Below are 143062 nucleotides of genomic sequence, written 5' to 3' on the forward strand. Positions count from 1 at the left end.
CTCTTTTTTGCTTTCTTGAGTAAGGCAGATCAGAAATGCAGGTGTTTCAGCATAGCTTAGTGCTTTGTGTGGTGGAGGGGCAGCCAGAGTGTAGGAGTTGGTCATCTTCTCTAGTTGTGCCATGATTTGCTCAGTGTTCTGTCACTCATAGGGACACTACATCATCACAAAAGCAACAGGTAGAGCTAGAAAGTTGAAGCCCCTTGGGTGGTGCCATAAATTTACATTAAAAAAGTGCCCATCCAAGAAGGCTCAAGGTCCTTGGTCACAGATAAAATGACGTCAAATCACGTTATATCTACCGCAGCTTTGATTGGACTGATCATACTTTAAAAATCAACATCATACTTTAAAAAATCTTAGCTAGCAAGCTAGACAAGCAGTCTACTGGCAAATCCTTTTCAATTGTTGTCATATGAAGAGAAATTATATAGAAAACGTATCGGTGCTCATCGGCCATTGGACATAAACATTACACAGGAAGTTGGAAATCGCAAATCGCAAATTCAACAATGAGTGGTTTGGAAGGAATCAGTGGCCAACTGCAAGTATTGCAAAGCAATCACTAGCCTTCTATTCGTTGGAGAGGGTGTGTAGTCCAAGTCTGGGTTTAAGAGTCTCTTTTCCAAACTTAAACGGATAAACATTCACACGCAACACAATAGGCCAGAAAAGGCTGAATACATTGTCCATGCTGTCAATCCAGAATGACTTCTGCTGTGTTCAAAACAACTGGAAACTCGGAACTGGGAAATCTCAGACTTTAGTGAGTTCAAGGCAACTGGGAACTCTGGGAAAAAAACAAGCTCCGACTGGGAAAATACGTTTTGAACGGACATCCAACTCGCAATTCCAAGTTGGGAGCTCCGACCTGAAGATCACTGACGTCCTGATTCAACCTTGTTTTTTTCTGAGTTCCCAGTTGCCTTGAAAGAACCATAAATCCAGAGAATGCCAGACAAGATTTGCCCAAAAGACAGACCCCCGTGCCACCTTCCTGTTCAAGTGAGCACTGTAAGAACGGCCCATGTTCTGAATTCTTTGGCTCTTCATTTCAAAATTGCTGAACAAATAGTTATATTGATTACATCCATCTTAGCTCACTCATTAATGTCTTAATCGAAATTATGATAGCCTCTTATCCGCTTATCGTTCCCTTATGCCATAGTTTGTACATCTCAATTGTCAGTAGAAACCACATTTGTTTAAACAAGTCAGCCATATCAGCTATGTTTTTTTTTAAAGGCTGTACATTAGGCTGAATTAACTGCTTCGCAGCCAGACAAGGCACAGCTGATAGCCAGGTGTAACGGTCGTAAGGATTCACTCCATGGTGCTGAAAGGAAGGCTCTGCTATTGGGACAGCTTTATGTAGGCCCTGACTGTTTTTGTGGCACCGTTTGTTACCGTTATAGTGGAATGAATGTATTGTTAGTGTTGTGTTGTGTTGAGGCTTTGCTGGCAGGCATCAAAAATATTTTTGGGGAGTTTGCCCCACCAAGATTTACATACTAAAATCGCCACTGAGCCTACTGTCCAAACTCCAGCCACTTGCATTGCTGAGCCTGAGCATTATCATTGCAATTTCAGTCATGCAATATCAATACTATACTACGTATCATCATGTTTACTTCTGGTGTAATGGTGATGGGTATTTACCATGGAGAATGATTGAGGCTTCAAGTGGCCAAAAGGTTGTATTAACACAGGCAGCGCCATAGAGCTCGCCAGCTTGTAGTCCTCAAAAACAGAAATTAGTTACCTCAGGTTCCTTGAACCATTTCTATTGGGAAAATGAATGGGGAAAGGATAAGGTTTTGTAATAAATGCCAAAAATAAGGTTAACACAAGCTTTGAAGATCAGAGATCTTGTACTTTTTGTTCTATGAGATATCAGTCAGTTAACACGACCTTTATGAATTATGAAGTCTTTTATGTGCTTGAAGTGCACATTTGATTACATAAATGCTTCAAAATTCACAAAAAGTGCTGTTAGCTGATGAAGATTACCTCATAGAACAAAACGTATCAAATCTCCTAAGCCTGTATTTACCACAGACCTTATTTTTTGTGAATGTGTATTTTTGCTGTCTTATGTAATTTACCAACACACGGGGCTATGAAACAGTTAATTAAAACAGAAAGAAAAACTGAAAACTCTCTCACTGTCTTCTCTGTGGTGGTCTTCTCCTCATAATAGGACAGAAAACATTATCTGTGTGCATTTGTTTGACTCTCACTGTCTGTTTTGATGTTGTGCAACATCCTCTCTCTCTCTCTCTCTCAACTGTGTCTCTCTCTCTCTCTCTCTCTCTCTCTCTCTCTCAACTGTGTCTGCAGAGGTTTATCATAGTTTCACAGAAAGGCTGATGCTCATTCTGCTGCCTCTACATTTACAAAAGGAAGTGAGACATGCCTTGGGGGTATTGTTGTCAGCCTCCGAGCCTTGCTTTTTAAAGTTTTTGTGCAAAGAAAGCGCCTGGCTGAGTTTAATGGGAGTTCTGTCTTAAGCAGGAAAAAAGGGGCTCCTTCTTTTTGTATCAAATATTTTGCAAGTGTTCTGTCTAAAGTGTGTATGTGCATGTGCATGTCTGGGTGGGTCAGGGTGCGTACATGCATGGGCATGAGCGATTTGTGTTTGTGTGAGAAGAGCCACTATAATTCAGTTGTGAAGCTACATTCCATCCAACGTGCTTTCCCAACAGCTCCTTTCTTCAGCTCTGCAGCTGCAACTGTTCAGTCAGTGTGTTACTCACAGGAATCAGTCAGGAAGCTGAGCAGAGAATGACACTGTCACACCCTGATCTGTTTCACGTGTGTCGTGGACATTTCCTGTATTTACCAAATCATGAGAGCAAACCACACACAAGTCAGAGTTATCACAAAGTCCATCTTTAATTATATAAGCTCCATCACAACCCGGTGACTCTCAGATCAATTCAGTGTCTATAAATGAATTATCCGAGAGTCCCTTACACATTGCAACTGATATCATTTATAGCAAAGACACACATTGCCAGACAGCATTGGCCATAATTTATCGTTCAGCTTTATCTCCTAAACTATGTTATTTTCTCAAACTCAGAACCTAAACAAATCCTCATATCAACAGGCATATATCAAATCCACCCTATCTTGACAAGATCACAGAGACACATTGACTGGCACACAGACATTGTGGAGCCAAGAGATACACGCTTGACCTCTCCCCTCTCTCCGGCCCAAGTAACTTAGTCTTGACAGAGAACAGATGACTGCAAACCCGGCCACAGTATTATACAAAAATAAACATTCTGATGAGAAGTAACTTACAAACATATGATGAATATAAAACATCTTACCTATGTTACCAATTAATTCTGATTATTCCCCAACACGTGTCTTTGTGCCCCCCTCCTGGTGTCACCCATCTTCCCGGTGCATTTATACATGTATTCTGTTTGTCTGTTGCCAGTTCATCTTGTCTCGTCAAGCCTATCAGCGTTTTGTCAATGTTGCGGCTGCACTCTGGATGTGGGTTGAGGCCAATCTTCCACCGCTCTCACCTTGTCAGGGTCCATCCGAATATTCCCTGCAGTGATGATGTATCCTAGGAAGGAGATGGTGGAGCGATGGAACTCACATTTCTCCGCTTTCACGAAAAGCTGGTTCTCCAGGAGATGCTGGAGGACCTGTCGGACATGGAGGACGTGCTCTTGAGCTGACCGGGAATAAATGAGGATGTCGTCAAGGTAGACAAACAAAAATCGGTTCACAACATGTCTCGGAGCACATCACGGACCAGGGTCTGGAACACTGCGTGAGAGTTGGTTAGTCCAAATGGCATCACCAGGTACTTATAGTGCCCGCTAGCCATGTTAAAGGCAGTCTTCCACTCATCTCGTTCCCGTAGCTGAACCAGATGGTAGGCGTTCCGAAGTTCCAACTTGGAGAAGATGATCGCCCCCTGGAGAGGCTCGAAATCTGAAGAGATGAGTGGTAGCAGGTAACGGTTTTTAACCATAATGTCATTGAGACCCCGGTAGTCGATACTCTGACACAAGATCTTGTCCTTCTTCTCCATAAAGAAGAACCCTGCGCCGGCGGAAGATGGACGCATATTCCTGCAGTGAGAGTCCTCAATATACCCCTCCATCGCCTTGGTCTCCAGACCCGAAAGGGAATAAAGTCTCCCTTGAGGCGGTGCGGTGCCCCGGGAGAAGATTGATAGCACAGTCATAGGGTTGATGCGGTGGAAGAGATGTGGCCTGGGCAGTGTTGAAAACCTCCCGTAAGTCCTGGTACTCCGTGGGAACGGCAGAGAATTCCAAGGTTTTCTGGATATTTTTTTCTCATTTTGTCTGTCATAGTTGAAGTGTACCTATGATGAAAATTACAGGCTTCTTTAATCTTTTTAAGTGGGAGAACTTGCACAATTGGTGGCTGACTAAATACTTTTTTGCCCCACTGTACATATAGCTGATGTGTGTAATTAATGTGAGTGATTTGGCTCAGTTGTAGGCCTACCCAGTAAATATTATATTGAACTACAACTTACTTATGACAGAAGTCTTCCTGTAGGAGACAGAAATAAAAAGGATAGCTGTTGAGAATCAGACAGCAGTGCAGCAATTGCAAAATACTCCCCACACTGGGGATGGTAACAGTCAGCACTCGGGGATCTATACAGGATCTATACACAAGACTACATCAGAGAAACTCATAACGGCTGCATGGTTTTTATTTACAAGATGCAGTATGTACAAAAGTTCATAGAAAAAAAAAACATTCATTGAAGACCAACAAACAAACAAATATTCACATTCCACTGCATTGTAAACATCATATGAATTTGATCAGAAATATTGGACAATAATTTATGTTCTGTATCTTGCTCAATATAAAGCACTTGTTAGTGTTTAGTTAGCTTGCATAGAATATGGCTTTTTATACATATGGCTATGTTGTATAGGTACGTAATGGTTTATTATGGTGATAATAGAACTCTGGTGTGCAGACAGTAAATTAAAAGGCTGTTATTCTATACATAATATTGACTGCAGTTGTACATTCAGTGCAACGATTAAGTGTGCATGTCAGTCACTTGAATGACAAAGCTTACTGCATTAGAACAGCTAGAATGGACAGATTGAGAAAAAGCCAACAAGTGCTCCAAACCATTTTTGGTGCGCCATTAGAGATCACTTCAGTAACTTTAGCAACCGCTCTACAGTAGCATCCAGGCAGTCCACATAACAGGAGGCTCCAATGTAGGCCGTCATTGTAAATAAATTTGTTCTTAATTGACTTGCCTAGTTAAATAAAGGTTTAAAAAAAAAGACCCAGAAAGAACTAATAGGAGCCCACCTTTGGATGGTGGGCTCCTATTGGTTGGTGGAGGTGTGTGTAACCTCATCCCTATTTCCCCTTCATTCTCCATGTGAACTGCTCGTGTGGTTAATAGCCTCACTTTTTTACTTTCCAGAGCTGCCCTTTCTTCCTCCCCAGCAGGAGAGGCCAGAGTGGGGAAGGGACAAGTGTCCACCGGGGTCGAGCACCCCAGCTCCAGCCATTTGGAGAAAACAGATGAAGTGAAGTTGAGAAGTTTCTCTGGAGAGGAGGAGACAGACGGAAGAACTGAAGGGTCAGGATCCTCAAATCTCTGTGAGAGAGGGATGTGATAAGGGAGGAGAGGAAAGGGGGATACGGGAGGAGAGGAGTTGTTATTAAACAAACATACAGTGCAAGCACTGTCATTGATTGATAGCCAGTTCTCTGGGGAGTTAACCTCTGTGATATACATTGCATACATTATAGGTGACCTAAACAGGAAAATGATGCACCGGTCATTGCATAGTCAAGCCACATGGTCAGGAAAAAAACAGGGATGCAAACTGGTGAGGGCCCAAAAAGGTGAAACTCCCCCCCCCCTCCCCTCTCTGAAACATGCAAAAAAAATCCCTGCTGGGGGGAAATGCAGGTTTTAATTAATTAAACAACAAATAATATGATCTACATGATCAGTCACTGTGTGCAAAATAAAAAGTGGTTAAAGTGAACCTAACTCACAGCAAAAAAATGTAAAGCAAGAAATACAATGTTATTTGTTGCCTAGACTTTACTGCAAATGACACTCAAGTCTTGAGAAAAAAACAATATACTAATATTGCAGTTAGCCATGACAGCCTTTATAATAGAATGCTTGTGACCACACACATCTAAATATTGCACTTGGGGGGGAAAACATATTTAGTACAAATAGAAAGAATCAAACAGGCATTCTATTTTTGCTCTATTATAGCGGCCACTATGGTAGACATTGATCCAGTGCACAAGGCTACATGTGTGCAAAAATAACGTTCACTGAGTAAAAAAATAAATAATCCCCACTCACTCACACACGTGTTACTGTTAAATTCAACACAACAAAAGCAATATCTTTGGGCTACACTGCACATTATTACACTGTACACTTTCTGCCTGAGTACATCTGTTCTTCAATGTGCCAGCAGAGCATGATACCTTTTGTTGGCATAATTGATCTCTTTCAGGCAGAGTACTACACCTGGCATAGCCCTTTTTATCCACTGGCGCCGGATTGAAAATGTCAGAAAGTGTGTGGTGTTCCATTCACCTCTATAGTGACATCCAGCTTAAACCAGGCCCAGCTTCAGCTCCACCTAACTGCTTAATTAACAAGCAGCGCCTCATTTTCACCTAATTCTCCCATTCTGAAAATTAACCACATACTGTACTTTAGAGGGAAAATATTAGTTCACAGATAGTAGTTAGTTCGTTTTCTAGTTAACGATAACGTTTCAAATTGCCAGAGTCCAGTAAGCAACTAACGCTTTATAACTTGAGGAACGGCAAGGAGTCGTATAAAGTTACCAGTTAATACTGGTAACTGGTTAGGTTACTAACGTTTGCTCATCTGATGTTGTAACTGTCTGACTTCATTAGCCAGCTAATTTTCACACCATAAACTCAATTATGTGATCAGTTAAGTTGGCCAATGTTGCTCAACATTTCCCTGGCTAGCTAACGGGTAATTCGATACAGCTAACGTTAGCAAGAAACTAAAAATATTTGTTTCACCACACTTCTCCCCTCACCTCAAACTTTCCAAATACCAGTTGTTTTTCGGTTACAGCTCATGAAGTACACTTCATCACCTTCTCACCCCCGTCTCCGTGGTCAGGCTTCTCACCCACATGTCGTTATCGTTCAGGGGATGCGCTGCTGTAAATGAACTTGCAACCTGCATTCCACGCTTTCCAGAGCGCGCTGTTGTTGTCTCTTCTCTCTTCAGTCGGGTGCTGCATTCTATTGTTATGTGAACGGTTGGCTAAGCCTTGAAAAAACTTTTTCTCCCCTGTTTTAACCATTTTCTGTCATTTTTTACTACAACAACATGGCATCTTTATAGTGTTTTGTTGCATTTGCTAGGGCATAGTTGTTTTATGTTTTACATAACTTAGTCCAAAATGTTTATTAAGGCTGCTGTGTCCGTCTCTTTTGAGTACATGCTGCTACTTGTTCACCCCCACTGGCAACCTACAGTACACTCTCTTATCCAAAACAGTTCATATAGACTACTAGAGTCATAGCCTCGGAAAGTAGTTTGGGGAAGAAAGATTTTCCGGCAATACCGACGGAAAATATTGTTTCGCTAACACAGGACCAATGCACGACTTTAGTGAAAAAAATATATTTTTTTAATTGGGTGGGGGGGGGGGGGGGGCTGCTGCACCCTCGGCCCCAAACCTCCTGCGGCTATGACTAGAGTATGTCCACGACATGGTAAAGTTATACCTACCCCTTTTGTCATACCCCTGCCACCCAGGGCTTGTATAAGGTTGGAGATGAATTCGAAGCTATGGTGCTCTGGCCACAGCTTGCTGCGGAGCTGGAGCCAGGAGTCAGAGAGAACAGTCGCAGCTCGGAACACACAACACTGGAGGGGCAGCAAGGCACAAGCAGGATTTTAGACACAGAGGTGACGCTGGTGATTTGAATAGACGGAGCACCACACAGAGCCACACATCATTGTGCTAATCATAGGTTATTGATTATCCTGCCCAGTAACGCTGACAACAACACACATGTAGACTTTAGAGTACTGGAACCAGTGGAGGCTGCCGAGGGGAGGACGGCTCATAAAATGTTTGGAAGGGAGCGAATGGTTAATACCATTCCACAAACTCCGCTCCAGCCATTACCACGAGCCGGTCCTCCCGCATTGCTCAACAGAGAATCAGAATGAAGGATTTAATGATAGACATAGCAGATACACTAAGTGTGACATGTTTGTATAAAACACGAGAATAAATAATTTAGTAAAATGGTGTCATTTAATCAATAGATGGTGCCTCACCGGATCAGTGTTGCACAGCAGGTTGACATTGTAGTGGTGGGAAATCCAATAGTCTTTAGGGAACACCTTACGCTTGGAGGAAAAAACTGGTTCAGGAATCACAGTATTCACAAGAGTATCTATGCCAATCGAAAAAAAATCGAATTGATAAAACATGTAACCACTAGGAAGTGAACGCATATTTGTTTAAACCACTGTCATTACTCAGGGTGCATGCAGGTACAAAAGGATAGCCACAACGTTCAACTCACAAATCCAGCGTGGTCTGAGTTAAGGGTGGTTTGAAGATTAACGACAACCCCCCTCAAAAAGTAATCACATCCGCTACCTTGGAGTGTCAATATTGATAGCAACAGAAAAACTGTGAGAGATCGAAGTAAAGAGAGAGAGAGAGAGAGAGATGCAGCAGGTTAATGGATGGAAAATGTATGTGTCCTGCCCATGTGGTCCCAGCCACATGCTTAATGAGAAACATCATGACTTCATGTTAACTTGTTGCTTTAATTAATAGTTTGAGCAAATTAACTACAAATCCAAATTACAGAACCACTATATGAATTACAGTACAATGGTAATCTGGTCAAATGAATTAAACAAATACAAATCCACAAATCAATCAATTAACTTTTGCATACTCTGAATTTATGTCATCACTGAATTTCTGTTACCTGATCGTAACATCCTTTTATCTTCATGAGAAAGGCCACTTCTCCATTGCTGTGTTTGAAAGCATGCAATACGCAGCTGAAATAAATCCTCTGGTCTGACTAGGCAAAGTTTCCTCAGCGGTTCCGTCAAGTGTGTGACACAGAGAGAGAGCTCTGAGTCTTTTCTTTTTCCTCTACTTTTGAGCCTCCAGTTTAGTTGACCTCTTTTTTAGAATTCCTCCTTTTGTCTCCCTGGTACTTTCCAAATCTCCACACCCCCTTCTCTCATTCAATCTGCACTGTGCTCTCACTTTGGATTTTCCCACCTCCCAGTTTGTCAAGCTGCAGCCTTTCTTTCTCCCTCCCTCCCTCTCTGTCTGTCTCTCTCCCCTGTTGACCCAGTATATTACAGACCTCACTCTCTTCTCACCCTTTAAATGGCTAATGGACAGAGTGAGAGAAACAGACCCACTATATCTCTCGCCCTCTGGGCAGTCTGTCTGTGTGAGCTCAGGCAGAGGCTAGCCTGAAAGTGAAAGTGCTTGATATCTGCTCCCTGTAAATCTCTCAGCCCCTCCCACCACCAGTCATTTCACCTCCCTATTGACTGACCAAGCCCCCTCTCCCATGCAATTAAATAAAATTAAATTCAAGGGGCTTTATTGGCATAGGAAACACATGCTAACATTGCCAAAGCAAGTGAAATAGATAAACAAAAGTCAAATAAACAATATAAAATAAACAGTAAATATTACACTCACAAAAGTTCCTCTCTCTCCCCCCACCCCCCACCCCCAATCCAAATGAGTCCTCAGAAGGCTTAAGTCATGCCATATGTTTTCAATCCCCCCTATATGTGCCTGAGCGTGTGTCTGTCTCCTTGTCTCCAGTGAGCCAGTTAGTAATACTCACCTAATACTCACCCTGTTGAGTCACCAGAGGATCTCATGAATCAAGAATGATATTGTATTTTTGGGTGACTAAAAGGATTGCAACACTAACTGACATATGCTGCAAGTCATTCAAGTGTGCAAAGTCAATAATAATCACATCAACTGATGTTGCTTCTCAAAACAAAATAATACATTAATAACAAAAAAATGTCCATTGATTTGAAATGGAAAAGTTCAATATCCCACAGTTTGGAGGCTTAGATACTTTCTCACATTTTGATAGCACTTTCATTTGTGGTACACTAGTTTATTATTTCAAGTGCTACTCAGATATTTTTGTTATGACAAACTATTATTGAGAAAGTGAGTGGGGATCAGAAGTAGAACAATTAGTACATTGTCATGTTCAGGTTTTACGTAGTGATTGTTGTAGTACTACTTCTTGTATCACTTCCATTTTGAACATGGGCCAAGAGAAACAGTGAATGTTCTAGAGGTCCAAAGGGAAAAGGAAGGCAGAGTTCTGCAGTCCAACATTCTTCAGCCTCCCAGAGGCACCATCAGTCCTAACTCTTTTCACCTTGGTCCTCTGCATAGGGCAGTAGTATGATCCCTGATCTCAGGTCAGTTTAGCATATTCTTCATTTATGGTTCAGGTTAAGATGTGGTAAGGATAAGATGGTCCTAGATCTGTGTCTAAGAGCTTCTACCCAGAGTGTATATACAGTGCACTCCGTAATTATTGGATTAGTGAAGCATGTTTTCTTTTGGCTCTATACTCCAACACTTTGGATTTGAAATTATACAATGACTATGAGGTTAAAGCGCAGACTGTCAGCTTTAACTTGTGGATATTTTCCTCCATATCGGGTGAACTGTTTAGAAATTACAGCACTTTTTGTATATAGTCCCCCCATTTTAGGGGACCAAAAGTATTGGGACAAATTCCCTTATGTGTATTAAAGTAGTCAAAAGTTTAGTATTTTGTCCCATATTCTTTGCATTCAATGATTACAAGCTTGTGACGTAACGATCTTGTTGGATGCATTTGTGGTTTGTTTTGGTTGTGTTTCAGATTATTTTGTGCCCAATAGAAACGAATGGCAAATAATAATAATGTTTTGTCTCATTGAGTCACTTCCATTGTAAATAAGAATATAATATGTTTCTAAACACTTCTAAATTAATGTGGATGTTACCATGATTACGGATAATCCTGAATGAATTGTAAATAATGATGATTGAGGAAGTTAGACGCACAAATATCATACACCCCAAAAATGCTAACCTCCCATGTTATTGTAATGGTGAGAGGTTAGCATGTCTTGGGGGTATGATATAAAATGCTAACCTCCCATGTTATTGTAATGATGAGAGGTTAGCATGTCTTGGGGGTATGATATAAAATGCTAACCTCCCATGTTATTGTAATGGTGAGAGGTTAGCATGTCTTGGGGGTATGATATAAAATGCTAACCTCCCATGTTATTGTAATGGTGAGAGGTTAGCATGTCTTGGGGGTATGATATAAAATGCTAACCTCCCATGTTATTGTAATGGTGAGAGGTTAGCATGTCTTGGGGTATGATATAAAATGCTAACCTCCCATGTTATTGTAATGGTGAGAGGTTAGCATGTCTTGGGAGTATGATATAAAATGCTAACCTCCCATGTTATTGTAATGGTGAGAGGTTAGCATGTCTTGGGGGTATGATATAAAATGCTAACCTCCCATGTTATTGTAATGGTGAGAGGTTAGCATGTCTTGGGGTATGATATAAAATGCTAACCTCCCATGTTATTGTAATGGTGAGAGGTTAGCATGTCTTGGGGGTATGATATAAAATGCTAACCTCCCATGTTATTGTAATGGTGAGAGGTTAGCATGTCTTGGGGGTATGATATAAAATGCTAACCTCCCATGTTATTGTAATGGTGAGAGGTTAGCATGTCTTGGGGGTATGATATAAAATGCTAACCTCCCATGTTATTGTAATGGTGAGAGGTTAGCATCTCTTGGGGGTATGATATTTCTGCGTCTGTAACTTTGTTTTATTGTCTACTCTACTATATTATATGACCTAAAGTTCCTCCAGTGGGCTGGCCTACAGTTTACAATATCAAATCAAACATCGACTGGGTCATGTGTAACCAACTGTATTTCTTTGTTCTGTGTTGAAAACACACTTTAAGTAGGTATGATTCACTGGTACATTCTATTTATATTTATATATTTTTTAAAGCTTAAATTTCACCCACTCTTTCTAAAGAACTTTAATAAAAAATGTTTAACCTTTATTTAACTAGGCATGTCAGTTAAGAACAAATTCTTATTTACAATGACGGCCTACCCCGGCCAAACTAGGACGACGCTGGGCCAATTGTGCGCCGCCCTATAGGACTCCCAATCATGGCCGGAGTGACGCCTCTTGCACTGAGATGCAGTGCAAGAGTAGAAGTATAACTACACACAAAAATGTATGTTATAATACTCACTAATTTGCTCAATAATTATATACATACACAGTATAAAAAAAAAACACAGGGCATGAACTTGAACAAAGCCTCGTGGTACTTGATTTTACAAGTCTGCTGACTTCAGCAAAAACCTTCTGAAAGGGATCAAATAACTGCGAAAACACAAAAAGCTTTGCAGTTATTTAGTTTTAATAATGAGTTACTAGCTCGTTAGTGAAGAAGCCCCCTGCTGATGTGGTAGTATACAACACAATATGTTGAGGGACTGAGATCTCATTATGCAAGAGTTTTTACGTTGTGTGTCACCCGAAGACCTAGAACTGTTGTTTTACACCAATCGAGGTCTCTTGGCTGACAGCCACTCATTGTAATAAAGCATGTGAGAGGGAACTGGCAAAGGACACAAGTTGTTTTTCCCTCCACTCTTTTTCTTCTCCCTTCTTTCTTAGATTTAATGATTCTCCACAAGATGGTGCTCGTTGGGAAAAAGGATGAATGCCACACCAATATTTCAGTTTCAGCTCAAGCAGTTATTTTATTTGAATATCTCTGTACAATGTGTTAACAAAACTATTGAAAGTTTTATAATAATTTAGACAGAAAATTGTGGACAGTGTTCCTATAATAATTCCCATTTGATTACTAAAAAAAAATATACAAATTACTTATTACGTTTTACGTAATGTATCTGAATTAATTATTAATTTAAAACCGACCCATGGAGTGGATTTTTATTCTTTATGGTGAAGGATGGGTTTTAATCAAGTCAGCACCTGGACACAAACATATCCTTCAGTCAGTCTATCTGTCATTACTCACTCATTCACACTTGTTTTCTTTCCCTTTCTCTCTGTCTGTCCAAATACAGTAGTTAGATACACGCAGAGGGTGCTGGGAGGAGCTATAGGACGGGCTCATTGTCATGGCTGGAAAGGTATAAATGGAACAGTGTTAAACACATCAAACATATGGAAATCACATTTGACTCCGTTCCATTTAATCCATTCCAGCCATTACAATGAGCCCACCCTCCCATACCTCCTCCCACCAGCCTCCTATACTGAGATACAGTATATTTCACTCCAGCTGTATGGTCTCTCCCGCTACCGCTCATATTCTCCTCCACTGCTCTCTCACTGGCTAAGGGGCCTCTCCCCTCCTCTGACAGCGGTCATCAGATGGCTCTTGTAGGTTTTGCTGAGTCCCGTCATCCAGAACTTGAGCAGCCTGACGTTGTCCTTCTCCCCAGGCCCCGTTGCACCCAGCAGGGCCAACACATTCTGGGTGTCCTCCCTCCCACGCCCATCTACCTTGGAGAACTTAAACAGCACCTTCACTTTACTAAGGAATTGAAGGGATAGAGGGGGAGGTTAAGGGGAGGAGGGGTATGGATAGAAGTGAGAGGGAGAGGAGTTATTGGAATTTCCCAATGATTCTGGACTACATTAAGCATTCCACATCATCCTGTACTGCACAGCCAATGTAACCAGGCTGGGGCTTTGGGTGGTTTCATAGGGGGACTTGTTTGACTCTTTAATGCCCCACTATCGACAGTTGCATACCTACATACCTCTGTTTAGAAAGAGCCAAAGAAATTAAACTTCAAAGTTGAGGGAAATTCCCTGCTTATCAGAGGGGTTGTTGTTACTCACTTCATCCACTCCTCCTTCAGACACAGCAGACAGTGAGAGACCACGTCCACTGACAGGTTCTCATTGGACAACGCCACCTCAATCTTATTCAACAACGTGGGACCTGGGAGAGTGGTGAGGAGAAGAGAGAGAGAGAGGACGGGAGAGAAGGATAGAGAGTGATAGGGGTGACGAGAGACAGTGAGAGAGCAGGAGAGATGCAGGTCAATAGATTGAAACTGGAAAGTTAATGGAGGAAAATTTCACACAAGTAATTGTCTTTGACCTTTGCCATGATTGTTAACAACTAGAGGTGCCTTGAAGAAGACATGTATAATGTATACATTCATGTTGATGATGTATATAGTATATTGTCCAAATGGGGTCTATCCTCACCTTTATCTGTAGGCTGTGAGTTGGTACTGCTGATGTTGAACTGATAGAGTGAGAGGATATCTTCACCACAAGCAGCAGAGTACAGAGAGCCCCTCTCCAGACTGACCACATCCACCAACACTGAGAACTCTGGGAAGGGACACAGCAAGATGGACATATTTTATGGATATTTTAGGATTCAAAACCTTATGAAAACATTTTATTTGTTAATTGTTCTGTTTGCACTTATAACTAATATCATTATCATACAGTATTTTATTATTAGCATATTACTATCATATGTAATAGTGATTATAAGCAGACCTCCAATCACCACCTTCCGGAGACACCTGAAACCCCACCTCTTCAAGGAATACCTAGGATAGGATAAGTAATCCTTCTCACCCCCCCCCTTAATGATTTAGATGCACTATTGTAAAGTGGCTGTTCCACTGGATGTCAGAAGGTGAATTCACCAATTTGTAAGTCGCTCTGGATAAGAGCGTCTGCTAAATGACTTAAATGTAAATAAAGCAGTAACCACAGTGATGTATTCTGGGTTAAGGTACCTGACGAGCTGACGTGTGTGGGGATGGGCACGTCAGGGCTGAGGCCCAGGAAGTTACATTGGTATGCTTCCTCATACTGGGCGCTGTACGTCACAGAGCGGACACAGCCCACCGGGAGCAAGGCCTGATGGGATATATACCAAACCATGTGATGAGCGATGAATGTTAGGAGGAATATTCTTTAAAGGGGGATACGACGAGTAAACTTTTGATTGGCTGACCTTCAGCATGGTGAATGCTGAATGGATGAGCCCTGGGTCAGCCCCTCTCAATATGACCTGATTTCCCATGAGCACGTGCCATGCTAGCTGGCGGAAATCAGTGGTCCCGAGCACCTGCGTACAAATCAGATAGCAGATATCATCACAAGGAAACAGACAAGAAATGCATTCACAAAATAAGACGATATTGGTTTCCCTTTTTAACCAATTGGCTCACAAAGTTGTTGTTTTTTAAACCAAGTGGTTAACAGAATTAAGTATGGCGTATGATGTGCTAGAAATGAAAGTGTTCATGATGTGGTAGGGAGAAAGGCACACCAATGTTTACCTGTCTTAAATGTCTCAAGGACCTGAACTTTGGACCAGGATACCCCTCTGCTTTCCCCTCGTCAAACAAGAAGTCTCTGTACAGCTCGCTCTCCGATTGGTGGCACAGGGGTCTAAACCCGCCCCCTTCTGCTCCTTCCCAGCAACTCATTTCCTCCTCTTGCTCTGAGAAGACAACAGGACATTGTTAAAAAGACATACAAAACACCCAATATCGGGACCAATTCCTAGATATATACTGTATATATACTGTTATTTTATTTAAATTTATTTAGCAAGGATAGTAAACAAAGTACCAATTGCAACTATTTTCCTGATTGGAAGTATTCAAGTGTCATAGCGACTTGCAATATCAGAGCTGAACAGGGGGAGCAATGGAAAAATTGTCCCAAAAATGGTAATCAGAATGGAATGTGTGACATGGTTCAGTGAGTCACATCGTAGCTCTCTGTCCTCGTGGTCGAACCGTGTTAATCACAAGTTTACTGTAGACACGGACTCCTGTTCCACTCTGACACACTGGGCAAACACACGACTTCTCATGATAATGCTGTCAGGAACGCTTTACCCTGATATCAGATCACAATCTTTTTATTCACTTCTTTTAACTTGAGCCATATGGGATAATATGTCTCTTTGACGAGTTTAAAACTGGTCTCACGGTGTCTCCCACCTCCAGAGTTATCCTGTCTGTCTGCATGTCTGTCTTTCTATGAACACCAGTGTGTACCTGTCGACCCGTTTAACATTCGGGCTAACTGTCTGTCTCTCTATGAGCACCAGTGCGTACTTGTATATCTCTCTATGAGCACCTGTGCGCACATGTCTATCTCTCTATGAGCACCTGTGCGCACATGTCTGTCTCTCTATGAGCACCTGTGTGCACTTGTCTGTCACTCTATGAGCACCAGTGCGTACCTGTCTTTCTCTCTATGAGCACCTGTGCGCACATGTCTATCTCTCTATGAGCACCTGTGCGCACATGTCTGTCTCTCTATGAGCACCTGTGTGCACTTGTCTGTCACTCTATGAGCACCAGTGCGTACCTGTCTTTCTCTCTATGAGCACCTGTGCGCACTTGTCTGTCTCTCTATGAGCACCAGTGAGTACCTGTCTGTCTCTCTATGAGCACCCATGCGCACCTGTCTGTCTATTCTATGAGCACCGTGCACACCTGTCTGTCTCTCTATGAGCACCCGTGAACACCTGTCTGTCTCTCTATGAGCACCAGTGCGTACCTGTCTGTCTCTCTATGAGCACCCGTCTGTCTCTCTATGAGCACCTGTGCGCACATGTCTGTCTCTCTATGAGCACCTGTGCGCATATGTCTGTCTCTCTATGAGCACCTATGCGCACTTGTCTGTCTCTCTATGAGCACCAGTGCGTACCTGTCTGTCTCTCTATGAGCACCCGTGCGCACATGTCTGTCTCTCTATGAGCACCTGTGCGCACATGTCTGTCTCTCTATGAGCACCTGTGCGCATATGTCTGTCTCTCTATGAGCACCCGTGCACACCTGTCTATCTCTCTATGAGCACCAGTGCGTACTTGTCTATCTCTCTATGAGCACCAGTGCGTACCTGTCTGTCTCTCTATGAGCACCAGTGCGTACCTGTCTGTCTCTCTATGAGCACCTGTGCGCACTTGTCTGTCTTTCTATGAGCACCTGTGCGCACTTGTCTGTCTATGAGTACCAGTGCATACCTGTCTGTCCCTCTATGAGCACCTGTGCGCACTTGTCTGTCTCGCTATGAGCACCCGTGCACACTTGTCTGTCTCTCTATGAGCACCAGTGCGTACCTGTCTGTCTCTCTATGAGCACCTGTGCACACTTGTCTGTCTCTCTATGAGCACCTGTACGCACTTGTCTGTCTCGCTATGAGCACGTTTGTCTCTCTATGAGCACCTGTCTGTCTCTCTATGAGCACTAGTGTGTACCTGTCTGTCTCTCTATGAGCACCCGTGCGCACTTGTCTGTCTCTCTATGAGCACCTGTCTGTCTCGCTATGAGCACCTGTGCGCACTTGTCTGTCTCTCTATGAGCACCTGTCTGTCTCTCTATGAGCACTAGTGTGTACCTGTCTGTCTCTCTATGAGCACCCGTGCGCACTTGTCTGTCTCTCTATGAGCACCTGTGCACACTTGTCTGTCTCTCTATGAGCACCTGTCTGTCTTTCTATGAGCACCTGTGCGCACTTGTCTGTCTCTCTATGAGCACCTGTGCGCACTTGTCTGTCTCGCTATGAGCACGTTTGTCTCTCTATGAGCACCTGTGTGCACTTGTCTGTCTCTCTATGAGCACCTGTCTGTCTCGCTATGAGCACCTGTGTGCACCTGTCTGTCTCTCTATGAGCACCCGTGCGCACCTGTCTGTCTCTCTATGAGCACCCGTGCGCACCTGTCTGTCTCTCTATGAGCACCAGTGCGTACCTGTCTGTCTCTCTATGAGCACCTGTGCGCACATGTCTGTCTCTCTATGAGCACCCGTGCGCACATGTCTGTCTCTCTATGAGCACCCGTCAGTCTCTCTATGAGCACCTCTGCGCACGTGTCTGTCTCTCTATGAGCACCTGTGCGCACTTGTCTGTCTCTCAATGAGCACGAGTGTGTACCTGTCTGTCTCTATATGAGTACCCGTGCTCACCTGTCTGTCTCTTTATGAGCACCTGTGCGCACTTGTCTGTCTCTCTATGAGCACCCATGTGTACCTGTCTGTCTCCCTATAAGCACCCGTGTGCACCTGTCTGTCTCTCTATGAGCACCTGTCTGTCACACTATGAGCACCTGTCTGTCACACTATGAGCACCCATGTGTACCTGTCTGTCTCTCTATGAGCACCTGTGCGCACTTGTCTGTCTCTCAATGAGCACGAGTGTGTACCTGTCTGTCTCTCTATGAGCACCCGTGCACACCTGTCTGTCTCTCTATGAGCACCCGTGAACACCTGTCTGTCTCTCTGTGAGCACCAGTGCGTACTTGTCTATCTCTCTACGAGCACCAGTGCGTACCTGTCTGTCTCTCTATGAGCACCAGTGCGTACCTGTCTGTCTCTCTATGAGCACCTGTACGCACATGTCTGTCTCTCTATGAGCACCTGTGTGCACTTGTCTGTCTATGAGCACCAGTGCATACCTGTCTGTCCCTCTATGAGCACCAGTGCATACCTGTCTGTCTCTCTATGAGCACCTGTGCGCACTTGTCTGTCTCGCTATGAGCACGTTTGTCTCTCTATGAGCACCTGTCTGTCTCTCTATGAGCACCCGTGCGCACTTGTCTGTCTCTCTATGAGCACCAGTGGGTACCTGTCTGTCTCTCTATGAGCACCAGTGCGCACTTGTCTGTCTCTCTATGAGCACCAGTGCGCACATGTCTGTCTCTCTATGAGCACCCGTGCGCACATGTCTGTCTCTCTATGAGCACCCGTCAGTCTCTCTATGAGCACCTGTGCGCACGTGTCTGTCTCTCTATGAGCACCTGTGCATACCTGTCTGTCCCTCTATGAGCACCTGTGCGCACTTGACTGTCTCGCTATGAGCACCCGTGCGCACTTGTCTGTCTCTCTATGAGCACCCATGTGTACCTGTCTGTCTCCCTATAAGCACCCGTGTGAAACCTGTCTGTCTCTCTATGAGCACCTGTCTGTCACACCATGAGCACCTGTCTGTCTCTCTATGAGCACCTGTGCGCACTTGTCTGTCTCTCTATGAGCACCTGTGCGCACTTGTCTGTCTCTCTATGAGCACCTGTGCGCACTTGTCTGTCTCGCTATGAGCACGTTTGTCTCTCTATGAGCACCTGTCTGTCTCGCTATGAGCACCTGTGCGCACTTGTCTGTCTCGCTAAGAGCACGTTTGTCTCTCTATGAGCACCTGTCTGTCTCGCTATGAGCACCTGTGTGCACCTGTCTGTCTCTCTATGAGCACCCGTGCACGCCTGTCTGTCTCTCTATGAGCACCTGTCTGTCTCTCTATGAGCACCTGTGCGCACATGTCTGTCTCTCTATGAGCACCCGTACGCACATGTCTGTCTCTCTATGAGCACCCGTCAGTCTCTCTATGAGCACCTGTGCGCACTTGTCTGTCTCTCTATGAGCACCTGTGCGCACGTGTCTGTCTCTCTATGAGCACCTGTGCGCACGTGTCTGTCTCTCTATGAGCACCTGTCTGTCTCTCAATGAGCACAAGTGTGTACCTGTCTGTCTCTATATGAGCACCCGTGCTCACCTGTCTGTCTCTTTATGAGCACCTGTGCGCACTTGTCTGTCTCTCTATGAGCACCCATGTGTACCTGTCTGTCTCCCTATAAGCACCCGTGTGCACCTGTCTGTCTCTCTATGAGCACCTGTCTGTCACACTATGAGCACCTGTCTGTCACACTATTAGCACCCATGTGTACCTGTCTGTCTCCCTATAAGCACCCGTGCACACCTGTCTGTCTCTCTATGAGCACCCGTGAACACCTGTCTGTCTCTCTGTGAGCACCAGTGCGTACTTGTCTATCTCTCTATGAGCACCAGTGCGTACCTGTCTGTCTCTCTATGAGCACCAGTGCGTACCTGTCTGTCTCTATATGAGCACCCATGCTCACCTGTCTGTCTCTTTATGAGCACCTGTGCGCACTTGTCTGTCTCTCTATGAGCACCCATGTGTACCTGTCTGTCTCCCTATAAGCACCCGTGTGCACCTGTCTGTCTCTCTATGAGCACCTGTCTGTCACACTATGAGCACCTGTCTGTCACACTATTAGCACCCATGTGTACCTGTCTGTCTCTCTATGAGCACCTGTGCACACCTGTCTGTCTCTCTATGAGCACCTGTGGTCACTTGTCTGTCTCTCTATGAGCACCCGTGCGCACTTGTCTGTCTCTCTATGAGCACCAGTGCGTACCTGTCTGTCTCTTTATGAGCACCTGTGCGCACGTGTCTGTCTCTCTATGAGCACCTGTGCGTACCTGTCTGTCTCTCTATGAGCACCTGTGCGCACATGTCTGTCTCTCTATGAGCACCAGTGCGCACCTGCCTTTCTCTCTATGAGCACCCGTGCGCAACTGTCTGTCTCCCTATGAGCACCAGTGCGTACCTGTCTGTCTCTCTATGAGCACCTGTGCGCACATGTCTGTCTCTCTATGAGCACCCGTGCGCCCATGTCTGTCTCTCTATGAGCACCTGTGCGCACTTGTCTGTCTCTCTATGAGCACTCGTGCGCATGTCTGTCTCTCTATGAGCACCCGTCTGTCTCTCTATGAACACCTGTGCGTACTTGTGCTCATAGAGAGACAGACCTGTGTGCACTTGTCTATCTCAAATCAAATCAAATTTTATTTGTCACATACACATGGTTAGCAGATGTTAATGCGAGTGTAGCGAAATGCTTGTGCTTCTAGTTCCGACAATGCAGTAATAACCAACAAGTAATCTAACTAACAATTCCTAAACTACTGTCTTATACACAGTGTAAGGGGATAAAGAATATGTACATAAGGATATATGAATGAGTGATGGTACAGAGCAGCATAGGCAAGATACAGTAGATGGTATCGAGTACAGTACATACATATGAGATGAGTATGTAAACAAAGTGGCATAGTTAAAGTGGCTAGTGATACATGTATTACATAAGGATGCAGTCGATGATATAGAGTACAGTATATACGTATGCATATGAGATGAATAATTTACATTTACATTTAAGTCATTTAGCAGACGCTCTTATCCAGAGCGACTTACAAATTGGTGAATTCACCTTCTGACATCAGTGGAACAGCCAATTTACAATAGTGCATCTAAATCATTTAAGGGGGGGGGTGAGAAGGATTGCTTTATCCTATCCTAGGTATTCCTTGAAGAGGTGGGGTTTCAGGTGTCTCCGGAAGGTGGTGATTGACTCCGCTGTCCTGGCGTCGTGAGGGAGTTTGTTCCACCATTGGGGGGCCAGAGCAGCGAACAGTTTTGACTGGGCTGAGCGGGAACTGTACTTCCTCAGTGGTAGGGAGGCGAGCAGGCCAGAGGTGGATGAACGCAGTGCCCTTGTTTGGGTGTAGGGCCTGATCAGAGCCTGGAGGTACTGCGGTGCCGTTCCCCTCACAGCTCCGTAGGCAAGCACCATGGTCTTGTAGCGGATGCGAGCTTCAACTGGAAGCCAGTGGAGAGAGCGGAGGAGCGGTGTGACGTGAGAGAACTTGGGAAGGTTGAACACCAGACGGGCTGCGGCGTTCTGGATGAGTTGTAGGGGTTTAATGGCACAGGCAGGGAGCCCAGCCAACAGCGAGTTGCAGTAATCCAGACGGGAGATGACAAGTGCCTGGATTAGGACCTGCGCCGCTTCCTGTGTGAGGCAGGGGCGTACTCTGCGGATGCTGTAGAGCATGAACCTACAGGAACGGGCCACCACCTTGATGTTAGTTGAGAACGACAGGGTGTTGTCCAGGATCACGCCAAGGTTCTTAGCGCTCTGGGAGGAGGAAACAATGGAGTTGTCAACCGTGATGGCGAGATCATGGAGCGGGCAGTCCTTCCCCGGGAGGAAGAGCAGCTCCGTCTTGCCGAGGTTCAGCTTGAGGTGGTGATCCGTCATCCACACTGATATGTCTGCCAGACATGCAGAGATGCGATTCGCCACCTGGTCATCAGAAGGGGGAAAGGGTAAGGGTAAGTAACATTATATCAGGTAGCATTGTTTAAAGTGGCTAGTGATATATTTACATCATTTCCCATCAATTCCCATTATTAAAGTGGCTGGAGTTGAGTCAGTGTCAGTGTGTTGGCAGCAGCCACTCAATGTTAGTGGTGGCTGTTTAACAGTCTGATGTCCTTGAGATAGAAGCTGTTTTTCAGTCTCTCGGTCCCAGCTTTGATGCACCTGTACTGACCTCGCCTTCTGGATGATAGCGGGGTGAACAGGCAGTGGCTCAGGTGGTTGATGTCCTTGATGATCTTTATGGCCTTCCTGTAACATCAGGTGGTGTAGGTGTCCTGGAGGGCAGGTAGTTTGCCCCCGGTGATGCGTTGTGCAGACCTCACTACCCTCTGGAGAGCCTTACGGTTGAGGGCGGAGCAGTTGCCGTACCAGGCGGTGTCTATCTCTCTATGAGCACCTGTGCGCACATGTCTGTCTCTCTATGAGCACCTGTGCGCACATGTCTGTCTCTCTATGAGCACCTGTGCGCACATGTCTGTCTCTCTATGAGCACCCGTGCGCACTTGTCTGTCTCTCTATGAGCACCCGTGCGCACTTGTCTGTCTCTCTATGAGCACCTGTCTGTCTCGCTATGAGCACCTGTGCGCACTTGTCTGTCTCGCTATGAGCACCTGTGCGCACTTGTCTGTCTCTCTATGAGCACCTGTGCGCACTTGTCTGTCTCGCTATGAGCACGTTTGTCTCTCTATGAGCACCTGTCTGTCTCTCTATGAGCACTAGTGTGTACCTGTCTGTCTCTCTATGAGCACCCTGTGCGCACCTGTCTGTCTCTCTATGAGCACCCGTGCGCACCTGTCTGTCTCTCGATGAGCACCCGTGCGCACCTGTCTGCCTCTCTATGAACACCTGTTCGCACTTGTCTGTCTCTCTATGAGCACCCGTGCATACCGGTCTGTCTCTCTATAAGAAGCAGTGTGTCCTCTGTGGGAGCTCCCTCCAGCAGCTTCTCTGTCAGACGACTACCACAGGCCTTCAGTAACCAGCAGTAGAGGAAAAAACACAAGAGAGTGTATCAAACAACTGGGATAGACAGATAGAACCCTGCCCGACCACCCCTGATGTTGACTGTATGTCTGCGATTGTTTAGATTAGTGACCTTAGTGATCGTTAGCGACAGTTAGCCGTCTCACCAGCTGAAGGAGGAGTGTAGGCTGGCCCAGAGGTTGGTGTGCTGGGTGAGGGAGGGCAGGGAGCGGGCAGCGTTACCACTCCTCTGGTGGGGGAAGACAGCAGGAGAGAACACGCTGTTCATCCTCACCGCCCTCTGAGAACACACACACTGCTCACTGTCAAACACCTGTAGAGGATAGGGGGAGGGGGGAGAAATAAGAGGGAGAGAAGTCAAACATTGCCCGCCTTTTCTGTCTGGTAGTAAGAGTTAGTGTTCATGTTTATTTGTCTTATATTTTATGTTCACGTTATGAACACTATCTGAGCAGCTAACCGATCGCTGCAGCTGTACATAGTCTATCGGTAAATAGCCCACCCAATTTTACCTACCTCATCCCCATACTGTTTTTATTTATTTACTTTTCTGCTTTTTTGTACACCAATATCTGTACCTGTACATGACCATCTGATCATTTATCACTCCAGTGTTAATCTGCAAAATTGTAATTATTTGCCTACCTCCTCATGCCTTTTGCACACAATGTATATAGACTCTCTTTTTTTTCTACTGTGTTATTGACTTGTTTATTGTTTACTCCATGTGTAACTCTGTGTTGTCTGTTCACACTGCTATGCTTTATCTTGGCCAGGTCGCAGTTGCAAATGAGAACTTGTTCTCAACTAGCCTACCTGGTTAAATAAAGGTGAAATAAAAAAATAAAAAATAAAATGAATAGTAAGTGTGTTTTAATGTGTGTATATATCTATGTCCCATACATTTAACATGGTGTGTTAGTTTGTGTGTGTGTCCTTACCTTCAGTGCTGTGCTCTGTAGACTCTGTACCGTGAGTCTGAGGTGGCGCAGCAGGAAGGGCCAGGAGTTGATGAGGTAGATCCTGTCCATGGCTACCATGACGATACTGTACCACCGCTGAAAGCCCCGGGCCAGGCTGTCCTTGATGAAGAACGTGTGAGAGAACACAAAACCATGCTGCTCATCCCCAAAGAAGATAGGACCCTCACGACCTGGACACACCTAGAGAGGCAGGGAGGGAGAGAGGCAGATGAGAGAGGGAGGGTACTGAGGGGAGAACAGACATTAGGAACAGAGCAAATGGAATTGCATCAAACACCTGGAAATCATGTTTGATGTATTTGATACCATTCCACTGTTATGACATAGGCCTGCGGGTAGGTTTATGACAGTCATAAATACCTCTTTCCCCCTTTTTCCTCTCCCTACCCTACTGATGTTACATTTGCAAAACCCTTGGTTAACATAGAGATTCTGGGAACATCAGAAGGTGGGGGAAAATTAACTATATTCTGGTAATCCGAGCACTTGAACATATGCGGTGGTACTTAATGAATATGATGTCAGTTCGGTTGTCATCTGAGACATTCTCATCAATGATAAGATGACATAAACTCTACAGTGGAAACTCTACACATCAGAGTCATCGGATTCACATGGAATTGTTGTTCAATTCAAATGTTTGAATATGAAATTATTCGTGATGGGATGAAATGTGATTTTAGCTTCTAAAATGTGAGATTTGGGTTTTCATAAGAAGGGGCTCTGCTCAATCAGTGGCCCGCCCCTGTGAAGAGACATCGGCTATAAAACTTTTCAAACACGCCCTCCTCTTCCTATATAAGTCCTTGACGACAATATAACCTCCTGTTCCAAGGACGACGGTCCGATGTCAGAATGGTTCAGATAATAACTACAGAACGAAGCCAACATCAGCGTGAGCTTTGGTTGCGAATGGTATGAACTTTTAACTCTTATTCACTACAGAAGTGATACCTCCTAGTCGTTGAGTTAGCAACAGCAGCTGCAAACGAGGGTTAGGAAGGATCAGACAGAGTATTCTGTCTATCACACAACGATGTTACTACAACGTATCCAACTGACAACCAGAGACATTCTTCAAAGGACAAAGGACTCGGTTGGGCAACACAGCCTTCCATCTACCACCAACCTGTCACGCCCTGACCTTAGTATTCTTTGTTTTCTTTATCGTTTTGGTTAGGTCAGGGTGTGACATGGGTGATGTATGTGTTTTTGTACTGTCTAGGGGTTTTGTAGGTTTATGGGGTTTACCATCTAGGTGTTAATGTATGTCTATGGTTGCCTAGATTGGTTCTCAATCAGAGGCAGCTGTTTATCGTTGTCTCTGATTGGGAACTATATTTAGGCAGCCCTCTTCTTTGGGTATTTTGTGGGTTATTGTCTATGTCTAGTTGCCTGTGTCTGCACATTTATATTATAGCGTCACGTTCGTTTTGTTATTTTGTATAGTTTGTTTAGTGTCCGTCTTTATTAAAAGTAACATGTATTCATATCACGCTGCGCCTTGGTCTCCTCCATTCAACGAACGTGACACAACCTACTGAAGCGCAGCTCAGAGTAAATATTTATTGCATTTTCCTTTTCCAAATGGAGCGGTAATTTACAATGCATAAGATACTGTATTTACGACAGCACAGCTTCACCCTTTGTTCCTCAGTCTTCCCGCTCTTTCACTCAAACTCAGCCCAGACCTTTTCTTTTGTGTAACCAGCTGTCATGTCTGTTCCGCCCGCTAGGGACGTTTTCCTTTATGACGTAATTTGTAATCAAGTTATGATTTAATTATGTGTGTGTAATTCTGTGTGATTAGTTAGGTATTTAGTAAATAAATAATTAAACCCAATTTTTTTATTGCTGATTCAACTTGTTCGCCAGGGTTCGTGCAGATAACCAAGAATTTACAACTTTCAGATGAGACTGAATTAAGATGACGATTAATATTGACTGCTATTGATGTAAAATATTACTAGGTCTTTAAGAGTTTATTCGGAAGACAACAGCTCTATAAATATTATTTCCTGGTACCCCGACTCTCTAGTTAATTACATTTACATGATTAGCTCAATCAGGTAATATTAATTACGGAGAAATTATTTTATAGAATAGCATGTCATATCACTTAATCCGGTAGAGCCAAAGACATGACACCACTGACCCCGCTCCCGTCATTACCACAAGCCCGTTCTCCCCAATTAAGGTGCCACCAACCTCCTGTGATATCTATCTATCTATCTATCTATCTATCTATCTATCTATCTATCTATCTATCTATCAGGGGTCTCCAACAGGTAGATCACGCAGTAGCTCTGAATGTACATGCAATTTTCACGTGTTCGTCAGCAAACAAATCTCACAAGTAGACTCAGACACCACAAGCTCCGAGCTACTATCTAATCAATGCAACATTGACATTATCCCACCCCTGGTTAGCCACCAGGGCCTAAAGTCACGTTACCCTAACGGTGCATGTGAACATTTGTCTCATCTGTGATATTTTGGTTAAAAGAATGAAATTAAACAATATAATTACTTCTTACTAGTAATACATTTATTGTTTTACAAACATTAAAAAGCATGTGATCTGTTTGAGCGTTTTGTTGGGTGTAATTTTAGCGGGAGAAAAATATTTTGTCTGGTAAAAATTCTGAGTGGCTGGTAGATTTTATAATGTGAAAACCATCTCGTGGGTTGATAGAAACACTTCCCCCAAAACCTTCTAATTTAAATGTTAACTGCAAAGTAGGCTTACCTGGACGAAGTATATCATGAGTAAGTATAACATTTGTATAAATTATTTGGTTATTTGCAAACTTTGCCATGAAATGAGCAGCAGCAGCGCAGAACCATCGCTAGACCGGCACATTCCTCACTCCCTAGATGCACGATTAAAAGGGCCAGAGGCACAAGGTGGAACTACACTCCAAAATAATTAGTTTTTTTGTTTTCTTCCAGACCCCCCAAAAATTATGTTCTGCTGTGATTTAGGCATTAACATGGATTCAGCACATCCAATTTCATTGTCTCTCTATGAACAATTGTAATTTTCAGAGTGAAAATTCAAACTGAGAACATAATTTGGGAATATACAGTTGGAAGTCAGAAGTTTACATAAACTGAGTTTAAATGTATTTGGCTAAGGTGTTTCACAATTCCTGACATTAAATCCTAGTGAAGATTCCCTGTCTTCGTTCAGTTAGGATCACCAATTTATTTTAAGAATGTGAAATGTCAAAATAAGAGTAGATAATTTTTTTATTTCAGCTTTTATTTATTTCATCACATTCCCAGTGAGTCAGAAGTTTACAAACTCAATTAGTATTTGGTAGCATTGCCTTTAAATAGATTAACTTGGGTCAAACGTTTCGGGTAGACTTCCATAAGCTTCCCACAGTAAGTTGGGTGAATTTTGGCCCATTCCTCCTGACAGAGCTGGTGTAACTGAGTCAGGTTTGTAGGCCTCCTTGCTGACACACGGTTTTTCAGTTCTGCCTACAAATCTTCTATAGGATTGAGGTCAGGGCTTTGTGATGGCCAGTCCAATACCTTGACTTTGTTGTCCTTAAGCCATTTTGCCACAACTTTGGAAGTATGCTTGGGTTCATTGTCCATTTGGAAGACCCATCTGCGACCAAGCTTAAACTTCCTGACTGAGTTCTTGAGATGTTGCTTCAATAATATATCCACATAATTTTCCTACCTCATGATGCCACCTATTATGTGAAGTGCACCAGTCCCTCCTGCAACAAAGCACCCAAACAACATGATGCTGCCACCCCCGTGCTTCACAGTTGGGATGGTGTTCTTCGGCATGCAAGCCTCCTCCTTTTTCCTCCAGACATAACGATGGTCATAATGACCAAACAGTTCTATTTTGTTTCATCAGACCAGAGGACATTTCTCCAAAAAGTATGATCTTTGTCCCCATATGCAGTTGTAAACCGTAGTCTGGCTTTATGGCGGTTTTGGAGCAGTGGCTTCTTCCTTGCTGAGTGGCCTTTCAGGTTAGGTCGATATATGACTCGTTTTACTGTGAATATAGATACTTTTGTACCCGTTTCCTCATCTTTTCCAGCATATTTGCAAGGTCCTTTGCTGCTGTTCTGGGATTTATTTGCACTTTTCGCACCAAAGTATGTTCATCTCTAGGAGACAGAACGCATCTCCTTCCTGAGTGGTATGACTACTGCATGGTCCCATGGTGTTTATACTATTGTCTGTACAAATGAACATGGTAGCGTCAGGCATTTGAACCAGACTTGGAGGTCTCCAATTTTTTTTCTGAGGTATTGGCTGATTTCTTTTGATTTTCCCATGATGTCAAGCAAAGAGGCACTGAGTTTGAAGGTAGGCCTTGAAATACATCCACAGGTACACCTCCAATTGACTCAAATGATGTCAATTAGCCCATCAGAAGCTTCTAAAGCCATGACATAATTTTCTGGAATTTTCCAAGCTGTTTAATGGCACAGTCAACTTAGTGTATGTAAACTTCTGACCCACTGGAATTGTGATACAGTGAATTATAAGTGAAATAATCTGTCTGTAAACAATTGTTGGAAATGACTTGTCATGCAGAAAGTAGATGTCCTAACCGACTTGACAAAACTATAGTTTGTTAACAAGAAATTTGTGGAGTGGTTGAAAAACGAGTTTTAATGACTCCAACCTAAGTGTATGTAAACTTCCGACATCAACTCTATATAAAATATTTGATAAGACCCCTCTTAGAATTGTTTAACCATTATTTTACCAGGTATATTGACAGAACAGTGCACTACTTGCTATTGTACACTAAGGACCCGGGGAAGAGTTGCAGAGGAGAGAAGAAGAATGTGCCTATTTGAAAGCTTGAACAAAAACTTAGTAGCTTGCTATTTTCTTTTTAAGTCGCTCTCACGCTAGAAAAGGTTGGAGACCCCTGATATATATTGTTTCATACACACCAGATAGCTGCAGTGAAATATATTGTTTTATAGGGTCAACCATAGTACAGCACCCCTGGTGAAAATTAGGGTTTAATGCCTTGCTCAAGGGCACATTGACATATTTTTCACCTTGTCGGCTTGGGTATTGGACCCAGCAACCTTGTTGTTACTGGCCTAATGCTCGAACCGCCAGGTTACCTGCCACCCTTAACTAAAGGCTTATGTATTGACAAACAGTTATGAGTCTTAATGCAAGAAAAATGGCAACACACACACACAGGTGGTTACCTCACAGCTGAGGCTCCGTACGCAGGCCTGGCGGACCACACTGAAGAGCTGGGGTTGTCTGGGGTGTTGGTGGCTAAAGAACCGGATGCCTGTCTCACTGTCCACACTGACGAAGCCAGGGTGAGACGCTGGGAGAGACCGGTAGCCCTGACAAAGAGATGGAGAGAGACAGGGATTGAATGAGAGAGTGAGTGAGTGAGTAAGAGAGATTGAATGAGTGAGAGGGGAAGAGAGGGAGAGAACGAGATGGCCAGAAAGAATAGTTATTAGACAAAACAAATTAGTCAATATAATTTCTATTCTGTCCGTTCAGCCCTTCACTCATCTCACACACATCTCCCACTCACCTCACACATGTCTCCTCTCTGTGTAGCTGAGCTGTTTGCCCTCATGGTGAGTCCCTCTCCCTCTCTGTCCGACTCTCTGTCCCCGGGTATGGGGGCGCCAGCCTGGGAGGGTGTGGGGGACGGGGGGTGCAGAGCCTCGGTGCAGAACAGGGTCCGGGGGCCATGGAGCTCACAGAAATGACAGAGAGCTACCAGAGCATTCATCTGAAGGGGGAGAGAACAGGGCCGGCCCTCCCGTTAGGCAGGATCAGGCGGCCGCCTACAGTGGCAGATTGACGAGGGCGGCATTTTCCAAACTAAACTGACCAAGATGTACCAACAACACATAAAACGTCACATAATTCTGCCCAAAATGAATGACAATTTATCTCACCCTTTGGCACATGGGCTATTCAGTTGAATGCCGATGCCACCATGTGATAAGCAGTGCTCACTTTGTCAAAAGCAGGGAAGCTAAATATTTTTCTTGTCTCTCCAGGGTGCTGTTGGAGAGAGGGGTGCTGTTGGCACTCCACCAACATTCAGTCAAAAACATAATCTAGCATAAATCATGTAGCCTATAGAAAAGGTAGAAAGAGTAGATGGCATTTCCTGTAGAATACAGGCTGGAGTAGAGATCAAAATTATGACAATGTCATGAGACAGACACTTTTTACACCATGCACGTTTCTCTGAATCAAATAGCGTAACCTAAATTGGGCCCAAACAACAAAAAAGTGCATCGAATATGGCATGTTAACAAACATATATTTAAAAAACCTCTTAAAGATTAGTCCCTTTTTTTTCCAATTTTCGCCTAAAATGAGTACCCAAATCTAACTGCCTGTCGCTCAGGCCCTGAAGCAAGTATATGCATATTATTGTTACCATCTAAAAGGAAACACTTTGAAGTGTATGGAAGGGTGAAAGGAATGTAGTAGAATAACACAATAGATCTGGTAAAAGATAATACAAAGAAAAAAAACTGTTATTTTGTATTTGTAGCATCAATTCGACAATTTGTTTTGCCTGGCCTATTGCGGCAGAACGGCCGAGAGAAGGGCCAACACCTGGCACGGGGAGAACGGCAAGTTCCTGGCCTGGGAGTGATGACTGGTGATCAGAGGTGCGTTATTGTCAATGCTTTGTCTTTGGATTCAGTGTAAACATTGATGTTGTAATGAAACAGCAGGGAGCAGGTCTCGAACCCTCGGCCTTCTAGCTCGAGGTCCAGCGCGCTATCGACTGCGCTGCAAAAGCATGCTTGTGCGGCAGGGTCGATTTCTGCGCTTATAAACCCAGGGTCCTTACACTACTCCCTCCTTTCAAAGAGCCTCGCGCGAGCTTGCGACTTACAGGAACGCGCTCACCGGCCAAGCACACGCACTGTCGTGGATGCAAGGTCCGATCACTTCTGACACCAACGTAATGAAACAGCAGGGAGCAGGTCTCGAACGTTCGACCTTTGAGGTCCGGCGCGCTATCGACTATGCCGCAAAAGCATGCTCGTGTGGCAGAGTCGATTTCCGCGCTTATAAACCCTTTCTGTGTAATCAAATTTAATTGCTGGGGAAAGTTTCCTACAACCTTTCTAAATGGAAACCTATAAGTCAAGCACACTTACCTTGATTAAAGCAGCGTGAACAATCACTGCAACAAATTACAGGCGATCATATTGCATCAAAACATCACAAAATGACATTACTGACAAGCGAACACCTAGCACAGCACGAACCAATGTCTCGAAAATAGATCATGATCACTTTTCTTAAAAGCATGGGAAATAAATCGCCAATGCACACGTAAGTTCTAATTTCTAGTTAATTCCCAAAGTAGTCTTGTTGCTGTATTAGCTTTTGTTTATACTTTTTCACTGCTCTGGTACGCTCGCTCTCTAGGTTCGTGGTAGTCGACATGTGACGAGGAGAGTCACGCGCTTTGGATCCAGAAGGACCGCACAGATGACTCACAGTTTTGGTATACTCTCTTCGGTAAGAAATTATAACAAACTATTGTCAATTTATAAACGGCCTAGAATATAAAATATTATAGCATCAATTGTTTTGAGGATTTGAATGATTATTTAAACGAAGAGAAGAAAGCCTGTTCTCATCACTGAGGTAAATAGACCTAGACCTACATTTCCCACAAGCCCCTCAGTACAAACATAACAAAGGTTAAAGTACACATTTACGGTAGCTTCGGACAGAATCTGTGATATATCTGTTTATAAGTCAGAGGGTGTACATTCAGGTAACTAACAACAATAATGTATCATAATGCATATATTATACAGTACTACATTATCGTTGTATTCATGTTTAACATGTTGGTTGCATTGTATAACTTGTTATCTTGACTCTTGGGTGTGTTGTAGCTACATCCTCATTAGGGCAGGCTACCTCTCAGTTCTCCTTAGCTTAGGTAGCTACTATAGCTACATTGCACAACTTACTTCTAAATATATAGCTACTATATTTACAAAATCTATTATTGCTTAATTTATTGATTTATTAACTGGTTGTGCTTGTATTGCCATGTTAAGAGTGAGAAACAGAGTTAACACTTTTGTTTAATAATCGTTTACACCCACAGGTTGATTGACTATGGCGTCAGAGGATACAGGTGTGCCTTTGGACTCAGCTGAGAACCTGGAGGACAGGAGAGCACAGGAGCATAGAGCTACAGAGGGGCCAAAGACAGAGGTCCTAGCCAGTCCCAGCCAAGATGGACCTCAGGTGACGGCAGGTAATGTTTTGTCATTCAGTTGGATTCTGTGTGAACTGCTGGTACTTGTAGACATATGAGATGTAGGCCTAACTAGGGCATGTACTCTTCTTTAGAGTCAGAGCAGAAATGACAGTGAAAGAGAACGTTCATATTTTGATAATTACACAACACTGAAGTTTATCAAGGTATGATCAAATTATGAAGGACCGTTTTTAATATCGAGGAAGTTGGATGTTCACCAGTGGAGGCTGGTGGGAGGAACCATATGAGGACGGGCTCATGGCTTCAATGGAATACATGGAACGGAGTCAAACGTGGTTTTCATATGTACGATGTGCTTGATATCGTTCCAGCCTTTTCAATGTGACCATCCTCCTATAGCTCCTCCCACCAGCCTCCACCGGTGTTCACCCCATCCTCATTTTCTCTAAAGGAAGTCTGGGTTTGCCTGAGTAATGATATGTTCCACAGAAATTCCACACTCATTGTATCTTAGCTACACTCGCAATAACATCTGCTAACCATGTGTATGCGACCAATACAATTTGATTTGATTTGTGTTGTTAGGTTCTAATTCTCAGAGTAAATAACTCATCGGACACCATGAAAGCTTAACCAAGTTTATTTCTTCCCAGAGGATCAATACAGCTGCATTAGACAAAACATGTTTCCACCACAAGTATATATACTCCAATTTAGGCACTCCTCCTTCTCTCTAATCATTACATATTTTATGGTTTGACAGGAAGACGAAGTGATAGGGTAATAAACCATTGCTACTCTCTTAAGGGGATCTGACCTGATCTCAACCCCCTTGATGCCTAATCCAAAGATCTCCACCCGTATCCCCTATAGCAATCCTGTGACTCCCTCATGTCCACCCAACACATTCCAAAGCCATCTGGCTCCTATAGATAACCATTAACTACTGATGTAAAAAACAGTCTCTATCACTCCTCAGATACTATACTTCTGAGTATAACAGTTTTCCAAGTTTAACCCAGAATCTAACAGTGTATTCATCAGACAATATGATTATTACCTGTTATTACTTTTCTATTCTCTCTCTATTTTCTTTCTCTCTGCATTGTTGGGAAGGGCCCGTAAGTAAACATTTCACTGTTAGTCTACACCTGTTGTTTACCAAGCAAGGGACTAATGACATTGGATTTGATATTTGGGAGAAATCGGTGTTTTTCCCACTTGTTACTCCCCCACTCTCTCTGAAAGCTCCTGGTAGAAGTTGTTCTGAAGCACAGATCGAGGACCAGCTCAATGTTTCTAACTTCTAAGGAAAACACAGAACCAACCTAGGTCAGTGTCTAGGGCTGAGTTCTTCCTACTTCTACTTTTGGGAAAGGGAGAAACCAACCAAACTGTCTGTGTACCCCCTCTAGTGTCATTCGGTTGCAAGCCAAGTCAGTCCAGTCCAAATGTTGTCAGTGCCAAGAACGGATGGAATTACACATGCAATGTTTTATGCACTATCATACTTCTTATGGGAAACCCCTCCTGTAAGGACAAAATATGTGCCTTTACACACAAGTAATACTGCAGATGTGTGTCATATACGGTGTAACATTCATGTTGGGATATCAGTGACAGCTAATACGTTGGGAGATTTATGAATGGAAATGCAATAATGCACTTGTCAAACTCGTTCCAGGAGGAACAAGTGTCTGCAGGTTTTCACTCCTCCCTTGTTGATGAATTAAGGTCACTGATTAGTAAGAAACTCCCCCTCACCCTGTTGTCTAAGGTATTAATTGAAAGGAAAAACCAAGAACCAGCAGAAACTAGGTCCTCCGTGGATTGAGTTTGACACCCCTGACATAATGAGTCCTGGTTGTCCTAATCAGAAGTTGCACAAAAACAGGCTCTTTAAATCTGTAACTAGGACATCATTCAAGGTGTGCCGGTATGTGATTTAGATTAGATATCACTCCCATCAGTTTTCAGAAATATAATTGTATTAAGAGTTTTCCTTGGTAGTTATATAGTTTTATTGGGCCTATGATTTGAATTGATTCCCCTCACATAGGGAAGAGCAGGAAGCAACTGTTGGCGTTGAGGTTATCTGAATCATCATACAGCCCCCTGCCTGAGGGGAGACTCATATAGACCACATACACCTGCAGCTCTAGAGTCACTGAATTTACCACAAATTACCATTTCCACCAGGACTGTGTGCATAATTAAACAAGATTTTCTTGTCATTCTTGTATATGTAAACACCAATGTCTCCTGGGCTAGGGGCATCACTGGCAGTGAATCTGATTTAGATGACTTTTATCACTTATATCTGAAACAGGAAGATATCAACAATATCCATCCGCACTCAGTAACATTAGCTGGCCCAGAATGTACTCTCATATCCATACATGTAGGTAGTTGTAGCTTTTACCTGTAAGTGAGTTGTAGGCCTTTCCGATTTGTTGGGGAAGACTTTACTGTAGACCAGTGGGATGTCAGCATTAAAGGGTCCTATCCTCCCAGAGTCAGTCAAAGCAGCATAGAATGACACTTTTTTGCCTGTCTGTGAATACAGTTTAATGTATGTTATTTCACATTATATGATATAGTATACACAGTAATCCTTCACCTGTGAAGATAATGTCAATGTGGCGCAGTGACTACATTTGTGTGTTTTCTAACCTGCATTCTCCTTCTTCAGCTCCTCCACCTCTCTCACTGGCACTCAGTCTGGCCTCCTGGGCTAGAGAGACATTTCAGAGCAAATATGAACTCTTCAATGATCTACTGGGGGAAATGAATAATCCTACCTACTGTAAACAAATGATTCATCTGTCATCATTAAGCTCTTTCAATACTGTACCTGAGTTCTCACTCTCACTCTGTCCCTGGCCTGCATGGCTGACAGTTCTGCTGCTTGGCCTGGAATTAGAAAGAACAAAATCCGAGAACATATTTTGAGAGCTGTACATCCTTAAACTGTTAGAATGATAAATAAATACAAATTCTATATTATCTTTTCAGCTCTTTAATATTTATTTTGTAGACTGCAATAACATACAGAACAATATGCTATTTTGTTCATTGTCTGTTCAATTTAAATATTAGCTAATCAATTTTTTTTACCTGCACTGGCTCCACCTTGTTCTTGTCCAGTTCAGTCTTAGTGACTCAGCTCCACTCTCTGGTTCACCACCTCTCCTTTCAGCTCCTTCACCTGGCTGTCACTAGCTGTCACTCTGGCCCCCATGTTCCTCAGCTCCACTCTCAAATCCACCACCATGTTCCTCAGCTCCACTCTCTGTTCCACCACCATCTCTCTCAGCTCCTTCAGCTCAGTAAAGACTTGGTCAGGTTGGCTGGTCTGGCAGGTTGCGTGTCTGGGGCTCATTTCGGGGTCATCGTGGCCTTGTTGAGTGATGTCATTCTCCCTGACTGCTCCAATCTCTCCTTGAGCCCATGAACTAATCTAGTCTACTGGGCTCAGCGACCCCCCCCCCCCTTCTTTTGAGTATGTACACACTGGTCTTGGTGGACCAATACATGGGAATTTAAAATGTGTTCTCAATGTAAAACTAGGTAAATCCAAGGACACTTATGTCATAACGTTGGCCTGCGGGTAGGTTTATGACAGTCATAAATACCTCTTTCCCCCTTTTTCCTCTCTCTACCCTACTGATGTTACATTTGCAAAACCCTTGGTTAACATAGAGATTCTGGGAACATCAGAAGGTGGGGGAAAATTAACTATATTCTGGTAATCCGAGCACTTGAACATATGCGGTGGTACTTAATGAATATGATGTCAGTTCGGTTGTCATCTGAGACATTCTCATCAATGATAAGATGACATAAACTCTACAGTGGAAAGTCTACACATCAGAGTCATCGGATTCACATGGAATTGTTGTTCAATTCAAATGTTTGAATATGAAATTATTCATGATGGGATGAAATGTGATTTTTGCTTCTAAAATGTGAGATTTGGGTTTTCATAAGAAGGGGCTCTGCTCAATCAGTGGCCCAACCCTGTGAAGGGACATGGGCTATAAAAAATTTCAAGCACACCCTCCTCTCCCTTCCTATATAAAGCCTTGACGACAATGTAACCTCCTGTTCCGAGGATGTGAGGACGACGGTCCAATGTCAGAATGGTGCAGATAATAACTACAGAACAAAGCCAACATCAGCGTGACCTTTGGTTGCGAATGGTATGAACTTTTAACTCTTATTCACTACAGAAGTGATACCTCCTAGTCGTTGAGTCAGCAACAGCCGCTGCAAACGAGGTTTAGAAAGGAACAGACAGAGTATCCCGTCTACCACACAACGACGTTACTAAAACGTATTCAATTTACCAGCAGAGACATTCTTCAAAGGACAAAGGACTTGGTTGGGCAACACGGCCTTCCATCTACCACCATCCTACCTTTACGATAGCACAGCTTTCGCCCTTTGTTCCTCAGTCTTCCCGCTCTTTCACTCAAACCCAGACCTTTTCTTTTGTGTAACAAGCTGTCATATCTGTTCCGCCCGCTAGGGACGTTTTCCTTTATGACGTAATTTGTAATCAAGTTATGATTTAATTATGTGTGTGTAATTCTGTGTGATTAGTTAGGTATTTAGTAAATAAATAATTAAACCCAATTTTTGCATTGCTGATTCAACTTGTTAGCCAGAGTTCGTGCAGATAACCAAGAATTTACAACTTTCAGATGAGACTGAATTAAGATGACGATTAATATTGACTGCTATTGATGTAAAATATTACTAGGTCTTTAAGAGTTTATTCGGAAGATAACAGCTCTATAAATATTATTTCCTGGTACCCCGACTCTCTAGTTAATTACATTTACATGATTAGAATAGCATGTCATATCACTTAATCCGGCAGAGCCAAAGACACGACACTGATAACACAGAGAACCCTGGGAAGGACAGACTACCATACAGATATTATAAAAGGCCATACAGATATTATATAAGGTCATACAGATATGTTGTTTTGTACTGACTTTGGGTGAGACGGGCTGCTAAATAACTGCCCCCCCTCTCCTCTCTCTCTGATGTTCCAGGCCAGGAGGGAGCAGGTGTCTGTCAGTTCTTCCTGTTGGGAAAGTGTCGTTTTGGAAACAGGTGTCGTCGATCTCACAGGTCTGTAGCTAACATGATCACCACCGACCTGTAAGAAAATTATGTTATATACCAAAAACTATGGCAGGGCAATGGCTAAGTAACATTGCATTTTGACTTTTGATGGTGCCATGATACCATTGTTACTGTGATGTCAAAACATGCCTTCACACTCATGCAATTTTTAACAAGCATGATTTAAATTGTCTGATGCATAATGTTTGTGCAGCCCTCGAACAACTGAAAATGCCCAGGGGTTAGGGGCTAATATTTACTCACAGTTCAGTCTATTTCAGACTTCTAACCACTTGAACAACTAAATAAGACTGAACGACAGAAATCTTCAAAGCATATAGCTGCCAGCCCTAAACAGATGGCCCTCAGAATCTCAGAGTCCTCCCTCTCATCACTAATCCTTCTGCCTGGCGACAGTGGAATCTTCAGAAGAAGACATTGTTTTTCCTCCTGTGAGAAGCAGCATCTGTGGTATTGGCTCTGTCTGCCCTCACAGCAAACAGAGCCTCTGAACCAAGTGGTAATCAAGTCATGTAGCACAGTAGAAATATAATAGATAGGTAGTTAATTCCATAGGATAAGAAAGTGAAGAGGTAGAATAGCAGAGTTAAATTAATGTATCTGTTTAGACATATAGAGCTTCTTAAAATACATCCATCTGAAGGTCACTGTCCTATCAGTATGAGGAAGACCTAACAGGTTAGCTCTTACATTGACCAGAGTGATGAATACAATCCCTCTTTTTCCTTCCCTCTTTCTCAGCACTCCAACATTAGACGACCCAGAGGCTGTTATAGACCAGGAAAACAGGAAGGAGGGAGAAAAAGAGGGACAACTCAAGAAGAAAGCAATAGGGAATAAAACAAACCCGCCAAAAGACACAGAGGGAAAAGGTACAATTTCCCTCCATTAAATCTAACTGAACATATGAGAACCCACTAAAATACCTGTTTACTGCAAACTAAGTATAACTAACTAACAAAGTGTTTCTCCCATCAGGATCAACCAAGAAGCCCCGTATGCGTACAGCTGATGACGTCATCTCTCGGATCCTGTGGGACCCGTCGGTGGACCCGGTGGACTTTGTGGTCGGGTACGTGGACCGCTTCCTTGGGGTGCTGGAGCGGCCCTTCTCTGAGTTCAACTGGGACACCAACCCCTGCGATTGTGACTACTCCTCTGAGCTAGCCCTGCCCAGACACAGGATTCAGTACTTCACCCATAGAGGGCGTAGAGTGTGGGACCGCAACAACAGGACTGACAGGGTGTTTGGATCCACTGGACAGTGTCTGGCAGCCCCCTTTGGACAGGAGGAGGAGCAAGAGCAGGGTAAGAGAGGGCGAGGAGGAAGCAGCAAGGGCGAGGGAGGGTGGAAGGTAGGGAGAGAGGGTGAGGGAAAGGAAGGCGATAGGGCGAGGGAGGACGGGAGGGAGGAGTGTAGGGAGAGGAAGGGGAGGGTGAGGAAGATAGGGAGAGAGAGGGAGGGAGGGATTTCCACAGCTCTAGAACCTGGATTAACATACTGTTCTACTTCACTTTGCTAGTCTATAACATGTTTTTGTCATAATGTTTGGTTAACCTTCAAAATCTGCTTGTTTATTGTCAGGGACAGGGACACAAGATGTTGAACAACAAGACCCCAAAAACGACCACCGTGAATCAAGAGAAGAACAAGATGGAGTCATCACTACAGGGGAGGGAGAAGAGAGTGACGAGTCCCTGATAAAACAGGATGTTGTAAACGGACACTTGGAGGAAAGAAATCAGAGCAAGACAAGTGTTCAGATGCCTGAGTCGACCAGACCAGGCACAGGAAGTACTCCACTGAACCAACAGGAAGCAGGAAGAGAATCAGAACCCTTGGAAGAGGAAGTTGGGAAGGATTCCATTTTAGTCGTCATAGCAGACCAGATGTCTCTATCCCAGAGAGAAAGCGAGAGCAGGGGTGATGAAGGTGAGAAGGAGGAAGAATGGAAAGATTACTGGGATGGAGAGAAAGGCCCAGACCTAGCCCAGTGTCCATCTGTGCCTGTGGAGCAGAGAACAGAGAAGGGTGGAGGCCGGCCTTCCAAACGTAAGCCCACCCACTTCATCACCTTCCGGGCCAACACTCCAGCCATCCTCTCCTCCTTCCAGCACCTTCAGGAGGAGCTCACCTCCCTCCTCCCCTCATCCGCCCCTCATTGGTTGCCCCCCTCCTCCCTCCACGTCACCCTGTGTCTCCTGGTCCTCCCCGGCCCAGCCGAGGTCACTGCCGCTGGGGAGATGCTCCAACGCTTCGCCTACCTGGACCGCAACCCCCCTGTGGCCGTCTCCTTCCCCCTGAAACTGAAGCACTTTGGTGGGAAGGTTCTCTACCTGAGCCCCCAGCCTCAGCCCCATCTCCAGCAGCTAAATGCTGGCCTACAGGAGGCCTTCAGAGAGCAGGGTTGGCTGCACAGGGACTCCTTTAACCCACGCTACCATCTCACCCTGGCCAAGGTGAAGGACCAGGAGGGGGCGAGGGTGTTTGAGGGGGTGGGGGAGCTGAAGGTGGGTAAGGGGGTGAATTTTGGGCGACTGCCTATAAATAGGCTACACCTGTGTAGCATGGGGATGACTGGGGAGGGGTTTTATGAGACACTGTGTTTGGTCAATCTCCGGTGAGATGTAGGTGTGTGTTTGTTTAGGTATGGAGGTGCTATTTTACAAAGCACAGAACCCACATTTCCACACCTCAGTCTCAATCATTTTACATTTAAAGGTGCAATATGCAGAAATCGCTCCGCCATTTCCTGGTTGCTGAAATTCAAGTTTGCCTAAGTTCAGTTTTTGACAAAACAAGCAATCATTGCTGGTTTTGTGTAGAGAGTTATTGTACCATCTAAACCGCTGTGAAATATCTTTTCAATAACCAAAATATTGTATTTTCAGCTTTCTGAAGATGGCGTACAAAACAGGAAGTAAAAGACACAACAATGAAACTTAAGAACGGGAAGCATAGAAATAGCACTCAGAACAGATCTACCACTTCTTAGACTTCTTAGATTTCAATGACAATGACATATCTATAACTCACATTTCTATGTGAATTTGGTCCGCTTCCTAAAAGTTTCGTATTGCAGCTTGAAAATTACTCCATTGATTAAAATATGAAATCCCAATGTTTCCTGAAGTGCCTCTATCTGCTACGGACCATGATGAAGTAGCTGTAATTGTAACGACTAATTTACTGTACCATGTTGTTTTAAGAAGAAAAATGCTATTGCAAACTCTTTGCAATAAGGAATTGAGACCAAAAGTTCAAGAGAAGTTTCAAGTGTTTATTACCAAGAGAATCCCCATCCATCTTCTGTTCTTGGCCTGACCCTGCTCTCTGATCCTAGGCAATTTCCTGTTATCTGATTAGGTCAACAACCTTTCTAAATGAGCATACACACAGTTTCATGGCCTGAACTCTATTAACACTCACTGTAATCATTTACTACACAGGATATAAACAAACTACAGTTTAACTTGAAACATGTTACATTTTAATAGAATCCATCAATGTATATAGCTTTCACAGGGAGGAACACCCACATTCCATTTCATTTAGCAGACTTTAATACTGATGTAATAATGTAATGTATTTAATATTATAATGGCTGAAATATTATCTTTCCATCATGGTAACTGCATCTCAACCAATCAATTCTTACTTTGTGGCTTCATAGATGATTTTAAAATTGTAATAAGATTTAATTTAATATGAATATTTTAATATAATCCAACAGAAACCCACTGATTGCTGCTACGTTGATCATGTAAAATGTCTGCTTTTACAAAGAATTATGACCTTTTGGATTTGGATTGCCAAGGACATTAAATATTGAACTTGTAATTTTTGTGAATGTCTGAGTGGTGATATTTCTGTGTAACAGCAGAGGGATGGAGGGAGGATGGAGAGAGGGATAGAGAGCTGGATGGACAAAGGAGAGAGAGGGATGGGGAGAGGGAGGGATGGATGGGGAGAGGAGCCCCTCTCCGATGAGAAAGGAGAGAGAGGGATGAGAGGAGCGAGAGATGGAGAGGGGGATGGAGATTGAAGAGGGATGGATGTCAAATGAGAGAGATGGACGAAGGGAGGATAGGATGAGGGGCTTGAGAGAGGAGATAGAGGAGAGAGGATGGCTGCTACAGCATAGTGCTGGGTCTGAATGAGAGCCATGGAGGCACGGTTAACTCTCTTGCATACGTAATATTATTTTCTGTCTCTCCCCCTTCTCCTCCTAGATACACGCACACTAGTGTGTTCTCTCACTCCCGTACGCTCCCTTGCTCGCATTATCTCTGACTCCCTTCCCCCACTCCCTTTCAGTGACACAGAAAAACGAACGCCACCCCTCCCTCCCGTTCTCTCGTTCTCCCCCATCCTCCAATGGCACACAAACACCCTGGTCTTTCATTCCACCCGCTCTCACTTTGTTTTTATTGTTTATTTGTAATCCCCCTCTTTTTCAGTCATCACTCATGGTCATGGAAGATCATCTCTCATCTTTCCATCACTCTCATTCTCTCCATCTCTGCTTTTCATGGTTGTTGTTGAATCATGGTGTTGATACTATTTTGCAGTCTCCACTCGAAACTGGTTTTGCAACTCCCCTCTCCCTCTATTCATCGCTCACCCTCCCTCCATCCCTCCCTCTTTCTCTCACACTCACTCACTGCCCAGTTGACAACCCATCTTTTTTCCTATTCACAATATCTTTGTTGCACCCTCCATCCTGCCCTCCCTCCCTCCCTCCCCTTCTCTCTTGCTCTCAGTATCCATCTAAGTGGTGTGCTTATTTGCTTCTGCCTAAATATATGTGCATCTCTACCTCTTCCTCTCTGCACAACACAGCCAAACACTGCCCTGCCTAACCACACAGGAGATTTCTTCAACAAATATTTTGTGGATTTTTTGTGCAGAAATCTGAAATGTAACTCAAACTCGAATAATTGGACCTTTTCACGTTTTGTATTTTTTAAATTTAGACAATCATAGATTTTTTTATGATGATTTGTTGATTTTGGTCAGATTTTTGCCTCCTAATCTTGAGAGTGTAGAGATTGGTATGTTGTGTGTGTGACTGAGTGTTGGAGGTTTCAGTAAGAGCTGTGTCTGTATCGCCCAGTAGCATCATCATTTGTGTGAATTGAGAGTGGATGGAGTCCTAATCCCCGTTAACAGATTCATTATCGCTGGGCACAATCGTGTCGCTGCCTTGTTGTGAAGTCGCCTGGCTGAGCGATCTGCTGCCTGAATGGGGTTCTGACATGACGATAAGGATCCCTCTGGGGTGTCTTCTCAATCCTAATCCCTCTCTCTCTCCTCTCTCTCTTGCGCTGAGGACTCCTCTCTTATCCATCAACACAAGCACCTCTCCACTGTTACCAGACAACCATCCAATCACAGGCTGTTTAATATTTCAAAAACAAAAACAGACCGTATTATTTATTTACATTTTATGTATTTTTGGGGTTCATGTCCCTAAACCTATATATTTCAGGATTCGTTTTTTTCCCAAGAGGATCCAGCGTTGATGGTTGGCAACGGTATACCTCAGTGAGTGTGTAGATATTTGACAGAACACCAGAGAAGAGCAAGAGATAGCAGAACACTCTCCCAACGCTACAGTCAAAGGTAAGAAACGGATCACTCTTCAATCACTCATTCACCATGGGTGAATTGTCTGTGTATTCTACAAGATGAATGGGCAGTCAAGTGAAATAGATTCATCATGCACTGTTAGACCATTGCAGTTTATGTTCAATGATGGAAAGGGGAGAGAAGCCTGGGTTTTACATCAAATGTTTGGATTTCTTCGCAATGTCTGTGCATTGGCTGATGTTGAAATTAGGAAATTATTTATAAAACATTGAGGTTGAACCATGTTTGTTTGATTCACTCTGTTTTAGATTGTTTTGTCAATCTCTCTACTTTATCATAGTTGATAAGATATATTTGATTTATATTAATAAAATCACTTTGTATCTCACTGAATAGTTTGCTTAGCTTCATATCTTCAGCAAACCTCTCTCAAATGCTACATTTGACTTTGTGCAAGCTTCTAAATGAGATTGCTAGTGTGGGAGCATTTGTCCATCCTCTTGGTACTGTATGTTATACTCTTGTACACTCCTAAGCTCCATGTTGGATTTATTGATTCTACAAGCACGGAGCAGCCTGCAGCTGAATGCACTCAATCTTTCATTGATTTGGGGAAATGTGTGTGTATGGTTTGGTTTAACTATCCTTGTATCCAAAATTTGGACAAGTGTGTACATTTTGCTGGTCCCCACAAGTAAAAAGGCTATTTTAGGCTTAGGGGTTAGGGTTACAATTAGGATAAGGGTTAGGGTTAAGATCAGGGTTAAGGGTTCAGGAAAATAGGATTTTTAATGGATTTTTTTTCCTTCGTTACCCACAAGGGCAAACATGTGTGCGTGATCCTGGTGGGACCTTTTGTTTTTACACAAACATGAATTTCAACTGAAACTTAAATATGAAATTTATAAGAAACAATTCAACCTCTAGTAGAGTCTGGAAATGTGTATTTATACACTACCCTTCAAAAGTTTGGGGTCACTTAAAAATGTCATTGTTTTTGAAAGAAAAGCTCATCTTTTGTCCATTAAAATAACATCAAATTGATCAGAAGTACAGTGTAGAGACATTGTTAATGTTGTTGGTTAAATGTTGTGGAATTACTGGTCATGCTCTAGATTGGTTTATAAATTACCTAGCAAATCGTACACAATGTGTAATGGCAGATGGTTGTAAATCTGAGTCCATAGAGGTGTGCTCAGGTGTTCTATTTTGGTCCCACTGTTGATCATTTTGTATATCAACAACATTGGGGATCTTATTGAAACAGTGGATGTTCATTTTATGCAGATGATTCTGTTCTTTATTCAAGTGGTAGTAGTTTATCTTTAGCTTTTGAAAATGCCCAAAGAGCATTTAACATCATACAACATAATCTGTATGATTTAAAGCTGATTCTAAATTAAACAAAATGCATGCTATTTTCAAATGCCAGGCATGTTACAAATCATGCCATTGCTACATTGGCTGGACATACTATAGAGCAAGTTAAAGTGTACAAATATTTGGGTGTGTGGGTTGATGATAAGCTGAGCTTCACTGTGCATGTAGAGAACTTGATAAGGAAGCTCAGGCTGAAAATAGGATTTTATTACCGGCATAAGGCTGTTTTTGTTGTTGAATTTTACCCTCTTTTCTCCCCAATTTCGTGCCATCCAATTGTTAGTAGTTACTATCTTGTCTCATCGCTCCAACTCCCGTTCGGGCTCGGGAGAGACGAAGGCCGAAAGCCATGCGTCCCCCAAAACACAACCCAACCAAGCCACACTGCCTCTTAACACATCCAACCCGGAAGCCAGCCGCACCAATGTGTCGGAGGAAACACCGTGCACCTGGCGACCTGCTTAGCTCGCACTGCGCCTGGCCCGCCACAGGAGTCGCTAGTGCGCGATGAGACAAGGATATCCCTACCGGACGACGCTAGGCCCTCCCTAACCCGGATGACGCTAGGCCAATTGTGCGTCGCCCCACGGACCTCAGAGTCTCTGGTGGCACAGCTAGCGCTGCAATGCAGTGCCCTAGACCACTGCGCCACCCGGGAGGCCCTGCTTGTTTTTCTTTTGAGGCCAGGAATGAGCTGGTACGATGTACATTACTGTCGGTTTTAGATTTTAGTGATGTTATACAGTGGGGCAAAAAAGTATTTAGTCAGCCACCAATTGTGCAAGTTCTCCCACTTAAAAAGATGAGAAGCCTGTAATTTTCATCACAGGTACACTTCAACTAAAAAAAATCCAGAAAATCACATTGTAGGATTTTTAATGAATTTATTTGCAAATTATGGTGGAAAATACGTATTTGGTCAATAACAAAAGTTTATCGCAATACTTTGTTATATACCCTTTGTTGGCAATGACAGAGGTCAAACGTTTTCTGTAAGTCTTCACAAGGTTTTCACACACTTGCTGGTATTTTGTCCCATTCGTCCATGCAGATCTCCTCGAGAGCAGTGATGTTTTGGGGCTGTTGCTGGGCAACATGGACTTTCAACTCCCTCCAAAGATTTTCTATGGGTTTGAGATCTGGAGACTGGCTAGGCCACTCCAGGACCTTGAAATTCTTCTTACGAAGCCACTCCTTCATTGCCCGGGCAGTGTGTTTGGGATCATTGTCATGCAGAAGGACCCAGCCATGTTTCATCTTCAATGCCCTTGCTGATGGAAGGACGTTTTCACTCAAAATCTCACGATACATTTCCCCATTCATTCTTTCCTTTACATGGATCAGTCGTCCTGGTCCCTTGACAGAAAAACAGCCCCAAAGCATGATGTTTCCACCCCCATGCTTCACAGTAGTTATGGTGTTCTTTGGATGCAACTCAGCATTCTTTGTCCTCCAAACAAGACGAGTTGAGTTTTTACCAAAAAAGTTATATTTTGGTTTCATCTGACCATATGACATTCTCCCAATCTTCTTTTGGATCATCCAAATGCTCTCTAGCAAACTTCAGACGGGCCTGAACATGTACTGGCTTAAGCAGGGGGACACGTCTGGCACTGCAGGATTTGAGTCCCTGGCGGCGTAGTGTGTTACTGATGGTAGGCTTTGTTACTTTGGTCCCAGCTCTCTGCAGGTCATTCACTAGGTCCCCCCGTGTGGTTCTGGGATTTTTGCTCACCGTGATCATTTTGACCCCACGGGATGAGATCTTGTGTGGAGCCCCAGATCGAGGGATATTATCAGTGGTCTTGTATGTCTTCCATTTCCTAATAATTGCTCCCACAGTTGATTTCTTCAAATCAAGCTGCTTACATTTACATTTACATTTAAGTCATTTAGCAGACGCTCTTATCCAGAGCGACTTACAAATTGGTGAATTCACCTTCTGACATCAGTGGAACAGCCACTTTACAATATTGCATCTAAATCATTTAAGGGGGGGTGAGAAGGATTGCTTTATCCTATCCTAGGTATTCCTTGAAGAGGTGGGGTTTCAGGTGTCTCCGGAAGGTGGTGATTGACTCCGCTGTCCTGGCGTCGTGAGGGAGTTTGTTCCACCATTGGGGGGCCAGAGCAGCGAACAGTTTTGACTGGGCTGAGCGGGAACTGTACTTCCTCAGTGGTAGGGAGGCGAGCAGGCCAGAGGTGGATGAACGCAGTGCCCTTGTTGTTTGGGTGTAGGGCCTGATCAGAGCCTGGAGGTACTGCGGTGCCGTTCCCCTCACAGCTCCGTAGGCAAGCACCATGGTCTTGTAGCGGATGCGAGCTTCAACTGGAAGCCAGTGGAGAGAGCGGAGGAGCGGGGTGACGTGAGAGAACTTGGGAAGGTTGAACACCAGACGGGCTGCGGCGTTCTGGATGAGTTGTAGGGGTTTAATGGCACAGGCAGGGAGCCCAGCCAACAGCGAGTTGCAGTAATCCAGACGGGAGATGACAAGTGCCTGGATTAGGACCTGCGCCGCTTCCTGTGTGAGGCTGGGGCGTACTCTGCGGATGTTGTAGAGCATGAACCTACAGGAACGGGCCACCGCCTTGATGTTAGTTGAGAACGACAGGGTGTTGTCCAGGATCACGCCAAGGTTCTTAGCGCTCTGGGAGGAGGAAACAATGGAGTTGTCAAGCGTGATGGCGAGATCATGGAACGGGCAGTCCTTCCCCGGGAGGAAGAGCAGCTCCGTCTTTCCGAGGTTCAGCTTGAGGTGGTGATCCGTCATCCACACTGATATGTCTGCCAGACATGCAGAGATGCGATTCGCCACCTGGTCATCAGAAGGGGGAAAGGAGAAGATTAATTGTGTGTCGTCTGCATAGCAATGATAGGAGAGACCATGTGAGGTTATGACAGAGCCAAGTGACTTGGTGTATAGCGAGAATAGGAGAGGGCCTAGAACAGAGCCCTGGGTGACACCAGTGGTGAGAGCGCGTGGCGAGGAGACAGATTCTCGCCACGCCACCTGGTAGGAGCGACCTGTCAGGTAGGACGCAATCCAAGCGTGGGCCGCACCGGAGATGCCCAACTCGGAGAGGGTGGAGAGGAGGATCTGATGGTTCACAGTGTCGAAGGCAGCCGATAGGTCTAGAAGGATGAGAGCAGAGGAGAGAGAGTTAGCTTTAGCAGTGCGGAGCGCCTCCGTGATACAGAGAAGAGCAGTCTCAGTTGAATGACTAGTCTTGAAACCTGACTGATTTGGATCAAGAAGGTCATTCTGAGAGAGATAGCGGGAGAGCTGGCCAAGGACGGCACGTTCAAGAGTTTTGGAGAGAAAAGAAAGAAGGGATACTGGTCTGTAGTTGTTGACATCGGAGGGATCGAGTGTAGGTTTTTTCAGAAGGGGTGCAACTCTCGCTCTCTTGAAGACGGAAGGGACGTAGCCAGCGGTCAGGGATGAGTTGATGAGCGAGGTGAGGTAAGGGAGAAGGTCTCCGGAAATGGTCTGGAGAAGAGAGGAGGGGATAGGGTCAAGCGGGCAGGTTGTTGGGCGGCCGGCCGTCACAAGAAGCGAGATTTCATCTGGAGAGGGAGGGGAGAAAGAGGTCAGAGCACAGGGTAGGGCAGTGTGAGCAGAACCAGCGGTGTCGTTTGACTTAGCAAACGAGGATCGGATGTCGTCGACCTTCTTTTCAAAATGGTTGACGAAGTCATCTGCAGAGAGGGAGGAGGGGGGAGGGGGGAGGAGGATTCAGGAGGGAGGAGAAGGTGGCAAAGAGCTTCCTAGGGTTAGAGGCAGATGCTTGGAATTTAGAGTGGAAGAAAGTGGCTTTAGCAGCAGAGACAGAGGAGGAAAATGTAGAGAGGAGGGAGTGAAAGGATGCCAGGTCCGCAGGGAGGCGAGTTTTCCTCCATTTCCGCTCGGCTGCCCGGAGCACTGTTCTGTGAGCTCGCAGTGAGTCGTCGAGCCACGGAGCGGGAGGGGAGGACCGAGCCGGCCTGGAGGATAGGGGACATAAAGAGTCAAAGGATGCAGAAAGGGAAGAGAGGAGGGTTGAGGAGGCAGAATCAGGAGATAGGTTGGAGAAGGTATGAGCAGAGGGAAGAGATGATAGGATGGAAGAGGAGAGAGTAGCGGGGGAGAGAGAGCGAAGGTTGGGACGGCGTGATACCATCCGAGTAGGGGCAGTGTGGGAAGTGTTGGATGAGAGCGAGAGGGAAAAGGATACAAGGTAGTGGTCGGAGACTTGGAGGGGAGTTGCAATGAGGTTAGTGGAAGAACAGCATCTAGTAAAGATGAGGTCGAGCGTATTGCCTGCCTTGTGAGTAGGGGGAAGGTGAGAGGGTGAGGTCAAAGGAGGAGAGGAGTGGAAAGAAGGAGGCAGAGAGGAATGAGTCAAAGGTAGACGTGGGGAGGTTAAAGTCGCCCAGGACTGTGAGAGGTGAGCCGTCCTCAGGAAAGGAGCTTATCAAGGCATCAAGCTCATTGATGAACTCTCTGAGGGAACCTGGAGGGCGATAAATGATAAGGATGTTAAGCTTGAAAGGGCTGGTAACTGTGACAGCATGGAATTCAAAGGAGGCGATAGACAGATGGGTAAGGGGAGAAAGAGAGAATGACCACTTGGGAGAGATGAGGATCCCGGTGCCACCACCCCGCTGACCAGAAGCTCTCGGGGTGTGCGAGAACACGTGGGCGGACGAAGAGAGAGCAGTAGGAGTAGCAGTGTTGTCTGTGGTGATCCAGGTTTCCGTCAGTGCCAAGAAGTCGAGGGACTGGAGGGAGGCATAGGCTGAGATGAACTCTGCCTTGTTGGCCGCAGATCGGCAGTTCCAGAGGCTACCGGAGACCTGGAACTCCACGTGGGTCGTGCGCGCTGGGACCACCAGATTAGGGTGGCCGCGGCCACGCGGTGTGGAGCGTTTGTATGGTCTGTGCAGAGAGGAGAGAACAGGGATAGATAGACACATAGTTGACAGGCTACAGAAGAGGCTACGCTAATGCAAAGGAGATTGGAATGACAAGTGGACTACACTTATCGAATGTTCAGAACGTTAAGCTTACGTAGCAAGAATCTTATTGACTAAAATGATTGAAATGATACAGTACTGCTGGAGTAGGCTAGCTGGCAGTGGCTACGTTGTTGACACTACACTAATCAAGTCGTTCCGTCGAGTGTAATAGTTTCTACAGTGCTGCTATTCGGGGGCTAGCTGGCTAGCTAGCAGTGTTGATTACGTAACGTTACGTTAAAAGAACGACAATAGCTGGCTAGCTAACCTAGAAAATCGCTCCAGACTACACAATTGTCTTAGATACAAAGACGGCTATGTAGCTAGCTAGCTACGATCAAACAAATCAAACCGTTGTACTGTAATGAAGTGAAATGAAAATGTGATACTACCTGTGGAGCGAGGCGGAATGTTGACCGGGTTGTTGAAGTTCAATTCGGAAGACGTTGGCTAGCTGTTGGCTAGCTAGCTAGCAGTGACTCCTACGTTAAGGAGGACAAATAGCTGGCTAGCTAACCTCGGTAAATTAAGATAATCACTCTAAGTCTACACACTCTAAACTACACAATTACCTTGGATACGAAGACAGCAAAGTCAACTATGTAGCTAGCTAACACTACACTAATCGAGTCGTTGAGTGTAATAGTTTCTACAGTGCTAGTGGACGTTAGCTAGCTGCTGTGCTAGTGGACGTTAGCTAGCTGCTGGGCAGAAAGCAGTGTAGACTACGTTAGGACGACGAAATACGATAATTACGCAATTATCTTTGATACAAAGACGGCTATGTAGCTAGCTAAGAAGAAATTGCTAAGATTAGACAAATCAAACCGTTGTACTATAATGAAATGTAATGAAAAGTTATACTACCTGCAGACCGAAGTGTAGATGCGACCGCTCGCTCCAACCCGGAACCGGAGCCTGCCTATTGTAGATTCAGTCTTCCCAGCCTGGTGCAGGTCTACAATTTTGTTTCTGGTGTCCTTTGACAGCTCTTTGGTCTTGGCCATAGTGGAGTTTGGAGTGTGACTGTTTGAGGTTGTGGACAGGTGTCTTTTATACTGATAACAAGTTCAAACAGGTGCCATTAATACAGGTAATGAGTGGAGGACAGAGGTGCCTCTTAAAGAAGAAGTTACAGGTCTGTGAGAGCCAGAAAACTTGCTTGTTTGTAGGTGACCAAATACTTATTTTCCACCATAATTTGCAAATAAATTCATTAAAAATCCTACAATGTAATTTTTCTGGAATTTTCTCTTATTTTGTCTGTCATAGTTGAAGTGTACCTATGATGAAAATTACAGGCCTCTCTCATCTTTTTAAGTAGGAGAACTTGCACAATTGGTGGCTAACTAAATACTTTTTTGCCCCACTGTATATATATGCAGGCCTCAGCCTGAATCAACTACCCTGAGAGCACTTGATTCAGTGTACCATGCAGCCCTCAGGTTAATTTCAAATCAGAAACGTCTAATACATCATTGTGATCTCTACAGCACTGTTGGCTTGTCGTTATTGACCTTGCGTAAGCTTAAACACTGGTATACACTGATTTATAAGGCCATATTGGGTAAAATGGCATTTTTATCTCTGTTCTTTTTTAGTCAGGTCAGTAAATAAATATAAATTACGGTCCCATTCTGATTTGCTTCTAACAGTACTAAAAATGAGAACAGGACATGGTCAAAATCTTTTTAGTTACTTAGCTCCGTTGTCCTGGAATTCTGTCATGAACATTTTAAAATGTGATGATCTAGTTTTGTTGGTGGAGTTGTCTCAATGAGAAAAAACCTCTATAAATAAAGGTAAAATAAAAATGACTATTGTCATTAAATAGTACCCTCAAAACACCAGTCTCAACGTCAACAGTGAAGATGCGACTCCGGGATGCTGGCCTTCTAGGCAGAGTTCCTCTGTCCAGGTTCTGTGATTCTTTTGCCGTTCTTAATCTTTTATTTTTATTGGCCATTCTGAGATATGGCTTTTTCTTTCCAACTCTGCCTAGAAGGCCATCATCCCGGAGTTGCCTCTCCACTGTTGATGTTGAGACTGGTGTTTAGCAGGTACTATTTAAGGAAGCTGCCAGTTGAGGACTTGTGAGGCGTCTGTTCCTCAAACTAGACACTCTAATGTACTTGTCCTCTTGCTCAGTCGTGCACCGGGGCTACCCACTCCTCTTTCTATTCTGGCTAGAACCAGTATGTGCTGTTCTGGGAAGGGAGTAGTACACAGCGTTGTACGAGATCTTCAGTTTATTGGCAATTTCTCGCATGGAATAGCCTTCATTCTTCAGAACAAGAATAGACTGATGAGTTTCAGAAGAAAGTTCTTTGTTTCTGGCCATTTTGGGCATGTAATCCAACCCACAAATGCTGAAGCTCCAGATACTCAACTAGTCTGAAGAAGGCCAGTTTTATTGTTTCTTTAATCAGAACTACAGTTTTCAGCTGTGTTAACATAATTGCAAAGGGGTTTTCTAATGATAATTTCGCCTTTTAAAATGATAGACTTGGATTAGCTAACACAACGTGCCATTGGAACACAGGAGTGATGGTTGCTGATAATTGGCCTCTGTACGCCTATGTAGATGTTCCATAAAAAATCTGCCGTTTCCAGCTACAATAGTCATTTACAACAGTAACAATCTCTACAGTGTCTTTCTGACAATTTGATGTTATTTTAATGGACAAAAAAATGTGCTTTTCTTTCAAAAACAAGGACATTTCTAAGTGACCCCAAAGTTTTAAACGGTAGTGTAGATATATTACAGTCCTCACACTGAATGGGCCATTCATGTCCCCACTGACTGATAACTGGGCTGTGGTGTGTATCACAGGGCCATATAACTGTCTCATAAATGGCAATCATTAAGAGTGTCCTTAAGGGGTCGTTAGGGAGACCATTGGGCCTTAATGTGTGGCATGATTTCAGTTGCATGTCATTATTCATACCCAATGGCCCAGAGGAAAGCTGTTGTTTGTGATGTGTAGTAATAAGAATATGTGGTGCAATACATGATAAAGGAGAAGGTGGCTTTACTGTCCAAAGAGGATTTTCTTCCCAGCTGCACATCCTCAGTCTTCCTCATTAACCGCCTTACAAAATGGCCTCGTGGAGAAACATATTCTGGAGGCTCCCTCAATACAAATAGCTGAGTGACTGTTTCATAACAGAGCCATTCTCACGGTTGAGTCAGTCAGCTTGGTTCAGTGACAGATAGTTGACGTCTATTCTACTGTATTCTATCCATTTCTCCTCGGCTTTGTTGTTCCTGAGTGTCTCTTGTTGGTTTTGAAGCAGCGAGTGCACAGCACAGAAGGCTGTGGTTTGTGTTTCCTTCTTCTGTCTCCCTCTCCTCTCCCCTTCTCTCCTTGCTCCCTGTTATTTGCCTTTAGTTATGCAGTTATGCAATGATAACAAGCTGGCAGGAAGCATCACGTCAACTCGAGCCTGCCTCCCTGCCTCCCTCTGACAACTACTGCTGGACCACTGCTCAGCTCAGACTGCTCCCTCTATGGTGCTCCCTCCCTGGTGCCCCCTCAATCCCTTCCTGGGTTCATGTTAGCACTAGTTCCCATTGTTGACACCACATCTGGTTGTGGACAGACAGACAGACAGATTTATGATAATTGCCAAAAATCGTTAATGTAGACTTTTGCAAGTAACATGAATTGAATTTCAATTCACACTATAGTCTAACCACACAACAACATTCCTATAATTCACCTAATGTGACAACATCCTCTACCACCCTCACAGCCGAATAATTCAAGACTATAACAAGAAAAATCCTGTTTGTTGATATACCATCAGAGTCTGGCCATAACAATGTGAGACTACGACAATAACACCAGTCTGACAGCCTCAGTGTGAGGGGATGGACGGCAGTGTGTGAAACCAGTGTTGGCATTGATTTAGTTAGTGACAGTTGGGGGTTTGGAGCCATTAAGGTGAACAGGCTTATTCACACACACACACACACTCACACTCACACTCACACTCACACTCACACTCACACTCACACTCTCTCTTATGTCCGTTGAGGCGTCATTGATTTTAAATGACTGCTACAGTAAAAAGACAATTGATATTTCTAAAATAGATCATATATAGTCATATGAGATTCTTGATCATATTTAGTATTGTGCAGTGCTTCTATTCAAATGTAGTGTTGTGTGCTCATACAGATGGATCATTAACAAGGCTGAGAATTCATGTGATACAATGCTGAATGTTCTAAACATACAAAGACAGCAAAACCAAGATAGGAGCCTGGTGCAGAATCCAAATCTAAGAATCCCTCCCTGATAGACGCTATCAAATACACTATTGTGTCTTTCCTCAACGTTCCTCTGTGTCTCACTGTATGTAGAGCAATACTGTACAACCCCTGTCTCTACTCCTCAATACAACTCCTGTCAATGGTCTAGTCTGTGCTGATCTCATCTCTCTCTCTTGAAACCCTCTTGTCTTCAACTGTAAAACTCTGGTATTCTCTTAATCTGCACAATCAGTGCTGTGGCCCCCTTACCATCCCCCCTCATCCCCTCTTCATAGCTCTGTGATTGTAATGTAGATTGCGGTGTCTATCTGGGATAACCGGATTTCCCTTTGTATTTACCCTACTTTCTCCCTCTTGGCTGGGCTTGAGGAAGGGAGGGGAAGCAGTGTCTCTCAGCAGGGTGTGGTGGTGGAGTTTGGCTACAAAGACTGACCTGTTCTCCCTTGTTTCCCCTCTCTCCTTCCCTTTGGAAGGTGGTTGTGTGAAGTCTGCTACAGTGCATCATTGTTGTAGACATACTATATCTTATAGTATCTTCTAATTTCCAGGATGGTTGAGGGGTGTTGTGTAGATAGTTGGTCTGATGGCGGTTGAATCTCCCTCTTGTATTGACCCAACTCTGCCTCTGTTATATAGTGCTGGTTGTGTGGTGTGGCTGAGATTGCCACTGGACCTCCCACTATCTCCCCTACTCTGCTCCCATAGGTTGAGGAGTATGATGAAGTAGGATGTTAGTAGAGACGACAGGGTAGTTGGTTTAGTTGATGTCTCCTGGATAAGAGAGGAATCGCGCACACAGGTTTTTGGCAGGTCCCATTTCTATTCAGTTCAGCCAGATGAATTTCACTTCTGTACTTGAATGAATTGGAATGGAATTGACCACGACCATGATCCAAATGTAGCTTAGAAGCTGAGCAAAAATAACTAGCAATGTCTGTTCTTGCTCTGTGGTTTCTGCTCCACAGGGTTTCACCCTGCATACCTCCTCGCTCCAGGTACAAGCCCTTAGGCATAGCTCTGATCTAGGATTAGATTACCTTGACTTTCACAATTCCTTACTTTAAACATTAGGAGGAGACCATGTAAACCTCACCTTTAGATCAGAGTCTAGGACAGGGGTGTCAAACTCATTCCACAGACAGCCTAGTTTCTGCAGGTTTTTGTTATTTCCTTTCAATTAAGACCAAGACAACAAGATGAGGGGAGTTCCTTACTAATTAGTGACCTTAATTCATCAATCAAGTAGAAGGGAGGAGCGAAAACACTCAGAACTCCGTGGAATGAGTTCGATGTGGTCTGGGAGAAGACCATGTAAACATCACCTTAGATCAGAGTTTAGGAGAAGACAACGTAAACATTACCTTAGATCAGAGTTTAGGAGAAGACAATGTAAACATCACCTTAGATCAGAGTTTAGGAGAAGACAATGTAAACAAACTTCACATTGTGCTGACCCACCTACAGTACATTGATTGATGAAATAGGAAGTTTCATTAACCATTGGCTGGCTCTCCCACAGACTGGAGGCGGGTTGGTTGGTGAGTTGATGTCCCCTAGTTCCCTTGCTCCCTCACTCCCTCCCTCGCTCCCTCTCTCCCTGCCTCCTCAGCAGGGTTGTTCTGAAACATCTTATCTTCCCTGGCTTCCAGTGTGTAAGAAGGAGTGGTAGACGGACAACATTTCAGTTGCAACAGCCATCACCCAGCACCACATACAGCATAAGGCTTTGTTTACTCATAGTATTTATCATTGGTCCGCCACTGGTGTGGAAATGTGGAATATGTCTATCACTTACACACCTTTGATATTCTAACCCTTCTCTTCACTTAGTTCCTTTCAACAGGGTGGAGGAGGGGGGGTTAGGCGATAGACTATGGCTGCCATGGCGACCGTGCCCAGCTACACCCCTTCCCTATGGGTGAGGATGTGCCACGCCCTCCCCCGGCTGGACCTCACCATGACGATGAGAGACAACCTATTCATCCCCGACAGCTGGGAGTACCAACAGGTAACAGAAAAGACCCACAGCCAATCACATTAATCGCAAACTACAACTGGCCAATCATACAGCACGACTGATTGATTCATATTTATCTCAAGTTTCCTCTTGGTTCAAACAACAAGATCGACAATAAAAGACAGCTAAGATTCAATGGAAAATATGTATTGCACTTGGTAAGAATGAGAACCAAGTCTGATACCGCAATGATACAGAATCCCCGCACCCCTCATGTTAAATACTGCCCCATAAAGATCCCTCTCTGTGTTGCACAGCGGCATCTGCAGAATCCTACTGGTATTATTAGAGCATTTAAACAGCTTATTCATGCTAGTGGTGCAAGTGGCCTAGTTATTGACAGGGAAATGAGCCCAGACCACTCAGAAGAATCTTGACCTGGATTTCAAGTCATCAGAAATATTACTCCACCTGGCTGTCTCTCCTCAAAACTGTTAGCACTTAATTACACAGTTCTGTTCCCATCTCCACCACAGTTCAGTTTACATCCCTCAGCTCCACTACAGACTCCATCTTATTTCACATTCATTCTCATCATCGGCATGCAATTGTAAAAGTTCCACAGTACGGTTTGAGTAGGATTTGGTTTGAGTGTTTTAATCTGGAGACACTGTAGTAGCAGCAAAATGTTGTATTGTCAAAATGTTTGTGTTGTTGTTCATTTCTAGGTTTCACTATTCCCTTCCAGTGGCTCTACGTCCCTACTCCCTACGTCACACACATTGCATGTTTACAACATGTCTACGGTACCGAGAGAGGGATTCTCAAATGATCCGCCAGTAGGGAAAGACAAAAGAAATGGAAAGCACTTGGAGAGAGGATGAGTAACGTGAGGAGGTAGTGGGGAACAGAAGACAGGACAGAAAGAGAGATTAAAAAGGAGAGGATGAGTAACGTGAGGAGGTAGTGGGGAACAGAAGACAGGACAGAAAGAGAGAGAGAGTAAAAAGGAGAGGATGAGTAACTTGAGGTGGTCGTGGGGAACAGAAGACAGGACAGAAAGTGAGAGAGAGTAAAAAGGAGAGGATGAGTAACATGAGGAGGTAGTGGGGAACAGAAGACAGGACAGAAAGAGAGAGTAAAAAGGAGAGGATGAGTAACGTGAGGAGGTCGTGGGGAACAGAAGACAGGACAGAAGGAGAGAGTAAAAAGGAGAGGATGAGTAACGTGAGGAGGTCGTGGGGAACAGAAGACAGGACAGAAAGAGTTAAAAGGAGAGGATGACGAACGTGAGGAGGTAGTGAGGAACAGAAGACAGGACAGAAAGAGAGAGTGAGAAGGAGAGGATGAGTAACGTGAGGAGGTCGTGGGGAACAGAAGACAGGACAGAAAGAGAGAGTAAAAAGTAGAGGATGAGTAATGTGAGGTGGTCGTGTGGAACAGAAGACAGGACAGAAAGAGAGTGTAAAAAGGAGAGGATGAGTAACGTGAGGAGGTCGTGGGGAACAGAAGACAGGACAGAAAGAGAGAGAGAGTAAAAAGGAGAGGATGAGTAACGTGAGGAGGTCGTGTGGAACAGAAGACAGGACAGAAAGAGAGTGTAAAAAGGAGAGGATGAGTAACCTGAGGAGGTCGTGGGGAACAGAAGACAGGAGAGAAAGAGTTAAAAGGAGAAGATGACGAACGTGAGGAGGTAGTGAGGAACAGAAGACAGGACAGAAAGAGAGAGAGAGTAAAAAGGAGAGGATGAGTAATGTGAGGATGTGGTGGGGAACAGAAGACAGGACAGAAAGAGAGAGAGAGTAAAAAGGAGAGGATGAGTAACGTGAGGATGTGGTGGGGAACAGAAGACAGGACAGAAAGAGAGTAAAAAGGGATAGAGAAAGTGAGGGTGGCAGTGAATGTATTTAAGTAGGTCACAGATTATTAATAGAGTTGCAGTAGAAAGAAAGGGAGAGGGTAGGGGGAGAGAGAGGGGAGGGGGAGAGAGAGAGAGGGAGAGGGAGAGGGAGGTGGAGAGAGAGGCGAGGGGGAGGGAGAGAGAGAGAGGGGAGAGGGGGAGAGAGAGAAGTGAGGGGGAGAGAGGGGCGAGGGGGAGGGGGAGAGAGGCGAGGGGGAGAAAGAGGCGAGGGGGAGAGAGAGGGGAGGGGGAGAAAGAGGGGAGGGGGAGAAAGAGGGGAGGGGGAGAAAGAGGGGGAGGGGAGAGGGAGGGGAGAGAGGGAGGGGGAGAGAGGGAGGAAGGGGGAGAGAAAGGGAGGGGGAGAGAGGGAGTGGGGGGAGCGGGAGTGGGGAGAGGGGGTGGGGAGGAGAGAGGGAGTGGGGAGAGGGAAGGGGGGACATGGATGGGTGGGGGGGCTATAGAGAGCAGGAGGCAGCGGAGAGAGGGATAAGAGATAAGGTGGAGGGGAGGAAAATGAGGGAGGGAGGGAGAGAGTGAGACAGGCAGATGGAGAGGGATAATGCTGTAGATATGTGTTCTGGCTAAATGCACTCTCCAGTAAAGTTGAGTATGATAGATGTTAGTATGTCAGAGTGCAGGCTGAAGATGAGATGCAGGAGAGATGTGACAGGGGTTAGTAACGTTAATGTTCACTACAGCTTGCAACTGAGGTAGTAGTGTTCCGATACAAGGTAGCTTTTAACCCTTAATCATGTTCAGTATGTATGTTAAACAGTCAGGAATGATATTATTACATTCAATTACTGGTTTATGAATGCAGTAGGTATGCTCTTCTGAATGGAGTCATACAGATTAGTTTGTGCGTGTGCGTGTGCCTGTGCGTGTTTGTGCGTGTGCCTGTGTGCCTGTGCGTGTTTGTGTGTGTGTGTGTGTGTGTGTGTTTGTGCGTGTGTGTGTGTGTGTGTGTGTTTGTGCGTGTGTGTGTGTGTGCATGCGTGTGTGTGTGTCTGTGTGAAAAAAGCCTCCAGCTTTTTAGTTGATGTCCCCTGGATAACTTTATACACTTTATGTTCTAATCACCTTTCACTTCCACTGCTTGGGTAGGTAGGACTGTACGCCATTTGTCACAGTGGAATTATAGGACTAGGAATGTTGTGGTCCTTTGTAGCTCATTTGGTAGAGCATGGCGCTTGTAATGCCAGGGTAGCGGGTTCGATTCCCGGGACCACCCATACGTAAAATGTATGCATGCATGACTGTAAGTTGTTTTGAATAAAAGGGTCTGCTAAATGGCATATACAGTAAATTAATATTGCGATTTTCAGTATCACAATATCAACCTGTTATGTAGCATAAATACACTGTATGGATTCTTGCAGAATATTGAGGTTCCCATGATGAAGGCTGGGAATACACTAATGTCCTCATGACTAACACATGCACCTCCCAGCTGCTCTGAATCCCTGTTGTTATCCATAACACAGTATATAGATACATTTACCCAGCCCTAGCTGCTACAGTCTGGGCTCTATATTTGACTCTCAAATGGTGTGGAGGAGGCTCATGGGAGTTTCATTCCTTCTATTAATTAGACAGTGGTGCATGATGTGTCTCTGACATACAGTTCTATCCCACGGGCAAAAATATGTTGAACCAACATTTTATCAATGACATCTGTTAACATTTTGAGATTTCTTTTTTTTTTTTTGGGGGGGGGGGGGGGGGGGTTGAAAAATGAAGAAATGAAACGTATACAAATTTGAACCAGATTTCCACCATAAGTCAACAACTGAATTTCAAGGGTTGATTTATTCACATGTTGACAATGCAATTAAATATCAACTGATTATAGAGATTGATTTTACTTTATGTCAGGTTTTTGCCCAGAGGGATAATGTTACTTAGAAATGCATTTTCCATTATGCAAACAAGTACAATGACAGTGTTGCTCATCAGTCTGTAATGTGCTGTGTTTAATTTGATTTACTCTCTCAGACTCTACTGGTCCTCTCTAGTCTCTCGGCCATTGCTCTCGTTCTCTCCCTCCTCGTCATTATCTCCTTCCTTATACACTACTGCTGCTGTCGCCGTGGTGACCGGAGCGAGGGATCTGAGGAAGAGGAAGAGGATGAAGAGGGCAGCACTGGCCATGGATATGGAGGCAAGAAAGGGCGGGGTATCTGCTGCGTCACCTGGGTGTCGGTGGCGGCTGTCACACTGTGCTGGTGAGTAAGAGAGGTTATTGTGACGTCACTGCCAGGGTCAATGTGATGTCATTATGAGGGTCATTGTGACCTCTTTATGCAGGCCATTGGGATGTTGTGATGTCATGAGGGTCATTGTGACCTCTTTATGCGAGCCATTGGGATATTGTGATGTCCTGTCGTCTGTGTGACATCAGTGTCATGAGTGTTGTATTCATGAACTGTGACCAAACCATATGACCATTTGTCACAAGGATAGAGGAAAGGGATCCTTTTTATAACACAGAGGTACCATCTTCTAACTTTCATTATTTCCCAATGGTCCAATAACCATGTGTGAGTTTTGATGGAAGTTATTTTCAGAGCACTGTAGAAAGTAGTGTCCAGTCCCTGCTTTACAATGGGTTAGTATTTTGCTCCCGGCAATATTTGACACAGACAGTTGACCTAACTGACCGTGGTCAAGTTGTTGTTTGACCACATGGACCAGACCACTGAGGCTAGGTGTTTGGGCTTGTGACAGCATGTTTGTGGTTTGGAAATTGAATCGTGGTTTCCTATCACCGTGACGATGATGTCAGAACTTCCATCTCAGTGTATTGAATCGTCTCTCTGTTCCCTTTCTGGTGACTATGCTGTCATCCACTGTCATGAGGGCGTTTAGTCACATTGTGACAGTATGTTAATTTTAAGTTTGCATGAGGATATTGCAGCAGGTATTCTGACCCTACGAGGTCCAGAGTACTGCTGGTTGTCTGTTCTGCCTGATTATTAATTGCACCCACCTGGTGTCCCAGGTCTTAATCAGTCCCTGATTCGAGGAAAAGAATGAAGTGGAACTGGTTTAGCGGTCCAGATTATAATTTGCGGGGTTTACTGAGCCAGATTGGGTTCTCGTATAGAAAACCCACAGTTAAACACCTTCAGTTCTGACACCGCATGATGTTGGATGACCCCTCCCGTTTCAGCAGCATAGCGTTGTCATATGTCACATGTTATCGGATTGCATTGTCAGCCTGAGTTGATGTCACTGCTTTATCAAACAGCACAATGTGCTCCAGATCTGATTTCCGCTTCAGTGATATCATCATTATGCAGGTGTTTGTGTTATGGTGGTCCTGTTCCCCCCTGCGGCCGTGATGATGTCATCTCTCTCTCTGATACACAACCTTCTTGCTGTTTAGATGAAAAAGGCTAGTAGACATCTTAGTTTTAGAAATGCATTGTGGGAAAATATCAAATGACACCCTATTCTTCAAGTTGTGCATCAGAGCACATATATGACACACGATGCTGTCAGAAAAAACATACATGTTTGACTGTATGAAACACAACACTCCTCTTTTTTCCACCGCTTTCTAATCTGGGTCACATACTTTGTGGGAGATTGGGTCATACCATTGCTCTCGGGTGCGAGGGGATTTGGTGAACATCTGGCCTAAGCTTTAATCTGAATATTTGAATAACAGAGATATATATATATGTGATTATTTTTTATGTTTCTAATATCACTCCAACTGGAGACTGCAGATGCAGATGCTGCTAAAACTCTTCTAAGCTATCTTATGTTTTCTAGTTTTCCTGTGGTAGTTAGTTCGTTCATTCATCCATTTCTCACATTTCACATCACTCTCACCAGTTCCATCGTGTTGTGTCAAATTCATTTTATATGTACATACAGTACAAACTGAATTAAATATGAATCTCTCTCCCTCAATCCCTGTTCCCCTTTTCGCAGTGTTGCCATAGGCGTTGGTTTCTATGGCAACAGCGAGGCTAATGATGGGATATATCAGTTGACCTCATCTCTTCTCACAGCCAATTACACACTGGCTTCCATCGATCTGCTGGTGAGTACTCCAGCTCCTCCCTCCCAGCAAATTTCAGACATGCACAATATCTACCCTGCAGTGTGTGTGTGTGTGTCTGTGTTAGACATATTGGCGGAGAGGGAGAGAAAGTGGGGTGTAAACTTGTCAGGTGTGATATAGATCTGTCTGTCCCCATGTGGTCACTCAGTGGTTTATATGTCTGTCCCCACGCGGTCACTCAGTGGTTAATATGTCTGTCCCCACGCGGTCACTCAGTGGTTTATACAGTGGGGCAAAAAAGTATTTAGTCAGCCACCAGTTGTGCAAGTTCTCCCACTTAAAAAGATGAGAGAGGCCTGTATTTGTATCACAGGTACACTTCAACTATGACAGACAAAATGAGGAAAACAATTCAGAAAAATCACGTTGTAGGATTTTTAATGAATTTATTTGCAAATTATGGTGGAAAATAAGTATTTGGTCAATAACAAAAGTTTATCGCAATACTTTGTTATATACCCTTTGTTGGCAATGACAGAGGTCAAATGTTTTCTGTAAGTCTTCACAAGGTTTTCACACACGGTTGCTGGTATTTTGGCCCATTCCTCCATGCAGATCTCCTCTAGAGCAGTGATGTTTTGGGGCTGTTGCTGGGTAACACGGACTTTCAACTCCCTCCAAAGATTTTCTATGGGGTTGAGATCTGGAGACTGGCTAGGCTAGACCAGTCGTCCTGGTCCCTTTACAGAAAAACAGCCCCAAAGCATGATGTTTCCACCCCCATGCTTCACACTAGATATGGTGTTCTTTGGATGCAACTCAGCATTCTTTGTCCTCCAAACAAGACGAGTTGAGTTTTTACCAAAAAGTTTTATTTTTGGTTTCATCTGACCATATGACATTCTCCCAATCTTCTTCTGGATCATCCAAATGCTCTCTAGTAAATTTCAGACGGGCCTGGACATGTACTGGCTTAAGCAGGGGGACACGTCTGGCACTGCAGGATTTGAGTCCCTGGTGGCGTAGTGTGTTACTGATGGTAGGCTTTGTTACTTTGGTCCCAACTCTCTGTAGGTCATTCACTAGGTCCCCCTGTGTGGTTCTGGGATTTTTGCTCACCGTTCTTGTGATCATTTTGACCCCACGGGGTGAGATCTTGCGTGGAGCCTCAGATCAAGGGAGATTATCAGTGGTCTTGTATGTCTTCTATTTCCTAATAATTGCTCCCACAGTTGATTTCTTCAAACCAAGCTGCTTACCTATTGCAGATTCAGTCTTCCCAGCCTGGTGCAGGTCTACAATTTTGTTTCTGGTGTCCTTTGACAGCTCTTTGGTCTTGGCCATAGTGGAGTTTGGAGTGTGACTGTTTGAGGATCTTAAAGAAGAAGTTACAGGTCTGTGAGAGCCAGAAATCTTGCTTGTTTGTAGGTGACAAAATACTTATTTTCCACCATAATTTACAAATGAATTAATTAAAAATCATACAATGTGATTTTCTGGATTTTTTTTCTCATTTTGTCTGTCATAGTTGAAGTGTACCTATGATTAAAATTACAGGCCTCTCTCATCTTTTTAAGTGGGAGAACTTGCACAATTGGTGGCTGACTAAATACTTTTTTGCCCCACTGTATGTCTGTCCCCATGCGGTCACTCAGTGCTTTGTATGTCTGTCCCCATGTGGTCACTCAGTGGTTTATATGTCTGTCCCCATGTGGTCACTCAGTGGTTTATATGTCTGTCCCCATGTGGTCACTCAGTGGTTTATCTGTCTGTCCCCACGTGGTCACTCAGTGGTTTATATGTCTGTCCCCATGTGGTCACTCAGTGGTTTATATGTCTGTCCCCATGTGGTCACTCAGTGGTTTATATGTCTGTCCCCATGCGGTCACTCAGTGGTTTATATGTCTGTCCCCACGCGGTCACTCAGTGGTTTATATGTCTGTCCCCATGCGGTCACTCAGTGGTTTATCTGTCTGTCCCCATGCGGTCACTCAGTGGTTTATATGTCTGTCCCCATGAAGTCACTCAGGGGTTTATATGTCTGTCCCCATGCGGTCACTCAGTGGTTTATATGTCTGTGCCCATGCGGTCACTCAGTGGTTTATATGTCTGTCCCCACGCGGTCACTCAGTGGTTTATCTGTCTGTCCCCACGCTGTCACTCAGTGGTTTATATGTCTGTCCCCATGCTGTCACTTAGGGGTTTATATGTCTGTCCCCACGCTGTCACTCAGTGGTTTATATGTCTGTCCCCATGCGGTCACTTAGGGGTTTATATGTCTGTCCCCATGTGGTCACTCAGTGGTTTATACGTCTGTCCCCATGCGGTCACTCAGTGGTTTATATGTCTGTCCCCACGCGGTCACTCAGTGGTTTATCTGTCTGTCCCCACGCGGTCACTCAGTGGTTTATCTGTCTGTCCCCACGCGGTCACTCAGTGGTTTATCTGTCTGTCCCCACACGGTTGCTCAGTGGTTTATAGGTCTAGGTGATGGATGCCCTCTTTCCTCTGTATATGTTTTTCATTGTAATTCAATCTCCACCCACCGCATGTTGTTGACTATATAACTACAAACTCTCTATGATTACATGACCATGAGATTGATTGTATGACTCATGACCTCCACCTCTCTGTCCTGCCCCACCCCTCCCTCTCCGCCTCCCCAGGTTTCAGACACAATCTCTGGGCTACAGCTGTCCATCGCTGGGCCCCTGACCACTATGGAGGAGCTGTTTACAGGCAGTAAGCCCTACTTGGTGTCCACCCGGAACTGTAGGAGACTGTCGGAGAACGTGGTGTCCCTGCTCACCTCTCTGACCATGGCTCGCTCCTCTGACGGGGGTGCCTGGAACAGCAGTAACAATAGGGGAGATCCTCCCATAGCAGCCCTCACCCCTGTACCCCCCTCCATGGCCCCCACACTGGCACCAGTCGGAGGGGTCATGCCAAGCCCCTTCTCCCCTGGCTGGGCAGCCAACACACTGATGGTCAACGAGGACTACAGGTGAGGGAAGGGAGTGGGAGTGTCTTCTTCTCCAATGTTTTTAATTGGGTGTTAAGAACACACATAGCGTGCCAGTATATCACTCCCTTGTGGTTTGCTGAAAGATTGAGTTTTGTGTTAAGCACCATAGAAATGTCTTTGGAAGTGTACTCCCTGCATTGTGTGGTTCTATGGTGTCCTATTGCTGAGATGGCTGTTATCTCCTGGGCTGTAGGTGGCTGTCCTACATGCTGCTGTTGCTGTTGGACCTCCTAGTGTGTCTGTTCATCCTGCTGGGGCTAGCCAAACAGGCCCGCTGGCTCCTCATCCTGTAAGCACACACACACACTCACACACTCACACAGACACACAGACACACACCCCGACAGTTAAACCCTGTGTGTTGTATTTCATCGAACAACACTGAGTTTGTAATGCTCTGTGACTCTGTGGCATGTAGGCTGTGTAATATATGATGGTTCCTAGGAGGTGTGTTTGGTGCTTCGCTGACCCCTATGTGTGTGTGGTTTTTCTCCTCCCAGGATGACGGTGCTGGCCTGGCTGGCTCTGTTCCTGAGCTGGGGATCGCTGGGCCTGGAGACTGCCACTGTGGTGGTGAGTACTGACGGATAAAGGGAGGAGAGGTGGAGGGGTGGTGTGTGTTGTTGAGGGGAAGGGAGGGAGTTGGAATGTCTTAAAGAAGTCCCGGCCAGAGCAGAACAGAATGGCTGTGTACTTCTGTTGGTGTCTGTCTGCATGTGTGTGTATGTGTTTCTGTATTGCATTCAGTGTGTCTCTGTGCCCCTTGTGCTAAACTGTGAAAAGACTGGCCTCCTAAGGAACACTGTAGTCATGGCAGGGGACCAAGAAGGAGGGAAAATGGGGCAGAAATTAGTGTGTAGGTGTGTTCTGTGTATTTTCTGTGTGTTTGTGAGCAATGTGTGTGTGTGTGTGTGTGTGTGTGTGTGTGTGTGTGTGTGTGTGTGTGTGTGTGTGTGTGTGTGTGTGTGTGTGTGTGTGTGTGTGTGTGTGTGTGTGTGTGTGTGTGTGTGTGTGTGTGTGTGGGCATGCATGTGTATGTAAGTAGTACATGTTAATGCATGTTAGCTTGTGTGTGGGCGTGTGGCTTGGAGGGTGATGAAAGAAGAACACAAGTTGAGAGGGAGAACTGAGGGAGAGAGTGAGTCCCAGAGAGAGGGAGAGTCGAGAGGGAGGGAGGGAGGGGGGTAGGGAGAACTTCTCCAAAGACTCACCAGAACCCACAGAGAGAAAGAGAGGGGGTTGGAGAAGGTGTTTGTTTAGGGTGGTGTAGAAATGGGACTAGTGGGACAGCCAGTGACAGTAAAAACACCATTTGATTCTATGCTATGACTATATCTTGGCCATTCTATTGATTGATGCCTACCACAACCCCACAGACCACAACACCACAGACCACAACACCACAGACCACAACCCCACAGACCACAACCCCACAGACCACAACCCCACAGACCACAACCCCACAGACCACAACCCCACAGACCACAACACCACAGACCACAACACCACAGACCACAACACCACAGACCACAACACCACAGAGCACAACACCACAGAGCACAACACCACAGAGCACAACACCACAGACCACAACACCACAGACCACAACACCACAGACCACAACACCACAACACCACAGACCACAACACCACAGACCACAACACCACAGACCACAACCCCACAGACCACAACACCACAGACCATAACACATAATTACAGTAAAAGCAACAAATTATTCTAGCATTTAAATAAAGGTTAAATAAAAATAAAATAAACATTTGGAGGGAATAGAGAACATAGAGATCTTTATTCAATATTGCATTGATAAAGAATTGGCAGCGAGCCAGGAATATAGAACTGTTGATGACATTTGCTGAGAACTGCCAGGGAGTGTTCTTTCTTGCAACTGTCCCATTCCAAATCCATGCCTTGGAAGTTTGTCAGGAGAGACATTTATGTGTGTGTGTGTGTGTGTGTGTGTGCGCGCCCCTGTGCGCGCCCCTGTGTCTATGAAAGAAGGTTGAAAGGCCTGGAGGGAGAGTGGTTCAAGCAGACCAGTGTCATGTGGAGCTGGCTGGAGATGTCTCAGAGCCCGTCCAGCGGTCCACACAGAGCCCTTCTGTCCCTGGCCACTGACAGACAAGACCCAGCTGTGGGTCTAAACTGCCCTGGACCGTCTCTCTCTCTCTCTCTGTCTCTCTGTCTCTCTCTGTCTCTCTGTCTCTCTCTCTCTCTCTCTCTCTCTGTGTGTCTGGGTCTCTCACTCCCTCTCCTGGCCAGCCTGTCCCTTGTTCTGTGTCTGTGTGCCTGCAGCTCTTTTTACAATGTGGCAGTCAGGAGGGAGGAAAAAGGAAAGGATCGATGTAAATGAAAAGAAAGAGAGGATTATAGTGATAGAGAAAGGGAGGAAACAGTTGAGAGAGGAGAAAAGCCGGGTGAGAGAGGGAGAGAGTGAGATGGAAAGAGAAACCCAGAGCAGGTCTATACAGCATGGAGAGGGACAGTAGGTCTATACAGCATGGAGAGGGACAGTAGGTCTATACAGTATGGAGAGGGACAGTAGGTCTATACAGTATGGAGAGGGACAGTAGATCTATACAGTATGGAGAGGGACAGTAGGTCTATACAGTATGGAGAGGGACAGTAGATCTATACAACATGGAGAGGGACAGTAGGTCTATACAGCATGGAGAGGGACAGTAGATCTATGCAGCATGGAGAGGGACAGTAGGTCTATACAGTATGGAGAGGGACAGTAGATCTATGCAGCATGGATAGGGACAGTAGGTATATGCAGCATGGAGAGGGACAGTAGATCTATGCAGCATTGATAGGAACAGTAGGTACAGTGGGGCAACAAAAGTATTTAGTCAGCCACCAATTGTGCAAGTTCTCCCACTTAAAAAAACGAGAGAGGCCTGTAATTTTCATCATAGGTACACTTCAACTATGACAGACAAAATGAGAAAAAAATATCCAGAAAATCACATTTATGCAGCATGGATAGGAACCGTAGGTATATGCAGCATGGAGAGGGACAGTAGATCTATGCAGCATGGATAGGAACAGTAGGTATATGCAGCATGGAGAGGGACAGTAGATCTATGCAGCATGGATAGGAACAGTAGGTATATGCAGCATGGATAGGAACAGTAGGTATATGCAGCATGGAGAGGGACAGTAGATCTATGCAGCATGTGATTCACTCAGTAAATCAATAGAAGAGGGGCGGCAGTGTAGCCTAGTGGTTAGAGTGTTGGACTAGTAACCGGAAGGTTGCAAGTTCAAACCCCCGAGCTGACAAGGTACAAATCTGTCGTTCTGCCCCTGAACAGGCAGTTAACCCACTGTTCCCAGGCCGTCATTGAAAATAAGAATTTGTTCTTAACTGACTTGCCTAGTTAAATAAAGGTAAAAATAAAAACAGGCAGTGGGCCAAGTGCTGCAGTCAGATATCTGAGGAGAGACGTGTGTCATTCAGTCAGTGTTTCTCTGTTAACTTTTCCCTTGTGATCTCTCCCTCAATTTCTCTCCCCCTTTACCTCTCTCTCTTTCTCTGTCTTTCTTTCTATATCCCTCTACCTCTCTTCCCCCACTACCTCTCTCTGCATCTCCAGTCTGTCAGTGACTTCTGTACAGATCCTAACACCTTTGTGCTCAACTCCACCCACTTCAACTCTGGGACCAGCTCAGGTACAGTAGTGCATCACTGCACACTAACAAAGAGTCTCTGATCATTTCATTCATATAGCCATTCATTTTGATGCTGAAATGCCCTGACACACTTTATTCATTGCTGATTGGTGGTCTGCTGCTGTCCTCTGTCCTATCCAGAAGTGTTGGATTATTACCTGACCTGCAGCAGACGTATGAACAGCCCTTTCCAGCAGGTAGTAACTGTTCTCTGTAGATGCTGTGTCTCACGTAGTGGTGTTAGGGGATCAGGGTTTCAATAACACATGGACTCTTCTGAGTGCCCTGAAATTAGTGGGCTGGACCGATGTAAATATATGAGGGTTTGTATTATTTCTGGGCAGCTCTGTAATTCCAACCCTGGTGGCACTGATATAGGACAGTAAGTAAATAAAAAGTATTATCTGATAGGTACTGATCAGGATGTTTATAGATTATACAGTGTTAGCATGATGATGATGCTTAGCTAAGCAATAGCTTCAATGACCTGTTGTCTGCAGCTGCTGACCCAGTCACAGAGGGCCCTTTCCAGCATCCACACACACCTATCCAGCCTGGACCGGAATGCTCTCCCACAGGTCCCCAAGGCAGAGGTACGTCACACTGGGCCAGGGTGCGTCCCATGACACAAAATGGCTGCCAAATATATAAAGCACAGTGTCATGTTTATGAAACTGAGTGTGATATTATCCTTACCTATTGTCGTTGTAGAAGTCACTCAGGGAGGTTCAGCAGATTCTCAATGCCACAGAGGGCAACTTTCACCAGCTGGTGGCGCTACTCCACTGTCGAGGTCTCAACAAGGTAGGCCTGGTGTTTAACATGGGATGTAATGGTCTCTGGTATGTTCTTGCTGTTTTCTCAAGTCTTTTTGCTCTTTCTGTCTCTGTTTCTTAGGATTATATTGACTCTTTGAAAGGCCTGTGCTCTGACGGGATGGAGGGATTGCTCTACCTCTCCCTCTACTCTTTCCTTTCGGCTCTGGCCTTCACTGCCATCCTCTGTTCCCTGCCCGGCGCCTGGAGAAGCTTCCCCAGGTGTGTGTGTCTGTGTGTGTGTGTGTCTGTGTGTGTGTGTGTGTGTGTGTGTGTGTGTGTGTGTGTGTGTGTGTGTGTGTGTGTGTGTGAGCGAGAGATAGAGATATGTTATTGATGTCATAATGTTGTTGCTTAAGTTTTGTACATCATAGTTTAACATTTCCTCTGAACATGCTCAGCAGTAAGGTAAGGTTGTACTATATAGAGGTGCATCTCTAGGTGTGGGTTGACGTACTGAATGGATATGTAATTCACTACTGTACCACCAGGTCTGTCAGAGCTTCTGTCTGTGTGTCTGTCTGTAGTAAACAGCTTCCAACTGTGTCACAGCCAGAAACATGAAAGGAAAAACAGATTCAGGGATCAACAAGGGGATTCATTTTTTCTATTTGCGAATATCTATGTAAAATTAACAGGAGGTCTGTATTCCAGAGGACATTGCTGAATGCACCATCACAAACCCATTCATTTAACAGATAAAAACATATATACAGTGAGGGAAAAAAGTATTTGATCCCCTGCTGATTTTGTATGTTCGCCCACTGACAAAGAAAATATCAGTCTATAATTTTAATGGTAGGTTTATTTGAACAGTGAGAGACAGAATAACAACAAAAAAATCCAGAAAACGCATGTCAAAAATGTTAAAAATTGGTTTGCATTTTAATGAGGGAAATAAGTATTTGACCCCTCTGCAAAACATGACTTAGTACTTGGTGGCAAAACCCTTGTTGGCAATCACAGAGGTCAGATGTTTCTTGTAGTTGGCCACCAGGTTTGCACACATCTCAGGAGGGATTTTGTCCCACTCCTCTTTGCAGATCTTCTCCAAGTCATTAAGGTTTCGAGGCTGACGTTTGGCAACTCGAACCTTCAGCTCCTCTTAAGGTCTGGAGACTGGCGAGGCCACTCCAGGATCTTAATGTGCTTCTTCTTGAGCCACTCCTTTGTTGCCTTGGCTGCGTGTTTTGGGTCATTGTCATGCTGGAATACCTATCCACGACCCATTTTCAATGCCCTGGCTGAGGGAAGGAGGTTCTCACCCAAGATTTGATGGTACATGGCCCCGTCCATCGTCCCTTTGATGCGGTGAAGTTGTCCTGTCCTCTTAGCAGTAAAACACCCCCAAAGCATAATGTTTCCACCTCCATGTTTGACGGTGGGGATGGTGTTCTTGGGGTTATAGGCAGCATTCCTCCTCCTCCAAACACGGTGAGTTGAGTTGATGCCAAAGAGCTACGTTTTGGTCTCATCTGACCACAACACTTTCACCCAGTTGTCCTCTGAATCATTCAGATGTTCATTGGTAAACTTCAGACGGGCATGTATATGTGCTTTCTTGAGCAGGGGGACCTTGCGGGCGCTGCAGGATTCCAGTCCTTCACGGCGTAGTGTGTAACCAATTGTTTTCTTGGTGACTATGGTCCCAACTGCCTTGAGATCAATGACAAGATCCTCCGATGTAGTTCTGGGCTGATTCCTCACCGTTCTCATGATCATTGCAACTCCACGAGGTGAGATCTTGCATGGAGCACCAGGCCGAGGGAGATTGACAGTTCTTTTGTGTTTCTTCCATTTGCGAATAATCGCATCAACTGTTGTCATCTTCTCACCAAGCTGCTTGGCGATGGTCTTGTAGCCCATTCCAGCCTTGTGTAGGTCTACAATCTTGTCCCTGACATCCTTGGAGAGCTCTTTGGTCTTGGCCATGGTGGAGAGTTTGGAATCTGATTGATTGATTGCTTCTGTGGACAGGTGTCTTTTATACAGGTAACAAACTGAGATTAGGAGCACTCCCTTTAAGTGTGTGCTCCTAATCTCAGCTCGTTACCTGTGTAAAAGACACCTGGGAGCCAGAAATCTTTCTGATTGAGAGGGGGTCAAATACTTATTTCCCTCATTAAAATGCAAGTCAATTCATAACATTTTTGACATGTGTTTTTCTGGATTTTTTTGTTATTCTGTTTCTCGCTGTTTAAATAAACCTACCATTAAAATTATAGATGGATCATTTCTTTGTCAGTGGGTTAAACGTACAAATTCAGCAGGGGATCAAATACGTTTTCCCTCACTGTATACAGTACTGTGCAAAAGTTTTAGTCAGGTGTGAAAAAAGGCTGTAAAGTAAGAATGCTTTAAAAAATAGACATGTTAATAGTTAACAAAATGCAAATTGAGCGAACAGAAGAAAAATCTACATCAAATCAATATTTGGTGTGACCACCCTTTTTCTTCAAAACAGCATGAATTCTTCTAAGTACAATTGCAGACAGTTTCGCTTCTTGTGACGGCCGGCCGCCCAACAACCTGCCCGCTTGACCCTATCCCCTCCTCTCTTCTCCAGACCATTTCCGGAGACCTTCTCCCTTACCTCACCTCGCTCATCAACTCATCCCTGACCGCTGGCTACGTCCCTTCCGTCTTCAAGAGAGCGAGAGTTGCACCCCTTCTGAAAAAACCTACACTCGATCCCTCCGATGTCAACAACTACAGACCAGTATCCCTTCTTTCTTTTCTCTCCAAAACTCTTGAACGTGCCGTCCTTGGCCAGCTCTCCCGCTATCTCTCTCAGAATGACCTTCTTGATCCAAATCAGTCAGGTTTCAAGACTAGTCATTCAACTGAGACTGCTCTTCTCTGTATCACGGAGGCGCTCCGCACTGCTAAAGCTAACTCTCTCTCCTCTGCTCTCATCCTTCTAGACCTATCGGCTGCCTTCGACACTGTGAACCATCAGATCCTCCTCTCCACCCTCTCCGAGTTGGGCATCTCCGGTGCGGCCCACGCTTGGATTGCGTCCTACCTGACAGGTCGCTCCTACCAGGTGGCGTGGCGAGAATCTGTCTCCTCGCCACACGCTCTCACCACTGGTGTCCCCCAGGGCTCTGTTCTAGGCCCTCTCCTATTCTCGCTATACACCAAGTCACTTGGCTCCGTCATAACCTCACATGGTCTCTCCTATCATTGCTATGCAGACGACACACAATTGATCTTCTCCTTTCCCCCTTCTGATGACCAGGTGGCGAATCGCATCTCTGCATGTCTGGCAGACATATCAGTGTGGATGACGGATCACCACCTCAAGCTGAACCTCGGCAAGACGGAGCTGCTCTTCCTCCCGGGGAAGGACTGCCCGTTCCATGATCTCGCCATCACGGTTGACAACTCCATTGTGTCCTCCTCCCAGAGCGCTAAGAACCTTGGCGTGATCCTGGACAACACCCTGTCGTTCTCAACTAACATCAAGGCGGTGGCCCGTTCCTGTAGGTTCATGCTCTACAACATCCGCAGAGTACGACCCTGCCTCACACAGGAAGCGGCGCAGGTCCTAATCCAGGCACTTGTCATCTCCCGTCTGGATTACTGCAACTCGCTGTTGGCTGGGCTCCCTGCCTGTGCCATTAAACCCCTGCAACTCATCCAGAACGCCGCAGCCCGTCTGGTGTTCAACCTTCCCAGGTTCTCTCACGTCACCCCGCTCCTCCGCTCTCTCCACTGGCTTCCAGTTGAAGCTCGCATCCGCTACAAGACCATGGTGCTTGCCTACGGAGCTGTGAGGGGAACGGCACCGCAGTACCTCCAGGCTCTGATCAGGCCCTACACCCAAACAACAAGGGCACTGCGTTCATCCACCTCTGGCCTGCTCGCCTCCCTACCACTGAGGAAGTACAGTTCCCGCTCAGCCCAGTCAAAACTGTTCGCTGCTCTGGCCCCCCAATGGTGGAACAAACTCCCTCACGACGCCAGGACAGCGGAGTCAATCACCACCTTCCGGAGACACCTGAAACCCCACCTCTTCAAGGAATACCTAGGATAGGATAAAGCAATCCTTCTCACCCCCCCCTTAAATGATTTAGATGCACTATTGTAAAGTGGCTGTTCCACTGATGTCAGAAGGTGAATTCACCAATTTGTAAGTCGCTCTGGATAAGAGCGTCTGCTAAATGACTTAAATGTAATGTAATGTAAATGTTTTTGAAGGAACTCGGCAGGTATGTTTACCCAAACATCTTGGAGAACTAACCCCAGTTCTTCTGTGGATTTAGGCAGCCTCAGGTGCTTCTCTCTCTTCATGTAATCTCTGACAGACTCGATGATGTTGAGATCAGGGCTCTCTCACTTCCAGGACTCCTTGTTCTTCTTTACGCTGAAGATAGTTTCTTAATGTTTGGGGTCGTTGTCATGCTGCAGATAAAATGTGGGGCCAAACAGATGCTTCCCAGATGGTATTGCATGATGGATAAGTATCTGCCTGTACTTCTCAGAAATGAATTGATCATCATTACCACCTGTTTGGTATAATTGTTTAATCATACACCTGACTATATACCTACAAAATCCCTGACTTTGTGCAGGTGTACCTACAAGAATTGGTGCTGTTTTGAAGGCAAAGGGTGGTCGCACCAAATATGGATTGGTTTAGATTTTTCTTCTGTTCACTCATTTTGCATTTGGTTTATTGATAATGATAATCTTTTAACACGTCTATTTTTGAAAGCATTCTTACTTTACAGCATTTTCTCACATTTTCTCACATGCTTAAACATTTACACAGTACTGTGTATTATTATTTTACAACAATTTTTTGTTGTTTTCTTGTACAGTAGGGTAAAAGTACACAGATGTTGTGGCTGTCTTCCACACATGTACAGTGTGTTCCGTATCTGTTCCATAGGATTTAAAGGTTCATACAAAGTGTTACTAAAAACCCTAGTTGTTGTTCTCATGAGTTCTCCTCTCCTCTCTCTCCGACGGGTGACAGTGATTCCGAGGAGTATGAAGATTCGGACAGCGAGAGCGAGGACCCCTTCACTTCCCATCAGGCACGTAGACAGCCGGCCGTGGGGTCTCAGCGAGGGGCCTTGCCCCCCTTCTATAATTACCAGGGGGCCGGGTGGACTCCTCCATTTTCTAGCGCGCCACCCCTCCCGTGAGTAACACAGACACACAGACACACAGACAGACAGACAGAGTTGCCTCAGAGAGACCCCCAGGGAATAAGATCACGTTGCCCCCAGTCACTGATCTAAGGTCAGTTTTATTTTTTTTTACTATAGTGGCTGAGGATGGAGACTTGGGGAGGGTAAGCTGATCTTAGATCTGTGCCTTGGTGTAACTTCAACTCGAAGCTCCCACCTGAAGCCAACAAGATCAGGACACTCATATAGGCCCAGTATAGAGTAGTGGAGCATGCATGAACACACACAGACCTACTGACTAAGTCTGTTATGTTAACGAGCATAAGTGAAGGATAGGTACAAAACAGAGACACAGAGGTTTAAGATGCACAGCTTGAAAAGACACACATATTTACTTCACCACACCCTGTAATGTTAGCATACATGAACACATGGCAAACATTTGACATTATGAATACATTGGATATAGTTCTACCTCACACCCACCCATACATGTACAGTGATGGAGTAGTCAGAACCACTCTGCCTCCATATAGACACATATGGATCACTTTGTCAGGGGAAGCAAACACACGCAACGCAGACAGACTCACAGACAGATCTGCTGTGGACTGCAGGGTAGGCTGAGAAACAGACACACAGACAGGTCTACTGTGGACTGCAGGGTAGGCAGAGAAACAGACACACAGACAGGTCTACTGTGGACTGCAGGGTAGGCAGAGAAACAGACACACAGACAGGTCTACTGTGGACTGCAGGGTAGGCAGAGAAACAGACACACAGACAGGTCTACTGTGGACTGCAGGGTAGGCAGAGAAACAGACAAACAGACAGGGCTACTGTGGACTGCAGGGTAGGCAGAGAAACAGACACACAGACAGGTCTACTGTGGACTGCAGGGTAGGCAGAGAAACAGACACACAGACAGGTCTACTGTGGACTGCAGGGTAGGCAGAGAAACAGACACACAGACAGATCTACTGTGGACTGCAGGGTAGGCAGAGAAACAGACACACAGACAGGTCTACTGTGGACTGCAGGGTAGGCAGAGAAACAGACACACAGGCAGGTCTACTGTGGACTGCAGGGTAGGCAGAGAAACAGGCACACAGACAGATCTACTGTGGACTGCAGGGTAGGCAGAGAAACAGACACACAGACAGGTCTACTGTGGACTGCAGGGTAGGCAGAGAAACAGACACACAGACAGGTCTACTGTGGACTGAAGGGTAGGCAGAGAAACAGACACAACTCCAGAAGTCTGTCTTTCTGTGTGTCTGTCTATCGGTCTGTCGCGCCTTCCAAGACAGACACAGACCGGTCCGATCGATCACTCACAGATCTTGAGTGTGTTTCAAATGACAGACTATTCACCATATAGTGCACTACTTTGGGCCAAGTGTCCGAAAGTATTGCACTATATGGGGAATAGGGTGTCATTTGAGACACAGACCCTTAATACTGCGGAGATATGAGGCTCAGGTTGACCTAGGTAAACCCCATCACTCCCACCCACCATCCACACTGTGGTGTCCAAGTCTCACGTTATCAAGTCTCTCAAATTACTCTCACCTCTCTCTCTTTCTGTCTCTGTCCTTTATTATTTTGTCATCACTCTCTCACTCTCTCTCTGTCTTTCACTCCCTCTCACTGTCTCTTCCTCTCTTTCACTCCCTCTCACTGTCACTTCCTCTCTCTCACTCTCTCTCACTGTCACTTCCTCTCTCTCACTCACTCTCGGTCTTTCACTCCCTCTCACTGTCACTTCCTCTCTTTCACTCCCTCTCACTCTCTCTCTTTCACTCCCTCTCACTGTCACTTCCTCTCTTTCCCTTGCTCTCACTGTCACTTCCTCTCTTTCACTCCCTCTCACTCTCTCTCTGTCTTTCACTCTCTCTCACTGTCACTTCCTCTCTCTCACTCCCTCTCACTGTCACTTCCTCTCTCTCACTCCCTCTCACTCTCTCTCTGTCTTTCACTCTCTCTCACTGTCACTTCCTCTTTCACTCCCTCTCACTGTCACTTCCTCTCTCTCTCTGTCTTTCACTCCCTCTCACTCTCTCTGTCTTTCACTCCCTCTCACTTCCTCTCTCTCACTCTCTCACTGTCACTTCCTCTCTTTCACTCCCTCTCACTGTCTCTTCCTCTCTCTCACTCCCTCTCACTCTCTCTCTTTCACTCTCTCTCACTGTCATTTCCTCTCTTTCACTCCCTCTCAAAGTCACTTCCTCTCTCTCACTCTCTCTCTGTCTTTCACTCCCTCTCACTGTCACTTCCTCTCTTTCACTCCCTCTCACTGTCACTTCCTCTCTTTCACTCTCTTTCTATACTTTGCCAGTCCAGTTAATGCCCTAAGAAGTGTACTTTCCTACCTCATGTCTTAGCATGTAGAACATAACTAAATGCCAAGTCCAGTTAATGCCCTAAGAAGTGTACTTTCCTACCTCATGTCTTAGCATGTAGAACATAACTAAATGCTAAGTCCAGTTAATGCCCTAAGAAGTGTACTTTCCTACCTTATGTCTTAGCATGTAGAACATAACTAAATGCCAAGTCCAGTTAATGCCCTAAGAAGTGTACTTTCCTACCTTATGTCTTAGCATGTAGAACATAACTAAATGCCAAGTCCAGTTAATGCCCTAAGAAGTGTACTTTCTTACCTTATGTCTTAGCATGTAGAACATAACTAAATGCCAAGTCCAGTTAATGCCCTAAGAAGTGTACTTTCCTACCTTATGTCTTAGCATGTAGAACATAACTAAATGCCAAGTCCAGTTAATGCCCTAAGAAGTGTACTTTCCTACCTCATGTCTTAGCATGTAGAACATAACTAAATTCCAAGTCCAGTTAATGCCCTAAGAAGTGTACTTTCCTACCTCATGTCTTAGCATGTAGAACATAACTAAATGCTAAGTCCAGTTAATGCCCTAAGAAGTGTACTTTCCTACCTTATGTCTTAGCATGTAGAACATAACTAAATGCCAAGTCCAGTTAATGCCCTAAGAAGTGTACTTTCCTACCTTATGTCTTAGCATGTAGAACATAACTAAATGCCAAGTCCAGTTAATGCCCTAAGAAGTGTACTTTCTTACCTTATGTCTTAGCATGTAGAACATAACTAAATGCCAAGTCCAGTTAATGCCCTAAGAAGTGTACTTTCCTACCTTATGTCTTAGCATGTAGAACATAACTAAATGCCAAGTCCAGTTAATGCCCTAAGAAGTGTACTTTCCTACCTTATGTCTTAGCATGTAGAACATAACTAAATGCCAAGTCCAGTTAATGCCCTAAGAAGTGTACTTTCCTACCTCATGTCTTAGCATGTAGAACATAACTAAATTCCAAGTCCAGTTAATGCCCTAAGAAGTGTACTTTCCTACCTCATGTCTTAGCATGTAGAACATAACTAAATGCTAAGTCCAGTTAATGCCCTAAGAAGTGTACTTTCCTACCTTATGTCTTAGCATGTAGAACATAACTAAATGCCAAGTCCAGTTAATGCCCTAAGAAGTGTACTTTCCTACCTTATGTCTTAGCATGTAGAACATAACTAAATGCCAAGTCCAGTTAATGCCCTAAGAAGTGTACTTTCTTACCTTATGTCTTAGCATGTAGAACATAACTAAATGCCAAGTCCAGTTAATGCCCTAAGAAGTGTACTTTCCTACCTTATGTCTTAGCATGTAGAACATAACTAAATGCCAAGTCCAGTTAATGCCCTAAGAAGTGTACTTTCCTACCTTATGTCTTAGCATGTAGAACATAACTAAATGCCAAGTCCAGTTAATGCCCTAAGAAGTGTACTTTCCTACCTTATGTCTTAGCATGTAGAACATAACTAAATGCCAAGTCCAGTTAATGCCCTAAGAAGTGTACTTTCCTACCTTATGTCTTAGCATGTAGAACATAACTAAATGCCAAGTCCAGTTAATGCCCTAAGAAGTGTACTTTCCTACCTCATGTCTTAGCATGCAGAACATAACTAAATGCCAAGTCCAGTTGGTGTATTCAGGCGCTGTAAACACTGTGATCGTCAGTGGCCCTAGCCTAGATCTAATAGTAACAGTATCATGACCAAACTGCCCAGAGTAAAGTAACTCAGATTCCAGGTACCCAATAAACAATAAGAATGCAGTGGACTCCTGATAAATGCTCTGCTTTCGGGCCGACTAGAAAGCACACACTAAAGTGGAGCATGTGGATATCCAGAGCAATTAAAAATGAATGTATTTTGAATTGGGACTGGTGAAGTCTGACGTTTTAAGTTGCCATGCACGTACACGTTGTACACAAATGTGCATTTCATCATTGTACATGAGTTTGCATTTCCCAAAGTGGACTTATCAGGGGTGGACTGTGTGTATAATATCTGTGCCCCCATGCTGAAACCTCCAGCTATCCCACTGCCTACGTAGAGGAAGTGCCCTAATAACACTAATACCACCAGTTATAAGGAGGTCCGTTTCTACATCACCATTTCGCTAATCGCTCTTCCTCCCTTTCTCTTCTTACCCCACCTCGGTTCCCTCCTTTGATCCACCTCCCTCTTTTTGTTTTTCTCAATGTGTCTTGTCCCTTTTTCCCCTCTCTCTCTCTCACTCATTCTCCACTCCTGCTCCTCTTCCTCCTCTTCTGCCTTCCTGCTTTTCCTTTCGTTTCCTCTCTCTTTCTGTCTCTACACAGGACTCCAAACGTTTCCTCCAATGGCAACCCTGGCTATGAGAGCCTACCCCTGACTGACAGGCAGTCCCCACCCCCCTCTGTGAGTTCCTTTGTATTCGTGACATCCTAATCTGTGCCATTTGTCATCACTAGGCGTGTAAACCGTCACTCGAGATGTTATTTGCCTGTACGTTTGTCATTAGTCGATAATAAACATTCTGGATCTAACTAACTGGTGATGGTAGTGGTGATGGTGGTCATGGTGGTGGTAGTGGGGATGGTAGTGATGGTAGTGGTGGTGATGGGGATGGTGGTGATGGTAGTGGTGATGATGGTTGTGATGGTAGTGGTGATGATGGTGGTGGTGTGGCTCCAACCTCACAGGGCCCTGTCGGCCAGGAGTGTAGGCAAGGGTGGGCCTGGGTAGCGTTGGCCCATCCAAATTTCTGCAGGCCCATCTACCAACTAAATTCTGTCTACACACCTGCTGTAAACTGGCATTGTTTTGTTTATTCAACTAACCTAAAGTATGTGTACTATCGCTTGAATGGGAAAGCTCACTTTCTGCCCCTAACAACTAACTCCGTCGGTTGTCACCTCTCTGACTTTGGACATGCTAGAAAGGATGTAAATACAGAGTGAGACCTAACCCTAACCCTTACCCTACCTTTGTCCTTTCTAGCATTCCCATCCCAGTCCTTACTTTTACAACAGTCCCTGGTGCTTGTGGTAGAAGTTGCCTCCATCCACCTCTGATCTGGGATCAGATTACCTGACACCCATTCCTAACCTTAACCATTTGGAGGTAAAGACCCTGGATCAGTGGTTGTGGATAACTTCTACCTCCTCTACCCCTGTTGTTAGGGGAATAATGTGACCATGTGAGTGCTCATCTTCCTACATGAGATGATTTTGAAACAAATTTGAATAATGGAGATGTCTTGTTGTTTTCTTGTCTCCCTTCTCTCTGCACACCCTCCTCTGTGGATCTTCAATGGCGGCTCCCCAATATCGAATCAAAACGCTGTTTCTGAAAGTACAGTACTCTCCCAGCATGCTGACTGGTTACGGGGGTAGTCAAACACACCCCAACTCCGCCCATTCAAGGAACCTGTATTCACGCTAATTTTTTTTTATGTTTAAAAAAGTATATAATTTTTTTCCGTTTTCTTATGAATGGACACTTTATTGAGATGAAGAAAAAATAACTCATCACCAAAAATCGAGCTTTAGATGTAAATTAAAGGTGCGTAACGTCAGTACCAACAAGGTTGAATGGCCTGCTGTAGAATGAATTGAATGGCCTGCTGTTAGCTAATGTCAAATAGATACAGTAGGTAGCATGATTATCAAGAGGTCTGAACCAGGTTCACTCGGTCAAAGTCACCCCTTACAATTCCCCTTGTCTGTCCAGTGTCAACAGTTGCGCGGCGAGCCAAAATGGTATTGACGTTACAACATTGTAGTTCTATATTTTTTAAATGTAGCATCAGTTTATTTTCACGTTTTATATCTATATCTTGTTGTAGAGAAACACTGACACATAGAAACAAGACACATTTTTGAGTGAATGAATATGCAGTCTCCTCACTTGGTATTCAACGTGCATTTTTTATTTGATTTACTTTTTATAAGTGAAAATTCTGTATCTCCTTTGTATTACCTTCTGATACTATACATTTCACTGTTGATGACATTATCTAAATCAGGGATGGGCAACTCCTGTCCTTGGGGCCGAAGTGGTGAATAAACTAATTGCATTCTAAACTGAAGATCATGATTAGGCGATTATTGGAGTCCGGTGCAGAAGGGCTGGAGTTGCCCATCCCCTCATGAAACTTTGCTCTTAAAAAGAACATTCAAGAGAGGGCTATAGTACCACCTCTTTGTAGGCTGAATTGAGAACTACAACTCCCATCCAACCAAGAGACCGTTAGAACTACAAATCCAATGCAATGACAGCAGGCACATAGCAATAAAACTCCTGCCACTGGTGCAGCAGTAGCCCTACCGTAAATAGCAATAATAACTATATAGCAGTGGGTTTCTGGGGTCTCTATAGGATGTTATGTACATATGTGATGTCAGATTTCATTGAACACCCTCCTTGCCTACTGACCTTGTTAACCCTTGAATTGCGTTTGTATGGTATAATCAATGCTCCTTTTGAATGGCATCCTTTTTCACTCCAGAGTCTAATATAAATAAAATAATAACAATTAATAAAGTTGCCTTGTTTAAGTCACTCAACTGTGAATGAACTGTGCTGCTGAACCTCTGAAAGACGAGACACATCGTTACATATAAATAACATTTTCTTTATCCTCTGAGTGTGTGTGTAGTTTGAGCGCGTGTAACAGAAAGACAGTGCACTTGGATATGCATAGTTAGATGTAGATGCAGACAGAACACAAACATAGAAGCATTATTTTCACACAGTCAGTTGTCAACATGACATCCAGTGCCGCCTCTGTACCTCCTCAGTGCATAGAATAACAAAGACAAACTAGTTCTAACTGATCTACCTCGACAGTGCAGTGCATAGAATAACAAAGACAAACTAGTTCTAACTGATCTACCTCAACAGGGCATAGGAAGAAGGAAGAGAGAGAAGGAACAATATATAGATGCAGCTGTAGTGTAGAAATCCAAACAACAGTCAGTAAACTGTTACAAACAAGTCATTTGGGACAGAAATCCCTCGTCATCTTAAATTCTCTTTGGAACTTTGTGTGTCTAAGAGAGCCCACACTCCTCAGCAACCGGTAATGCATTTCCTGAAATATGTACTTTTTGTTAAGCGCCTCTTGTTTTCTAAAATGTTATTTGTTTTTCCAGAGTAGAGCAGGAGTTTGAGTCCCATGCTGAATGAATGAAGGAATGCCCAGGCCAGAGGAATCACTTCCTGAGGTCATCAGAGTTCAGCCAGGTTCCATACTCCTCCACGTCCCTCCTCACAACCAGGAGCATCTCTGCCACGTCCGGAGACAGAACTTCACTGAGAAATGTACTGAGAGAGAGAGAAGAGGAGTGTGGTGAATGAGAGAGTACAAATGGGAGAGTGAGAGAGACTGGTTTACAAGAGTGCAAAGTACAAACTGTAACAAGCAGACACTGTGGTAAGCCCCATGTGACCACTCCTCTAACAGGATGAGATCAAACTCTGACTAGTAATCTACCACAGTCAAATTGTGGGCTGCGTTCAAGAGTTCTTGACAGGGTAACTATGTAAATAAAAATTACAGAGGGACATTTCTGTTTGCAAACAATTAGCATGACAAGTTTAGCATTTGCATATTTTTGCATTTATCACTATTTATCACAGCTGTAAAGTTTGAGATACTGTGTCTTTGATTAGGAGTTGTACAATACATGTCTGCATAGTCGTCATCCCTCCCTTCACTCACCGGAGATCTGCTTCGTTCCCGACGCAGACAGGACTCTTTAGTTTGGAGTCGAGGTTGTAGTAGTGTCCATTAACCTGACGCACTGCAAGCCAGTGCCGCCGCTTGACGGGGAGGGACACAATTCCAAGAGAGACACGTGACGGAATGTTCAGGATGAACCCCTGGACCTTGTCAACACAGAGACTATGTATTGTTCTGAGGGAGAAATAGGAAAAGGGAAGTAGATTTTGGTTTAAAATCAACAGAGTCACTGTGGTGGCGAAGGGGAGGAACAGTGATGAACAGTAGGAGTAGACAGAATCTGTGGCGAAGTTTCCTTATCAGAATATTTTCTTTGGTCAATAACACTAACTCTTCATGACCTGTAGCGGTACTTGGTTGGATTTGAATTTATTACACAGGTGTATTTCATTGCCAATCATCTCTTCCAAATCTGTCTGGCCCTGAGGTATTGAAGACTGACCTGCGTTTGTCCCACCATACTGCAGCCAACTCTCTGCTCTGTAGGGCAGCCATGATGACGTTGACGTCATAGTTGCCTGTGCCCAGCATGGAGCGGTGAGGGTTCACCACACACTGTGGAGCGAGCCTGGGGAGGAAGGGGAAAGAGGGGAACATGGTAAAAACAGATTCACATGCTCTTGGAACTCATGGAGAAAGTGTGTGGTGGGTGCTCTTTGGATCACAGGCTTATAGCAGTACTTGATGATTTACATGCAGAGATTGCATATTGAATAGTCTGTGTGTTATCATTGACACAAAGAACCCTGTTTAGCCAAAACAACGCCCCCTAAAGATGACATTACACACACATCGCCTGACCTAAGTGACCTCACCGCTTGCAGATGTCATCTGCCGTCTCCTTGGTGAACACTTGTTCTTGCAGAACGTTGTTCAGAGCATGAATGGCGCACAACTCCAGTCGCTGCTTCTCATGGAATACCTCTCCTTCGCTCATAATAACCCTGTTGATAGACAAAATACAAACATGTTGACTGCAGCTGTTCAATACATTGTTGAATATATGAACTTTCAACAAAACAGTGAAAAGGGAATGAATGAAACACTTTCCAAGGGAACAAAACAATAGCTATCTCCTCTGTAATACTCCAGAAAAAAACACGTGCATTCGAAGCCCAATAGAATGCTTAATTTCATTCAATTATTAGCTAACTAACTAGATCAGTCTTTACCGTATTGGAAGTTGCCCGCAGTGTAATGGTCACATAAAGCGGTGTATCAAAGTCAGTAATAGCTCTTTCGGTGCTTATTCCACGACAAACAAAATAATAAAATGTATCTCGCGTACACGTAAATCTATTATACATAAACGATTTTACGCTCACAAGATCATGCAAGTGAACTCTCTAGTAAGAATGGGGAAAAACCGGAAGCCTGATTGTTGTTGTTCAACTGTCACGCCCCGTAAATTGGAGCGAGCGTTGTTTTTGTCTTCGCTGAATTTCTCTTCAACGCACATCAGGCTATCCAATCAGTGATTAGTGCGCGCTGAAAGCCAGGAACTATGCGTGGTGCCAGCAAAGATGGCGCGCCTGGAAAAGCCCATAGATTTAGATAGACATCACATGATTGTATATGTACTACAGTATTATGGCGTTTGTGAGAGCAGGGGCAGCGCAATTGAGGTCATCTCTATTTTGAAGTAATCCATTTTCTATGATTTGGTAAACAAAATGAATATGTGCATACCACGGAGATATAATAAGAATTGAAGACCACATCCAATATGTTCTCCCGTTGTTTTCAAGATAATCTACTCACTTTCGCATATGTTGATTAATTTCATGGACCGTCTATATCTGAGATGCAACCGCACAAGGAGCAGCGCAAGCAGTGATCACGTCATCACATCGTCCAAAAACAGAGCAGACATTTGATGAATATAAAATGTTAATATCTTCGGTTGTGAGTGATGGATTTCAAAGATGATGGTACATTAAAAAAACGAAAAAACACATGTTTTATATCTTTGTATTATCTTTTACTAGATCAAATACGTTATGTTGTCCTACATTAATTTCACATTTCAACAAACTTCAGTGTTTCTTTTCAAATGGTATCAAGAATCTGCATATCCTTGCTTCAGGTCCTGAGCTACAGGCAGTTAGATTTGGGTATGTCATTTTAGGCGAAAATGGAAAAAAATGGTCCTGTCCTTAAGATTAAACTGCTGTACAGAAGCAAAACTGTGGGAGCAGTAAAAACCATTCTTCTCGACCGGAACCCTGCCCTCTTGGTGCATACTGCCACCTGGAGTGCATTGTTTGAACAGGTATAAAGCTTGCCAATGTACTGCCACCTGCAGTTATGGAATGTTTGTTCACAAGTATAATGCATTGGCTTATCCCTCCTGGTGACCTGGTTGGAATTATGTGATCCTTCCTTAACCCATAGGAAGTCCCACCCAGTGACTACTTAAAAATGGTGAAAGTGCTCAATGGCGCTGCCCATTCTAAATTTAACATTTGGGCACTAGAGTCCTCTATCTATCTCTATGGGAAAAGCCACAAACATCATCTCCAAATGAGCATTACTAGTTAGTGCCTTAGAAAAATTACTGTTTAACTGTTTAATGTAAATAAAAATGATTGAATTACTTTATTGTATTTTATTGTATTTTTACAACATCGCAATTAACAGCCATAAAAATCACATTTGACAAAAAAGTATGTGCACATGACACAAGCAATCATGTCATTAATCGAAAAACATTTTCTGATTGCAGAGGGCCACAAGGGAAATCCCTGTGCACTGTTTTCCTACAAATAATTTGAAGAAAACATCCAGAACCATAATCCCAAAATAGAAACACGCAGACAATGTAGTGATGAGGCGCACTCTAGTGGTCAATAGAAATACTGCAGGAAAAAGTCTCAGTGGGGGTTGGATGCCAAAACCTTCCCTTCCAAAATGATGGATACTAGGAATAATTTAAATGTAATGTTACTTGGAATGTACCTTTCCAAATCTCAGGTGTATCACTGTATCTTGAGGATGGCATTAATAATCACTTATCTACATTAATTTACTTTTAAATAACAGGGAAGTTTCTGTCTGGCACATAGTAGGCACTTTCCCACTCTGGCCTTTGTGACCATAGTTCTCAGGATGGTTGGTCAGGGCCAGGGGCTTTCAAATTCAATCTGAGCTGATGTCAGTAGACTGGGGTTGGCAGGCTGTGATGTTTTCTATTTTTTGTTTGTACAGAAGCAACACTTACATTAGATTTGCTGTGAGCTGTAAAAGTTTCCTCCATGCAAGTAATAAATGTGATAAGAGTCTTACAGGTACAGATATTTAACCCCTTATTATAATGTTGGATGCCAGTGCTTGATGGTTTGGTACTTTAACCTTAAGCAAATAAATGTTTTACCTCATGAAACAAGGGGTTACGTACCCAGGTTTTATTGTGCTGCTCACCAAAAGTCATGAAGAGTGAAATGGTGATTTGTGGAAGATCCTAAATAATTATGTGGACAGGTTTGAGAAATAGCTACATTTGTTGTAAGGCCTTGGAATGGATGGCGTTATTTACATTTTACATTTAAGTCATTTAGCAGACGCTCTTATCCAGAGCGACTTACAATTATGTGTGAACATTAGAATGACGACCATATTGTTACACAAAGTTGCTATTGTAGTAATTCCCAAACATATCTAACATTTTGACTAACAGTTCATGCTTCTGATAGCATCAAATGTTCTAAATTCTCTCTGATTTGTTGCATTCTAGCCTGGTTGCCATCTCTGTGTCTCTGCTCAGCTATTACATTCCACTCCTTGCCAAAGCCATTGACAGGAGTGACAAGTAGTTGAATGTTAGCTAAAAAGACTGGTACCTCGACTAGTATTCAATTCAAATCAAATCAAATTGTATTTGTCACATGCTTCGTAGAAAACAGTTGTAGACTCACAGTGAAATGCTTACATACGGGTCCTTTTCCAACAATGCATAGTTAAAGATCAAATAAAATAAATACAAATAAAATAGAAATAGTAACACAAGGAATAATTATGCAGGGAATAACGTGGGAGTACCAGCATCGAGTCGATGTGAGGGGGTACAACGTAATTTCAGGAAGATATGTATTGTACATATAGGTGGGGGTAAAGAGAATAGGCAACAGGCTAGATAATATCAGTAGCATATGTGGTGATTGTGAAAGTGTGTGGTGTCAGTATGCATATGTGAGTGTGCATAGTCACTGCAGGTAGTCAGGGTTGCCATTTCTCAATATTGTGTAGAAGTCTTATTTATTTTATCTAGGCAAGTCAGTTAAGAACAATTTCTTATTTACAATGAGGGCCTAGCCTCCCAAACCCTAACCCAGACAACACCGCCCTACGGGACAATCACGGCCAGTTGTGATACAGCCTGGAAACGAACCAGGCTCTGTAGTGACACCTCTAGTACTGAGACGCAGTGCCTTAGACCGCTGCACCACTCAGAAATGTATTTGGTTTGGGGGTAGAAGCTGTTCAGAGTCCTGTTGGTTCCAGACGTGGTACATTGATTTGATTGGTACCACTTGCGGCAGCACAGAGAACAGTCTTTGATGATTTGTTGAGCCTTCCTCCGACACTGCTGTCTATAAGTATATTGTATGGTAGAGTTAGGTTAACTGGGATTAGGTTATATTGAAGTTTAGAAAAAAAGTTTATATTGTGTGCGGCTGTCTGTCAAGATGAAGGCCTACCCTCTGGGTGGGTATGAGTTTTTCAAACGCACCTATGGCTTGGAAGCATTTTCGACATTCTCGACTTTGGATGGCTGGTGGAAATGTCAAGTATGATGACGACGGCGCACCAACGATATGTGATTGGTCTTGTTCGTTAGGTTGTTTGTACACGTGATGTATGGCTAAAATACCGATTGGTCAAGACAACACAATTTCATTTGGGAGACGTAGTCGTGTTCCGTGTCAACGAAAATAGTAGCTGGCTAGCTACTCTAGCACTTGGCCACCACATAACTTTGGCTAAAAACATTTTCTTCCAGTAGCTCGCATCCCTTCACTGTATACTTTGTTTATACCAAAAAGCAGGCTGGTTTTAGCAGAATAACGAATTGGGGTTTACGTGCTATCAGTGTGTCTGGACTTTTGAGGAGAAGAATTTCAGCTAGCAAGCTGCAGCTGGCTAACGCGTTAGCATAACTTGATCGCTTGCTTGGCCATTCGAGATCTAAATAGTCGGCGATAACTGCATTTATTTGAGGTGTCGTGGACCACTTTCTCATCGATCAAGCACAAGCTGCAACTATTTATTAGTTGCTAGCTACCGTTGCTATTTAGACGAGGATCACAGAGTTAGCTAGCCCCAGTCACCTGAATACTAATATTCTTCGGAAGACATGGTAAGTTAAAATTTTCTAGAAACACTTTCATAAATGGATACAATTATTGGTTATTTAGCTAGCTAACAAAGCAAGTCAAATTGTTTGCCAGCTGTTTAGCTAACGTTAACTAGCTAACTACAGTAACGTTACTTAGTCGAGACCTAACTTAGCTAACTAGTTAAGTAGGGTAGCTAACGTTGGTTGGTTATTTGCTTCCTATAGTTAACTAACTGATGTTCGCTGATATAACGTTAGCTACGATTTTCTTTTTCAGGCTAGTTCAGTGTTGACACTTCTCCCGAACACAATTTAAATGGGAAACTGTCCAACATAAAGATTAATCACTAACTAACTTCTACACGATTGTCAGCAAATTAACTATCATAACGTTAGCACTCCCCAAAGTTGGCGTTTGTAGCTACCTATGCAAGTTAGCTAGCTACCTAATGATGATTTGGCTGGCTAGCTACCTAATGTTAGCTTGCTAGTTAGATATCTTACTTCCTCTCTTTTAGCGAAATTGATGAGTTGTAATAAAAACTACATCAATGTTACACGATTGGGCGATTTAATGGTAACGTTACATTAGCTATTTGACTTGACAATGATGTGAACTAGTCAGTAATTTTAGCCAGCAATGCTACCATTAGCTAGCTTTCGGCTAACTGTTAATTCGCTAGCTAGCTACAACCTAGCTTTATTTGGCAAAGACAGAATGGCTGACTTGATGTCCGTTTTGTATGGCTAGAAAATGCTTATACAATATCTTAACTTTGACCGGTTTGTATATTTATCAATGAAGTAAACTGCCAGACATTGGCTGAAATCGTAGTTGTCAGTTGTGACACACAGCTTATCCACTGCACTCTCATGATATTAACGTGAATCACCACCTGGCCTGTACTGTATTCGACTCAACTCCACGATTTACGATGGAGTTGAGCAGCGACTAGTGTGGGCAAACTGGAATTCCTTAGTCCCATACAATTCCGTTTTTAGCAAAAACTTCTGATTATAGCATCCAAAGAATAGCCCGCAATTACACAGAAATTAAAAGAGTAGTTTTTTATTCAAATTGATTTTGTAACTTAAGGAGCTCTAGTCTGTTCACACTAATCGCAGCTCATCTCCATCATAAATCGTGGAGTTGAGTTTAATCGGCTACAGGCCTAAGGTTTATCAGACAGTAGATGGCTACATTGATTCTGAGCAACCATTTTGGCTTTACTGACATTGTCCCTTACTGAGATTTTCCTGTTATTAATGTGTTTGTGATCATGGGATATGTGGGTTCCATATCTATAGTATTTACCATATGTGCACCTTTCTGTTGGTAGTCGGACCGAATAGTAATGTATGTGTGTGCCCCATTTATAGAACTCCAATGTAGAGAACTTGCCGCCCCAGGTTCTGCGTCTGGTGTACAAAGAGGTGTCTGCACTAGCTGCAGATCCCCCTGAGGGCATCAAGATCTACCCCAGCGAAGAAGACATCACAGAACTCCATACAGCCATTGAGGGACCAGGTAACACATACCTCTGTCATGGAAAATGTTTTGTCTGCCTAGGGAAGCTGTGATGTAGAACATGCTGGGGTTGACATTAAGCTATCAAAGGTGCTTGTCCATCGGGCAAGTACAGGCAAAGGTCATAGTCACTCGCCCAAAAAACAAAAATCTTCTTTTACACATACAAATGTAAAAAAAAAATGAACATTTGTTTGAGTGAGTCAGCGCACTTATGACACTATTCGAACACGTTTTTTCATATGTTTCATGCTAATTCTGTAGAGAAGTTCTCTTAAGGCGTCAGCGTGCTTCAGTTCAGCTGGTGGTTACCCGGAGTCGGCTAGGCGAACCAAGCGAGTGTGCTCGCATACTCCCTTAAAAGACCTTCGCTTGGAAAAACAAGTAAAAAGCAGAAATATAGTATTGTTTGTCCATTTTTAAACGCCATAGCCAGTATACACTTCCTCAACATAGGCAGAATTAATCTAAGATAACTCAATAAATCTGTCAATAGTTTTGATGTTTTTGACAAGGATGTTTGCAGTATTTCGCAATTAAACATTTTCATGAAAATGAGTCGTCTCTTGTTGAATGACAACCGACTTCACTGAAGAATCCCTACTGTTGGCTAATCACTGACAAAGGGGTGTAGACTTCGGATATGGACTCTGGCTACCAACTTTGGCTTGCCGCAAGAAAAAATGTACGCCCAAACAACAACACACAAATTACTGAAGTCCAACACTAACAAAAACGGCGCAAAATATTGTCTTAATATATGCACAAACTCTTCCGAACTGTTTTGGCTGGGAAGCATGCAGACGCCTTTACTCTGACAGACTTCTGATGAAAAGGGTTAAAGTGTGTGTTAAAGTATGAAGTATTGATCACACATGTAAAATACTCCATAGAGGCATGAAATTTAAGTCTCTGGTACTTTTGTGTACTTTTTAGACAAAGGTTCTGAAAGTAGAGCTCAGCAGCCAAAAGTGGTGCTTGGAAATTGCATACTATCGCTCTGCTGAGTGTATCTTGTTACTGTCACTCAAATGGTGAGGAGCTGAAGCGCATTTGCTGAAACTAATTGCTATGGGTGGGCCCAGGGGCTGGGGCTGACCCATGTGGGGTCAAATGTAGGGGAAATGGTGCAGCACAGCTTCCAGAAAAGTCGCTTTCAAACTTTAGATTTTTTGGCTAATTCAGGTTAGACCTCAACTATGCTCAGATTACACACTGGTTAGCTAACACATTACTAGAGGCAGTTGGCACAAAGGCCTAACCTTGTTGGAGGTACTGAACCCCACCAGTTTCATATGCGCATTCACCGAACCCTTCTTAATTGGAAAAATAAAATATATATTTTTTTCTTCAAATTCAAAACATAGGTATATATTTACTGGTGCACAAAATGAACCATGTATCAACATCACTGTGTTCAAAGAATAAAATCATCAACATGATTTTCACACAAAAACATAATAATGAATATTTACTGCAAATCACTGTGACTTCTGCTGTTTCCTCTCAGAAACCAGTTCAGAAATGCATGGCTTCAGCTTGGCAAGTGCCACTCATGTCATTTTCGCAACAAAGTCTGTTCCTTTTCTTCGTTTTTATGTCCAGCATCCTCAAAGGATTGCTCGGAAAGATATGTGGTAACAAACGGTATGAAAATCTCCAGAGCTTTCTTAGCAATAACAGGGTACGTTACCATTTGTTGACACCAAAACGTTGAAAGCGTTGTTCTGAAGAGTTGCTGTTGAACCTGGCTCTGCTGAATTTCATTGATTTCATAGAGGTATTCAGCATTGACATCTGTTGTCTCAACACTAAACGTGAACGGCTGTCTCACCCATGCTGGATATGACTCTCTTGCAGGGAAGTATCCGTCGAGAGACTTTGCAAGCTCATCTAAGTGTGTGGCAATTGCTTGCTTCAGTTCAGCGGGTACAGAAATGTCTCCGATTCCAGATACATCTTCGATCTTACTTACACAGTCGTCCAGCAGGGGAAAGTTTGAGAAGTTATCGTTCTCTGTTTGTCGTTTCCATAACGGTAGCTTTTTTTGAAAAGCCTTCAGGTTTTCCTCTGCTTCGATGATGTTGACTCCACCGCCCTGCATCTTTTGATTGAGATGATTGAGAGCCACGAAGATATCAGCCATGTACTCTAAAATGAGAATGAACTCAGAATTTTGATGTAATCTGTATGACAATGTTGGTGCTCTTGCAAAAACAGGGCTAATTCCACACGCACGGCAAAAACACGATTCAGCACCTGTCCCTGGGATAACCACCGAACGTTAGAATGGTACAGAAGTACCTAGAATTCAAAGCCCATTTCTTTACACAGCTCACTGAAGATGCGGTGCCTCAGAGCACTAGTTCGCACATAGTTCATGCATTCCACTACAATTTGTAATACTTCTGCCAGTTTTGGAGGCAAGGTTTTAGTTGCCAACGCATGTCTTTGCAGAATACAATGCGTAACAATGATGTGAGGTGCATCAGCTTTCACTAGCGCACCAAAACCAGACTTTCTTCCCAGCATGACTGGAGCTCCGTCCGAACAAATTGCAGAAATCATATCCCACGAAAAGATTGTTGTCTTTGAAGAAGTCATCCACAAGTTTCTTCACATCAGCTGCCTTAGTTGTTGTTGCAAGAGGCTTACAAAATAAAAAAATCTTCCTTTATCACGTCGTCTTTCACAGAGCACGAATACAGCAAGCTGGCTTAGATTGGAAACGTCTGTGGTCTCCTTTGGCCTGGGGTTCTGTACAGCACTTTGAGATATCAGCTGATATACGAAGGGCTATATAAATAAATTTGATTTGGTCTTGTCGAGTTGAAGGCGGAATTTTGCCGGGCTTGAAATCAGATCTGCAACTACTTGAGCCAAGATGTCTTTGCTCATGTCCTCTATTCTGTCGCTGGTGGTGTTATTTGAAAAAGTTTTCAAATAAAAAATATTTTTTATTCACCACCTTCCGGAGACACCTGAAACCCCACCTCTTCAAGGAATACCTAGGATAGGATAAAGCAATCCTTCTTACCCCCCCCTTAAATGATTTAGATGCACTATTGTAAAGTGGCTGTTCCACTGATGTCAGAAGGTGAATTCACCAATTTGTAAGTCGCTCTGGATAAGAGCGTCTGCTAAATGACGTAAATGTAAGTTATCCCAAATTCCTCAACTTCAGCCTCTTTTCCCAGCATGATGTTCGCCATCTTCAACACAGCTGGTTTTATGAGTGTTTCACCAATGGTATGTGGTTCTCCCTGCTTTGTGATCAGGTAAACAACTTCGCACAATGCTGTGAGGATCGGTTTGTTGATGGGTACAAAGCCGAGAACAGGCAGAGTAGCCTTTTCATCGAATCTGTCTCTCTTCACCTTGAATTCAGCGAGTGTTGTGTTCTTGTATTTTCCTTCTCCATGCAGCTTAAGGAAGTGTTCTCTTAGTTTTGCCGGTGCTAGACTAGAATTGCTCAACTTGGCATTGCAAATCATGCAGTTAGGACGCTGACTCCCATCACGTTCCGTTATACCTGTGAATCCATATTGTACATATTCGTCCGACCACTTTCTTTTTTGCTCGACATAGTAAGTATGAAGGGCTTAAAATATTAAGAAAGAAATCACAAGACGTACCATCACGACAGTCACAAGTCGACTACTGAGCGTACCAAATTCCCTGCAGCACAGATAGGCCAAGCGATGTAGTGTGATCACCTGCAGCCAACGATGGCCAAGCGAGGGGTGTCATCATGAATCATATGAGTCGGATGTGTGTCTTGACCTCCGCCGAACCCCTGAGACTGACTCACCGAACCCCTGGGGTTCGATCGAACCCAGGTTAAGAACCACTGGCCTAAACATTTGATTTAGTTGTCCAATATTCACTGTCTGAACTGGAAAACACTTAGGCCTACTTGAGTTGCAAGGTCATTTGTTAAGTTATGGACTCCTACCGCCATTTGAGAACTGACATTTGCTACTGAAACAGGTGTGTCTTTCTCACTAATTTCACTGCACGTTTAGCCTACTCCTGTTTCAACAGGGTGTAATGAGCTTATTATTGGCTATTTGCCTTCATCAAAACAATGTTTTTGTTACATATGTCCATCTGTAACCTATTCTAAATAGTAGACTAGCAGTTCGCTACATGGACCAGATGCATAATTTTTTTTCAAATCTGCAGCTTGTAGTTGGAACACATTTCCCTACTTTAATCAACCAGTCCATTTTGAATTTGTGATAAAGCTGTCGTGATTTGGCAAGGAATGTAGCTTGTTTACAGTTTTGTTTGTGTATCCCATCTGTTAGATGCATTTTTTATAGGCAGTCATTTCTATAGTCTTAATGGGAGCTTGGGTGCGCAACTCGTTTGTGTAGAGGGAGCGTTCGGATCTGAATGGAGTGAGAAGAGTAACGGAGGTGAAAGAGAATGTAGGGAGAACTGTGTGATCACTTGGCTTGATATATTTTTTTACTGAGTCACTTATGCACATGAACAAATTGAACTCGAGTCGACGTGAATGAACGCTAGTCTTCAGGACAAAAGACAGATTCCACCTTACCGACTGTTGAGTTTACCTGCCCTGGACAACTAGTAATGTCAACCCCTGCTTGACGTGGTTTATTTATTGTGCTTCAATAGAAGGAACCCCGTTTGCCGGCGGTGTTTTCCGGATGCGCCTGGTCCTGGGGAAGGACTTCCCTGCTGCACCACCGAAAGGCTACTTCCTAACCAAGATCTTCCACCCTAATGTGGGCCACAAGGGAGAGATCTGTGTCAACGTCCTGAAGAGGGACTGGAGGGCAGAGCTGGGACTCAGACATGTATTACTGGTAAGAAACATTTAAGCATCTCTATAGGTGCTTCTTTTAATAATCCATTTTCTTTTCTTAACATATTTTTCAGTGGTTCAAGGAAAACCTTGAAAATATACCCTGACTCTCTGGTGTTCATTCTCTCTCTCCCCTCAGACTATCAAGTGCCTTATGATCCATCCCAACCCTGAGTCTGCTCTCAACGAGGAGGCGGGGCGTCTGCTCCTGGAGGACTATACAGAGTATGCGTCCCGTGCTCGCCTCCTGACTGAGATCCATGCCATGGGGGGGTATGGGGGGACGTCGGGGGTGCCCCAGGACCCCGCCGATGGCCCCCAGCCCAAAAAACACGCAGGGGACCCTACCAAGAGGGCGATGGGGCCAGGGGTTGCCCCCTCTGCTGCTCTGGGTAACGGAGCCAATGGAACCAGTACTACCTCCAGCAGTAGTAGTAGCAATAGTAATGTTGTAGGGAAGAAGAAAACTGATAAAAAGCGAGCGTTGAGGCGACTATAATGCTGTTTGTAGTCTTCTCAGTGTGTGTGTATTGAATATTGTTCCCCTCTCCCAGACTCTTTCTATACCCCTGACTCTGTACTGTCCCTTTTGTACTCATTGCATCTTGTATCCCTGTTCATTCCTTGTTGCCATATATTCTCCCAATCCCCTCTGGATAAATCCATATACATTCAATTACTTTTTGACAGCACCCCTTTTTGATTTGAATGAAACCTTCCATACATATTTGTCTGTTGTAGAAGTGCTTAGAAAGTGAGTTTTTGGACCTCCATGTCAAAACACAAAAGATTAAGGTGCTCAAAGTTGACCCCTTTTGCGAAACTCGCCACACAAAGAGACATCCATGTCAACATCACTGGAAAAGATAAAAGGTTGAGATTTGATATATTTTAAAAGCTTGCAAACCGGGTTGTCAGACTATTTAGTAATTTCTTGGTTGAGTGGGGTATGCAAAATGAGGCAACTTTGAGCACCTTGATATCCTGAATGTTTATGGCATTTAGGTCCCAAACGTCACTACTTTCTGACCACTTCTTCCATGGTAAAACATGCATGGAAAGTTTTGTTTAAAACAAAAGGGATGTTGTGAAAAAGTGACTGAATTCAAATGGGTTCACCGCTGTGTTCTCTCCATGGTTCCTCGCTGTCATGATCAGAGAAAGGTTTTATTGTGTTTCATACACAGCACTAGTGATTGTGTGTCATACAGTAGCTACCCAGCTCAAGACTGTTCGAGCTTCAGTCTGACTCCTCTCCCCTATCTGAAATTAGGCATCTTTCTGTTCAGTGTTCACTAAACAAAATGTCTTAGATATTTTTCAGAAACAGAAAATGCCTCTTTCCCCACCTCCTTCTTGACATGGCTCCTGTTGCTGAAATGGTACTGTGTACTGCCCAGCTAGCCTCGTTGGGAAACTGGTGAGATGTCACGTCTGAGTTGAGTTACCTTATACGACATCAGGTTGTCGGAAGGGAGTAAGGGTGGAGGACTTATTAGAAGATTATGCAATGTTTTTTATTCATAGAGTGAAACACAACATGATGAGATGGTCATTCATTGGGTAGTCAAATGAGGAAGCAGCAATGAGCAGTTTTCCTAGAAAATGTTTGTCTAGTCGAAATGAGATGGACACGAAGGAAGCAACATTTGGTCCAATTATTACTTTAAAAAATGATTTCACCCCTATTTTTTTGTGTAAATGTTTATCCCCATGTATGACTATTCTGTTTTGCATTTTTACAAAATTGTCATTGTTTATTCATTGTCCAGTATTTGCCAGAGTGGTTTTAAAGTGACATGCCTATATTCAGATGTCTTGGTGCGTGTATGAAGTAGGTTATTGTCCATACAGGATTAGGTTAGGGTGCAGGATTGTGCATATCATTGATTTATTAATTATATCCCATATATAATTATGGTTATTTATTTATATGGTCATAGCGGCACATCTGGTCTTTAGTACTGATTTGCCAATAGTTTACTTGTGAACCTTTTTATTGTAAAATGTTTTTCTTTTGATTTTGTATGGATCAAATACCTGCTCCGGTCATATGCACTATCCAGCTCCTATCCTATTCAGAATTGGGGAAAAAACAATGTATTTGTCAATAGGGAAGCCTCAACAGATTTGATAGAAAGGAACTCCCCAGTTGGTATGCTCCTCTGACTGGGTTTCCTGGGCATGTTTTCTCCCTCCGATCTAAATGCATGTTGGCGCCTACATTTCCCAGGGAAACAATCAACAGTTGTCTTTTACTTCGGTGGGAAAGGGTGCCTGGGAAACAGTCATTGAGCGAAACTTAATGGGTGGGTATTTTTGTGTCCATTTTAAGTTATTTAAATGAATAAATTAGAAATATTTGGGAAAATGTATCATTTAGTTCTTTCTTCAGTGTTGGTAAGATATTGAACATATTATGGTGTGAATAGCATTGCTCTCTGTGGTACAGTAGTATATAATAACAGGGAAGGGAGAAATCAGATTTTTAGAGAGCCCCCAATGTAGGTTGTTCTGGGGCGTATTTCATAGTAACATCAAGATTAATGTCATCTGTAAAGGTCTGAGTACACGGGATAGGTGAAAAAGCAACAGGGGAGACGAGTCGAAGGAGGGAACCACTCCACTGTTGCGCTCCACCCATTGTCATGAATTCCGTACACACATGTTTAGTCTAGTGGAGTGTGCCCCCAGCATGCAGGCTGTCAGTTGACATATGTAATGAAGGGCTCCTTCCTCTGGCTTGGCTGCAGTGAGCAGCATGCAGAGCTACCAGCTACCCATCTGGGTGGAAATATCAGCCTCATCCTGGTAATTGCCCCCAGACACCTGGGTGTTGGGCTGGAGGTGATGCCAGGAACCCCCCCCCTATAGAAAGGTTTTCCACCTTCTAGTCCCCATCAGTGGAAAGGTTGATTCAACTGTCTATCGGAGTACCCTACCAACTGTCTATCGGAGGACCCTACCACCTTGACGATTACGGGGATAGAACGTATGGAGAGGCTGCGGATCCAACTTTTCTGGCCCCATCTTCCCAACAGCTGAAGGTCCCGAAGCTTTTGCTTGTGTGAAATTCTCTACTTTACACTCAGTCTTGGCTTTACAAATAAAGAACAGGCTACTGTTGCGACTGGAGCTTGTTTAGATCAAAGCTGAAACAATGTCTGCAAAAACACTGATACTGGTCTATATAACAGAACCAAAAATAATAGCGTAGTATGTTACTGTGTAATTTCTTATGAGATTTTAGGATGATTGTACAAATGGTCACATTTTTCTACAACACAACATTGTGCGCCATTAGGCGAAATATTTGATTTTGAACTAAGCACAGCTAGGCTATGCTACAGTTTGTTAACTCCGTCTGCTTGTTAACATGTTCGCTCACTACATAAGACAACACGAGGGTTATTCGTAACTACACTGTAAGGGTTCTTTGTAACTACACTAGGGTTCTTCATAACTACACTAGGGTTATTTTTAACTGCACTGTAGGGTACTTCATAACTACACTAGGGTTCTTTTTAACTGCACTGTAGGGTACTTCATAACTACACTAGGGTTCTTTTTAACTGCACTGTAGGGTTCTTCATAACTACACTAGGGTTCTTTTTAACTGCACTGTAGGGTACTTCGCAAGTACACTAACTCAAGATCTAAATATGAATATCACCCTGAAACAGATATGTTTGGTATACAGATTCTGCATGGATGTTTCACCGGTAATACTTGTGTTATCATAGAATTGTGAAGGGAGGTTCGTAGATCAGAGAAGGGTTAAGTACAGAATCTTGCACATGCACAAAAGCTTCGGGACCTTCAACTGTCGGGAGGAGAGGTCCAGAAAGTCTTATTGACAGCCACTGCCTAGAAAATGGGTGTGTTTGGGGGGGTAAGACTTCTGAAGCCAACTAGACAAAAGTCCTCGGGTGAAGTCTGGGGAGGTGCATCTGCAACAGCTGAAAGTTGGACACTAGTGGTTTTCCAACAGCAAGGCTCAGATCACATGGCAGTGTCAACATAGCTGCTGTTTGCAAAAGTTCTTCAGAATAAATGTAAAAGTTTATCACATACTCACAAACTGAAAACATACTGTGTGTACATTTAAATGATTAGAAAGTCTCGTATCATTTTTATTTGTAACCCCTGGAGCTTTAGAATCGTGGCAAGTTGGTAATGTCTTTGGTCACGTTCCCGTGGGTCATTCAAAAACACCATAATGATTGGTTGACAAATAGTGCCTCCCACAATACAGGTGATGGCTTCATGGTGCAGGTGATGAGAAGCAACTGCAACGACTTCTTCAAAAACTGCATGACGTTTGATCACATGATTATTGTAAGGTTCATGCAGTTAACACGTAGGCGCAAGGCGGACAATTTTTATAACTATAATGCAACATACTTTAAATGGTAGTGACCAACGATGGTCACGATTTGGCAAAAGTGATCCACTTGAACGCGCCCAATTTGACATAAATCATGTGATCAAAGGTCATGAAGGTTTGACTGCAGTCGACAGTACGTTTCTGCAGGTGCTCTTCACCAACTCCATCCTGCAGCCATCACCTGCATTGTGGGAGGCTCTATTGTCAACCAATCATTAGGTTATTTTATATGACCCACACCGATGTGACCAAAGACATGACTGAAACAGGAACCAACTTTACCGCAATTCATGTATACTGTGGATATGTACAAATTAATGTGATATTTGAGGCTCTCCTTTGCCAATTGATATTAAAATGTACACACATTGGCAAGAAAAAGTATGTGAACCCTTTGGAATTACCTGGATTTCTTCATAAATTGGTCATTAAACTTGATCTGATGTTCATCTAAGTCACAACAATAAACAAACACAATCTCCTTAAACTAATAACACACAATTATAAGTTTTCATGTCTATTGAACACACTGTGTAAACATTCACAGTGTAGGTTGGAAAAAGTGAATGTGAACCATTGGATTTTATAATTGGTTGACACTCTGGCAGAAATAAACTCAACCAAATGTTTTCTGTAGTTGCGGATCAGACCTGCACAACGGTCAGGAGGAATTTTGGACCATTCCTCTTTACAAAACTTTCATTTTAGCAATAAGATGTTCGGCGTGAACCGCTTTCGAGGTCATGCCACAGCATTTTCAATCGGGTTGAGGTCAGGACCACTCCAGAAGGTGTATTTTCTTCTGTTGAAGCCATTCGGTTGTTGATTTACTTCAGTGTTTTGGGTCGTTGTCCTGTTGCATCACCCAACTTCTGTTGAACTTCAATTAGCGGACAGATAGCCTTACATTCTCCTGCAAAATGTCTTGATAAACTTGGGAATTCATTTTTCCGTCGATGATAGCAAGCTGTCCAGGCTCTGAAGCAGCCAGCAAAGCAGCCCCAAACCATGATACTCCCTCCACCATACTTTACCGTTGGGATGAGGTTTTGATGTTGGTGTGCTGTGCCTTTTTTCTCCACACATAGTGTTGTGTGTTCCGTCCTTCCAAACAACTCAACTTTAGTTTCATCTGTCCACAGAATATTTTGCCAGTAGCGCTGTAAAACATCCAGATGCTCTTTTGCGAACTTCAGACGTGCAGCAATGGTTTTTTTTTGGACAGTAGTGGCTTCTTCCATGGTGTCCTACCATGAACACCATTCTTGTTTAGTGTTTTACGCATCGTTCACTCGTCAACAGAGATGTTAGCATGTTACAGAGATTTCTGTAAGTCTTTAGCTGACACTCTAGGATTCTTCTTAACCTCATTGAGCATTCTGCACTGTGCTCTTGCAGTTATCCTTGCAGGACGGCCACTCCTAGGGAGAGTAGCAACAGTGATGAACTTTCTCTATTTATAGACAATGTGTCTTACCGTGGACTGATGAACATCAAGGCTTTTAGAGATACTTTTGTAACCCTTTCCAGATGTATGCAAGTCAACAATTCTGAGATCTCTTTTGTTTGAGGCATGGTACACATCAGGCAATGCTTCTTGTGAATAGCAAACAAATCAAATTTTATTTGTCACATACACATGGTTAGCAGATGTTAATGCGAGTGTAGCGAAATACTTGTGCTTCTAGTTCCGACAATGCAGTTATAACCAGCAAGTAATCTAGCTAACAATTCCAAAACTACTACCTTATAGACACAAGTGTAAGGGGATAAAGAATATGTACATAAAGATATATGAATGAGTGATGGTACAGAGCGGCATAGGCAAGATACAGTAGATGGTATCGAGTACAGTATATACATATGAGATGAGTATGTAAACAAAGTGGCATAGTTAAAGTGGCTAGTGATACATGTATTACATAAAGATGCAGTAGATGATATAGAGTACAGTATATATGTATACATATGAGATGAATAATGTAGGGTATGTTAACATTATATTAGGTAGCATTGTTTAAAGTGGCTAGTGATATATTTTACATAATTTCCCATCAATTCCCATTATTAAAGTGGATGGAGTTGAGTCAGTGTGTTGGCAGCAGCCACTCAATGTTAGTGGTGGCTGTTTAACAGTCTGATGGCCTTGAGATAGAAGCTGTTTTTCAGTCTCTCGGTCCCAGCTTTGATGCACCTGTACTGACCTCGCCTTCTGGATGATAGCGGGGTGAACAGGCAGTGGTTCGGGTGGTTGTTGTCCTTGATGATCTTTATGGCCTTCCTTTGACATCGGGTGGTGTAGGTGTCCTGGAGGGCAGGTAGTTTGCCCCCGGTGATGCGTTGTGCAGACCTCACTACCCTCTGGAGAGCCTTACGGTTGTGGGCGGAGCAGTTGCCGTACCAGGCGGTGATACAGCCCGCCAGGATGCTCTCGATTGTGCATCTTTAGAAGTTTGTGAGTGCTTTTGGGGACAAGCCGAATTTCTTCAGCCTCCTGAGGTTGAAGAGGCGCTGCTGCGTCTTCTTCACGATGCTGTCTGTGTGGGTGGACCAATTCAGTTTGTCTGTGATGTGTACGCCGAGGAACTTAAAACTTACTACCCTCTCCACTACTTTTCCATCGATGTGGATAGGGGGGTGTTCCCTCTGCTGTTTCCTGAGGTCCACAATCATCTCCTTAGTTTTGTTAATGTTGAGTGTGATGTTATTAACCTGACACCACACTCCGAGGGCCCTCACCTCCTCCCTGTAGGCCGTCTCGTCATTGTTGGTAATCAAGCCTACCACTGTTGTGTCGTCCGCAAAAGTTTTTTTTTTTTTTACCTTTATTTAACCAGGCAAGTCAGTTAAGAACAAATTCTTATTTTCAATGACGGCCTGGGAACAGTGGGTTAGCTGCCTGTTCAGGGGCAGAACGACAGATTTGTACCTTGTCAGCTCCGGGGTTGAACTTGCAACCTTCCAGCTACTAGTCCAACACTCTAACCACTAGGCTACCCTGCCGCCCCTTGATGATTGAGTTGGAGGCATGCGTAGCCACGCAGTCGTGGGTGAACAGGGAGTACAGGAGAGGGCTCAAAAACAGTTGTTTTTTATTGGGCAGGGCAGCTCTAACCAACATCTCCAATCTTGTCTCGTTGATTGGACTCCAGCTTAGTTGATTCCTGACTCCAATTAACTTATGGAAAAGGTATTAGCCAAGGGGTTCACATACTTTTTCCAACCTACACTGTGAATGTTTAAATTATGTATTATATATAGACAAGAAAAATACAATAATTTGTGTGTTATTATTTTAAGTACGCTGTGTTTTGTCTATTATGACTAAGATGAAGATCAGATCAAATGTTATCACTAATTTATGCAGAAATCCAGGTAATTCCAAAGGGTTCACATACTTTTTCTTGCCACTGTATATTTTCAGTTTGTGAGTGTGTGATATGAGTGCTGGAGACGTGTTTATTTTGACATTATAAAGAACTACTTTTCTAAGCAATGGCAACACTGATATATATATATCCCATTTAGCAGACGCTTTTGTCCAAAGCGACTTACAAGTCGGCTGGGGCCACTACTTTTACATATGGGTGGTCCCAGCGGGAATCGAACCCACGACGCTTGGCGTTGCAAGCGCCATGCTCTACCGACTGAGCCACACAGGACCCCACACTGCCATGTTACACTGAGCCTTGCTGTAGGAAAACCACATCAGGGTCCGACTTATGGCTGTGGCAGATGCACCTCCCCCAACTTCACTCCTCAACCTTCGTCTACAGTCGGTTGCTTTCGCCTTACCACTCAAACAAGCCCAATATCTGACCCTGCTGTTTCAGTGTTTGGGGACAATGTCTGTATTCTCTCCCCTTTGCTGACTTCTGCCAGCCCTTTTTACCCACAACCTAATACTGTTCTCTCTTTCTGGGATTTGCACAGCATGGGTTTATTCATTTGGGAAAACATTTCAGGCTGTTCATAGAGGTATAGAACATACATATGTCATACAGGGCTATTATTTTTTTGTCTTATTATCTGTGAGGTTTAACACCATGAATAAGCCCCATGCTTTACTGTTGGCTGAGAGGCTACAAGAGCTAGTATTGTAATCTGGGAGTATGATGTGCTTTGTCAAAAATAAATTGACATAGTCATTATTCTATGAAATCTAATGAAACACATACAAAAAAATACCTTTATGTGTTATGCACACTACATGGAATTAGGGATTCAAACTTCTCTCACTTCTTTGAAGACATCGGCGTCATCACATTTTAAAATTTTAGGCCTATCCGTCATGGTTGACAGATTCACTCACGCGCATCAGTGTTCTGGCTTTGGATTGCTCCTGTCCTCTTCCCCCACCCCGTTTTCATCCCTTTCATAATTGCCACCAACATAATTACACAGTTGCTGTGGCAACCGTTGGTGCACCCCTCTCTCTCTCTCTTTCGCTCTCTCGCTCTCTCTTTTAATACTGACATACACAAAAAAGATAGTGAGAGACTGTATCAAGGCAGAAAAATATCAAAGGCCCCCATTTTGATGTATTTTTGCGCATTTATCATCTGATGACCAGCAGCATTATGATGACTGATGGCTGTCAAATTCCATCTTCATGTTTTTCTTCTAACACCTGTGACACTGTAGAGCAGCAGGGCTGGACTACCTCATATTGGGCCCCGGGGCACCTACCTCCAGAGGGTTTTGTCATGAGGCTGAGAGAAAATGTTGCAGTTTTAAAGCTAATTTCATGCAATTATACACATTTTGTCATGGGGCAAAGTTAATAATGTGCTGTTTATAGTTTATCTCATGCTATTCTTCACATTTGACCATGAGGCTGAGAGAAAAATGTTCACTTTTAAAGCTAATTTCCTGCTATTCTACACATTTTGGCATTATGCTGAGAGTAAACTTAGCAGTTTCTAAGCTGATTTCCAGAAATTCTACACACTTTGCCATTGCTTATGACGCGTTCATATGCTATCTTGGGGGCCCCCTGGAAGTCGGGGGCCCCGTGGTACGTTTGCCGTACATAATGGTCCATAATCCGGCTCTGCATAGCAGTTGCAGTGCATCATTGAGAAGGATAGCTCATGTCTTCTGTATACATTCATTCTGGTATTGGAACCAATCGTATTGGAAGCATAATCACTTCCTTAAGCCAATTACAGACCATCATGGATGGGTTGGAATTCAGCACCCGAAAGCCCTGGAAAGAACTCTCATCAACACCAGTTCGAGCGACCAATGGGAGCGCACTTGAGCTTTGCGGACCTTAGTGAGACCAGTCGCACAACCCCATAGGCATTTTATGATCGGCGAGGTCGGAATTTCTGACTGAACTCTTATATCAGCCTGGAATAAATGGAACGTAAATTTGCAGAGGAAAATGTGTAGTTTAATTCAGGAAAAAAAATTCTGGCGACCTTCCTTTTGCCGGTGTGATATACCTATTGTGCTGCACTTGCTTGCTATAGTGAGTTTCGTAGGATAGCTAGATTTGCGTTTTCTGGTACGGATTTTTTTTTACCAGACAATTATATGTGCAACACATGGAATTTATGCACATCGTTTAGTTACAAAATGTATTTCACCGGGAAAAGTTAGACAATATTTCCATAAACTTGCCATTGCACAGCTTGTAGGCTATGATAATAATAGTTTATTCCATCGATAGAGTCAACTATGAGAGTTTAGCTCAGGCTAGTAAAAATAAATAGTGCAGATATGTCATATTGTCGACGGATATGCTGGTACACAACATTGGGCAGCAGTTTATCGATCACAAAATGAGGAGGGTTTGTCACAATAGTCTTCCTTCAACAGTTTATAAGACAGTCGTTATTGACTAACCAGAGCGAATTTATCGCAGCAATCCAGTGCGCACGGTTTCCCCGGCTGTTATCCGGCAGAACGCGCAGGTAAGTCATGGCAATATATTAACCTTTTTTGATACAGGAACATCATGAAACAAATGCTCAGTAATAGTTTAAATTGTCTTAGTGTTTCTCGTTGCCTCGGGTTCCACATATGGCACAAAGTGATTTGCTATCAATATGGATAAATATAGGATACAGCAACAAAACGTATTGATTTGAAAGCTGCGCCACAGAAATCAATTTATCACACAAACACGCTTGTAAGACGCAGCTGATACACATTAACACAGTTTTTATACATTGATACTTCATATGTGATTAGACGACACACACGCAGCCAGTCAGTGTATACACACTCGGGTTATTATACACCCACGCACGCTTAATGATACATGCAAGTCATACCTCCGTAACCCACATGCAATAATGTATGCGTGCAGTGGCTGAGCTACAAGTTGTTAACCTGTAAAAGATATAGATGTGCCGGAATCCATTCATACACAGACCGGTTACAGCCAGATATGGGTACACAAGCAGCGGCAGGTTCATTGCGCAGTTAAACTCACTATGGGCATTTCAGATTTACGTCTGTTTGCACTAGGCTACTTCTTCTCTGCTGGCCTTTTATCAGAATTAAACTCGTTTTTTTGTGCAGTGTGCATATTAGACTCTATTGCTTTTCAATATGGAATATGAAAGGAATGTTGTTCAAATGTGAGCATTTAACATTTTGCTCTTCACAGAGATATTTCCCTCTCCACACCCAGATTGGATCAAACCAATCTGAAACCAATGAGTCATGATGGACACGTTTTGTTACATCTTCTTCACACTATAGTATCGTAAATCAATAAGCAAGATGCTGTTGCTGTGATACAATGGCATGCAGGATTAGTCCTGTGTGTTTGTTCTGAATTAGTTTAGTGTCATGTCATGATGTCCTTCCTTCAGTGGACATGGAACTCATGGATACATCATTCTGATCTGCACAGCACTGAGTGTTTTGTCCTTCACTTTTTGTTCCCATGTATTCTCTCACTCCCTCCCTCCTTTCCTCCCGTCCTTTAGCATGCAACGTTGTATGTGAGACACCCTTGCCTCTGCCCCCACTCCTCATGCAACTGCAGTGCTTCTAGTCAGGAAGAGAAATAACTATACAGAGACATCTATAGAGAGGAATCTAACTTACAATGTTACAGTATAAACTCAGTGGCCAGTTTAAGGTACACCCATCAAGTACCGTGTCGGACCTCCTTTGTCTCCAGAACAGCCTGAATTCTTTGGATCATAAAAACGTTGCTCAATTGGTGTCAAGGGACCTAACGTGTACCAGGAAATCATTCCCCACACCATTACACCACTGCTACCAGCCTGTCCATGCAGGATGGGGCCATGGACTCTTGCTGCTTACGCCAAATCCAGACTCTGCCGTCAGCATGACGCAACAGGAACTGGGATTTGTTGAACCAGCCAAAGTTTTCCCACTCCTCAATTGTCCAGTGTTGTTGGAGCCGCTTCTTCTTCGTCTTGTTTTTAGCTGATAGGAGTGGAACCCGGTGTGGTCGTCTGCTGCAATAGCCAATCGGTGACAAGGACCAACGAGTTGTGCGTTCCAAGATGCCATTCTGCACACCATTGTTGTACTGCGTCATTATTTGCCTGTTTGTGGCCTGCCTTTTGCACGATTCTTGCCATTCTTCTTCGACCTCTCATCAATAAGCTGTTTTCGCCCACAGGATTGTCACTTACTGGATGCTTTTTGTTTGTCGCAACATTCTCGGTAAACCCTAGAGTGTCGTGGGTGAAAAGCCCAGGAGGCCGGCTGTTTCTGAGACACTCGAAACCGCGCGCCTGGCACTGAAAATCATACCATGCTTAAGTTGCTAATTTTGCCCATTCTAACGTTCAATCGAACAGTAACTGAATGCCTCAATGCCTGTCTGACTGCTTTATATAGCACGTCACTACCATGTGATTCAATCTGTAGTGGCAAACTATTTTTGTAAACTGGCCACTGATTGTATAGTAGTAACTATACAGATTTAACAATAGAGACTAACTTATAGTATTTAGTGGTAACTATAGAGATATAACCATAGAGATATCTAACTTAAGATGTTACAGTATATAGTGGTAACTATAGAGATACAACTATAGAGACATCTAACTTACGATGTTACAGTATATAGTGGTAACTATAGAGATATAACTATAGAGATGTCTAACGATGTTAAAGCATATAGTGGTCTCTGTAGACAAATCTAACTTCTGATGTAACATCATTATGTGGTAACTATAGAGATACAACTGTAGAGACTAACTTACAGTATATAGTGTTAACATTTATTGGATATTTCAAACTTTTTTAACAAATCAAAAACTGAAAAATTGGGCATGCAAAATTATTCAGCCCCTTTACTTTCAGTGCAGCAAACTCTCTCCAGAAGTTCAGTGAGGATCTCTGAATGATCCAATGTTTACCTAAATGACTAATGATGATAAATACAATCCACATGTGTGTAATCAAGTCTCCGTATAAATGCACCTGCACTGTGATAGTCTCAGAGGTCCGTTAAAAGCGCAGAGAGCATCATGAAGAACAAGAAACACACCAGGCAGGTCCAAGATACTGTTGTGAAGAAGTTTAAAGCCGGATTTGGATACAAAAAGATTTCCCAAGCTTTAAACATCCCAAGGAGCACTGTGCAAGCAATAATATTGAAATGGAAGGAGTATCAGACCACTGCAAATCTAACAATCTAACAAATCCCTCTAAACTTTCAGCTCATACAAGGAGAAGACTGATCAGAGATGCAGCCAAGAGGCCCATGATCACTCTGGATGAACTGCAGAGATCTACAGCTGAGGTGGGAGACTCTGTCCATAGGACAACAATCAGTCGTATATTGCACAAATCTGGCCTTTATGGAAGAGTGGCAAGAAGAAAGCCATTTCTTAAAGATATCCATAAAAAGTGTTGTTTAAAGTTTGCCACAAGCCACCTGGGAGACACACCAAACATGTGGAAGAAGGTGCTCTGGTCAGATGAAACCAAAATTGAACTTTTTGGCAACAATGCAAAACGTTATGTTTGGCGTAAAAGCAACACAGCTCATCACCCTGACCACACCATCCCCACTGTCAAACATGGTGGTGGCAGCATCATGGTTTGGGCCTGCTTTTCTTCGGCAGGGACAGGGAAGATGGATGGAGCCAAATACAGGACCATTCTGGAAGAAAACCTGATGGAGTCTGCAAAAGACCTGAGACTGGGACGTAGATTTGTCTTCCAACAAGACAATGATCCAAAACATAAAGCAAAATCTACAATGGAATGGTTCAAAAATAAACATATCCAGGTGTTAGAATGGCCAAGTCAAAGTCGAGACAAGTCAAAGTAGAGACATCTAACTTCTGATGTTTCAGTATATAGTGGTAACTATAGAGATATAACTATAGAGACATCTAACTTCTGATGTTACAGTATATTGTGGTAACTATAGAGATATAACTATAGAGACATAGAACTTCTGATGTTACAGTATATTGTGGTAACTGTAGAGATATAACTATAGAGACATCTAACTTCTGATGTTTCAGTATATAGTGGTAACTATAGAGATATAACTATAGAGACATCTAACATCTGATGTTTCAGTATATAGTGGTAACTATAGAGATATAACTATAGTGTGTCACGCCCTGGTCAAAATATATCATGTTTATCTTCATTTATTGGGTCAGGCCAGGGTGTGACATGGGTTTATTGTGGTGTGTTTCATCTTGGGGTTTTGTGGGGTGTATAGCGTAGTCTATGGCTTCCTGAGGTGGTTCTCACTCTGATTGGGAACCATATTTAGGCAGCCATATTCTTTGAGTGTTTCGTGGGTAATTGTTCCTGTCTCTGTGTTTATATTCACCAGACAGGCTGTATAGTTTTTCACGTTTCCGTCTGTTGTTTTTTTGTACGTTTCAGTTATTTCATGTCTAGTCATTTTTCATCAATAAACATGAGTAACCACCACGCTGCATTTTGGTCCACTCCTCCTTCAACAGAAGAACGCCGTTACACAGAGACGTCTAACATCTGATGTTGCAGTATATAGTGGTAACTATAGAGATATAACTATAAAGACATCTAACTTACAGTGTTACAGTATATAGTGGTAACTATAGAGATATAACTATAAAGACATATAACTTACAGTGTTACAGTATATAGTGGTAACTATAGAGATATTACTATAGAGACATTTAACTTCTGATGTTACAGTATATAGTGGTAACTATAGAGATATTACTATAGAGACATTTAACTTCTGATGTTACAGTATATAGTGATAACTATAGATATATAACTATAGAGACATCTAACTTCTGATGTTACAGTATATAGTGGTGACTATATAGATATAACTACAGATAGCCTAGTGGTTAGAGCGTTGGACTAGTAATCGAAAGGTTGCAAGTTCGAATCCCTGAGCTGACAAGGTACAAATCTGTCGTTCTGCCCCTGAACAGGCAGTTAACCCACTGTTCCTAGGTTGTCATTGAAAATAAGAATTTGTTCTTAACTGACTTGCCTGGTTAAATAAAGGTAAAAAAAAACAAAAAAAACAGAGACGTCTAACATCTTATTTTACAGTATATAGTGGTAACTATAGAGATATAACTATAGAGACATCTAACTTCTGATGTTACATTATATCGTGGTAACTATAGAGATATAACTATAGAGACATCTAACTTCTGATGTTTCAGTATATAGTGGTAACTATAGAGATATAACTATAGAGACATCTAACTTCTGATGTTACATTATATAGTGGTAACTATAGAGATATAACTATAGAGACATCTAACTTCTGATGTTTCAGTATATAGTGGTAACTATAGAGATATAACTATAGAGACATCTAACTTCTGATCTTACAGTATATAGTAGTAACTATAGAGATATAACTATAGAGACATCTAACTTCTGATGTTTCAGTATATAGTGGTAACTATAGAGATATAACTATAGAGACATCTAACTTCTGATGTTACATTATATAGTGGTAACTGTAGAGATATAACTATAGAGACATCTAACTTCTGATGTTACAGTATATAGTGGTAACTATAGAGATATAACTATAGAGACATCTAACTTCTGATGTTACATTATATAGTGGTAACTATAGAGATATAACTATAGAGACATCTAACTTCTGATGTTACATTATATAGTGGTAACTATAGAGATATAACTATAAAGACATCTAACTTACAGTGTTACAGTATATAGTGGTAACTATAGAGATATAACTACAGAGATGTCTAACGATGTTACCACATATGGTGGTACCTATGTAGATATCAAACTTCTGATGTTACAGCAAGTAGTTGTAACTATAGAGATTTAACGATAGAGATATCTAACTTACAGTATATAGTGGTATCTATATATATATATATATATATATAACAACAGAGATATCTAACTTACAATATTACAGTATATAGTGGTAACTGTAGAGATATAACTATGGATACATTTAACTTACGATGTTACAGTATATTGTGGTAACTATAGAGATATTTATTTATTTATTTTACCTTTATTTAACCAGGCAAGTCAGTTAAGAACACATTCTTATTTTCAATGACGGCCTGGGAACAGTGGGTTAACTGCCTGTTCAGGGGTTTGAACTCACAACCTTCCAGTCACTAGTCCAACGCTCTAACCACTAGGCTACGCTGCTGCCCCCCATATAGCTATAGCGACATCTAACTTCCGATTTTACAGTACATAGTGGTAACTATAGAGATATAACTATAGAGACGTCTAATTTACGATGTTACAGTATATAGTGGTAACTATAGAGATATAACTATAGAGACTATCTTACAGTATATTGTGGTAACTATAGAGATTTAACTATAGAGATATCTAACTTATGATGTTACAGCATATAGTGGTAACTATAGAGATATAACTATAGAGACGTCTAACTTACGATGTTACAGTATATAGTGGTAACTATAGAGATATAACTATAGCTTACTTACAGTATACAGTGGCCCGTTCCAAGATGGCGTATCAGTCAGACGTCTTTGTCCTGTCGTGTCCCTTGTATATATCGTTTTACATCTTTTTCGTCGCATATCCTTTAAAATATTTTGCTAATCCTCAACATCTAAATACTCTCCTGCAACCCGCCTCCCCCAATGTGGCGTGAATCTGCTTTTTTCCCCCTAAAGTATTTATATTTACTTCGGATCTGGAATCCCTCAACTGAAGCTAGCCAGCTAATTACCAGCTATCAGTCAGCAAACCATTACCAGCGGTCATCAGCTAACCTTCAGCTCGGAAAGCTCTCATCAGTTCGAACAACGTGACTCTAACCAGAGCATAACGGACCTGTTATTTTTATCCACGGATTCCTACCGCAAACTGAACATTTTCATCTGGATCTTCACAACTAGCTAACCGCAATCCCGGATGACTACTCCTGGCTAGCATTTCCATCCCAGAGCAAGCATAAATTAGCTTGAAGCTCGCCCGGCTAGAGCTCCTGTGCTACCACCGAAGTATACTCCTGGGCCACCACCAAAGTATACTCCTGGGCTACAATATCCGGACCCCTTCTACAGCCGGTACGGGAGATGGAACCCCGCAGATCCCCTACGACTGGAATACCTACATAATCTGCCCGAGAACTCCCAACATGCCCCTCAGGCGCGACGCCCGCTGAAGGCCCATTATGCTAACCAGCTAGGCTTGCTAGCTACCGAGAGCTACTTGGAACCCTACTAATTCCACAACTGGTCTATCAACGTCACCGCATGAAGAGGCAAAAGCAGACTTACCCCCATCGCGACGCCCCCCAAAGGCTAACTTTCTAGCCCCTGCTATCTGCTTGCTTGCTAACCCGGTCGGCTAACTGCCAGCTTGCCTGCCCAGTCTGCTAACTGCTAGCCCCTGCTAACTGCTTGCTAACCCGGCCTGCTAACTGCTAGCTTGCCCCGGTCTACTAACTGCTAGTTTCCGGCCCCGGCCTGCTAACTGCTAGCTTACCTGCCCGGTCTGTAACTGCTAGCCCATGCTAACTGCTTGCTTGCTAACCCGGCCTGCTAACTGCTAGCTTGCCCCGGTCTACTAGCTGCTAGCTTGTTTAGCCCCGGCCTACTAACTGTTAGCTTGTTAGCATCGGCCTGCTAACTGTCTGAATCGCTGTGTCCCCAGCCAGCCCAACCCCTCGCTGGAGCCATATGTTCACTTGGCTACACATGCCTCTCTCTAATATCAATATGCCTTGTCCATTACTGTCCTGGTTAGTGATTACTGTCTTATTTTACTGTAGAGCCCCTAGCCCTGCTCAATATGCCTTAACCAACCATGTAGTTCCACCTCCTACATATGCGATGACATCACCTGGTTTAAACATCTCTAGAGACTATATCTCTCTCTTCATTACTCAATGCCTAGGTTTACCTCCAATGTACTCACATCCTACCTTACCTTTGTCTGTACACTATGCCTTGAATCTATGCTATCGTGCCCAGAAACCTGCTCCTTTTACTCTCTGTTCTGAACGTGCTAGACGGCCAGTTCGTATAGTCTTTAGCCATACCCTTATCCTACTTCTCCTCTGTTCCTCTGGTGATGTGGAGGTTAATTTACATTTACATTTAAGTCATTTGGCAGACGCTCTTATCCAGAGCGACTTACAAATTGGTGAATTCACCTTATGACATCCAGTGGAACAGCCACTTTACAATAGTGCATCTAAATCATTTAAGGGGGGGTGAGAAGGATTACTTTATCCTATCCTAGGTATTCCTTAAAGAGGTGGGGTTTCAGGTGTCTCCGGAAGGTGGTGATTGACTCCGCTGTCCTGGCGTCGTGAGGGAGTTTGCTCCACCATTGGGGGGCTAGAGCAGCGAACAGTTTTGACTGGGCTGAGCGGGAACTGTTAATCCAGGTCCTGCAGTGCCTAGCTCCACTCCCACCCCCCAGGTGCTCTCATTTGCTGACTTCTCTATCCGTAAAAGCTTTGGTTTCATGCATGTTAACATTAGAAGCCTACTCGCTAAGTTTGTTTTACTCACTGCTTTAGCACACTCTGCCAACCCAGATGTCTTAGCCGTGTCTGAATCTTGGCTTTGGAAAACCACCAAAAACCTTGAAATTTCCATTCCTAACTATAACGCTTTCCGCCAAGATAGAACTGCCAAAGGGTGCGGTGGTGCAATCTACTGCAGAGATAGCCTGCAGAGTTGTAAATCAAATCAAATCAAATTTTATTTGTCACATACACATGGTTAGCAGATGTTGATGCGAGTGTAGCGAAATGGTTGTGCTTCTAGTTCTGACAATGCAGTAATAAACAACGAGTAATCTAACTAACAATTCCAAACTACTACCTTATACACACAAGTGTAAAGGGATAAAGAATATGTACATAAAGATATATGAATGAGTGATGGTACAGAGAGGCATAGGCAAGATGCAGTAGGTGGTATCGAGTACAGTATATACATATGAGATGAGTATGTAAACAAAGTGGCATAGTTAAAGTGGCTAGTGCATGTTTTACATAAAGATGCAGTAGATGATATAGAGTACACTATATACGTATACATATGAGATGAATAATGTAGGGTATGTAAACATTATATTAGGTAGCATTGTTTAAAGTGGCTAGTGATATATTTTACATCATTTTACATCAATTCCCATTATTAAAGTGGCTGGAGTTGAGTCAGTGTGTTGGCAGCAGCCACTCAATGTTAGTGGTGGCTGTTTAACAGTCTGATGGCCTTGAGATAGAAGCTGTTTTTCAGTCTCTCGGTCCCAGCTTTGATGCACCTGTACTGACCTCGCCTTCTGGATGATAGCGGGGTGAACAAGCAGGGGCTCGGGTGGATGTTGTCCTTGATGATCTTTATGGCCTTCCTGTGACATCGGGTGGTGTAGGTGTCCTGGAGGGCAGGTAGTTTGCCCCCGGTGATGCGTTGTGCAGACCTCACTACCCTCTGGAGAGCCTTACGGTTGTGGGCGGAGCAGTTGCCGTACCAGGCGGTGATACAGCCCGCCAGGATGCTCTCGATTGTGCATCTGTAGAAGTTTGTGAGTGCTTTTGGTGACAAGCCAAATTTCTTCAGCCTCCACTACTGTTCCATCCATTTGGATAGGAGGGTGTTCCCTCTGCTGTTTCCTGAAGTCCACAATCATCTCCTTAGTTTTGTTGACGTTGAGTGTGAGGTTATTTTCCTGACACCACACTCAGAGGGCCCTCACCTCCTCCCTGTAGGCCGTCTCATCGTTGTTGGTAATCAAGCCTACCACTGTTGTGTCGTCCGCAAACTTGATGATTGAGTTGGAGGCGTGCGTGGCCACGCAGTCGTGGGTGAACAGGGAGTACAGGAGAGGGCTCAGAACGCACCCTTATGGGGCCCCAGTGTTGAGGATCAGCGGGGTGGAGATGTTGTTACCTACCCTCACCACCTGGGGGCGGCCCGTTAGGAAGTCCAGTACCCAGTTGCACAGGGCGGGGTCGAGACCCAGGGTCTCGAGCTTGATGACGAGTTTGGAGGGTACTATGGTGTTAAATGCTGAGCTGTAGTCGATGAACAGCATTCTCACATAGGTATTCCTCTTGTTCAGATGGGTTAGGGCAGTGTGCAGTGTGGTTGAGATTGCATCGTCTGTGGACCTATTTGGGCGGTAAGCAAATTGGAGTGGGTCTAGGGTGTCAGGTAGGGTGGAGGTGATATGGTCCTTGACTAGTCTCTCGAAGCACTTCATGACGACGGAAGTGAGTGCTACGGGGCGGTAGTTGTTTAGCTCAGTTACCTTAGCTTTCTTGGGAACAGGAACAATGGTGGCCCTCTTGAAGCATGTGGGAACAGCAGACTGGGATAGGGATTGATTTAATATGTCCATAAACACACCAGCCAGCTGGTCTGCGCATGCTCTGAGGGCGCGGCTGGGGATGCCGTCTGGGCCTGCAGCCTTGCGAGGGTTAACACGTTTAAATGTTTTACTCACCTCGGCTGCAGTGAAGGAGAGTCCGCATGTTTTGGTTGCGGGCCGTGTCAGTGGCACTGTATTGTCCTCAAAGCAGGCAAAAAAGTTATTTAGTCTGCCTGGGAGCAAGGCATCCTGGTCCGTGACTGGGCTGGTTTTCTTTTTGTAATCCGTGATTGACTGTAGACCCTGCCACATACCTCTTGTGTCTGAGCCGTTGAATTGCGATTCTACTTTGTCTCTATACTGACGCTTAGCTTGTTTGATTGCCTTGTGGAGGGAATAGTTACACTGTTTGTATTCGGTCATGTTTCCGGTCACCTTGCCCTGATTAAAAGCAGTGGTTCGCGCTTTCAGTTTCACGCGAATGCTGCCATCAATCCACGGTTTCTGGTTTGGGAATGTTTTAATCGTTGCTATGGGAACGACATCTTCAACGCACGTTCTAATGCACTCGCTCACTGAATCAGCGTATTCGTCAATGTTGTTGTTTGACGCAATACGAAACATATCCCAGTCCACGTGATGGAAGCAGTCTGTATTACTATCTGAGTCTCTACCCAAACAATTTGAGCTTCTACTTCTAAAAATTCACCTTTCCAGAAACAAGTCTCTCACTGTTGCCACTTGCTATAGACCTCCCTCTGCCCCCAGCTGTGCCCTCGATACCATATGTGAATTGATTTCTCCCCATCTATCTTCTGAGCTCGTGCTACTAGGTGACCTAAACTGGGACATGCTTAACACCCCGGCCATCCTACAAACTAAGCTTGATGCCCTCAATCTCACACAAATTATCAATGAACCGACCAGGTTCAACCCCAAATCAGTAAACACGGGCACCCTCATAGATGTCATCCTAACTAACTCGCCCTCCAAATACACCTCTGCTGTTTTCAATCAAGATCTCAGCGATCACTGCCTCATTGCCTGCATCCGTAATGGGTCTGCAACCAAACGACCACCCCTCATCACTGTCAAACGCTCCCTGAAACATTTCTGCGAGCAGGACTTTCTAATCGACCTGGCCGGGTTATCCTGGAATGGCATTTACCTCATCCCGTCAGTAGATGATGCCTGGCTATTCTTTAAAAGTGCCTTCCTCACCATCTTAAATAAGCATGCCCCTCTCAAAGCTAAGGCTAGCTTTTTCAAACAGAAATTTGCATCCTGTAGTACTAACTCAAAAAAGTTCTGGGACACTGTAAAGTCCATGGAGAATAAGAGCACCTCATCCCAGCTGCCCACTGCTCTGAGGCTAGGAAACACTGTCACCACCGATAAATCCACTATAACTGAGAATTTCAATAAGCATTTCTCTACGGCTGGCCATGCTTTCCACTTGGCTACCCCTACCCCGGTCAACTGCCCGTCACCCTTCACAGCCACCCGCCAAAGCCCCCACCATTTTTCCTTTACCCAAATCCAGATAGCTGATGTTCTGAAAGAGCTGCAAAATCTGGACCCCTACAAATCAGCCGGGCTAGACAATCTGGACCCTCTCTTTCTAAAATTATCCGCCTAAATTGTTGCAAACCATATTTCTAGCCTGTTCAACGTCTCTTTCGTATCGTCTCTGATTCCCAAAGATTGGAAATCTGCCGCGGTCATCCCTATTTTTAAAGGAAGAGACACTCTAGACCCAAACTGCTACAGACCTATATCTATCCTACCCTATCTTTTTAAGGTCTTCGAAAGCCAAGTTAACAAACAGATTACTGACCATTTTGAATCCCACCATACCTTCTCCGCTATGCAATCTGTTTTCAGAGCTGGTCATGGGTGCACCTCAGCCACGCTCAAGGTTCTAAACGACATCATAACCGCCATCAATAAGAGACATTACTGTGCAGCCGTATTCATCGACCTGGCCAAGGCTTTCGACTGTCAATCACAACATTCTTATTGGCAGACTCGACAGCCTTGGTTTCTCAAATGATTGCCTCGCCTGGTTTACCAACTACTTCTCTGATAGAGTTCAGTGTGTCAAAACGAAGGGACTGTTGTCCGGTCCTCTGACAGCCTCTATGGGTGTGCCACAGGGTTCTTTCTCGGGCCAAGTCTCTTTTCTGTATACATCAATGATGTTGCTCTTGCTGCTGGTGATTCTCTGATCCACCTCTACGCAGAAGACACCATTCTGTATACTTCTGGCCCCTCCTTGGACACTGTGTTAACTAACCTCCAGACGAGCTTCTATGCCATACAACTCTCATTCCGTCGCCTCCAACTGCTCTTAAACGCAAATAAAACTAAATGCATGCTATTCAATCGATCACTGCCCGCACCTGCCCGCCCGCCCATCCAGCATCACTACTCTGGACGGCACTGACTTAGAATACGTAGACAACTACAAATACAGTGCCTTGCGAAAGTATTCGGCCCCCTTGAACTTTGCGACCTTTTGCCACATTTCAGGCTTCAAACATAAAGATATAAAACTGTATTTTTTTGTGAAGAATCAACAACAAGTGGGACACAATCATGAAGTGGAACGACATTTATTGGATATTTCAAACTTTTTTAACAAATCAAAAACTGAAAAATTGGGCGTGCAACATTATTCAGCCCCCTTAAGTTAATACTTTGTAGCGCCACCTTTGTTTCACTCTAATTTGCGTCTTTAGTCGTGACATGTCTTTTGGATTAGTATATCCTGCTGGAAAATTCAGGTTGGGATACCTTTTCATGAGAATAGATGTTGTTAGTGGAAGTGATAAGGAATGTGGTGATGGAGATAGAACAATGTATAGATAGAGGATGAAATGGAAGATATTATGGTATCATGGACAACCAGTGATGATGGAGGTAGACGTTTCAGAATAGGTGTAGATTGGACTATACCTCATTTTCTCTCTCTCTCTCTCTCTCCATCTATCTCTCTCTCTTACACACAGACAGAGCTGCAGTGCTATTCTAAGAGAGTTAGCTGCCTCAACCCACGCACCAAATCTGAGAAAAAGAAAGAAAGGGAGAACGAGGGAGATGGGAGAAAGGAGAGAGCGAGAGGAATGAAAGGAGAGAGGGAGAGACTACAGAAAGGTTCAGAATGCTTGTAGAGTATACTGCAGTCACACACACACACACACACACACACACACACACACACACACACACACACACACACACACACACACACACACACACACACACACACACACACACACACACTATCTCTCTGACTGACATACATGCTGCTACTTCAACAACAGCATTAACAGTGTTCATTGTGCAGATATCACATGTTGCAGATGCAAGTGAAAAGACATCCAAATCACTCTCTTCCATCATATTTCATGCTTGTTGTGTCACCCTATCTTGTTATGTTGTTTGGGTTGTGCATTTGTGGGTCTGTCCAACTGTGATGTGCTGTGCTGTGCGGTGTTATATTGGTAAGTGCTGGGAGAAATGTACTTGATTCTGTGCCACCCACACACCGCCCTCCCACTCACGACCGTCTCTGCGTCTATACCTCTGGCTCTTCCCGCTCCCCACCAACTCTCTCTGCTCATTTAAATCCCGACCCTACATTTATCACCCTGCTCTCTCTCTCTGTTTCACTCTTTCTTTCACTCCCTCTCTCATCTGCTTTTCAGGAGCTGATGCTCCTGCAAAAGGCAGACACACTAACACACAGACACACCTAGCATACCTACATGCACTCACACCGTGAAGGAGTAGCTTTGTATGCATGGATTTATTGTGTATTTATTTATATAGTATCCTAAACTGTCAATGAATTATCACATCCTTCCAGTTAATTGATCTTTATTCATCAGCTCAACCTTTACCTGTTGGTTTGAACGTTAGAATGAGTGACATGCCCCTTTAATTGTGTGAGCTGACTGCGTTCAAGCTTAGTTAATTAGCTGATTGCACTTGCACACACCTGTGGCCTGCTGCCTGAAGCACTTCAGTGTGTTTAAATGGAGGATGGTGTTCTGTGTGTGAGTGGGACTGCTGGGATGTCTGCAAGTTTTTAATAAAACTACACTATTTATTACGATATCACTATCTCTGTCTTATCAATGTGAGGGCCAGCTATCTCACACACACATAACAGCACACAAATTCAGGTGCATATGGCTGGCTGCCCTGCACACACACACACGCGCACACACGCACGCACGCACACGCACGCACCCACACACACACACAAAACAGTTCACAAATTCAGGTGCATATGGCTGGCTGCCCTGCACACACACACACGCACGCACGCACGCACGCACGCACGCACACACACACACACACACACACACACACACACACACACACACACACACACACACACACACACACACACACACACACACAAAACAGCTCACAAATTCAGGTGCATACAGTATGCATGGTGCACACTTCTTGACAAGTTCTATTCCAATTTATAGCTAGAAATTCTTAGCAATTCATGAGTGTCTTACAGAGTGTGTTGTCTGTGTGTTGCTGTGGTGTGTGTGTTAGAATACGAGGGAGGGAGTTTGTGTGTGTGTGTGTGTGTGTGGGGGGGGGGCTTGATGTCCCCTCTCCTAATCGATTCTTTCTGTGTTCCATACAGGATCCACAAATCTGTGAAGACATTCCAGGACTGATCCCCTTTATCCAAATCTGAAGACTATACAGGAAATCAAGCAGAACTTTCAGGGAATAGAAGAGTTCTTTATAAAAACTTGGAACAGTGAGAACTGCTGGTTGTATTCTCCATTGTTTTTATTCACATGTATTGAAACAAGTAGAGCCATCAGTGATTTCAGCAGCCCTCTGCCTCCCCTATCCATGCCTACATGCTCAGCAACAGATAAGAACTGTTTTGATAATTGTATGTAATTATAATTTGTGTGGGAGACGGAGCTGTCTCTGTCTATTATCACCTGTAACCTCAGACACAATAACTCCACACATTTACATATTTCTCTCCAAAAATGCTTTTCTTTCAGTTTTAGGACCAAATCAGGAATAATCAGAGTTATTGAAGGAATGGCACATGTGAACTACAATGTGCTATTCAGTCCTCAACCATCATAATGAGACACAACTGAATTCAATCTGTAGAGTTACATCTAAACCTCAAGCTCTTTTCCTTGTATATTCTATACTAGACCATACATACTAAGTTTGTACATCTAAAAACAGAGGTACCCATCCAGCCACTAGCTGTCTATTTGATATAATACGATTTATCGTAACGTTTTATACTTTCTCCTCATTTGTGGTATTCACTGTCCTCTGTCCTTAATGTAGGGCGCTGGCTCTGTAGCCTTCAGCCCAATCAGAGGAACAGTAAGTGCCTATGCATTTTAGATAAGACCATAAAACATTTAAGTAAATAAGTGGCCAATGCATTATGTAGTTAGTGACCTGTGATGTTTATATGCCTGGAAGCGCAATGTCCTGCTTTACAGTCACACAGTATGTTTACACTACGCCACAGCCATTCAGTGCCCTGACCCGTCAAGAACCACAACCTCTCCAACTGCCATTCAAATGGTCTGCAACATCTAAAAGCACAGGAACACAAATGATTTAGATTTATTTAGCATGAGATTTATTTAGTACACATCATTAGTACACATCTTTTATTTAGCATAATATTGAAACATTTACACATTTATATGTACATTTTTCAACTTTTTCAGAGACTATTAGTTTACAGGTTGAGTCTAAGTGCAAACTTGGAATGTATCCAGCACCAAAACGACATGATTGAATCATTAACTGTTTACATTTTAGGAACAATGTTTACAGAGGACTGTTGCCCTTCAAACACAGGCCTATGTGTCATTTTGTGACATATTATTGTACAAGTGCCATAACTGAAAGGAAATGTCTAAAATTGCCACAACTCATTGAGGAAGCTTACTTCTTGTCTTCAGCTAAACAAAGCACAACGTGTTCAGGAATACGTCATGGTGAAGGTAAAAACCCTCTGTTTGACCTTTCATCCAAGTAGATTGCATCTATTTTTGTATTTTTGCATGTGAATGTTATAACCTCAAACTAACTTCACATGATTCATAGCTAGGTTTTGTATGGTAGATAGATTCTAGAACTAGGAGAAGAAATAGACGATCTGGGTTTGATCAAGATCATCATTTTCAATTTACCCTTGTTTACTCTGTGAGGCTTATACAGATCTGATTTTACTGTAATGGGATGCAGAATATTATCACAGAAGATGTTGAAGATAAGAGTAACAGAATGAAAGCCATGTAAATACCTCTGTCACCAATGGTTGACACTTACAACTGGTTGACACTCATGACTTCCATCTCTTAAAGCATATCTAGAATTAATTAACAAAGTTCATCAGACATATTCATTATTAAATTGGGATATTTTGAAACTATGAGTACCAAACAACTCATACCTGATATCTAAATGTTTCAAATAGTGTTTTAGTGGTTTAATTCTGAAAAAAAGGACAGCATTGTAACAGCGTTGAGTCGACAACAGAAAATAGAGCTCTTAGTCATGTAAAGATGACGCCCACCACCAATCTCCAAGTCTTCGCCGTCTCCCTCCTCTCTCTCCTTGCTGCCCCACTTACCACAGCTGAGGACAGCTCCCCCTCTCCCTCTCCCCTACGTACCGACCCCCGGCCTCGCCAGGGGGGCTCCACCGAACCCCCTCAGTCCGCCCCCAGCCCCCCTCTCCTCCTCCTGGCCATCCATGCCAATCTCCGCCCCGCTGCCCTCCGGGGCAGGCCCAAAGCTCCAGAGAAACTTCCAGAATCCCCTGGGTTTCTGGAGACCCCTCCCCGACCCCTGGCCCAGATCATGTTCCCCAAGAACGTGACGTCTGCGGCAGCGGGAGCCCTGGCTCCGCCGTTGGGCACGGCCCAGGTGGCTCCTCCTCCCCGCACACTGGTGGACGTGGATGTGTGCCATGGTTACTATGACGTCATGGGCCAGTTGGACAACACCTTCAACTGCTCCAAGGACAGCTTCATCTACTGCTGTGGCAGCTGCCACTACCGCTTCTGCTGCCCCGACCCCACCCGTCGTTTGGAGCAGAGCAGCTGTACCAACTACGACTCCCCGGATTGGGCCAAGACCCCGCCACCAAACGCCATATTCCTGGATGATGATGAGCCGGAACTGGACCCTCTGCAGCCTCTGAGCCACAACACAGGCTTTGTGATTGGAGGTGTCATTGTGTTTATGGTAGCGGTTGCCGTGGGGATTAAGATAATGTTCAACAAGGTGTCGCAGCAGGCCAACAACGGAGAGATCAACATGCCAAGGTGAGGGGAGGGGTCAATCAGTCACAGACCAGACAGATGAACAGACAGAGCGTAAGACAGACAGACAGATGGACAGTCAGACAGACAAACACAGATTCTTTCATCATTTCATAATGTCGTTATAACATGTTTACAGCATGCTTCATTCATAAGATCAGACAAGATATGATATCGTTAATGCCGGGGGGGGGGGGGACTGTTATTACTCCAGGCAATAAAACACATTTTACACCAGCAAATGACTTATACTTTTACATTTTTGACATTCTCTTTTTGGTTTCTCCTCTCAGAGCGCTGGTGGACATGTTGCGTCACCAGTCCAGTCCAGTGCAGCAGGATGAGAGGAACAACAGCGTGGCTCTGTGTGGTTCAGGGGAGGGACAGGGTACGCTGGGCAGACCTCCCAAAAACCTCTACGCTCCTGGCCTGCCCAGCAAGGACAACAGACGTGAGTGGCCAGGGGAGCATTCAGTTGGAACAAACAGGAAACATGTTTTTTAAATGAAAAAGGGAAATGAGGACAAGCTCTAATAGTACACTTCTGTTTCAAAGTCGTTTCTCCTGTTTTGTGCTGTTGTTGGGCTTTAGGCTTAATTCAAACTGTCTTGTAAGAAAGGGGAAGGAGTAAAATGGATTAGATTAGATGAGGTTATTGGTCACATGCACAGTGTTGCAGATGTAATCGCAGGGCCCAGTGAAATACTTAACCAACAGCGCAGGTCAAAAAAAGACAAGTGAATGAGACAATAATAAAATAATATTACAACTGTAGCAATGATAATGTCTATTGGGGGGAGGGGCAGGGTAAGTGTTATTGGGAGGGGGTAGAATATCCATAGGGGGAAAAGCAAGGGGGAGGGAGTAGGTAGCTGCCTAGTGGCTATTCAGCAGCCTGATGGTTGGTGGTAGAACCTATTGGCCAGTCTGACAGTTTTTGCCATTACATTTACATTTACATTTAAGTCATTTGGCAGACGCTCTTATCCAGAGCGACTTACAAATTGGTGAATTCACCTTATGACATCCAGTGGAACAGCCACTTTACAATAGTGCATCTAAATCATTTAAGGGGGGGTGAGAAGGATTACTTTATCCTATCCTAGGTATTCCTTAAAGAGGTGGGGTTTCAGGTGTCTCCGGAAGGTGGTGATTGACTCCGCTGTCCTGGAGTCGTGAGGGAGTTTGTTCCACCATTGGGGGGCCAGAGCAGCGAACAGTTTTGACTGGGCTGAGCGGGAACTGTACTTCCTCAGTGGTAGGGAGGCGAGCAGGCCAGAGGTGGATGAACGCAGTGCCCTTGTTTGGGTCTAGGGCCTGATCAGAGCCTGGAGGTACTGCGGTGCCGTTCCCCTCACAGCTCCGTAGGCAAGCACCATGGTCTTGTAGCGGATGCGAGCTTCAACTGGAAGCCAGTGGAGAGAGCGGAGGAGCGGGGTGACGTGAGAGAACTTGGGAAGGTTGAACACCAGACGGGCTGCGGCGTTCTGGATGAGTTGTAGGGGTTTAATGGCACAGGCAGGGAGCCCAGCCAACAGCGAGTTGCAGTAATCCAGACGGGAGATGACAAGTGCCTGGATTAGGACCTGCGCCGCTTCCTGTGTGAGGCAGGGTCGTACTCTGCGGATGTTGTAGAGCATGAACCTACAGGAACGGGCCACCGCCTTGATGTTATTGAGAACGACAGGGTGTTGTCCAGGATCACGCCAAGGTTCTTAGCGCTCTGGGAGGAGGACACAATGGAGTTGTCAACCGTGATGGCGAGATCATGGAACGGGCAGTCCTTCCCTGGGAGGAAGAGCAGCTCCGTCTTGCCGAGGTTCAGCTTGAGGTGGTGATCCGTCATCCACACTGATATGTCTGCCAGACATGCAGAGATGCGATTCGCCACCTGGTCATCAGAAGGGGGAAAGGAGAAGATTAATTGTGTGTCGTCTGCATAGCAATGATAGGAGAGACCATGTGAGGTTATGACAGAGCCAAGTGACTTGGTGTATAGCGAGAATAGGAGAGGGCCTAGAACAGAGCCCTGGGGGACACCAGTGGTGAGAGCGCGTGGTGAGGAGACAGATTCTCGCCACGCCACCTGGTAGAAGCGACCTGTCAGGTAGGACGCAATCCAAGCGTGGGCCGCGCCGGAGATGCCCAACTCGGAGAGGGTGGAGAGGAGGATCTGATGGTTCACAGTATCGAAGGCAGCCGATAGGTCTAGAAGGATGAGAGCAGAGGAGAGAGAGTTAGCTTTAGCAGTGCGGAGCGCCTCCGTGATGCAGAGAAGAGCAGTCTCAGTTGAATGACTAGTCTTGAAACCTGACTGATTTGGATCAAGAAGGTCATTCTGAGAGAGATAGCGGGAGAGCTGGCCAAGGACGGCACGTTCAAGAGTTTTGGAGAGAAAAGAAAGAAGGGATACTGGTCTGTAGTTGTTGACATCGGAGGGATTGAGTGTAGGTTTTTTCAGAAGGGGTGCAACTCTCGCTCTCTTGAAGACGGAAGGGACGTAGCCAGCGGTCAGGGATGAGTTGATGAGCGAGGTGAGGTAAGGGAGAAGGTCTCCGGAAATGGTCTGGAGAAGAGAGGAGGGGATAGGGTCAAGCGGGCAGGTTGTTGGGCGGCCGGCCGTCACAAGAAGCGAGATTTCATCTGGAGAGAGAGGGGAGAAAGAGGTCAGAGCACAGGGTAGGGCAGTGTGAGCAGAACCAGCGGTGTCGTTTGACTTAGCAAACGAGGATCGGATGTCGTCGACCTTCTTTTCAAAATGGTTGACGAAGTCATCTGCAGAGAGGGAGGAGGGGGGAGGGGGAGGAGGATTCAGGAGGGAGGAGAAGGTGGCAAAGAGCTTCCTAGGGTTAGAGGCAGATGCTTGGAATTTAGAGTGGTAGAAAGTGGCTTTAGCAGCAGAGACAGAGGAGGAAAATGTAGAGAGGAGGGAGTGAAAGGATGCCAGGTCCGCAGGGAGGCGAGTTTTCCTCCATTTCCACTCGGCTGCCCGGAGCCCTGTTCCATGATACTCCTATATTGCCAGTGTCTGGGCGATGAAAGCAGGGAGAACAGGCCATGATGGCTTGGGTGCCACGAGGTCCCTGATGATCTTCTTGGCCTTCCTGCGACGCCTGGTGTTGTAGGTGTCCTGGAGGGCAGGCAGTGAGCACCTAATGGCTCGTTTGGCTGAGCGTACCACCCTCTGTAGAGCCTTGCAGTCAGCGGCGGTGGAGTTTCCGTACCAGGATGCGATGCAGACCGACAGTAGTCTCTCGATGGTGCTCCTGTAAAACACTGTGAGGGCCCTCGGAGACAGGACACATTTATTCAGCCTCCTGAGGTAGAAGAGTCGCTGCTGTGCCTTCTTTACTACGGTGTCCCTGTGGTTTGACCATTTCATCTCATTGGAGATGTGTACGTCGAGGAACTTGGAAGTTTTCGAAGAGGGACAGTTATGTGAAACAAAGTGCAATATCCTGGTCGATTCCCACAGGCTCAATAAATGATAAGTGAGTGAGCGTGTAAAGGGGAATTGGCCCAGGTAATGTAAAATAGGATGAATACCTTGATCTTAATGTGATTAATAAACCGTGAGGCTAGAAATCGCCTGATAACATCCACAATTGAACACATCATACAGTGTATCCCTCTGCTGTCTCACTCACGTACACACACATCTACATTATGTATACACTGTTGCTCCACAGCTGATGACTGTTTGTTTGTTTTGCAGTGGGAAATATTCAACACAATTTTATCCATTCAGGAACCAGTCCCAATCACACTGCTACCATCGGTAAGTCACCTGGTGGTGTAAATAGTTGGTTCCAGTGACATACTGTAATGTATGCATCTGGTGCCCTTCCATGTTTTACACTTTTTCACAATAATTTATACATGTCAATGATACCAACCTGGTTAGATAAAGGTTGTCCAAAAAACAGCAATTAAGAAACAAACACACCATAACATAGCTGTCTTTTGACCCCTCAGAGCACGCCCCCCGTATGAACAACACCCAGCTGGCGGCAGGGGGCACTCTTCTGTCCAGCAAACACAACAATACTAAAGGGCAGCCCTCCTTCCACCACTCCCTCCACAACCTGGCACAGCTCCCCCCATCCTACGAGAACGCCACCAAGCCAGAGCTCAACAGATACTCCTCGCTCAAACGCCTGGGTGAGTAGTGTACCCCGTAGCAACATAGAGATAGACCCCGTTACACAGAAAACAATAGCTCTATGACTTATGTGTTTCACTATTCCTTTTTTGATTCCAGAAAAGAGTGGTCTTGATGAATATTCATCGGGCTACTGCACCACCAAGAGGCGTCCCCACACGGCCCAGCCCGCTCTCCAGTCCTCCAGTCACCACATCCCCTGTGGCGGAGACTACAACACCATGGGTGGGAGGGGCACCCTCCCCCGCCACGCCCCCCGCCCCTGGATTCAACCCACCGGCCTACCCCCCGTCTCCCCCACGGTCAACCCCTACCCCCTGGACCCAACCGAGCAGCACTACAACCTCAACTACGACACCCTGTCCAAGCCTGCCAGGAAGGTCATGTCGCAGGACCAGCTGCTCAACATGGGGGACGTCCCCGGGAACACTGGGACCCTCTCCAGGATGTCCAAGAACCAGCAGCACCAGTACTACAAAGCCATGGCTGCTGCTACTAAGAACTCCAACACTCAGACCCTGACAAGGAAGCCCCAGGATCGACCCCAGGAGAGGCCTCAGTCCAACACCCAGACCCTGACGAGGAAGCCCCAGGATCGACCCCAGGAGCGGCCTCAGTCCAACACCCAGACCCTGACAAGGAAGCCCCAGGATCGACCCCAGGAGCGGCCTCAGTCCAACACCCAGACCCTGACAAGGAAGCCCAAGGATCGACCCCAGGAGCGGCCTCAGTCCAACAACCAGACCCTGACGAGGAAGCCCAAGGATTGGCCCCAGGAGCGTCCCCAGGATCGCCTACTCATGTCCCCAGATCACCTGGAGGAGAGCATGGGTAGAGGGGTCGGAGGGATGGGAGTGGGTGTGCAGGATCCATACGCCCATGGAGGCGGGGGAGGCATGGTCCCCACTCTCCCCCGGGGTGGTCTCACCCCTCAGCAGAAAGCCCAGTCCCAGCAGAATGTATGTGCCACGCCCTCCCTGGACCGCCACCACATGATCAAGATGAACTCTCACCCCACCTCGGGGAGGGAGCAGGAGAGAAGCCAGGGCATGACGGGGCATATGAGTGGAGGCATGGGGGGCTGGGGTGGTAGCGAGATGCCCGGGGCGGGGGTTGTCATGGGAACAGGGACGCTAGGGGGCCACAGCGCCAAGAGGATGGCTTTCGCTGCCAAGAGGCAGAACACTATCGAGCAGTTACACTTTATACCAGGAGGGGGCGACGGAGGAGCAGGAGGAGGAAGTAGAGGAGGAGGAAGTGGAGGAGGAGGGGGAGGCAGTCAGGGCATCAGGACAGGCAGTAAGAATGAGGTGACAGTGTGAGGGGCACCAGGTAGAAATTGCCATCAACTGCAGATCTAGGATCAGATTATCTCACCCCTAAACCCACCCTTAACCATTAGGGGGATGAACAAATATCTGACTCTGTATCAGTGGTTAGGGCAAATTCTACCTATTGTGTGTGTGGTCTTCATGAAGAGAGTAGACATATGAGAATAGGAAGGGTAGAGAAGGAAATATGGTGAATCGATCTGTACATATAGGGAGATGAAGGACTTGTTTAGAGGTCAAAATGGTAGAGGAACGGAATTATCCTGCCATTTTTATATATGTGATACATCAGCCATATTTCATATCTAATGTGCCATATTGCCATACACTGATTCCATGAATAACTGAAAAAAAATGTGGGAGAAATTAGATAGCTAGGACTTAGTTAAGAAACTTGTTTGTTCATGCATAACCTCGTGTTTTATATCAAATGTTTGACAGAATAAAGAAACTTTTGAGCCATATTAGAAAGGAGGGACCAAGATAATACATCTAAGTATGAGAGAGAGAAGAGTGGTGTACGGCCAGACTGTGTACTTCAGTGTTACATAGAAAAACAGGTTACACTTGTATCAAAGGATGCTATTTTCCTCATGGAGCATTGAACTGATGATCTTCATCACCTATGATGTGGAATGTCGGATTATGTATGGTATTGAATCCAGGGAGTGGTGTACGAGTGAGCCCGCCTCATTGTGACGCAGGAAAACAGAGCTGTCGATAGATGCTTCTTGTGTGAATGAGTGAGTGACATTGGGAAAATTGCTTCCATACATTCTCTAGTTGCCCCCAGTAACTGATCTGAGGTCAGTTTTGCATCCCACCGCCGCCTAATAGTTATGCTCAGCATTTGGAGAGGTTGAGCTGATCCTAAATCTGTGCCTAAGTGCAACTTCTACCTGGAGCTCCCCTGTGACCCACCTGTCTTCATCAGGACAACCAAATCTGATTGAGCCATGAGTCACTATGTTTGACGAGGAACTTCTGAGTTGATCAGCCTACCAATAGGAGGATTAGCTACTGCAACTACAGGGTATTTTCTTTCATAGAGCACAACAAGTACAGTATGATGCAGGTGTTGCACTTCATAATACGACTGACCTTCAAAGCCATGCATTGGGATACAAATAAAATACCACAGAGAAAGCACGTCTGACAATCACCATTTTATTAATCTCACCAGAGGAGAACTGACACAAGCCAACATTTCTACAGGACAATACAAATGATTGGCTTCAGAGCAAGCCAAAGTGTATGTGTCTAGGGAATTGACTGTAACAAAGCAGTGGACTATAATGCATACTGTAGTATGACTCCAATGATGAAGCAGTCAGATATGAGGGTGAGACTCAGAAGAGACTTGGTTGGCTAGGATGCCCTTCATCAGAAGAGGACCTTGCTTGTTCATAGTAACACACTCCAACCGTTCTCTATTAGGTAGAAATGTCATAATATCAATAATAATGCTTAATATTAAGGGCTATCCTATCCTACATGTGTGGCTTTGGACCATATAATACAGCATATTAATGCTTTCACTTAATTTGTGGTGTTGATATTGTCACTGACGTGTGAGTACTAATGTCCTGTAGATGCCTGGAGTCAAACTTGTAAAAAAAAAACATGAGCAGTTTTTTTCCAGCCCAGCTCAAAGAGGGAAACACTAAGACAGAAACGTTTTTTGCACAATCCCCTGATATTTGCACCAGATAAAGACAGACATATTTTGTATCACGTCTTAGTGGTTTACATTCAGCAAAAAAGGACACTCAGTCACTGGTGATGCGCGGGGCTGTGTTTGATAAACTTAAGGGACTTAAGAAAATGAACAGACTTGTATTTGACTAAGAGAGAAGTATAACTGTATATATATATCATCTACAGTATACAAAGTGTCTCATATTGCTTACAAGTGGACAGAAGAAAACAATCTGACATAATTCAGGAGATAAAATGACTGACATGTTGATACAGATATTCTTTTGACAATCTTCCTATACACAATGGTAACTTACCCAGTAAGCAAAATGGCATCTTTTAGATGTCCATGGACGTCGGCGTCAGACGGTGTTCACTGGGTAGTCCGTGTCGGTTATTGTCATGATTACAACAAATGTTATTATTAATGATTATTATAATTGTTGTTATAATTAATGGTTATCTTATAGTAATGATGTTGGTGTTATTTTTCTTAGTGAGATTTTAAGTGTTTACATGTTTTTAGATACCTATCTTTCTCATGATATTTTGTTTGTTTTTGTTACATCTGAACACAAAATGGGGATTCAAACTAACACTGTCTAATCTTGATGCATGTCAACTCCATGGCTTGGTAATGCATTGACCATATGCCTGAATACAGGGATTTATTACAGTATGTTTTGAGACAAAGACCCAATTACAAACCTCTCCCTAGTCCCTTTCCCTAGATGGAGCCTTCTATCTAGACTATTTGAAAATATTGCATAGGTATTAGCAAAAGTTGTGTTGGTTCCACGTGTTGGGGTGGATTGATTACACTCACCGTTCACAAAGTCAGACAATATTGATAGGGACTAGGGAGGGAAAAGTTCTGGGTCTGGGACCAAATTGAAACACTTGCTAACACCACAGCCTAACCCAATAAAACCCAAAGGGTTAACACATGATGTCACAATGGATGTGTTTACATTAATGTCTTAAACACAGGTAGGTAAAAAGGGTATAACAGTAACTACCTGAATGTTCAGTAACAGTGTCTTTTTTCAGGGAATTAGGACAGCTAACCTAGTTTTAGATTTGTATTCAAGTCACAGAAAGTCTGTAGCAATGTCTGTACTATCACCACAAGCCATAACCATTGAAACAGTCATTATATACACTTCTGCCATTATTTTGTACATGGTAAACCTTTTTTTGTGTAAGTATATTGTATTTTGTATAGCTAGTACAATCAGAATATTCTAATGGGTTGTGGCTCTCTTCTATAACACATTAATTTGAGGCTTCAACAAATTATATGTGAGTATTTAGTGGAATGTACAGTGACCACCCAAATGCTTAACATTTAACATATTTCTATATAGCCTATTATGTGGCAACAGGGATATTTTTGATGAGTAACGACAAATAACACATGTAAAAGATGGTGAATAATATAAGACACAACGAGATGAATGAATAGGTGTATGTTTCGACACCATCATGAATGAATTTAAACCTATATAGAACGAGGAAGGATAAATCTAAATCTAGATTTGTATGAGATTATATAGATTTGTATGGGATGATATTTACAAGTGAACTTCATGAATGTTTTCATGACTATTATTCATTTTAATATATAAAGGCCTACTTTTAATTTCTCCAATGCATTTTGATCCCCTTGGATACAGCAGTGATCAAACACTACATTTGTAAAATAAAGTTGGTGGAAAAGGTTGTCAGACTTGTTTCTTTCATCAGGGTCTTACTCAAGTACTGATGAAATTGTATGATATTAGGAGTGATAAACTAGCCATCCTACTCAACTATTCTCATATGAAGTGACTTTACTGACAGGTAAGATTGAATAAATGTCAGACATTCTGTGGGAAGTTGTTCCTAAATCTACAGTAGGCTACAACTAAATCACTAGCTAATAGGGCAACCACCCCCCTGGAAAGCGACTGTCCTGCAAGCTTTAATTTCAACAAAATTATAACGGTTCCCCAGGACCTTAATTAACTGAATCAGGTATGTTACCACGGGTTTGGAGCAAAAGCCTGCACCAATAGCCTTCAGGAGTTACCCCTGATCCAGGTATACATTACCATTTCAATGAAAACCACACATTTGCATGACAAAGCCTGCACCCCGCACGTGCCAGAATGACAAGCAAGTACGTCCAAACATCTAGGCATTTTAAAAACTTTTATATGAATGATAATGAAATGCAAGTTAGCAAATACACGGCAGCCATTTTAACACGTCTGGTTCTTGAATGCTATGCCCAGCTGCAGCATGAAGCCAGTTAAAATGGCTTCAACCTCCCGCAGAGTCTGAATCTATTTCTGACGGATTTTTATCACATTATTTGTTATTCGGATACCTATACGGGTGACTACTTGACATAATATACCATAAAAAGTCTTTACTAAATGTAAATAAGAATAATTCAATGCAAAATATCAGTTAGCTATAGATAGCATGCTTGCTATCCAAAACAACTACTGAACCACAGGTTATGCTACCCGGAAATATTTCACGGGCCGGAAAGGACCAATGTTAAGTGAGCACACGTCATTCCCTTTTACCCCCCCCCCCCAAATTATAACCGACCGTCCAAAACATTTAAGCCGACAAAAACATCACCAACTCATCATTACCAATGGGGATTGATGCTGTCAAATGGCGAGGAAAAGGTTGCAGACTCAAATACTGAGTATTTAAAAGCGAAAGGGAGCCGAGCATTCACCTAGCTCAGCATCAGTGAACATGGCTATGGCTAACGAGTCGAAAACAGTACGCAGAAATGGAGAGCTAAGCGAATGATAGCTAGATGGTAGGAAGGCGTGACAGGCCGCATCCTGAACTTGTACTTGGATGTGTAGGTAAATAATCAATTTCGTATTTCATTCTGCCAAGAGGCATTCATTGGCTTTTGAATGCATATTTTTTTTATGCTATAGATAGCAAGCCGTGTGTGTTGTGTATTTGTATGGGTTGCATGCGATATCTGCTAGCTAAATAGCAGAATGTTATACCAAAAGCTGTCAGTTTTGCATGTAAGCGCTTCTTTGCAAAACTCCCAATGTTTGTCAAAGCAATGTGCAATCCAAAGTTAGTAGTTCCCGTAGCTAGTATTGTGCAATAATGCAATTTTTGCAGTGGTTGAATAACAGTTGCTGATTCTGAATTTCTGTCCTCCACACAGGATTGGTCATCTACACTACTAGTGTGAAAGGCAATCAAAAAGATGCTATTGGGAAATAAAATCCATCTCCCTCCGGTGTCGGGGAAACACATATTTTGACTCATTGACATCTGCCAAAATTCAAAGGTAAGATTTTCTATAACGTGATCAATATTTCGCCGATGTCTTATCAACATGCAATAATAATTCATAATAATTAATGTTTTATTTACAGTTAGGCGGACTTAAAAAATGTGACAGTGTTCAGTTCATAATAAACTATATGCAGTAGTAATACCCTAGTAATAAACAATGAATACATTAGAATAACAGTAGTAATACAATAGTCATTCATCATACTATACTTACATTTGGAAAACTATTAATTTTAGTAAGACTGACATTTGAAAAAATATATCATTACTAAGTTTTATTTTATCTAACCTTTATTTGAACAGGTGCGACATATTGAGACCTAGGTCTCTTTTTCAATTGCGCCCTGGATAATACAACATAAATATACACATTGTTAACAAAACCATATGTAATTTGTTTTGTGGCATCGATGAATGTGATGTTCAAGGTTCGTGATTGCATTTTCATCAACTACTTTATCCCTTTTCAATCATTTAAAAAATACAATGTTTAAAAAATATCTCTCTATATATATATACGTGTGTATATATTATATACCTTTTTTTTGTTGTGTGAATTTATTTTAAGCTAAAGAAATTTTTATTTTATACTACACACTTTGGTGTATCATAATGGTACAAATGTTGGTGTATTTACAAATGTAAGCTCTTTAATTTAACAGTTTTTATCAAACAGAAATATCTATTTTGACAAATGTAGTCTCTGTTTTTCAGTGAGGAGAAGAAAACATAATCTCTTCCTAGAGAATGAGTGAATAAACTGACGTGGAGGAAGAGAAACGATGATATGGATGAAAACACTGTAACTGAAACAGCCAACCAACAGCTGTTGACTGAACTGCTCTCTAATAAAGATTGTTCTGTACCATAAAACACCAAGAGACCAACAACCAACAACAGACCAACAACATTTGCACACCAAAACAAGGCCTTTTCTCCCCATGAAACTGTACAAAGTGTTTAAGACTAAATAAAATGGCACCAACCCATCAAGATAAAAAGAGAAAACGGTATCCACGTTGAAAAGAACTGTGAAAACTGTTCGCGTTTGAGAAAAAATACCCTTTACACTAAATAACCCCATTCCCCACACACTTGCTCCCTCTCCTGTTGGATGGAGAGTGGGGGCAGTGGACGATCGGGCGGAAGTAGCAGCAGCCGAAGTGCGCGAACAGGGGGGACCGGCAGTGTTATCGGGCGGAGTTCGGGATCGAGCCGAGGCGACTCAGGCAGTTCCAGGTCAAATAGTGGCACTGCAGGATCCCTCGGCCGAAGCTCATCCGTTGGCGGCAGTGGTGGGATCATTGTCGCTGCTCCTGGTGCTGGAGGTGTGGCTCCTGCACCCCCATGTGCCAGTGAGTGGGAGATGTTCCAATTTGGAAAATACAATTTGGACATAATAGAGATGTTAAGTGGACACCAGGCCCATCAGTTCAAAGGCCTTGGGTTAGAACGACAGCTACAGCATCAGCAGCAGGTGCAGCTTCACCAGCACCAGCTCCAGCAGCAACAACAACAGCAGGCCGAGACATCAGGAGCTCTCCTGTCTGGGCTAGGCCTTGGGTCCCTCCAAGGGGCCAGAAGCAACGCCTTTTCCGATTCTGCCTCTATTTTTGCCAAAATGAGCGCCCCTCCTCCCCCTCTACAACAACAACCTTCTTCGTCCTCACAAAGCTCAAGATCCAAGTCAAGCAAGATGAGTAGCAGCAGCTCAAGCCATGTGTCGGGCTACCCACAGTTCCTGCGTTCCTTCCACCCGTCAGAGGCAGCTCTGGCACAGGAGCAACTGCATTCTGGGGTCAGCCGCTTCGAGCACTTTTCTGGGGGTAGCAGTAGTGGGGGTTCTGGGGGATTGGGAGTTGCCCCCCCTCCACCACCCCCTCTGCATCCAGGCCTCTCTGTCCCCCAAGCATCACCTGGCCCTTCATCCTCTTCCCCCTCCCCTCCAGTTCAGTGGTAACTAACAATCCCCCCAGTAGCAGTACAGTCACCTCTCTGGGACACCAGCTGGTTGGGGCCCAGTCTGATGCACGGAGTCTACATCAGCAGTTCAGTTGCATGCTAGCTGCTAATCAGTACTTTCTCTCTGGGGTGCCTGCTAATGCTAGCTTAGAGCAGTTTCTGGTTCAACAGGGAACCCACAACCACCTGGGGATAGGTTTAGGTCAGAGTGAGGGATCCAGCTCAGGCCTTGCTCCGCCTCCAGCTCTGCATTCCTCTCATTCGCATTCCCTCTCTACCGCTCAGCCACAGCAACAGCAGCCTCCACAGCAGCAGCAGCTGCCTCCCCATACCCTGTCCCACCCCCACTCGCACTCCCACCCTCACCACCCCCTACACCCAGGCTCCCAGCCCTCTTCCCTGGGTGGTTTTGACTTCCAGGGCATCCCAGTGCTCTCCTCCAACCAGCTGGCCTCTCTGATGCAGCAGGAAGCAGGCCTGCCGCTCCCCCTGCCTCTTCATCTGTCCCTCTCCAAAGATGACGGCAAGGGTGACAGCAGTGGGGGCGGAAGCAGCAGCAGTAGAAGGAAGAAAGCGATGGCTGGCTACCTGCCACAGAGGAAGTCAGATGGCGGCAGTAACAGCAGCAGCGGCCACAGCAGTGGGAACCCCAATGCTAGCAGCAGTGCAGGGGGGCTGGGCCACGACCCCTCCCCAGGGCTGGTTGGGGGTGGGGGCGGAGGGGTTGGCATGTCAGGTTTAGGAGGAGATCCATCCCTCCTTGCCTCTTCATCATCCTCATCTTCATCATCAGTTGTCTCATCCTCCTCTTCCTCTGGCCCCTCCACTGCAGCATCAGTCCTGGTTACTAATGGTTCTCACCTATCCAAACCTGATAACATGGGCTCCATGCCATCTGCATCTACACAGGCTGACACTGAGCCCCTCTATAACTGTGGTGAATGTGGCAAAACCTTCACTCACCTCTCCAGCCTTCGCAGGCACCTGCGTATGCATGAGTCTACGGCAGCAGGTACTAGCAATAATGCCAGCATTAACCCAAACCCGACTCATATCCAACCACTAACTGACCCCAGTCTCCCACACTCCACCCAGGAACACTCCACCCAGGATCTGAACTCTCAGTCTAACTCGCTGTCCTCCCAACAATCGTCCAACTCAGTCCAGGCCTCATCTTCCTGCCCCAGCCCTGACAAGACCTTCAATTGCTCAGATTGTGGCAAACATTTCAAGAAAAAGGGGCACCTCCTCCAGCATGGCGTCATCCACTCAGAGGCTCGCCCGTATGGCTGCAGCATCTGCTCCCGGGCTTTCAACCGCCGTGAGTCGCTGACGCGACACGAGAAGATTCACCAGGACAAGCCCTTCCGCTGTCCAGCCTGCGGTCGATGCTTCCGTGAGAGTACCTCTCTACTCAACCATGCTGCCTCTGGCACATGCGGCAAGCCAGGTAGGGCATCAAAACCACAGGGCAGCAGCAAGGAAGGAGCTGTAAGGGAGGGCAGAATGGGGGGAGGGGGCGGAGGAGAAGGTGGAGGAGGTGGGGATTACCAGGGTAGTAGAGGGGTGATTTATGGGAAAACTGAGGAAGATGAAGAGGGTGTGATCATGGGAGGTGAGGGAGGTCAGAAGTCAAGGCTAGGGTGTGATGGTGGTCTGTTTCAGTCAGAGAGGGGAGGGAATGCTAACAGTAGGGACAGGACAGATGGTAAATACCCCACTGATTACTCTCGGAATCGTTACACAGGCTACCATGACGACCACCGTTCTCAAGGTAACCCGTCTCCGTGTTACTCTGGAGCCTCCCCCTGTGGCAGTGGGATGGTGGGCCCGGCGCTGAGGAAGGCACCATTGGCCCCAACGCTGCACCCCCACCCTCAGAGTCAAACCCAACATCACCACCAGCAGCACCTCCCCCTGTCCTCTCTCCTGGATGACTCTGAAGACGACGTCACCAGCTCTGTCAACAACGCCATCTCAGCCATCGCCGCCGCAGCTGCCGCCAACTGTGATATGAACAGTGGGAACAGAGGCGACGATAGGAGGGATATCATCGGAGGGCTGTTGGGGGGGCTGGACTTAGGCCCCTTGGGGTCCCCTTCATCAACATCTGGGATGGATAAAACCTATAGAGGAGCAGGGAACCAGGATGGTATGAGTGGTAATATGAACCACAACCAACAGCAGGGGAATGATCCACAGAACCCTGCTGCCAAACCAAAACGTCCCCGGAAACCCAGAAAGCCCAAAGACCCCAACGCTCCGCCTAAACGCAGGCAGTACACCCCCAGAGCTCCCAGGGAGTCGAGCAACATCCCGCGGCCATATCTGTGCAGTGTTTGCGGCAGGGGGTTTGCACGCCGCGAGACCCTGCGTAGGCACGACCGTGTCCATACTGGGGAGAAGCCCCACCGCTGCAGTACATGTGGGAAGCACTTCAGAGAAGCCTTCCACCTCACCAAGCACCACACCGTTCACTCTGGGGAGAAGAACTACAAGTGCAGCCTGTGTGGGAAAGAGTTTGGTTACTCCCAGAGCCTCAAGAGGCACGGGAAGCTCCATCAGAAAGGGGAGCTGGAAGAGGTCCCCACAACACCAGGAGGGGAGAACCTCAACAACTTCAACACAAACCCGTCATGTGGGATGGGCCAAGACAGGGAACAGAACCAAGGAAACAGCTCCTCCTCCTATTATTCATACCCCCAAGATGTCAAGCCTCAAGGCTCCAGCAGCCAGCCCCCGCCCAGGCTCTACACCTGTGCCATATGCTGGAAGTCTTTCCGTCATCACTTCCACCTGACGGCTCATCACCAGACGGTCCATGAGAACGGAGGTGAGAAGCTGTTCAGCTGCGAAGTTTGTGGGAAGGCCTTTGCCTACTCCAACAGCCTCACTCGACACAGGCTGTCGCAGCACGGCCTGGCCCGCACCGGCCCTGACAACGCACAAGGGGACGGCAGTGGGTCAGGGGTAAACAGTGCAGCTGGTGGTGGAGTGAGTGGGACTGCGTCAGAGAGTGAGGCAGCCACCAACGCCCTCCTTCAGATGGCACCTTCCACTGAGGGCCACGGGGGGCAGCAGAGTCACAGTGTTGTCACCCACAGTCATCAACAACAGCCACCTCAGCCCCCAGCTGGCTACTCCCCCCTTTTCTATGATGCTGGTACGGCCCACTCCTCAGCCTCCAGCATCCCTCCCTACTCTCAGCCCCTGCCACCCAACTCCACAATCATGCCCCCTCAGCACCAGCATTCCCCAGCAAGGGTGAAAGGGGAGCACATTTACCCAGCTGGGTCCAGTAGTCACACCCTTCACACTACAGCTCCATTCCAGCCCCTCACGGAGCTGCCATCCGACCACCATCACCACCACCACCACCACCACCATTCTTCACATCACCTCCACCGTTCAGAGCCACAGTCCCAGCAACCACACCACAGGAACATCCAATCACACGATGACATGAGGAGGCACAAGAAGAAGAGAAAGTCCGACAGGAGGGAGGGAAGGGGGGACATGTGGGGGGAGTCCTCAGGCTTCGTCAGAGACGAGGAGAGGAAAGACCAGAGGAAGAGGAGGTCTGTTTTGCAAACACAGCTGAGGAAGAAAAAGCTTCTGTTGAAGATTAGACGAGGGGGGATGCGGGAGGGGGAGGATATGAGCTGGTCACAACAAGAGGGATGAAGATACAAATCCTGTCATCTCTCAAAGTCCCAGTGAAACGTTTTGCCTGCTCCATCTGTCCCCACGCCATGTTCGCCCGCCAGGCCGGCCTGCTAGCCCACAGGGCAGCTAAACACACCCAGAGAGTCCTGTCCCCCCAGGAGCGTCTGTGCTGCGGTGTGTGTGGGAAGCAGTCTCACAGGCTCCTGGAAGCTTTCATCCACCGGGCGACTCATCGCGCCCGAGGGTCCTTCTCCTGCAGACGCTGCTCTGCTCGCTTCTGGAACGCCCCCCTCCTCCGCAGGCACAAGGTGACCTGCCGACATCGGGCCAAAGGACTTCCACGAGGTGGCGCTATCCGCCTGAAGTTGTCCAAGAGGGCGGGGGAGAGGAAGAGCAGAGAGGAGCAGGGGGAGATGTCGCACTCCCTGCTTACAGAGTACAGATACTGAGCTTGCTGAATTCTAAGGTAGTGGTGTTTAGATTTTCATTGATAGGAAAGGGAGAGGTTATCAGTTTTGGACTATACATAGAAGAAGATGGACTTTAAAAAACAAAAGCCTTTGGGGGGGGGGTGTTTTAAATTGGTCTGGTGTCTGTCTGGACCTCATCAACTCAACTCACTGACTGTTAGAACGACTGTTTTAACAACATGAACTACTGTAGATCACCTGGAATTCTTCCATCCAACTGTATGGGAGGATGTTGATAGACATTACTGTTTTCATATGATCATTAACCCTTAAGTGCATTGACACTATGCTTGGCTGACACTGTGCAGTTGCTAGACATGTTTAGGTGATTTGACCTGCTAATTTAACTCTACCCCCTCAGCCTTACTAGCATCCCTTCTATACCCCTAGCTGTATGATAACTCTGTCTCTGCCGTGTACTATGTCTTGTTGATGTTCACCTAGAGCCCCTTTGGGGATTTTTTAATGTAAAAAGTGCATTTAGTAGGAGTAGGGAGAGGGTGGGACACAGACTTCTGGTTGGTAGAGAGGCAGTCTGTCGGTGCATGTGTGTTTTTTGGTCAGTTTGTTGCGGAGGTTGTGAACTCACTATGTGATGATTTAATTCAGTACATCCAAAAAGGACGTGTTTTAAGCGTAAGTTAACAAAGTCCTGAAAAATGTCCCCAGTGATTTAATCACGTCTTTAAAAATACATTTGAGAATCTTAATAGATTGAAGTGAATACCACTTCCAGACAAAAAAGTGTATCTTACAAAAAGCCTTGCTAATCATGACTTTATTTAATTTTCATGCCTGTGGAAACAATTGTAGCTTTTATACCAAGATATTGAGATCAAGACAGGATGAAAAAAGCTCACTGTAACGTATATTGTGTTAATATCTTATCACTGCTGTGTTTCTCTTTTCACAAAGTACTTTATTTAGCTTTTACTGTTCCTTCATAGTAGCAAAACCAGTTATGATTACATGTATTAATGTGTGTTTAACTCCATCTGTCTACCTGCCAAACCTGGATTCTATCCTGTCCTCTTCTCTTATTTTTTGCTGAGTTGCGATCATGTTCATAACCCTGTCCGGCCTTGTTTTATCTTCTAAACAAAAAGAATAGTTCGAAGTACATTTCTATCACTATATTTACTTAAAACAAAGATAGTTGTTGATTATACTTCAGCATTGAATAAAACATAAGTGTTCTCTGCTGTTCTTTTTCTCCATGTATCATGTAAGGCTAATGATGAAGAACGGCATAGTTACTGATAACTAATCATGTGGGTATTGACTCTATAATGAGAAAAATGTTACAAATACCAAAATCTGTATAATAGTTTTGTCCCAGATATAGTTAAATAGCTGTGTGGGCCTGATGGATTTCAGGATGTCATCATGGATATACAAATACATTTCAACTTAGCACAACTATGGTTATCCAACACCACTATGGTTATCCAACACCACTATGGTTATCCAGCACCACTATGGTTATCCAACACCACTATGGTTATCCAGCACAACTATGGTTATCCAGCACCACTATGGTTATTCACCACCACTATGGTTATTCAACACCACTATGGTTATCCAACACCACTATGGTTATCCAGCACCACTATGGTTATCCAACACCACTATGGTTATCCAGCACCACTATGGTTATCCAACACCACTATGGTTATCCAGCACCACTATGGTTATCCAACACCACTATGGTTATCCATCACCACTATGGTTATCCATCACAACTATGGTTATCCAGCACCACTATGGTTATCCAACACCACTATGGTTATCCAACACAACTATGGTTATCCATCACCACTATGGTTATCCAACACCACTATGGTTATCCAGCACCACTATGGTTATCCAGCACAACTATGGTTATCCAACACAACTATGGTTATCCAGCACAACTATGGTTATACAACACAACTATGGTTATCCATCACCACTATGGTTATCCAACACCACTATGGTTATCTAACACCACTATGGTTATCCAGCACAACTATGGTTATCCAACACCACTGTGGTTATCCAACACCACTGTGGTTATCCAGCACGACTATGGTTATCCAGCACCACGATGGTTATCCAACACAACTATGGTTATCCAGCACCACTATGGTTATCCATCACAACTATAGTTATCCAGCACCACTATGGTTATCCAGCACCACTATGGTTATCCAGCACCACTATGGTTATCCAACACAACTATGGTTATCCAGCACCACTATGGTTATCCAACACCACTATGGTTATCCAGCACCACTATGGTTATCCAACACCACTATGGTTATCCATCACAACTATGGTTATCCAGCACCACTATGGTTATCCAACACCACTATGGTTATCCAACACAACTATGGTTATCCATCACCACTATGGTTATCCAACACCACTATGGTTATCCAGCACAACTATGGTTATCCAACACCACTATGGTTATCCAACACCACTATGGTTATCCAACACCACTGTGGTTATCCAACACCACTGTGGTTATCCAGCACGACTATGGTTATCCAGCACCACGATGGTTATCCAACACAACTATGGTTATCCAGCACCACTATGGTTATCCATCACAACTATAGTTATCCAGCACCACTATGGTTATCCAGCACCACTATGGTTATCCAACACAACTATGGTTATCCAGCACCACTATGGTTATCCAACACCACTATGGTTATCCAGCACCACTATGGTTATCCAACACAACTATGGTTATCCAGCACCACTATGGTTATCCAACACAACTATGGTTATCCAACACCACTATGGTTATCCAGCTCCACTATGGTTATCCAGCACCACTATGGTTATCCAGCACCACTATGGTTACCCAATTTTTTGGCAGGTCAATCCAATTAATGTTGTATATTCGACCAGAAATGCTTTTTTTTGTTGCTTTGCTTTCCATGACCCCAATTTGAAATGGCCACAACTCACAACCACCCAAAATAAATAAATAATGGACATCTACAGCCTACAGTATTATGTTAAATCCACTAGATGGCATTAGGCACCTCATTTCTGCTCACTGTACTCTGGCCCCTATGTTTTAGAGTGTGGCAGTCACATGGATTTTACACCAGTAGGGGGTGGATTCAAGAGTCGGAAACGTGCAGTGTCCATGTCTGAGCTGTGTGTGTCAGTGAGTGTGCACGTCTGAGCCATGCGTGCATGTGAGTGACCGAGTGTGTACAAATGTGTGTGAGTGTGTTTGCAGGCTCATGCTTGCATGGGAGTGTGAGATAAATCTATTTGTGTACGACACATATAGAACATCAACATAAATGCATACATACATAGTCTACATACAGAATTGCAAGGCAGTTATGGCTGTCCTACTGACCTAGTTCTGTTAGTTTGTGTGGATATAGGCTATTGTAATGTAGACTACAGTATTAGAGTTCACCTTAATGAAATACGACAGCTGTGGTCTGTTGTTCTGGTTTGACTTAAGTATTTTTTAGGTGGCAGCAGCACTGTCTCACTAACTGCTATAGAGGGATATGCACATTTAGCTTCATTATGCTTATTCCCTCTGTTTCAACACCAAATACTACTAAACATCAATAATTAATGTCTAAATACAAAAAGAAACATGAAATGCTAACTATCAGTTTAATTTCTAGATACCATGGTCTGTTTGTGTGTTAGTGCATTCTCCACATGTCATGTCGGCCTACAGCCGAAGAAGCATATTATAGCCTACCTATCAAATCAGTCACCTTTGTTCGCTAAGTACATTTAACCTGGTGAGATGGTGCAGCCACAATAACAAGAGCCCACTATAGCTTAAAGCAAAATTATGATTATGATTTAAAATAGAAAACCATTTTTAGACCCATGTGAATGTAATTTAAGGTCATTGTCAGTCTTTTATGTATTCTAACTACTACTGTAGGTATGTTCTATACTCTCTCAAACCTTCTCAAATTGTTCTAACAGATGAATTATCATGAATAGGTCAGGCATAAAGGCATGCAAGGTTCGTTTTGCAGTAAACACACATGTATGATAGTTTATCATCAATCAGTGTATCAATTGTTTCCCCATGAATTATACTCATGCTGTTGGCATATGCCTATTTGTAGAGAAAACAAGTGACTGGTACACACAGTGATATCCTGAGAAGGATGTATATTGTTCCTGGGATCTGTCTAAATATTGTTTTTCCAATGTCCGGCTAGCAGTCCAAAAAAATGGACAAACAATTTCCTGTGGCTCTTTGACTGTGGGTTAAAATACAGTACTGCAGACACCTCGCGCTGTTCTGCTTTGAATCGGGTTAAAATACAGTACTGCAGACACCTCGCGCTGTTCTGCTTTGAATCGGGTTAAAATACAGTACTGCAGACACCTCGCGCTGTTCTGCTTTGAATCGGGTTAAAATACAGTACTGCAGACACCTCGCGCTGTTCTGCTTTGAATCGGGTTAAAATACAGTACTGCAGACACCTCGCGCTGTTCTGCTTTGAATCGGTCTCACGCGGCCGTAGCATGGGGGGAATCCGTAGGGCGGGGCGGGTGGCCTAGTTCTTTCCAATAAGCGCTCACTAGGGGAGGATACATTATTTTCTCCAACCAATCGAAACTAGAGCAACATGCATAAGGGTTGCACCTCCTCGTGACTGGGCCATGTGCGCTATTACAGCTATTCTGCTTTTAGGAAGCAACGTGCTGCTGTGTTCCTTTCGCCTGAAAACCCGGCAGCCACTCACGTTTTCTCTGGATTACAAGCGGACT

The 143062-nt window shown here is 44.3% G+C and overlaps 8 protein-coding genes and 1 long non-coding RNA gene across 14 annotated transcripts; 5 read left to right on the forward strand and 4 right to left on the reverse strand.

Annotated features, from left to right (window-relative positions):
- Window positions 1–4704: 4704 nt before the first annotated feature.
- LOC135521849 (uncharacterized) lies at window positions 4705–9607 on the reverse strand. Of its 2 annotated transcripts, none has more exons than XR_010452613.1 (5): window positions 9025–9607; window positions 8608–8717; window positions 8357–8475; window positions 7799–7936; window positions 4705–5641 (listed from the first exon to the last, which is right to left on the reverse strand). It is a non-coding gene; the product is annotated as an uncharacterized LOC135521849 (long non-coding RNA). The 2 variants fall into 2 exon arrangements; XR_010452612.1 differs by having other exon boundaries at window positions 8357–8428; window positions 9025–9577.
- A 3276-nt stretch (window positions 9608–12883) lies between these two features.
- Window positions 12884–37481, reverse strand: LOC135521853 (folliculin-like). Its single transcript, XM_064947624.1, has 15 exons — window positions 35529–37481; window positions 35266–35324; window positions 35085–35145; window positions 34834–34965; window positions 29721–29924; window positions 29374–29520; window positions 24119–24340; window positions 23328–23490; window positions 23082–23177; window positions 15499–15662; window positions 15171–15284; window positions 14950–15073; window positions 14402–14530; window positions 14027–14129; window positions 12884–13715 (listed from the first exon to the last, which is right to left on the reverse strand). The coding sequence occupies exons 3-15, from the start codon at window positions 35088–35090 to the stop codon at window positions 13508–13510; spliced, it is 1812 nt and encodes a 603-aa protein (XP_064803696.1). The 5' UTR covers window positions 35091–35145; window positions 35266–35324; window positions 35529–37481; the 3' UTR covers window positions 12884–13507.
- On the reverse strand, window positions 21294–23087 carry LOC135521852 (uncharacterized). The gene is made up of 2 exons (XM_064947623.1): window positions 22366–23087; window positions 21294–22115 (listed from the first exon to the last, which is right to left on the reverse strand). Exon 2 carries the CDS (start codon window positions 22068–22070, stop codon window positions 21321–21323), a length of 750 nt encoding a protein of 249 aa, XP_064803695.1. The 5' UTR covers window positions 22071–22115; window positions 22366–23087; the 3' UTR covers window positions 21294–21320.
- LOC135521850 (leukocyte receptor cluster member 9-like) lies at window positions 31273–41416 on the forward strand. Of its 3 annotated transcripts, none has more exons than XM_064947621.1 (6): window positions 31273–31690; window positions 32295–32447; window positions 37478–37556; window positions 38313–38443; window positions 38550–38879; window positions 39157–41416. In XM_064947621.1, the coding sequence occupies exons 2-6, from the start codon at window positions 32306–32308 to the stop codon at window positions 40194–40196; spliced, it is 1722 nt and encodes a 573-aa protein (XP_064803693.1). In that variant the 5' UTR covers window positions 31273–31690; window positions 32295–32305; the 3' UTR covers window positions 40197–41416. The 3 variants fall into 3 exon arrangements, with proteins under 3 accessions (XP_064803693.1, XP_064803694.1, XP_064803692.1); XM_064947622.1 differs by lacking the exon at window positions 31273–31690 and adding an exon at window positions 31700–31819; XM_064947620.1 differs by lacking the exon at window positions 31273–31690 and adding an exon at window positions 31865–31952.
- A 957-nt stretch (window positions 41417–42373) lies between these two features.
- LOC135521854 (protein tweety homolog 1-like) lies at window positions 42374–81257 on the forward strand. 3 transcript variants are annotated; one of them, XM_064947625.1, is made up of 16 exons: window positions 42374–42493; window positions 43064–43197; window positions 55653–55830; window positions 59675–59904; window positions 61622–61733; window positions 64361–64698; window positions 64913–65008; window positions 65220–65292; window positions 68337–68412; window positions 68554–68609; window positions 68913–69005; window positions 69124–69216; window positions 69310–69449; window positions 74212–74379; window positions 79052–79130; window positions 80073–81257. In XM_064947625.1, exons 3-16 carry the CDS (start codon window positions 55696–55698, stop codon window positions 80154–80156), a joined length of 1773 nt encoding a protein of 590 aa, XP_064803697.1. In that variant the 5' UTR covers window positions 42374–42493; window positions 43064–43197; window positions 55653–55695; the 3' UTR covers window positions 80157–81257. The 3 variants fall into 3 exon arrangements, with proteins under 3 accessions (XP_064803697.1, XP_064803699.1, XP_064803698.1); XM_064947627.1 differs by having other exon boundaries at window positions 42376–43197; window positions 74212–74272; window positions 80068–80156; XM_064947626.1 differs by having other exon boundaries at window positions 42377–43197; window positions 74212–74272; window positions 80073–80162.
- A 70-nt stretch (window positions 81258–81327) lies between these two features.
- LOC135521855 (josephin-2-like) lies at window positions 81328–83854 on the reverse strand. Its single transcript, XM_064947628.1, has 5 exons — window positions 83631–83854; window positions 83274–83402; window positions 82901–83026; window positions 82438–82632; window positions 81328–82040 (listed from the first exon to the last, which is right to left on the reverse strand). Exons 2-5 carry the CDS (start codon window positions 83393–83395, stop codon window positions 81929–81931), a joined length of 555 nt encoding a protein of 184 aa, XP_064803700.1. The 5' UTR covers window positions 83396–83402; window positions 83631–83854; the 3' UTR covers window positions 81328–81928.
- A 3485-nt stretch (window positions 83855–87339) lies between these two features.
- On the forward strand, window positions 87340–96530 carry LOC135521856 (ubiquitin-conjugating enzyme E2 S). The gene is made up of 4 exons (XM_064947629.1): window positions 87340–87814; window positions 89174–89321; window positions 93966–94156; window positions 94295–96530. The coding sequence occupies exons 1-4, from the start codon at window positions 87812–87814 to the stop codon at window positions 94652–94654; spliced, it is 702 nt and encodes a 233-aa protein (XP_064803701.1). The 5' UTR covers window positions 87340–87811; the 3' UTR covers window positions 94655–96530.
- Window positions 96531–103864: 7334 nt separating this feature from the next.
- LOC135521859 (uncharacterized) lies at window positions 103865–130593 on the forward strand. Its single transcript, XM_064947631.1, has 6 exons — window positions 103865–104463; window positions 118998–121682; window positions 121973–122130; window positions 125395–125457; window positions 125655–125840; window positions 125941–130593. Exons 2-6 carry the CDS (start codon window positions 120919–120921, stop codon window positions 127161–127163), a joined length of 2394 nt encoding a protein of 797 aa, XP_064803703.1. The 5' UTR covers window positions 103865–104463; window positions 118998–120918; the 3' UTR covers window positions 127164–130593.
- Window positions 130594–131430: 837 nt separating this feature from the next.
- On the forward strand, window positions 131431–139495 carry LOC135521857 (uncharacterized). The gene is given in 6 exon segments (XM_064947630.1): window positions 131431–131743; window positions 132067–132192; window positions 132915–134143; window positions 134146–135612; window positions 135910–137796; window positions 137799–139495. Coding segments are annotated over 4 exon segments (4662 nt in total). The 5' UTR covers window positions 131431–131743; window positions 132067–132192; window positions 132915–133314; the 3' UTR covers window positions 138278–139495.
- Window positions 139496–143062: the final 3567 nt, after the last annotated feature.

Source organism: Oncorhynchus masou, chromosome 30 (assembly GCF_036934945.1).
Source record: "Oncorhynchus masou masou isolate Uvic2021 chromosome 30, UVic_Omas_1.1, whole genome shotgun sequence".
NCBI classification, from domain to species: Eukaryota; Metazoa; Chordata; class Actinopteri; order Salmoniformes; family Salmonidae; genus Oncorhynchus; species Oncorhynchus masou.

Bases quoted from the DNA above. Each gene is read 5' to 3' on its own strand.
- LOC135521854 (XM_064947625.1), top strand. From the start codon at position 55,696: ATGGCTGCCATGGCGACCGTGCCCAGCTACACCCCTTCCCTATGGGTG. The intron at 61,734-64,360 runs GTGAGTACTCCA...CCGCCTCCCCAG, and splicing joins TGGCTTCCATCGATCTGCTG to GTTTCAGACACAATCTCTGG. The intron at 79,131-80,072 runs GTGAGTTCCTTT...CTGAAAGTACAG, and splicing joins GGCAGTCCCCACCCCCCTCT to TACTCTCCCAGCATGCTGAC.
- LOC135521853 (XM_064947624.1), bottom strand. The intron at 14,531-14,949 runs GTACCTTAACCC...GTCCCTTCCCAG, and splicing joins CACACACGTCAGCTCGTCAG to AGTTCTCAGTGTTGGTGGAT. The intron at 14,130-14,401 runs GTGAGGATAGAC...CCACTCTCCCAG, and splicing joins CTCACAGCCTACAGATAAAG to GTCCCACGTTGTTGAATAAG.
- LOC135521852 (XM_064947623.1), bottom strand. From the start codon at position 22,070: ATGACGGATCACCACCTCAAGCTGAACCTCGGCAAGACGGAGCTGCTC.
- LOC135521856 (XM_064947629.1), top strand. The intron at 89,322-93,965 runs GTAACACATACC...GTGCTTCAATAG, and splicing joins TACAGCCATTGAGGGACCAG to AAGGAACCCCGTTTGCCGGC. The intron at 94,157-94,294 runs GTAAGAAACATT...CTCTCCCCTCAG, and splicing joins GACTCAGACATGTATTACTG to ACTATCAAGTGCCTTATGAT.
- LOC135521855 (XM_064947628.1), bottom strand. From the start codon at position 83,395: ATGAGCGAAGGAGAGGTATTCCATGAGAAGCAGCGACTGGAGTTGTGC. The intron at 83,027-83,273 runs GTGAGGTCACTT...CTTCCTCCCCAG, and splicing joins GCAGATGACATCTGCAAGCG to GCTCGCTCCACAGTGTGTGG. The intron at 82,633-82,900 runs GTCAGTCTTCAA...TTTCTCCCTCAG, and splicing joins GTATGGTGGGACAAACGCAG to AACAATACATAGTCTCTGTG.
- LOC135521850 (XM_064947621.1), top strand. From the start codon at position 32,306: ATGGCGTCAGAGGATACAGGTGTGCCTTTGGACTCAGCTGAGAACCTG. The intron at 32,448-37,477 runs GTAATGTTTTGT...CTGATGTTCCAG, and splicing joins TGGACCTCAGGTGACGGCAG to GCCAGGAGGGAGCAGGTGTC. The intron at 37,557-38,312 runs GTCTGTAGCTAA...CCTCTTTCTCAG, and splicing joins AGGTGTCGTCGATCTCACAG to CACTCCAACATTAGACGACC.
- LOC135521859 (XM_064947631.1), top strand. From the start codon at position 120,919: ATGACGCCCACCACCAATCTCCAAGTCTTCGCCGTCTCCCTCCTCTCT. The intron at 121,683-121,972 runs GTGAGGGGAGGG...TTCTCCTCTCAG, and splicing joins GGAGAGATCAACATGCCAAG to AGCGCTGGTGGACATGTTGC. The intron at 125,458-125,654 runs GTAAGTCACCTG...TTGACCCCTCAG, and splicing joins CAATCACACTGCTACCATCG to AGCACGCCCCCCGTATGAAC.